General features: G+C 46.7%; 1 protein-coding gene and 2 long non-coding RNA genes across 8 annotated transcripts in view; all 3 read left to right on the top strand.

Annotated features, from left to right (window-relative positions):
- Gm35381 overlaps positions 1 to 11,551 on the top strand; it is a 21,252-nt gene extending 9,701 nt beyond the window's left edge. Inside the window, exons 5-6 of the long non-coding RNA XR_387263.3 lie at positions 7,759 to 7,820; positions 11,304 to 11,551. This is a non-coding gene — a long non-coding RNA (predicted gene, 35381). The remainder of the gene's footprint in view (positions 1 to 7,758; positions 7,821 to 11,303) is intronic.
- A 43,865-nt stretch (positions 11,552 to 55,416) lies between these two features.
- Col6a3 (collagen, type VI, alpha 3) lies at positions 55,417 to 132,558 on the top strand. Of its 6 annotated transcripts, NM_001243008.1 has the most exons (44): positions 55,447 to 55,672; positions 69,160 to 69,275; positions 70,941 to 71,558; positions 77,014 to 77,616; positions 82,883 to 83,467; positions 85,604 to 86,203; positions 87,587 to 88,159; positions 88,690 to 89,292; positions 91,342 to 91,947; positions 95,165 to 95,779; positions 96,727 to 97,326; positions 97,871 to 98,208; positions 99,344 to 99,422; positions 101,221 to 101,366; positions 102,846 to 102,938; positions 103,450 to 103,503; positions 104,335 to 104,406; positions 105,068 to 105,094; positions 105,198 to 105,242; positions 105,355 to 105,408; positions 106,342 to 106,404; positions 106,943 to 107,008; positions 107,441 to 107,494; positions 109,839 to 109,874; positions 110,325 to 110,387; positions 111,141 to 111,203; positions 111,433 to 111,495; positions 112,718 to 112,780; positions 113,478 to 113,528; positions 113,661 to 113,696; positions 114,149 to 114,211; positions 115,130 to 115,192; positions 116,927 to 116,959; positions 117,041 to 117,077; positions 117,190 to 117,201; positions 117,290 to 117,783; positions 119,334 to 119,430; positions 119,964 to 120,662; positions 121,875 to 121,977; positions 123,133 to 123,887; positions 125,718 to 125,981; positions 126,368 to 126,466; positions 130,930 to 131,094; positions 131,813 to 132,558. In NM_001243008.1, exons 2-44 carry the CDS (start codon positions 69,188 to 69,190, stop codon positions 131,824 to 131,826), a joined length of 9,855 nt encoding a protein of 3,284 aa, NP_001229937.1. In that variant the 5' UTR covers positions 55,447 to 55,672; positions 69,160 to 69,187; the 3' UTR covers positions 131,827 to 132,558. The 6 variants fall into 6 exon arrangements, with proteins under 6 accessions (XP_030101296.1, XP_030101297.1, XP_030101298.1 ...); XM_030245436.1 differs by lacking the exon at positions 85,604 to 86,203 and having other exon boundaries at positions 55,417 to 55,672; XM_030245437.1 differs by lacking the exon at positions 70,941 to 71,558 and having other exon boundaries at positions 55,418 to 55,672.
- A 2,845-nt stretch (positions 132,559 to 135,403) lies between these two features.
- Gm41918 lies at positions 135,404 to 140,656 on the top strand. The gene is made up of 2 exons (XR_878401.1): positions 135,404 to 137,065; positions 138,956 to 140,656. It is a non-coding gene; the product is annotated as a predicted gene, 41918 (long non-coding RNA).
- The last annotated feature ends 2,489 nt before the right edge of the window (positions 140,657 to 143,145 follow it).

Genomic DNA, 143,145 nt, shown 5'->3' with positions numbered 1-143,145 from the left:
GCTGAAATGATGCTGTTTCTATTATGGACACAGTTACAGCTGATGCTTTCCTACCTTTTGGAAGCACTGAGACACCACACAGAGAAGAGAGAAACTCAGACTAAAAAAAAAAAAAAAAAAAAAAAAGGGCAGAGGCTTCGCTCAGCAAGCCCAGGGCTAGGGTTTCAGATGTGTGTGAACCATCTTGGATGCTCTAGGGCAGTGAGCTCCTGGGTGACTGTCCCAGCCCACACTCAATGCAGCAGAAAACCACCCAGCCAAACCCACAGAATCATAGCCATAGAATGAAGGCTGGTCTTAGCCACTGAGTACTGAAGGGGTTTTCAGCAGCAATAGACAACAAAACCATGAAAGAGAAGCTGGTAACATGTCCATACTATGACTGGGGAGTTTGTTGAGTAGTGCTATTAATGTTTTATTTTGTTTTGCTTTCTTTTTCATCAAAAGAGATCAGTGAATTAGAGCCAACCAGAGACAAACTTGAATTCAGGCAACCTGGAAGGAGGTGCAGATACAGTGACTAATCAGATGGGGAGGAATCCGAGGAAAGGAAGGAATCGGGACTTCTATTCCTAAGAATCTGCTATTGGGAGGGGATTATAGTTGTTAGGGGATGGAGACCAGGGATGAAATGCTTGAGGCAGGAAAAACCTGTAAGAGGGACTCTGGGTTTGTACTTAAGGTACTGATGGGGTCTAAAAATAAAAACAGTCACCAGGAAGACTCAACTTGACTTTGCCTCTCAGATAAGAGACCAAGGCTGGTGGTGTGTGGGGAAGTGAGAGCTAGCTTCATGGGAGAGTGAGATTCAGAGGACGCTGGAGGCAAAGGGATAACTGGGCTAAGGGATAACCATGAAAAATGCCTCCATGGGCATGGCCCTTGGGACTGCTGGTGGCAAAGAGCCTAGAGAAAGGCTGGAGCAGAGAGATGACTCCTCAGAGCCAGAGGACAGGCAATTGTAATTAATAGATAGGATTCAATAGCATCAAGGCCTGCCTGTGGGTAGGGTTGGGAGTAAGTCTGTGATGGTTAGTATCTGCAACTTGACAGGACCTAAAATCACTGTGGAAACAAGCCCCTGGGCACATCTGTGAAGGATTAGATATTCCTAGACACATTAGGTTAATTGAGGAGGGAACACCCACCCTAAGTGTGGGCAGCATCTTTCCATAGGGCTGGGGTCAAAGACTGTGTTAAAAGGAAAGCAAGCTGAGCCTGAGGCTTCACTGGGTATTGCTTCCTCACTGTGGGTGAAATGTCACCAGACCAAACTCTCACAACCACGACTCCCCATCATGATGGGAAACACTCTGAGCTAAAACACACCCCCTCTTCCTTAAGTAATTATTATGAGGTGTTTTGTCACAGCAAGGAGAAAGACAACTGATAAAGGTCTAAGAGAAGGGTACTAAACTCAAGCTAGTGGCAGTGGCTCAGAAGACAGTATGTGCATGTTCTACATCCACATGTCTATCCTTCACTCTGTCTGTCCATCCATCCATCCATCCATCCATCCATCCATCCATCATTAGATCCTCATTACAGAATGCCATAAACCAGGCATGATGATCAGATTAAGAAAAAAAATAGACATGGTTCATCTTTTTGTTATTGCTTTCCTTGAATTCTCTCCTCTGTGCATAAAAGTAGAGGCAACAGGCAATGCCAGTCAAGCTCTGTTCTTGGGCACTATATACTCCAGCGCTTAATAACATCAAGGGCAATAGCACAAGTAGGGACTATTTGCGGGAGAGGTGAGCAAGGCTCAGAGACGGTGAGTGTCTGATCAGAGAGTGACATAGCCTTGGCTTTCATAGTCAGCTTAGGACACCTCTCTCTACTTACCTGCTCCAGGGAACCTGTCCCAAGTTCTATTTACTGAGGTGGGTGGTACAGAGGAACAAGAGAGAATCTCTTGTTTTATTCATGAGCATTAATTTCTCACTGAAGCAATGATTCATATGATGTAGAAGGACTGGGAAGAGTGAAGCAATGATGTCTTTAGTTCCTTGCATAGTGGAGAAAGCTCTCAGTGGGTTAAGTTTACCGCCAGTGAGCAGTTTCTACGGGAAATTCCGTCCCAAACTCCAAACAATTACCTTGGAAACAGCCCTGGAATGGAGCCTGTGTGTAAATCAGAGCATGTGTGACTGTGAAATTTGGTCGTTGTGGACACACCTCCAATGGGGCTGCTTTCCCTCACTCTTGCTTTCTCTCACCTTTCTCTGCATTGTGCTGTGCAAAGACCCTCGGCTTCCTGTTCTAGTAAGCTGGCCAACTCCCTCCCCTAGTCTTGCACACATTTCTGTAACTACCCCCCAGAGGCTTCCTTCATCAAGTAAGGAAAACCGAATTCTGTTTTCCTAAGTGACGGGATGTGTTTATCCAGGGACTCCAAGCGGGCTCCAGTGCCTGGCCAGATGGTTCCAGATACGCTCAGCAGAACGCAAGGCGCAGGCCCCAGGGCTCTCCACAACCATGTGACTCACAGAAGGCCGGTGCCAAAGACGTGCACTGAGTGTCCTGCCCATGCTGGGCTGCACATAGGGTACACACAGGCTTCTGCTCCTTGGCTGCCTTAGGTGGTGCTGGGGCGGGGGAAGGGGAGGGTGTGCTCTTGCTGGAACTGAGATCCACCCTCCCAGGCCAACCGTGACTCATGTCTATTTTTAGTTTACCACTCACCCAGGTGGGCCAGGTTCCATGCTAAGTGCTCTAAATTTTGTATCTCTGTTTTTTTTTTTTTTTTTGTTTTTTGTTTTTTTTTTTTTTACATGGAGTGATCATAGGCTTTGGTGCCCGTATTTCAGCACATGTGCCTCTGGCAAAGGGGAGATTAGCTTTTGGGGACCTAGGGAACTTACGACAGGCATCTGCTGATGGCGTTGTGAGCCTGTTGAGTCCATGAGCTGAGGGGCAGGGTTGGCAACCAGGATCATGTCTGTCACTATGCGCAGTGTGCTTTGCTGGGGTAGACATGACTGATGGGTTTTGACACTCTCCCACTGGCTTGGACATTGCTTTGAAGAAAGGTCATTGGTTAGTAGCCACTCCTGTCTCTGAATCTCTCTCTCTCTCTCTCTCTCTCTCTCTCTCTCTCTCTCTCTCTCTGTGTGTGTGTGTGTGTGTGTGTGTGTGTGGAATGTGGTCAGGTTAGCTGTGCACAGCCCTCTGCTCTCCTGGGTTAATGGGCATCATGTATGATTTATCTGGTATAGAAAATTTACTTAGATCTTTTTATGGCCATATTGTCCAGAATGTGCCAGATTTCCTCAAGTTAAAGCAGGGCCAGGCCTGCTTAGTCTTTGCATGTGAGACACACCTGCTTGCTTGGTTTCAGTTGTTCCCTCCTCCTCCTCTTCCTCCTTTTCTTCTTCCTCTTCCTCCTCTTTTTCCTCTTCCTCCTTTTTCTTCATCTCTTCCACCTCGTTTCTTCCTCCACCTACTCCTTTTGTTTCTCCTCCACTTCCTCTTCCTATCCCTATTCCTCCTCCTCTTCTTCCTCCTCCTACTCATCTTCTTCCTCCTCTTCCTCCTCCTCCTTTCTGAGATATGGTCTCATGTGTCTCAGGCTAGCCTCTACAGCTTTGACCTTCTGGTCCCCCTCCTTGAACCTCCTGAGTGTTAGGATTACAGATTTGCACTACCACACCTGGCTTGATGCTGCAATTTGGATGGGGCTGGGACTTTCTGCCTGTTAGCCAAGCACCCTATTAATAGAATTACATCCCCAGCCCTTGACTTACCAGTTTAGTAGTGTGGATGGATAATCTGACTTAGAATTCCTTAGAGCCAGACTGAGCCAAAAGTGATTTTAAGCCATGTATTTGGGAGGAGGTCTTGGGAAGAGCCTGGTTGGAGCAGCAAGATGTGTGGTGAGTGATCAAGTGGCCTCTGTGGCCTTACTGGGGACCTTGTGATGACTGTCTCGGTGCTCTGTGATGTGGTCAAGGGATAGACAGTGGATTGCTTGCTTCCTAGTTCTGGCCTGTTGTTGACTGATAGATGCTCAGGGGTCCTTAGTACCCTACATCTTTGTCTGATCAGCTTGTCAACCATGTGGTCTGGAGCACTAGAGAAGCCCTTAGGCTTAGAGCTTCAGGCTGTTCAGCAGGGACAGAGGAAAAGGGGAGAGTAGGTTCCCGGGCTATTCTCTCAGTCTCATGTCTAGCATCTAGCAGAGGAGAGAGCCCCTGGCCTGGCTCCACACCCCCACACCCCCGCTTTGCTCTCCTGCACTAGACACACTGTCCAACTTCTCTGACAGCTGTAGTTCTTGTCCAGAATTGTCCTCTAAGGGCTTGCTACGGAGTGACATGAGGTAATGTCTATGAAAGGCTGTGTGAATTTCAGAGGTCTTGGGAAGTCTGTGCTATTGGCTACCTTCCCTCCTTCCCTCCCTCCCCTCCCCTCCCCTTCCCCTTCTCCTTCCTTCCTTCCTTCCTTCCTTCCTTCCTTCCTTCCTTCCTATGGATACAGGAGAAATCTGAGCCTCTTCTTGGGGTTGTATGCATCATTAATAAAACAATTTAAGAATGGACTCAAACAGAAGCTCAAGGACAATTTTATTAGAGTTTAAAGGAAACCAGCTGTATCTGAGCTGCCACACAGAGGAGAACAGAGGAGGGGGGAAGAAAGCCATGCCACTGAAGCAGCATGGGAGGTGGACATACAACAGACAAGCAGCCACGTGGTGCAGGAGGAAGCTATAGAGAAAGCAAGGAAACCCAAATGTTTGGAAAACCAACGTATTAAGTAAACTATGCTTAGAAAAGAGATAGAAGAAAAGTTTCTGAATGATGCAGAAAAGCAAGCAGACTCGGGGTGGGATTCTGGGAAGGATAAGTATGGTATCTAATGAAAGGACTAATTATTCTATCTGTTTAGTATGGCTTAAGGTCAATTTACCTTCCTTAGGGTTTTGTCTCTACTCAGGCCAGAGATTCTACTATTGTGACCAGAAGTATTTTCCTCTAACTTGCATAGAGACTCCCTCCCCTCCCCTCCCCTCCCCTCCCCTCCCCTCCCCTCCCCTCCCCTCCCCTCCCCTCCCCTCCCCTTCCTTTCTTCTTCCCATCCTCCATGTAGTTCCAGGAAACCACTGACTCCATCTGTCCTTTTCCATTCAGCTACATGGAGGCATATAGCCAGGTTGTCCCAGTAAAGAGTTCCTTCCTGGCCACAGTAACTGGCTCAGAAGGGGCACATGGCCCTTGCAGGGCAGAGCAGAGTCCTTTCTGAGATTGATGTATTGGCTCAGGAGATAAAATCTTGAAGAAGAGTTTACTGTGTTGTATTAGAGAGAGAGGAGTCTTCCTGGAGGGTATATCAAGGAGTTAGGCACACACAGACACAGACACAGACACACACAGACACACACACACACACACACACACACACACACACACATTCAGAGAGTCAGAGTCAGAGGCAGAGGCAGAGGCAGAGGCAGAGGCAGAGGCGAGTGGGCAAACCAACTGATTTTCTTCACTGTGTCTCTGGACACAACAGTTATTACATGTGGTGGTGGTGGTGGTGGTGGTGGTGGTGGTGGTGGTGGTGGTGTGTGTGTGTGTGTGTGTGTATGCCTGTGCACACTCAAGTCCTTTGGAAGAGGGAACTTCCACTGATAAATAGCCTCCATTAGATTGGTCTGTAGGCATGTCTGTGGCGGATATTTTCTTGATTAGTGATTAATAGAGGAGGGCCACTTCACTGTGGGCAGTACTGCCTCTGGACAGGCAGTCCTGGTTTATATAAAAAGATATCTGTGAAAATCATGGGGAGTGTGGCTATTTGAATGAAAATGGCCCCAGAGGCTCATATATTTGAATACTTGTATTGGCCTTACTGGGGGAGGTGTGTCCCTGGGGGTGGGTGTTGAGGTTTCCAGTTAGCTTTCTCCCTGTCCTGTGCTTGTGGAACAGCTGCAAGCTCTTAGCTACTGCTCCAGCATCATGCCTGCCTGCTGCCATGGTCCCCACTATGGGTCATGGATTCTAGTGGTATAGAACTATAAGCCTCCAGTAGACGCTTCCATAAGTTGCTTTGGTCATAGTGTCTTTTCACAGCAATAAAAACGTAAGCAAGCCAGAAAGCAAGCCATTAAGTAGCTTTCCCCTACAGCCTCGGCTATGATTCCAGTTTCCAGGCTTCTGCCCTGTCTTCTTTTCATGATGGGCTGTGAGCTGTAATAAGTCCTTTCCTCCCAAGTTGCTTTGGGTCATGGTGTTCATCAAAGCAACAGATAGCAAACTCAGATCCTACAACAGTGCTGTCTGAGGACTCTCTTGCTCTGTGAATGGCTTTGTTTCAACCAGACACTGGGTTTCTCTGATATGTAGTAGGAAGCTGGGGACACACACATTTGAGAGGCCTGGTGAGTGGCTGTATGGGTTATATTTGCATTTTTGAAGAATCTGAAAACATCTACTGATGAAATTGCCCACGAACAGTAGGGACACCTTTGCCACCTGGCTGCCAGAAGCCCCTCTACCACCACTAAGGAGCTCTGTCCACCTAGTCCCTGCCAGGATTATCTAAATCACTCAACATATCTCTACACCTCCATTACTGAAGAGTCCGGGGCTGCTCAGGCTGGCTACTATTTCATACTGGCTGTTGGCAGGACACACTGTTCACTGTAGTAAAGTTGGATATTCTTATGTTTCCTTCCCAAGTCATGTAAATGTGCAGTCTAGATGTCCAGATGTTGGACAGGCTCAGCAAGAATTCTCCAATGTCTTGTCATCTTAAAGGTGTATGTAATATTGTCTCTTTTCTAGCTAAGCTACATCCATTTCAGAACCAGTTAGCACCCCCCCCCCCAACTTCCAGTCTGCTACGTTCACTCGAGTAGTGACTCGCATGACAGACCTGGAAACCTGGAAGCAGTCCTGAGGCAAAAAGTTTCACGGAAACTTAGCCTCCTGGAACCTTGGCATTCCCATAGCACATATACTCAAATTCTGTCCTTGCATTAGTCGGGTGTATGGATCTGTGTGATTTCTTGTAGTATAGGTGCTTGCAAGTAATGCTTTTACAAATACTTAAACCAGGTTGAACTTTACTCCCTGGTCTTCACTAATGTCCTAGAAAGTCCTTGAAGCTGACCCTGAGCTTGGAATTCAGTAAGAATGTTACCTATTCAGTAACATTCAAATTTACTTCTAGTAGAGACAGTGAGACTAATTAGGCATTACAATTTACTTGAATAGAGCTAGAAAAGCTCAGGGCTAGTCTACATAGTAATTACTTAGGACAATAGCCCAGTCACACCCAAACACAGGAATACACAATGGCCCAGGAAATAGGTGGGTTGTAGTATTATTCATGAAAGGGTTAGTAGAACAGAATTCCCCTGGTGCAGGTTTTCACTAGGCCCAGAGGAATAACATAATCAGATATTTACTAAAGGGCCCCTGGTGGTGGGTTTAACAATAGACTAGCATTGCATCAGAGCATTCACCTGGCTCCTGTGTTTAGCTGATCTTAATTAAGTGTTGTTACTATTCTCAGTTGTAAACACGGCCTGGCTCCCGCCATCTTTTTATGTATACATTTTCTTTGTTTTGTGTTAAGATCAGTGTACCTTGACAGATGTATTTGCCTAGCTTTCTTGTTTTTCTTCTGTATTATAAGACTGGTGCTCGCTTTGAGAAAATACATTCAGATATACACTCCCTTGTGTCCGTATTTGTTTGTCTTTCGTGTCAACTCCTTGCTCGCCTGTAACTAGAACCCCATTTTCTGCAGATCTAGGACCCAATTGAGGTTCATCTGCAGAAGCTGGTGCCCGAACAGGGACTCCTGGACAGGTAAGACTTTATATCTCTTCTTCTTCTTTATTTCTCAAGCAAGGATAGGATCTTGTCTTGGTGCTGCAGACTGACTGATAAAGGCTCATCAGTTTGAGGAGGACAAGTAAGTTTTAGCATGGGGCAGTCTGACATTAAAACATGTTTAGATGTCTCACCAGCTGTAGAAAAGGCCTATGCTGTAGCAATGAAGAGACAGAAACTCAGCGCCAATTTTAAGAACACCTATGAGAATGAAAAGCGTTCTCAGGGGAATAAAGCTGCATGTTTCAGTTGTTAAAAATCCAGACACCTGAGGAAGGATTGTAAGAATCCCTCGGGAAACAAAAGGCCTTTCTCCAGGTCTCTGCCCATGCTGTGGAATGAATGTAAATCAAAGTTCCATAAAGATGGGACTCCGCTCACTAAAGAAGCAGGTAAGACAAAACAAAACAAAACAAAACAAAACAAAAAAAAAAACAAAACAAAAACTAGATAAGGGGCAGCCTCTTAGCCCCGTTCAGGAACTGTGGACCTCATCATAGAATGTAGCTCCAGTTATAAGAAAAACTTCAAGTTGTGGATTCTGATACTTTAGGTAAAATTAAAAGTTATGGCTAAAGTATAAAAAGAGACTTCATAAAGGTCAAAATATAGCTCAATTCCTACTGTTACCTTATTTACAAATCCCCAATCCTACTTTGTGCCAAAATATTCATAGATCAGGCTTTATTGGAAGTTAGGAAATCATTTCCTCAAACATGTATAATTCATTTTGTAGATGGTGTTTTTGTTGGTTGCAGAAAGTGGAGAGTGGGCAGAGCAGGTTTTGCAGATGGCTGTAAAATGTTTGACTAAGTGTGGGCTAATGGTGGCTTCAGAAAAGATTCAGCATGGTAGACCTTTAGGCTATTTGCGACATTTAGTGTATAAATATTGTGTGCTTTCTCAGAGAATTGCCCTCAGATTAAAAAAAATTGGAAGTTTTTGATGCTTGCCAGAACCTGTTAGAGAATTTTTAATCCTCGTTTGACAAGCTGCCTCTTACAAGCAGGAAAGGAAAGGAAAGGAAAGGAAAGGAAAGGAAAGGAAAGGAAAGGAAAGGAAAGAGGAATATGGATTTTGGAGCTCTCCCAGGGACAGAGGGAAATTGGGAGGCGTCCTGTTAATTCTCTCTGGCCCCAACAGGAGACATCCTTAGTTTTGGTTACATCAAGTTCTCTACCCTCTCTGTATTGTCTATGTTTGGTGCACCAATCTGTCCACGTGTCAATTCATGTATGTTTTTGTTTTGTTGTCTGAATGACTGACTGTTCTATGTTTCATGTTAAAAAAAGGAAAAAAAAAAGGTTAAAACTTTATCTGCTGATTTAGTATCAGCTTGCACAGTGGAGGCTGAGAGTGGCCCTGCCCCTTAGCCAAGAATCAAGCACAGCAGGAGAGCCCCTGCTGAAAAACTGTTTTTTAAAAAAGAGACTACACTTCTTAGTAGTTCTAAGGCAAATAAGCTGATATTTTTTCCTAGAAAATTCTCAGCAATTGTGATTATTGGGTTCAGCAAATGACAAAGTGCCTTTTTATCTTATAATTATAGCTAGAAAAAGTAAAATTCTTTGATTGGTATAAATTTATAAGCTTCGTGTAGCCGCTTCATTTGGTTTTTGGCTGGTCTTAAAGGTATAAATATGCTCTGCATGTGTTGGTCATAGAGTATTGGCTTATAAGTTATTGGGTATGATTAAAGAGGTGTAACATTGGTAACAAGAAAGTTAGCTTAAAAATGGTAACTCAGGGCTGGAGTCATTTTAAAACAGCACATGGCATAAACCAGCTCAGAAAACTAAGCCTCTAAGAATACTTTTTTTTTTTTTTTTTGAGACAGGGTTAAGGATACTTCTAATTGAGATAATATTTAATGTTATTCTTATCCTAGATAGTAGACTTATAAGAAATAAGATTTAAAACAATGTCTCTTTAATGAAGCATTAAAATTTACACTATCATGCATTCATGAATTGGCAGCCAAACTTCGTAACATGATAGTGATATTCTAGTATTGATTTTTTTTGTTTTTTGTTTTTTGTTTTTTGAGACAGGGTTTCTCTGTATAGCCTTGGCTGTCCTGGAACTCACTCTGTAGACCAGGCTGGCCTCAAACTCAGAAATCCACCTGCCTCTGCTTCCCAAGTACTGGGATTAAAGGTGTGCGCCACCACTGCCCAGCTCTAGTATTGATTTTAAAGAGAATAAATTGTTTTAAAATTGGGTTTTGCCTTCCCAAAGTTGTAGATATATTCTAATATTGAAAAAAAAAAACCCTTAAAAATTCTAAAATCTGTCCTCACTGCCAGAGGGCCAAGACTCAGACAATGTGCTCAGATTAAAAAAAATATTTACATTTGAGTTAGTGCAAAACTCAGAGCAGCCTTGGCCAGGCTTGTGTGGCATTTCTTTTGTTTTGCAAACCGTGCCCAAGGAAGTTCTTAAAATCTCGACTCTCCCTGCCTTCAGGGGAATTTCATTTTAGTTAAAAGACATTGTTTCAGATTGACCCAGGTGTTGTTCATAATAAAGTTTAAAGTTTAAACTTAAGATTTATAAAAGGTCAACCAGGCTATAGAACTTGTAAAGGCATTACAAGCTGGCTTGCCTACTTCATATAAAATTATTATAGATTTGAAAGTTTGTTTTTCCCTTTGCATCCTGATAATTGTAAAGGGTTTGCTTCTAGTGAACTGGTGATCACTAGAAAATTTTGCCCCATAGGTATGGCTAATATAGCTTTACATTATGTAAGAAATTTTTATTGTCTCAGCTTCAATACAAGAAGCTAAGACTTTGAACCTTTCAGTGTAATTTATTAGCAAATGCCCCTAAAGGGAAGTTTACTTCAAATCTTTGCTCTCACACAATGAACTTTAAAGTTCTGGGGAGTAGCTGTTGTTCAAAAAAAAAAAAAAAAGACTCAGAGGCAATATCTTAAAATTATGGTACAGAAAATTTAAGAAAGTAATGATGATTTGCTTACTTCAAATTATTTTCGAAAGGAGATGTTAATTGGCTAAGACCTCACCTTAAACTCACCACAGGAGGACTTACGCCTTTGTTAGATGTTATCAAGGAAGATGCAAATTCACTGATAAAAAAACAAAAGGCTTTATAGAGGAAACTTCTGTGATCAATTGTTATCAATTGTAATCAGCAGTAATCAAATATTAGCTGCACATTCTAGTTTTTACTCAGTGTGCCCACAGCAATTCTTTGGCAAAGAGAACATTAATGTAGAATCATCTTTCTTCATCTCCAAGTAAAGTTTTAACGTCCTAATATGATGCTGAAATTTAGATGCCAAAATACTCCTTGCTGATTGAGTGCCTTATAGTATTTTACAACCAGGGATACTTATGCCTAGGTGAAGTGGAAGGATCCACATACTGGCACATGGCATGATCCTATTCAGATACTTAATATGGGGAGGAGGACATGGTTGTGTTTTTTCCACAGAATGCTGCAGGAGCATGCTAGCTTCCAGAATGATTCGTGTGACAGGCTGACCTGTGTGTTGCTGAGTGAAAGCTGTATCGGGCGCACAGAGAAAGAGGAAAGCAGGGAGAGCAGACACTTGCAAGCAAAATGAAGAGACTCTCCTTATCTCTGCCCCGGGCTGCAGCGATGAGAACTGACCTGGTGCCGACTTAAAAACAACTAAAGAAGCTGACTTGTGAGGCAGAGGGACTGGTACAGAGAATGGGCAAGATGCTTTCGTCAGAGACAATGTTTTTGGCCATTCAGGCCAACTCCCCTATAGCTATGAAAGCTTGTGTACCTTACCCGTATGCTATATTGTTAGATAATTTTGACAGAGTTAAGATCACCAATCTTAACAAGTCTTTTCATATTCATTGTAATTCTTATCAATTAACTAATCATGTAGATCCTAATTTAGATAAAGAATCTGCTGTTATGATTTTGTTAAAGAGACCTGCTTATGTTTTTCTGCCTGTAGAGTTAGGAAATGATCCTTGGTTTGAGAATTTGGGAATGCAAACTTTGAAAAGGTTAAATGAGATTATTAGACCTAAGAGATTTGTTGCAACTCTGATTTTAGGAATTACTGCTTTAATTGCAATTTTAACTTCTTTTGCATTATCTACCACAGCTTTAGTTCAGCAGTGCATTGAATCCCTTGGATTCGGTTGAACATATAACTTGCTTGCTATTATTATTGGCATTATTTTATTAGTAATTGTTGTGTTTCCAGTCATCTTTAGAGTTCTTCTAGCTACGATGAAGCAGGACATTCTGGAACTTCGGCTGAAAAATAAAAAGGAAAGGAGGAGAATGCTACATCCACTCCAGTAGTGACTCGCATGACAGACCTGGAAACCTGGAAGCAGTCCTGAGGCAAAAAGTTTCACGGAAACTTAGCCTCCTGGAACCTTGGCATTCCCATAGCACATATACTCAAATTCTGTCCTTGCATTAGTCGGGTGTATGGATCTGTGTGATTTCTTGTATTATAGGTGCTTCCAAGTAATGATTTTACAAATACTTAAATCAGGTTGAACTTTGCTTGCTGGTCTTCACCAATGTCCTAGAAAGTCCTTGAAGCCGACCCTGAGCTTGGAATTCAGTAAGAATGTTACCTATTCAGTAACATTCAAATTCACTTCTAGTAGAGACAGTGAAACTAATTAGGCAGTACAATGTACGTGAATAGAGCTAGAAAAGCTCAGGGCTAGTCTACATAGTAATTACTTAGGACAATATCCAAGTCATACCCAAACACAGGAATACACAATGGACCAGGAAATAGGTGGGTTGTAGTATTATTCATGAAAGGGTTAGTAGAACAGAATTCCTCTGGTGCAGGTTTTCACTAGACCCAGAGGAATAGCATAATCATGTATTTACTAAAGGGCCCCTGGTGGTGGGTTTAACAATAGACTAGCATTGCATCAGAGCATTCACCTGGCTCCTGTGTTTAGCTGATCTTAATTAAGGGTTGTTACTATTCTCAGTTGTAAACACGGCCTGGCTCCCACCATCTTTTTATGTATACATTTTCTTTGTTTTGTGTTAAGACCAGTGTACCTTGACAGATGTATTCACCTAGCTTTCTTGTTTTTCTTCTGTATTATAAGACTGGTGCTTGCTTTGAGAAAATACATTCAGATACACACTCCTTTGTGTCTGTATATGTTTGTCATTTGTGCCAACTCCTTGCTCGCTTGTAACCAGAACCCTGTTTCCTGCAGATTAAGGACCCAATTGAGGTTCGTCTGCACCACTAGCCTTTGAGCTCCCTGACATTCCAGAGTCAAGGTCAAAGTTTAGCTAGTGATCCCTCACCCTGTCTTGTCCTTGTCCCACAGGGGTACAAGGGACACATTGGGGCAGAAGGTGAAGGGTGGCTTCTTTCCCGGGGCTCAGAAAATACTGTGAAGCTGAGAAGGAAGGCTGCCCCAAGGACACTGAGGAAGATGGCCTGTCTCCACTCAGCTCCTTAATACTGGGGGGAGGGGCCCGCATTGCCTCCCCCCCCCCCCCCCCCCAGAGCCTTATGTGCACTCCACAGTCTGGGTTTGCAGATGTTTCTCAGCTGTTTTTCATTATCTGCAGGGGACTGAAGAGGAAATGGGCGTCTGCAGCATGGTGTGGGGGGAGTGCAGTGCATTGCCTCAGAGACAGGACAGGCTCCTTTGAGGGCATAAGGACTCAGATCCTGAGAGAGGGGTCAGAAAACATAAAGTGTGTGTGTGGGGGGGTTGATCTTAGACCTTGTGGCCTGACCGGGAGCTCAAGCACATCTTCCCCTAGCAGTGTCTTCAGGCTGTCTTGTCCTCTCCCTCACCATACCATGTGCCCCGCAGTCCCAAACCGCACAGCAAAGGTCTTACACTTCCATTGTGGCAATGTGTGTGGGTTCAGACAGCTTTGGCTGATCTGGATGGTTCTGGAGGGCTTGTGTAGGGCCAGTCACCAGAAGAAAAACCGGTCTGGGGCTGCAAATGGTTATGGCAGGCCTAGGGGACTTTTCTTCTACACAGCTCCACACTGTTCATGGATGCTCTTGCAGCTTGTCAGGATGAGTATGAACCTGACTTGAACTACAGAAGCCACATATGGAGGTTAAATGCTCCCACCAGCAGAAAATGAATCAAAGCTTAAACCTCATCTTATAACATAGACTCTATCCAGGTTGTATCATTAAACTCGGAACTCAAGTCCATGAGCTGTTAGGAAATAAACACAGGACAAAGTTCCTGGGACCCAGGACAAGGTGAAGACCTGGGCACCAAGACACACTCAACTGTCCTCCCATCCCTTATGTGTGAGTTCCACCCACTGGTAGAGTCTCCCTGAGAATGATTTTCACCTGTTCACTCCCTTCTCCCAGGACATGGAGCAGAGCCAGAATGTAGTCACATCCTGATACAGCAAACACTGGTGAACACGGACTGGAAGCCACTCAGCAGAGCATGTGAGTTTCTGGCATCAGAGAGTAGACTTGATCAGTGTTAAAGTGAAGGTGATGGTGGTGCTGTCTCTGTTCGTGAAGGCTTTGAGGAGAGGCAGGTGAGACCAGTGGGCCTTGCTTTGCAATGGGCAAAGACCCTCTTTTGGGCTTCTGCAATCTTGCTTCCAGCCACCTTCCTGGTAACACAGCAGAGGCTTCAGCAGCAACAGCAGAGTAGAAAGAACCAGCATTTCCTGGAAAGACTTTTTTATAGTCTTTGACAGAACTGTAACATAGGGTAGGGGATTTTGCTGTGGAAGTTGAGAAATGGGTGAAATGTCAAAGATGCCACAGGAGTCTCCCAGCCTTGCTAAGGACAGGCAAGAAAGTGGCTAAGCCCAGGTCTTGAAGGAGGAGCAGGAAGAGAAAGAGAAGGAGGACACACAAAGGCTGTGCTCTTCAGCACAGGGAAACAACAGGGAAAACAGGGCGCAGAGCCTAAGGAAAGTGGAGGAGGAGAGTGAGGGCAGATGGAAGGTGAGGAAGGAGAGAAAGAGGATGAGGTTGAAAGGAGGGGGAGGAGGAAGGAGAGGGGTGGGGGAAAGAAAAGGAGGAAGAGGGAAAAGGATGAAAAGGAGGAGAGTGATGGTGAGGAAGGAAAGGAAGAGTAGAGGGGGAGGAAGGAGAGGAGCGAGAGGGGAAAGAGGAGGGGAGGAGGGAGAGGAGGGGGAAGGAGAAAGAGGAGGGGAGGAGGGAGAGGAGAGGGAAGGAGAAAGAGGAGGGGAGGAGGGAGAGGAGGGGGAAGGAGAAAGAAGAGGGGAGGGGGAGAGGAGGGGGAAGGAGAAAGAGGAGGGGAGGAGGAGAGGATGTAGGGAGGAGAGAGAGAGGAGGAGGGAGGAGGGAGAGAGGAAGGTAGGGTAATGGATAGAGAGGAGGGGGAGGGACAGGGAGAAGGAAGAGGATGGGAGGGAAGGGGAGGAGGGGAGGAGTTGGGAGTGCTTTGGGAGGGCAGGTACAGGTCTCTGCCTGCCCAGCTCTTCTCCAGCTACAGGGTTCCACAGATCACACTTGTGTTCATTCTGTCCTGGTGGGAAGGAAAATAACTAGGAACAGTTGAATAAATAAAACTTCCTATTCAGCGATGGGCTGCGGAGATCATATTTTCCCTAATGGTCCATTTTGGCATGCCGAGGGTGCATCTCTTCACATTTTTGAAACGTATTTTTTTTGAGAATGTCATCCATGTGTACATTGTGTTTTGATCAAACTCACACCATTTCCTTCCTCCTCCCCACAGCTCCTCCCTTTTAACCCAGGGAGTCTGTTAGGTGCTGTGTGTATGTATGAGTGTGTATGTGTGTGTATTAGGTATATGTGTATATGTGTGGGGTGGGTGGATGGCTGTATATGCATGTGAGTATGTGTTGTGGATGGAGGTATATGAGTGGGTATGTGTGAGTGAGTGTGTGTGTGTGTGTGTGTGTGTGTGTGGCAGAGTGGGTGGATAATTGACTGTGTAAGTCGGCATCCTCCAGAGGGAGAGCCTGCCAGGGGCTGCCTCCCTTAAGAAAACTCCCTTACCTTCCCCACTCCACAGGCATTAACTCCTTCCTCACCTAGGAGAACTTTCCTGGGCTCTCTTCTAGCCTTCCGAGGAACTGCTCAGGTCAAGAACCATCCAGGGACCAGAAGAAGCACTAGTGCCTTAAAACATGTAAGTTCAGAGGAAAGCCTGGTTCTTTGTCTGGCTACAGTACTGTTCAGACCCTTTGGTGAATTAGTGCCTGTTTTAGTGAGTGATGGATGTAATCACCATGACTGCAAGAATCAGTTGCCCATCGCTCCTGTGAGATGTATAGGAATTAACATGTGAAGGTGTGGTGGTTTGTATATGCTCGGCCTAGAGAGTCGCTGATTAAAAGGTGTGACCCTATTGGAGTAGGTGGGATTTAAGACCCTCCTCATCTTAGCTGTCTGGAAGCCAGTATTCTGTTAGCAGCCTTCAGATGAAGATGTAGAACTCTCAGCTCCTCCAGCACCAGACTAGCCAGGATGCTGCCATGCTTTGCCTTGATGATAATTGACTGAACCTCTGAACCTGTAAGCCAGCCCCAATTAAATGTTGTCCTTTGTAAGACTTGCCTTGGTCATGGTGTCTGTTCACAGCAGTAAAACCCTAACTAAGACAGAAGTGTTATTTTGGCTCCAAGTTTTGAAGGTTACAACCCATGGCATCAGGCTTCTGGAACATTCTGGGTGAGTTATGACAGAGCAGAAGGCTCACCTCATCCATGGAGAAAAGAGAGAGGAAGTGACCAGAGTGTCACGGTTGCCTTCAAGGGCAGGTACTTAATGACACAAGACCTCACACCACCCCATCTCATAAAAGTTCCACTACTTCCTGGCAGCATTGTGCTAAGGGCCAGGCCTCACCACACAGGCCTTGAAGGACATTTACCAAACTGTGGCTTTCTCCCTCACTTGAAGTCCAGCATCACAGGGTTGGAACCTCAATATCACTGGGTTGCTAAGAGACATTCCCTTTGTTCAGGATGTCCTAAAGTGGGGTGTTCTCTGTCTTAAAATCCCTTGCCTCAGCTTTATCACCTGACTAAGCAATGTCCTGTACAGTGAGGCTCTGTATGTCTAGGAGTTTATTTGAGCTTACAGTTCCAGGTAGAAGTCCAGCATTGTTGTTGGTTTACAAACAGTTCTGCTAGATTCCTCCCAGCGACCAAGCAACAGTTACACCATCGCCTGCCACCATTACTACCTATGCTACTGCCAGGTGTGGATGACCTGGTAGTGTATAAGAAGGCTTGTCACTACACCAGCCCCTTCCTTCTCTCTCTCTTCCCCTTCTCTCTCTCCCATTTTCTCCTCTCTTCCTCTCTCTTCCTCTTTCTTCCTCTCTCTCTCTCTCTCTCTCTCTCTCTCTCTCTCTCTCTCTCTCTCCCTATGTGTTCCCTGCTGGCCTCTTTCTCTCTTTCTGTCCTTCTCTATCCCTACTTTCTCTGTCCTCATGACTCTGTCTGTCTCTACCCCTTCTCCAAGTCCCTGTTCCCCTCCCTTCTCCTCAAATAAACCTCCCTTATACTAGTACTGTCATATGTCATGACTCCTCACAAGGACACCTTGGAGTGGGCCCATCAGGTATCCCTTACTCCTGCCACCACTATATTATATTTCATAACAATTGTGGGGGGAATGGTAAGTGCTGGCCTATAATCTAGGGAGAAACTTGAGACAGCTGGTCATATCACACTCACTATGGAGAACAGAGAAGAAGAATGCATGTGTGCTCACTTGCTTCCTTGTGCTTAGCTTGATCTGTATAGCCTTATTCAGCTTACAACTCCATGTCTAGGGAATGGTGTCGCCCACACTGTGCTGAGTCATTCCACATCGTTTAGTTAGGACAAGTTTGCCCAGACTTGTCCACAGGCCAACCTGATGGAGACCATCTATCATTGAGATGTTCTTCCCAGGTAATTCTAGGTTGTGTCAAGCTGACAATTAAAGGTGACCTCCAATTTTAACCAAGCAAGTGAAAGATCTGTGCAACAAGAACTTCAAGTCTCTGAAGAAAGAAACTGAAGAAGATCTCAGAAGATGGAAAGATCTCCCATGCTCATGGATTGGCAAGATTAACATAGTAAAAATGGCCATCTTACCAAAAGCAATACACAGATTCTATGCAATCCCCATCAAAATTCCAACTCAATTCTTCACAAAGATAGAAAGAGCAATTCTCAAATATATCTGGAATAACAAAAAACCCAGGATAGGGAAAACTATTCTCAACAATAAGAGAACTTCTGGGAGAATGACCATCCCTGACCTCAAGCTGTACTACAGAGCAACAGTGATAAAAATTGAATGGTATTGGTACAGAGACAGGTAGGTAAATCAATGGAATAGAATGAAAGACCCAGAATTAAACCCACACACCTATTGTCACCTGATTTTTGACAAAGAAGCCAGAACCATCCAGTGGAAAAAAGACAGCATATTAAACAAATGGTGCTGGTTCAACTGGTATGGTAGTCAGTATGTTGAAGAAATCGATCCATTCTTATCTCCTTGTACAAAGCTCAAGTCCAAGTGGATCAAGGACCTCCACATAAAACCAGATACACTTAATCTAATAGAAGAGAAAGTGGGAAAGAACCTCAAACACATTGGCTCAGGGGAAATTTTTCCTGAACAGAACACCAATGACCCAAGCTCTAAGATCAACTATAGACAAATAGGACCTCATAAACTTGAAAAGCTTCAGTAAGGCAAGGACACTGTCAACAGGACAAAATGGCAACCAACAGATTGGGAGAAGATCTTTACCAACCCTACATTCAATAGAGGACTACTATTCAATATATACAAAGAGCTCAAGAAGTTAGTTAGACCAGAGAACCAAATAACATTTTTAAAATTGGGGTATAGAGATAAACAAAGAATTCTCAGCTGAGGGACCTCGAATGGCTGAGAAGTACCTAAAGAAATGTTCAACATCCTTAGTCATCAGGGAAATGCAAATCAAAACAACCCTGAGATTCCACCTCACACCAGTCAGAATAGCTAAGATAAAAAACTCAGGTGACAGCAGGTGCTGACAGCAAGGGTATGGAGAAAGAGGAACACTCCTCCATTGCTGGTGGGATTGTAAGCTGGTACAACTACTGGAAATCAGTCTGGTGGTTCCTCAGAAAACTGGACATAGTACTGAGGACCCAGCTATACCACTCCTGGGCATATACCCAAAGATGCTCCAATATAAAACAAGGACACATGCTCCACTATGCTCATAGCAGCCTTATTTATAATATCCAGAAGTTGGAAACAACCTAGATGCCCCTCAACAGAGGAATGGGTACAGAAAATGTGGCACATTTACACAATGGAGTACTACTCAGCTATTAAAAACAATGACTTCATGAAATTCACAGGCAAATAGATAGAACTAGAAAATGTCATCTTGAGTGAAGTAACCCAGTCACAAAAGAATACACATGACATGTACTCACTGATAAGTGGATATTAGCCCCAAAGCTTGGAATACTCACAGTACAACTCATAGACCATATGAAACTCAAGAAGAAGGAAGACCAAAGTGTGGATGCTTCAGTCCTACTTAGAAGGGAGAACAAAATAATCACAGGGATGGGTAGAGAGGGGAGGGACCTGGGATGGAGAGGGTGGGGGAAGGAAAAAGGGGGACAAGATCAGTTGTGGGAGGAGATGGGGAGAAGTACAGAGGGTTAGGAAATTGAACAGAGGTGTGTAGCAGTGGGGGATGGGGAACTGGGGCAGCCACTAAGAAGTCCCAGATGGAAAGAAAGCAAGAGGCTCTCAGGATCCAAAGAGGATGAAATTAGCTAAAATACCCAACAAAGGGGAGAGAGAACCTGTAGAAACCATATCCAGAGGTTAGGCATGGCCCCCAGTTGAAGGATTGGGCCACCCATCCATCTCAAAAATTTTAGCCCAGAATGGTTCCTGTCTAAAGGAAATGCAGAGACAAAGAGTGGAGCAGAGACTGAAGGAAAGCCCATCTAGAGAGAGACTGCCCCACCTAGGGATCCATCCCAGCTGAAGACACCAAACCCAGACACTATTGCTGATGCCAAGAAGTGCTTGCTGACCAGAGCCTGGTATCCTGTCCCCTGAGAGGCTCTGCTCAAGCCTGACCAATACAGGTGTGAATACTCAAAGCCAGTCATCAGACTGAGTCCAGGGACCACAATGGCAGAGTTAGGGGAAAGACTGAAGGAGTTGAAGGGGTTTGCAACCCCATAGGAAGAACAATAATATCAACCAACCAGACTCCCCAGAGTTCCAGGGACTAAAACACCAATCAAAGAATACACATGGAGGGACCCATGGCTCCAGCTGCATATGTAGCAGAGAATGCTATTATCTGGCATCAATGGGAGGGGAGGCCCTTGGTCTTGTGAAGGATTGATGCCCCAGCATAGGGGAATGCTAGGGTGGTTAGGCAGGAGTGGGTGGGTGGGTGGGTAGGTGGGGGAGCACCCTCATAGAAGCAGGTGGCAGGGGGTGGGGGAAGGAGGTTGGGATAGGTGGTTTTCAGAGGAGAAACTGGGAAGGGGGATGACATCTGAAATGTAAATAAATAAAATAGCTAATTAAAAAAATAAAAAGCTGACCTTCATAGCCACTGTGGCTAGAATATTTGTATCATTCTCAATGTCACACACAAAAATCCCAGCCCCAAGGCGATGGCAGAGTAGAGGGGCGCTTAGGGGAGTAGATGAGGCCATCAGTGCCCTCGCAGACCTCGAGGAGTTGAGTTTCCTTCTCTGTCAACAAGGATAGGGTGAGAATGAGCCATGTGTCTATGAACCAGGAAGCATCCCTCAACTGGCACTAAAACTGCTGGCGACCAGGCTGTGGGCTTTGGGCTCTCATAATTCTAATCCACGGAGCTTTTATTGTGTGAGGCAGCCTTAAGGAGCTGTGCTAAGAGCCCTGGCTGTGCACCTGCAGGATCCAGCTTGGCCACATTTTGAAGCCTCTGGGAACAGCCTTGCAAAGACTTTGAACTTTCTCTCAGTACAGCTGAATTCTGCACTGTTAGCTCAAAATAAGGGTGCATGACTTCCTGTCAAATCTCTTTTGGACATCCGTAATTAAGGATTTGTTTGACTTGGAAAGCTTGGCAGAGACAAAACAACAACGACAACAACAAAACCAAACCCCAAAACCAAAAACGATCCAAACTTGCGGGGAATCATGAAGTTGGCCCGGCCTAGCGGCCTCGAGAGGCATGCACATGCATTCTAGGTTTTTCAGGTCAGAGTGTGTGCTCCTGGAGCACTGTGCAATTTTTAATTTCTGAGAAACTGAGGCACTCGCTCCCTCAGGCAGCGAAGGATTCAGGCCACCTGTGTTTCTCTGTATACGTTCCCTCAGAAGTCAAGGAAGTGTGGATGCTTGGCAGGACAATTGGCCTTAGACATTAATCTTGTGTACCCTGTATGGCTTGTAAACTTCATTGTACACTGGCAACTACAACTGTATTGCTCCTGGCAACTGTCATTATATTTTACTTAAAGGTATAAAAAATTTGATTGTGCTCAATAAAATTGTCACAACCTCAGTCTTATCCCTCCAGGCCCCTCCAACCTGAGCCTGGTTTAATTTCTGGCCATCTATATCAGGTAACCTTGGCCTGGTAAGTATGGGTGCTTACCATAACCCAAACCAAACAAACATGCTGTTTTGTGTATCACAAATCCTTGGCCAGCAAGAAAGAAGCTGAGAGTATCCTCAAGGGTTCAGATGGCCATTCTCTTAGCAAGTGCATTTTAAAAAAGAATTATTTCGAATCATGTGCATGCCAGCGCAGGCGTGGGAGGAGGTCGGAGGAGGGTGCCACATTCCCTGGAGCTGCACTTAGAGATGGTTTTGAGTTTCTCAATGTGGGCACCGAGACTCGAACTCAGGTCCTTTCCAAGTGTAGTGTGTGGTTTTGATTGCAGAGCCATCTCTTTTGCCCCTTCCAGTTGAGTTTTTAAAATACAAACGCATATTTTCTTGTGTGATATCAACCAAGCAAAAATCTAGGTGTCTCACATTCTAACATGGTGAGTTAAGTTTCCAGGGTTTTGATATAATGTGTCCTATTTTTAACTTTTAGGATAATTTGACGTCACTAATTTGACTTTCTTTTATTTATCTTTTCCCACTAGTGATATGAATTGAGCTCAGAGCCTCACTCCATCAGGTGATGTTTCACTGAGCTTGACCCAAGCCTCATTCATTCTTTCATTAGACTGATACCCGAGTACAGTGTGTCTCTGGGCCTTGAAGAAATGTCCTCTGGGTAAGGAGGCAGCTGGTCCAGGAAGAAGACTGTTTCTCCAGTGGGAGGTACTCTGAGGTGCTGTGAGGGTTCCTCAGGTGGGCCCACGTGAGTAGCAGTGAGGGAGGGTGGGAGCTAGGCTAAGAGGCTGCAGAGAGTAGCAGCCAGGGTGGATAAAGGAGCAGGTCTAGGAGCTGTCCACACACACTTCCTGCTCTGCTGTTGCTAAGGGATTACTGTCCCTTGGGATGTCCAGCTGGCTTCTCTAAGGTCACACTTCATGAGGACTGTTTCTAGCCCAGAGTGACTGTGGATGGGGTCCTGTCCCCAGCCAGTTCCTGTGAACCACGAGCTCATTTAAAATAAAAGTGGCTGGAAGATTTTTCTTGGAAGTGTGTTAGAGTCCAGCCTCCTCCCACCCAGTGCTCCTCCCCTCACCCCTGCTCCACCCCGCCCCTGCCCCCTCAGCCCCCTACCCCTGCCTAGCTAGGTATCATACCTAGTGGGGCTGTGGGCTCTCTTGGCCCCTATCCCTCTCCCCTTTGTCCTTCTTGGCTCCCCTGACCCCAGCATATTCCTTGCACAACTCAACTCTTTGAGGATCCGAACCAAGAAGCCCATTGCAGTTAAATGCATATTGTGCAAGTGTCCTGTGGCCATACATACCAATTGTTCTCGGGCAGGGGACATTTGATCTCTGTCCAAATCCCAGAGCTGACTGAGTGAGAGGTGGCTGCTAAATTCTGCATCTACTATGAGTCTTACTGTTACATGGCACCCAAGCAGACCTCTTTTTCTGCTTTGCTGCTCTTGTTTCCTCCCTGCACTCCCCTTCTTTCCCTTTTATCACTTCCCCCTCCCCTCCTTTCCTTTCCTTTTCCTGTCCCTACCCCTCCTTCCTTTCTCTCCCCTCCCTTTCCCCCCCTCTTCTTTCCCTGTGACATTTTCATTCCCTCCTGCCACTCTTCCTCCCTCTTCCCTCCCTCTCCCTTCCCTCCCCTTTTCTAGCAGAGAGCCCTACTCTAGGATTTTTCTCCATGCAGATCCTCCACTCACACTGTGGCTGCTTTGAACGGGTATTTTTTGGGGGGACTGTGGGCTCCCTGTAGGCCCCTGAGTACCTTTGTTCCACTTCAGCTTCCTTGCAACATTGTAGCAACTGCACTGTGAACATCTGTGGATACTCTGAGAAGTCAGGACTGGGTGTTGCTCAATATGTAGACAAAAGAGAGTCGTTCCCCTGACAAAGAATGGGAGCCATATGGTGGAGGGTCTGTGGCACTTAAGGAAGCCTGGTAAGAGCAGGCACTGGGATGGGTGCCAGGGCCCAGCCAGGCTCTGCCTACCTGTCCTCTTTCTCTCTTAGGCTCTACAGGGACATCATCTGCTTCTGGCCCCTTCTCTTAGTAGGGGTGATGATGACCCAGAACCTTTCAGGGAGGGGAGGCAAGCGGGGTCCTATTTAGCAAGAAGCCTATGTTCAAGGAGCTTCAGGTTATAGGGATGGGACAGCAGGTGCTACAGCTGCTGATTAAACTCAGAATCTAAGTTCAGGGTGAACTGTGCCTATTTCCTGCCTGGCCACACAGGCTAGCTCGGTGATGCTCAGGTTCAAGCGCTTTTCTTCTGCCCGGTACTGGTCCTTGGCATGCCATCACATCAGAGCCACTGTCTGCCCGACACTGGTTCTCATGGCTGGCAGGTCAACCAAAGAGTTCTCTTCGAGGTCAGTTGTGGGGCACATTGAAGCTTCTGTGCTACGAGCCTGGGCATATACCCAGAGCTGGCTGGCTGTGCTTTCCCCTAGGGTTGCAAAATCCTCTCCGGCTGGTAGAAATGGCTGCTGGTGTAGATGGATGCTGATGTGAATGGACACAGGTGTAAGTGGCCGCTGGCATCTCAGACCCTGTTTATTCTAAGAGAAAAGTACAAACCCAGTCTCAGCTGGTGTGGGAAGAGGTCAGAAAGTGGGAGACTGGGGGAATCCATAGGAAAATTGCTAGAGAGTTGCTCTATGGATCTGAAAATCCCTTTAGGCTTGAATGTGCTCAGTCCTCTCTGAGGGCACCACTCCCAGGCCCACCTGTGCCCCTGGAGATGCAGAGTTGTTACAAGTTAGGTAATTAATTGTTCACAAGCTTGGGGATCCAGACAAGCATGTTGCAAGACTTTGACAGCAGAGATCTTTTAGATGAATGGTTTTGCAGTTAACAGTTTAAATGCTTCCCTAATTTTTAATAAAAATTAAAAATTAAGCAGTAGTGATGGCTTCCTAGGGTGTGGTGGTAAATGAGGCCCAGGTATCACTTTTCTCGCAGAAGGAAACACGAGGAGGCCCAGCAAAGTCTAGTGGCTGACGTTTCCTAGACCGTTTCTTTCCCCCAATGAGGTCTCATTCTATTCCAGACTGACTCTGTAGCCCAGATTGGCCTTGAACTCACAGAGAGCCTCTTATCCCCTTCTCCCTAGTTCTAGCTTTACAGGTGTGAGCTACCACACCTGACTTCTAAATTGTTGTTCGTCTGCCTGCCTTTTGCTGATTAAACTCAGAATCTAAGTTCAGGGTGAACTGTGCCTATTTCCTGCCTGGCCACACAGGCTAGCTCGGTGATGCTCAGGTTCAAGCGCTAGCCTTGAACTTACAGACATATGCTTGCTCTTGCCTCCTGAGCGCTAGGATTAAAGGCATGCCTCATAATGTCTTTGCTTTAAGGCTCTACATGAGTTCTAGGGACTTGAACTTAAGTCTTTGTGCCTGCACAGCAAGCTCTTTACCAGCTGAACCAACTCTTAGCCTAAATCTTTAGCTCATTAATTCAAGTCTTTTAATTCCAGAAAGTTTTCTGTTAGTTCTTTCATAATCTCTCACCACCACACCCTGAGGCTTTAGAGGTGCTCTCTATATTTGTCTTTCCGTTATATACTCGTTTTTATGTTTGCTTTGCTTTCTCAGAGATTTTATTAGCTTTCTTTTTACCCTTACTGTTGGCTTTAACTTGAGTTCTTTATTGATTGATTTGGCCTTTAAAGTTAACGTTAAAATAATGTTAAAATTATGGGCTGGTGAGACGGCTCGGTAGGTAAAGGGGCTTGCAGTGCAAGCCTGGTAACTGAGTTTGATCCTTGGAACCGACACAAACATAGAAGGAACCAATTCCATAAAGTTATACCCTGACCTCCACCCACACAAGTGCTCTCTCTCTCTCTCCCTCTCCCCGCCCCCCCTCTCTCTCTCACACACACACAATAAAAAAAAAAACCAAAACATCACCGTCATCAACAACAATATAGCCCTGGGCCTTGGGGTGGCTGTGGGATGGTCCGGGCTGCACTGTAGTGACCCGGAGACCCGCTGACATGTCACCAGGGACTAGCAGAAGGTGGTTTCTGAGACTGTTTTACTTGGGGTTGGCTGATTTTTCTAGAAAATGGCCACCTCCCTGCCTCTGTGGCAGAGGCATTGCCCCTGGCACCCTGGGCTATGGGGCAGTACTGGTGTTCTGCGTCCAGTGCCCATGACTTCTTTCCTCTCTGGTTCTCAGCTGGCCTCTTTGGAACTGCCTCCTGCTGAGTCTCCACACCTTTGCTTGTGCATCGCTTTCCCCAGGGAATAAACGGCTCATGTCCTTGTAGCAGGGGTGTGGAGCCTGGTGGAGGCTCCTTGGTAGACTGTTATGCTGTTCCCTGGTTCCGGGAACTCTGGGTTGTTGCCTGGGTGGAGGTGGCCTCTGCCTGTGGCATCAGCAGCTTCCATGAATCTGCCTGGGTGCTGTGGCATTGGGGCAGCTACCCATACAAATCCTTCCCTCAGGACCTTATATCCCCATTCTTTCTATGCCCCTCTCAAGTCTTGTTTCCAAGTTGTGAATTTAGGCTGTAAACACCTCCAGGCTTTGCCCGACTGTGATGTTTAGGGTTTTTATTTTCCTGATGTCTTTGAAAAAGGGTGGGTTCTTTTTTTTTTGAAGTGACAGAAATGGGAGGGATTTTTTTCCTCCTCCAGGTTCTTAAACGTAAAGCTCCTCTCTATATTTTCCTTTGAGTTTAAAATGTGCAAGTAAACTGTAACAGGGTGCTTGTTCCCCTGGAACTCCTTCCTACTTAGAAGTGTATTGGGCTCCAGTCAGGCCCCAAAGACCAAAACAGCAGGGTCTTTCTTTTCCCCACCCCAAGCATGCTGTGCCCTGTGACGCTGGGGTCGAGGGCAGCCTGGTATGAACTCAGAGGAGACAGGGGCCCCAGTCAGCCCATGTTCCACTGTATGGTTGGTGCCAGCATGCAGGGCTGGAAACCTGTGCATCAGAAATGACCAAGGACCCAGGCAGCTCACTTGGAGAATCAGTGTCACCAGGCTTCTCATAGAACAGAAAGATCTGTGTCTAATCCCAGTGGCTTCGTGGGACACACAATCATCCTGGAAGCAAATCTCTGCACAGGCGTGTAAGAGAGCGTCAAGATTAGGACAGACGTACCCTGAATGTGAATGGTACCTACCATTCAACGCTCTGCCATCTTGAACTGAATAAGGAGGAAGTAATCTGGGCAAAGGCATTCTTCTTCCCTTCTTCCTGACTGTGGCTGCAACGTGACCAGCTGTATCCCGCTCTGTATCCTACCAGTGTACCTCCTCCTCCGTGATAGCCTGTATGATCCAGACATGTCAGCCAAACATGCCCCTAAGCTGCTTTTGCCCAGTGTTTTATTGCAGCAGCAAGAACTATAATCAATACAGTGGCTAATACAATGTGCTTCCCTGGACCACTGGAATTGCACTCAAGCCAGTGGCCCTCCTCCTGTTGAGATTTCATCCAGGGGTGGGTTTCTCTGAGTGTCCAGTAATAATTAAATTCAAGCCTGGTGGCTGAAGCCAGCCAGAAATGGGTTTTCCAGTGTCTGGGAGGCAAGAGCTCTGAGATCAGGGGCTAGAAGGACCATGTTCATTTTACAAACTCCAGAGGGTTCTTGTGGGTGGTTTCATCTCTTTAATTTATACCTCTATTTGCACATGGATTCTTCCTCTAGCTGTGTTTGTCTCCTATTTTTATTTCTTTAGAAGGATTATTTTAGTTTTATGTATATGAATATGTGTCTGCATATATGTGCACAACATGAGTGTAGTGCCCATGGAGGCCAGAAGAGGGCACCAAATCCTCTGAAGCTGGAGTTCACAGATGGTTGTGAGCCTCCAAGAGCATGCTGGGAACTGAACCCCAGTCCTCTTTAAAGTCAGTAAGTGCCCTTAACTGTTGGGGTGTCTCTCTAGTTGCCTCATGCTTTGATTCCTTATGAGGACATTATTTACTGGCTTTAGGAGTCAGGCAATAAAAGACAATCTTGTCTCAAAATCCTTCATTGTATCTATGGAGATCCTTCTATTTTATTTTGTTATGAAATAAGCCCATATTCTGAGATTCAGAGGAATCAAGCCTGGACATACCTTTTGGGACCACCATGTGGCCTCTCACATTCCCTGTACTCCCGGAATGTCCCCCTCTTTCCTACCTATTTATCTGGGATGAGTGCTCTGTATGCACCCCAGGCCACTGAAAGGAGGGACAAAGATCTGCAGGGGGAGGGGAGCGAGTATTTCATAATTTGTATTCATTAGAAAAGCAAAGACACGGTGTGGTAGGATGTCTCTGTAGATGGGGCAACCAGCTACTCAAAGGTCCCCAATTTCTGATTCCTTAATTTATGGTCTTTCCCCATACGATGACAGACATAACACAGACTCCATGGAAACCGAACCTCAGACCTTGATGTTGACCTTCCCATGGGCTAACGGTTCGTAGTCTGATCTTCTGGTGTTTCCCAGCAACGGCCATGAGCACAGATCAGTTGATTTAGTGACCACAATGGGAGTATGTGACGTCTGCTGTGGGCTATGTGGCTGAAGGGGCATGTTCAGTCTGTTAGAGCACTAAATACAGTTTCCACACTCGCTACTTTTGAGTGAAGCTATGTTAGGGGATTGGACTTAGTTGTAAGTTGAGTAACATCAATATGTGTGTTCTGTGTAGCAGAGAGTGGGTACCATGGCCAGGAAGCTTGCGATAGACCCACACCCACAACCTCCGTTTATTCTCTCTACTAGTGCCTGAATCACACTCCCAGCTCACAGACCTTGGCATTGGCTTTTCTCCCCATTGGACTGGGATTCTTCTGAATTTGACCAGTGATCCTTCCCGGCCTCCTGCTAACATTGACCCCAAAGCACCCCTGGAACAGCCAGAGACCTCGGTAACAAAGTGGGGATTCATTGCTCACCTCAGGTGAGCATTTTGAGATCAGACAGCCATATTTCAAAGAAGAGGCCAACATGATAAATTTAGACAATGTCACCAGTCACAAAGGACCATTGTAAGGGGTGGGTGCTACTTAAATTATAGTAATAAAAGCACACCAGACACTTAAAGGTAATGTTAAAAATAACACAGCAAAGAAACTAGATACAGGAAAGTGGTAGAGGGAGAAGGGACCAGAAGAACTGCATCTGTCCTCATAAAGGCTAGCATGTTCTGTTTGGAGCCCGTTGCCTAGTGAAATTCCACAACGGGAGTGTCATTTCTACTGGATTCTGACTTGTCCAAAACCCTCCAGAGACCAAAGGCTTCTGCTATTTTAATATATGGGTCAATGGAAAACAGTCAGAAATCTGGTAATTGGTTAAAGTTTTACTTGACCAGACTCTCATTTGAACAGACACACTTATAATTTAGTTAATATTCTAATAAATGATACCAAGAGTGGCTAAAAATATAAGTCTGGATATTTTGGGGCCAGGGAGGAGAAGCAGAGAGGCCAGAAACCTGGAACTGGGGGGAACCTGTGAATCCTCCCCTGGTCTCCTTCTTCCTTGCTGGCAAACAGGTGCCAGACACAGGCCTGTCTTCCATTTTCCAGACTCCAGCTGTCTCCTTTCTCTGGGGAAGGTCACAACTAGAGAGCTGCAGGATGCGTTTGTTTCAAAGAACACTTCCTACAACATCTGAAAGTCATAGTTTACACTGGAGTGGGATGTTGGGCTTCTCTGGCAATGCTGGAGTTCTGCTGCCTGGACTGGCAGGGTGCTGGGCTATTCCATGTGGAACCTCAATGTTCCCAACTTTTCCTTAACTAATGACAAGGGAGAGAGGCTTCTGGTGAGAAGTGAGACCAGAGAGGAGACCTGCCAATCTTGGAGTGACAGTTTTACAGATACATAAACACACACACACACACACACACACACACACACACACACACACACACATACATCACACACAGACACACACAGTCACAGACACAGACACACACAAACACACACACACATACACACACACACACACACACACACACACACATACATCACACACAGACACACACAGTCACAGACACAGACACACACAAACACACACACACATATACACACACACACACACACACACACACACACACACACATAGGGAAAGTGTGTATGGCTGGAGGAGTGGCTTTAGATGTCATATGGACCCATTAAGGATGAGAAGAATAACCTTTGACTCTCCTGGCCCCCTGGTGAGTCAGACAATGATACTATGGCTAAGGGAGGAGGGGCATGCCCATCTCTGAGCTATAGAACCTTGTATATATGCCTCAAGACTCCCAGAGTTCCAGAACACTATAAGACACCCACCTCATCCCCCTCAGAGAGAAAACATTCCAGTAAAGACTGCTCAGACTTGGTTCTTGAGAACTGTCAACTGCAGACACAATTCTCACTTCCAAGAAAATAACAGTTTATTCTAGAGTGAAATTTCAGAGAGCATAGCCTGGGAACACAGATTTAGGTTACCCTAATACCATGTTTTAATATGGAAGAAGTTCCATGAAGCTTTTACAGTATCAGAGCAAAGAAAGTTATAAACCAAGGGACTTTCCCAGTACACTGGGGGACACACTAAGTAGGAGATTGCAGCACAGTGGGGAGATCTCAGCTAGAGGTTTCAGATGCTGGCTGATGCCACCCTTAGCTCTTTGATTGATGGAGAACAGGGCTCTGCTAAGTTAAACATTCCAAAGTTCTTTAAGTTTAGCAGGGTGTTAGGTTTGACACAGAGGTGGGCAAAGGGGCAAGGTAGCCCAGGGTAAGTTGCAAGCAACTAGGTCCTGGACCTGCAGAATTTCAAACTCTCTGCAGCACTGAAAATTTTAATCAGCCAGCTTCTGCAGATACCTCTTCTTTCCAGGAATCCCCATTCACAGACTCTATATACTGTACTTAAAAGTCAACCAATAACTAGACAATACACAGCCTTTCTTTTCTAAAGTGATGAGAGATTCCTGACTATAAGTATACACTTTGTTTTTACAGGCAGTCATTAAAGTAAGTAAAAAGGAGAGATCAGCTGGAAAAATACTTGGGGTCAGAAGGAAGACACTTAGAATTAGGAGGGGGTCATTGCTTTTGAAAGTTAGGCAAGATTCTTGCCTGGAGCATCAGTCTGTAAAAATGGTCTTTGTTAGGTATGTTTTACAGCCTGGCCTGAACAACCCTGAAAGTGTTGGCAGGAGATACTTCCACAGTGTCAGCTGATGGGGCCCTCTGCCTCTGTTTGACATAGAGATGGAGATTGGAATGTGGGTGTGGGAGGTGTGCACCCCACCTCTAAGGGGCACCTTGGAAATTGTCATGCTCCGAGAGGCTCTGAGAGTCAGTGTCACATGCCATTTCTTCTGGATGCCAAAGGCAGAGGGTATGAAGAAGCAATGGTTTCCTGAGGGTGGCTAGTACCACCTCATGGTATGACAATGGGCTCAGTTGCCCTCAGGGAACTTGGATATGAATCCTGTGATTATGGGGAAAAGCAGTCCACCCTTTGTCCTGCTCCATCTTAGCCAGCAAAGACGACATCCTGTAGGTCCTAGAGGACTGAGGTATAACCATTTGGAGGATTCTAGAAGTTGCAGACTCTTGTTTTGTGAAGTCCTGTCTGATAAGCAGCTCAAGGCTAACTACCTGCTCATCGCTGTCTTGAAGAATGAGTGGCACCTTTAGACACCTTTGTGGGTCCACCCACTTTACTGTGGTACCATATTCAGTCTGTCTGTGGAGCACCCTTTCAGGCAAGTGCTACTATCAAGCTTATGCTACAGAACACTGCAACCTGGGAAGGTGGAGACCTTGGCCAGACAACGTATGCATCTGGGATTTGGTTCAGACCTCTGGCCCACTTTATCTTAGGTCTGGAAACAGAGCTAGTAGCAGGTTCTCTTGCCAATGACTGACCCAGTGGGAGGCAATGGTAAGGAGGGTGAGCCACAGGAGAGGGTAGAGAGTGTGGAAGGGGTTCACATTGGGTGCAGCCCAGAAGCTCTAGAGCACACAGTAAGATGCTCTGCACCCCACTTCTGCCAGCCTTTGGTGCTGGGCTCTTTTCTGGGGCCATGTGTCCATTGCTCAATTACTGACTTCTGAGACAGGGGATAAGATGGGCTTTCCTATCCGTTGTTGAAGCTTCTGAGAGATGGGTTCTCTTAGCCTGAAAGAGGAACGTGGGGGTAGTAGGAGATAGTGGTGTGGTTGCACAAACTCTTGGTCTTAAATTAACCACAGTGAAGAGCTGTAACATGTGCCAGACTCAATAGCTCTAAGCTTAGTGAGAATGGTCCTTCAAGTGAGATTCTTCTGGACTGGTACCCATGAGTGAGTACAGTTGGTGGGCATCTCTGTACAGGGTACTAGGAGGGATTCATCTTCTTGGGAGAGTGAAGGTGACAGCAGGTATAGAGGCTGTCCTAAGAGTCTGAAAGGCTTTCCCCACACACTGAGAACCACATGTGTTTCATTGGGATTTGTATCTTTCATTCCTGTCAGGGTCTAGTATGTGGGAGGAAGGAATGGCTTGGTTATATGAATGAATGAAGAAATGATACAACCAGGCTAATGGCCTGGCAATCCCACCACGGGAAAGACAGGCCTTCTTACGTGATCCATTTCAGTGTCTCCAGGAAATGAGCTGCAGTCTACCCACCATCTCTCAAAATCCTGGCAGCAGATTTGACACATGCCTTGTGTACCTTCCAAGTACTAGCTAAAGATGCAAGCTGTGCAGGTGAGAAGTGGTGGGGTAATTTTGAGGTCCCCAGTGACCCTGCCCATGTCTGGAGAGGTGAGTTGAGGAAACGCTGAGGTGAGGAGGAGGCTCACCCATGGTGACACTTGCTGTTTACAGCTTCTTGGCCATCCGTAACTGAAACCAATGGAAAAAGCCCTTCACCGGTGCTTATAAACCATGAATCAGTGACTGCTCTCACTAACGCCTTTACTGAGTATCTCATTTACTGTGCCTGAGGGAGGGCTGAGGTGGCAGGTGGAACAGAACACTCTTGTGCCAGTTCCTATGAATGGCCGTTGGGCACGCCTCACTGCCCCCCCCCCCCCCAGTCTGTGGCCACAGTAGGAGGGTGGGATGTGTGAGCCTGGCTCTCCTCAGTTACTCATTGCTATGTCATCCACCCACACAGCTACTGATGGTCCTCTCTCCAGAACCATTTATGCCTGTCACCATTCCTTTCTGTGGGCGCTCACCTCTGCAGTTCTGTTTATTATCTGGGGTTGACATGGCTGTCATGTCTCGTGGCTATCATGTCCTATTTAGGAGCAAGGTCTCATCACAGTACATAGAGAGACTTCACCTGGGAGCACCACATGGACATGACATTGCCCTGGCAAGAGGCACTTGCATTGTCCAAGGTGCCAACAAGGCAACTGTGGAAACCCTTCTAGGCTAAAAACAGCACAAGTGGCTCTGGCATCCCAAAGCTCTGTATAAGTTGTGTCTGCTAGAGCACTCTATGGTGTTTAAAACATTTCTACTTACTCCTCTTTATTGGTCTTCATGGTAACCCTGTGAAACCAGCATATTGGTGTTATTCTCATTTGGCCATAAAGGGAACTCAGGAGTAGGTGGCCGGTGTCATATCTGAGCCCTCTCCTAGGCATGCATGTGCCCCCTCCTGGGCATGCATGTGCCCTCTCTTGGGCATGCATGTGTCTGTCTTGCAGCTCCTCCATGCTTCTCCACTGCTAGGTGATGCACATGACATGTGTCCTCTCATTTCTCTGACCTATCCCATCTCACTGTATTCTCTTTCCCTGCCTTCTAGTACTATGTGACCATGCATTTGTTTGTCCCTTATCAGACAAAGGATTTTCCTTCTCAGACAATGAGTACAGATGGTATCTTACACTGTATAACCTTTCGTTCCTGGCTTCTATCACTCAGCATGAGGTTTTCAGGGGAGGTTGGGGAAGAAAGGGTTTATTTTGCTTACATGTTCACATCATAGTTCATCATTGAAGCAAGTGAGGGCAGCAACTAAGGCAGGAAGCTGGAGGCAGGAACTGAAGCAGTAGTCATGGAGGAGCGCTGCTTGCTGGCTTGCTCGGCATGAGGTTTTCAAAATCCACCCAAGTCATAGGATTCTCTTTCTTATAGATGGTTACTATCATATAACTGTCATATTTTGTTTATGCGCTTATCACTAAAAATTTTTATATTGTAATGTGTGTGGTGTCTTCAATAGAGTTAAATGTCAACTTGCCATAGCCTAGGATCACCTGAAAAAGGAATCTCAAGCCAATAATTGATTGTCTTTATCAAGTTGTCTGCGTAGGATTGTTTTGATTATTAATTGATGTGAAGAGGGCAGTCCACTGTGGGCAGCACCATTCCCTAGAGAGATGATCTTTGGCTAGGTTTGGGATGGTAAGTGTTCCTCTATAGTTCCTCCTTCAGGCTTCTGCCTTGAGTTCCTGCCCTGACTTCCCTTACAGATAGGCTGTGCGCCAGAAGGATAAACCCGTTCCTCCCCTAAGTTGCTTTTGGTCAATGTTTTACCACAGCAACAGGGATGTAAGTAGGATACTTTGTACAGACATTTTCCATGGCACATGTGTGGAGGCTAGAGGACAACCTGAGGGAGTTGATTCTCTCCACCATGTGAGTTCCTGAGACTGAACCCAGGTTGTTAGCATTGATCACAATCACCTTTACTGGCTGAGCTGTGTTGCTGGACCTTCACTCACTGTCTGGTGGACATTTATGTTGCTTCCACCTTTTGGCTGTTAGTGATACTACTGTTATGAACATTGGTGTACAAGCTGCTGGACACACACACATTCTATGTGCATGTCTCTTGGGTGTGTAGGAATGGGATTGCTGAAATGTGGTTAACTCGCTTAGTTGGTTAAAGAAACACTAGCCAGCTTTTGAATTTGTGCACTGTCTTCTCTTCTCACCACAGGGTTATGTGTTCCACCTTTTCCTATCTCACCAGTGCTTAGCATCTGAGTCAACCTAGTGTCTGTGAAGTGGTACCTCACTGGGGGTTGCTATGCTACCCTGATGCCTTCCCACAGCATAACCTTCTGCACCCGTCGCCCATTGGCTTATCTTCTTTGGGGCAATGCCTGTTCATGTACCTTTTACATTTCTTAAATTGGGTTGCCTTTTTGTTACTGAACTGTAAGAGTTATTAATGTATTTTTGGTTCAAATTTCTTGTCATATGTATGCATTTCACACACACCATATCTTTCTAAGGTTTCTTTATTTAAAAAATTTTTTTTTGAAGAATACTAGCTTTGAAATCTAATGAAATCCAATTGATATTTTTTTCTTTTGTTTTTGTCTTCAGGTGTGTGTCACACTTAAGTCATATTGGCTGATCTAAGGCTATGCAAACTTTGTGTGGATATCTCTGTCCTCAGAATTTTATAGCTTTTTAGCTTTTGCATACTAGGTCTTCTACTCATTCTGAATTAATTTTTGTATTTGATGTGAGTTAGAGATCTAACTTAGTTGAGTGATTTTTTTGATGTGGCTATCCAGTTATCCCAACATTAATAATTGAAAAAAGGAGTATCTCCCCCTTTGAATTATCTTGTTGAACAAGTTTGTTAACTGTGGATGGATGTAAGGGACATCTATAACTGGACATGGAGATAAGGGTTATTTCTAGGCTCTGTTTGGCTATCTTAGGTTTCACCTATTACAATATAAAACCTACATTATCTTGATGTTTTTTCTTTGTAGTAACCTTTGAAGTCAGGAAGGGTGATCCCCCTTCCAGCTGTGTTCTGTTTTCCAAGATACTTAAGGCCGCTTGTATTCATATGAATTTTAAGTCAGCTTGTTAATTTCTACAAAGAAGCCAGCTCTTTCTTTCTTTCTTTCTTTCTTTCTTTCTTTCTTTCTTTCTTTCTTTCTTTCTTTCTCTCTCTCTCTCTCTCTCTCTCTCTCTCTCTCTCTCTCTCTCTCTCTCTCTCTCTCTCTCTTTCTTTCTCTCTTTCTTTCTTTCTTTCTTTCTTTCTTTCGATCTAAATTCCTGATAGTTGGGTCTTACACCTGTGAGACATGCTCAGGCTGACAACAGAAGTTCAGAAATCCAGTTGCTGTGGAGGCAGAGGGTTGTGGAACAGAAGTGGAGGGAATGTCCGGAAGAGACTCCGGGGTGCCATGGGGACAAGCTTGCTTTGGTTGGGTGTCTCCTCCTGGGATGTGAGCAGATTTAAGGCACTAGTACATCCCAGAGTTTAACAGGATGCTTCATATTCTCTGAGAAACAGTCTCACCAAGGTAGGGACAGGCTCTTTTGGGGCCAATGAGAGGAGAGAATTTTGCTTTCAGCCCTGGATATATTCTGCCTTTATTTTTCATATACCCAGCTTGGTATCCTTGGATGCTTATTATTTCGAAAGCTTCTTATTCCAAACATCTTCCTGAAAAACAAGGCAGAATTAAAAATGTTCTGATGTTGGGATGTGAGCCAATGACTGGTTATGGGATGTGGCCCAGAATTACTCAGATGATGAGGATGACAAAAGCAACCAGCAGAGGTTGATTTACTTCACAGAAGAACAGTCTCACTATTACATCCCTCTAACAAAGAGCTAAGCAGTAAAAGGTTGCCATACTTGGAGGCTGGAAGGACGAAGGGCAGAGGAAAACTCAATGTTGTTTTCAGGAAGTTTATGTTTATGCTAGTTGATCTTAAATGTTAAGATGTAACCTGTAATCCCCTGAGAAGAGTCTCAGTTGAGGAATTGCCTGGATCAGATTGGCCTGTGGACATGTGTGTGGAGGACTATCTTCATTGTTACTTGAAATAAGAGGCTCCAGTCCTCCATGGGTGGTGCCATTCCCTAGGCACATGTTCCTCATCTATATGGGAAAGCATGGACCTCCCTGCCAGCCAGTAAGTAGTACCTTCAAAGGTTCCTATTGTGTTTCTTTGGCTATGAAGTAGTTTTCTTGGTCAGAGGTAATGCTGTGTGAGATAGCAAGCAGGCCTGCTTTCAAGTTCCCATCTTGATTCCCACAATGATTAAACTATAACTTTGAACTGTAAATGAAATAAAGCATTTCTTCCCCCAAATTGTTTTGTGTCAGTTTTTTTTTTTTAAATCACAATAGCAGAGGTAAAACTAGAATAGTAGTTAATGCGGAGACTGTGATAGCCCACAGAAAAGCCACAGGAAAAGAGATTGGGAAGCCTTGGAACTTCCAGAGGACTTCCAGAGTGAGTCCAGCCCTGAGCTTTTCTTACTCCGCTTTCCTCACCTGTAATATGAAGTCTCTGTGTGTGAAACTCTTAGGAGGTTGTTGTCCAATTCTGTGGCTGAACCCAGCTTGGTGTGGTATAAGGCTCTGGCATCCCTTAGACCAAACAGCAGGCTAAGAGTCTGAGCTGGTTTTCTCTGCCACCTGACATCCACTGTATTGACCATACACATCTTCTTGGTTGACCATGCAATCCACTTGACTGATCATGCATATCCACGTGGTTGGCCATGCACATCTGCTTGGCTGAGTATGTGCATCTGTTCTTTTGATAACGCACATCTGCTAAACCATGTATATCTGCTTAGTTGACCATGTACATCCACTTGTTTGACCATGCACATCTGCTAGGTTAGCCACATATAGTTGATTGGATGACCATGCATGCCTGCTTGCACCTTCCCTAGATTAGCCATGTTGACCATGCACATCTGCTTCATTGATCATGCACATCTGCTATGTTGACCATGTATATTTGCTTGGTTGACCACACACATTGGCTAGGTTTGCCAGGTAATTCTACTTGGTTGACCATACATACCTGTTTGCCTGACCATGCACATCTGCTTGGCTGATCTTGCACATTTGCTTGGTTGTGCAGGTGTATCTGTTTGACCATACTCATTTGTCTGACTGACCATACAGTAGTGGTGGTTGGAATAAGAATGGTCCCTATAGATTCATATGTTTGGATGTTTATCCACCAGGGAGTGGAACTGTTTCAAAGGATTAGGAGGATTAGGAGGTGTGTGGCCTTGTTGGAGGAAGTGCATCACTGGGGTTGGACTTTGAGGTTGCAAAAGCCCAAGCCAGGCCGGAAGATCAGCATGTAGCTCTCAGCTACTATCCCAGAGCTATGCTTGCTATGATGATGATGATGATGATGATGATGATGATGATGATGGACTAACCCTCTGCAACTGTAAAAAAGACCCCAGTCAAATGTATTCTTTTATAAGAGTTGTTCAGATCGTGGTGTTTCTTCACAGCAATAGAACAGTGACTAAGATACCAGGTACATCTGCTTGGTTAACCTGTCATGCTAGAAATGAGGAACCTTGTTTTTCATCCAGTTGTCTTGCAGAAGCTCATCTTGTAAGATGGTGACATTCTAGATGATGGAGGGGAAGAAGAGCCTGGGGAAAGGTATGAATTGGGAAGAATTCATGTGAATACCCAGAGCTGTGAGACACTTATGTGCTGGAAACCCTTAAGGGCTGAACTATAGGGGCTCTCTTCGTCTCACTACTTGGGAGGCTATGCAGGGTTCTATGATCTGGGTCCAAATCTTAAACCACTATGGGAGAGTAGATGTGAGCAGTTTCTTAGTGGATGGAAGCTTTGGTTTCCTTATCAGCATGTTTCACTGATGACAGCCATGCCTTAGAGATGCTGTGAGGTTAGCAAAAACATGAGGTGTTAACCAAGGGCTGATCATTGTCACCTGTGGAGTATCAGGGATTACACAGAGCATGTGTTTCCTTTTCAAGCACATTATCATCCATATAATGACAAATGTGTATTTGCTTTTCTAAATATGGTTTCAGGGTGGCAACAACTGCTTTCTGGCACAAAATGGAGCTTCTGGCTGACCCTTGGAGGAGGATGACCCATTCATATCAGGGGTTGGTCTAGAGTTGTTTATTTGGAAGACTGAAAAGGAGAAACATTGACAATCTTTGGGGGTGTAGGGGGATAGAGAAAAAACAATCTTTAATATTTATGGTCAATAGTGAAGTATTGGCTGAGATTGACGAGACAAGGGGAAGCCCCCTCTGGGGGAAGGGATCCCCATATTTTCATAATCTTGTTGATGGCTTATCGGTCTTGTAATAGGCATCACGCCCCAGAATTATTTTTAGTTACAAAGGTGGGAGTATTTATGGTCTGTGGTAGTGGTGGATATGCTAGTGTTAGAGTTGTTCTTTAGTGAGTAAGAGCTTCTACTTTCTCCCCAGGTAAAGGCCATTGTTCAACCCAGACAGGCTCATCTGAGACCCAATAGAGGTAGTGAGCATCACATCTCACAGTGGCTCTTAGAATTGGGGTGACCCCTGGGAGGGTGTTTGTTGTAGTTCTCTATCTGGACACATTTGTTTTCCATGTTACTGGTAGGACCACATATAGGGATTCTAAGATATCTTTCCCCACAAGGCTGGTGGCCACTTTCATGATAAGAGGTCTGAAAAGGCCAACAACTCCATCTGGATCCTCCCATTTGAAAGCCCTTTTTATGGTATATGCCTGGGAGGAGCCGCCTATGCCCATTAGCTGTGGTTTAGGGATTGGTTCCTAATGCTTTGGAATCTCAGAGCATTTAAAAATAGTCCTGTCTGCTCTGGTGTCAATTAGGCATTTAAATGGGTTCCCCCAATTTTTATATTGAAGTTGGGGTTTGAGACTTCAAAAATGTTAGTGACCCAAAGATTTTGTGGGTTTTCCCTCTTGCCCCTTTTGGAGTTTAAAGGCTCATGGAGCTTGCCATCTTTATCATGGTTAGAAGAACAGTCCTTTTTCCAGTGCAATCCTTTATGGTATGGAAGACAGATGGTTTTGGTGGGGAGGCTTCCAAGCCCTTAGATTGGCCATAGTTATGATATTCTCCCTTCCAGTGTCCCTTTTTTCCACATTCAAACCATTTTTCTTTTGTTCTAAGGGCCACTGCAAAGGTCTGGATGAGAGAAGCAGCCTCATGGGAAGCCAGCCAATGTCTTGAGTGGCATCTAGCCATTGTAATCTTCACTTTCCAAACCCTGACATGCCAACTGATGTTCTGATGTCATGCCTTCCCACATTATACTTTTAAGGAAGATTTCTCTAGCCATAGGATCAGAAATTTTGAGTTCTAGGTCCATTTTTGTTCTAAGAATAAAATCAGAGAGGGGTTCCTTGTTTTTTTTTTCCAGAGGAAGAAGAGTGGGGAATCCCTGTCTTAGGATTTTGAAGGGGGTACCTATGCAACCTCGGGCCTGAAGAGCACAAAGATGTACTTGATCAAAGTACCTTGGAGTTCAGGTAGCCTGTTATGCTCATTTGGACAGGTTACCTTGGCCAAAATGCTCATTAAGACCCCAAGGGATTTGATTTTGTTGGATTTGATTTTGATTTTTCCTGATCTATTAGAGGCATTCATTCCTATATAAAGCCTGCCATTAAGGGAACAGAGGGCTAGGGAAGGAAGACCAGTTTTGTAGTATATTAAGAGTAGTATGAAGGCTCAGGAGAATGGATTTGGTCCAGGGAGTAAGAATATCATCCTCTCTTACCTCTTGTTTAAGTTCTTTTAATTCATTGGTCTGGTGGGGGACACCAGTCTAAGAGCTGAGAGCCAGTGGGTTAAGCATTAAAAGGGAAAACTAAGGTGTTATTTCCATTGTGGGCAAGTTTGAAGGAGTCTCTAATCTGGAATAATTGTCAGGTGGTAGTTTGTAGAGAAGTGGAAGGCATGGGACCTTCAAGAGTTTTATGAGTGTCTTTAGAGCACGGTGAGGAAGGAGGGACATAAAACAGTAGTGGGGGATAAAGAGAGGTGGGTGTGTGGGTGTTGGGGATTATTTTCTGTCTAACGCATTCAATGGTTCATTCAAGGGCAGTGAGGTCTGCCATAGAGAGTTCTTCAGGGCTTTCCTTGTCAGAGTCATCTCTGGAAGTAAGGAGCTTGGGTTCCTCCTTAGTTTCCTTCTGGGAGGGACCCACACATTGCTGAGTAGCCACAATAATGGGCATGCAGGAGGGGAGGGTCCCTTCTTAGATCTCTAGCTTTCATCTGAGGTAAGACACCTGAGTCCAGATGTCAGCTTTGTAGGGGTTGCTGGAGATCATCCAAGGCTAACTGAGACACCTCCTCCCAGAGGGAAATTGTTTCCTTCTGGGAGAGTTTAACACCTCTGCAGCTTGAGGGAGGCCTGAAAGCTCCTAATTTGGGACTCCTTCTGGAGAGAAGCAGGCTTTCCCATGTCAGAAAAGGATGGAAGTGCTCAGTCAAAGGGGAAACATTCCCGGGACTGCAGGAGTTCTGGAGGATTCTACCAAGATCAGGACACAAAGCCTGCCTGAGAATTTAAGAAGGCTGGCTAGCTTTTAATTGGTCGTTTAGGTTCTTTCAGAGAAAGTGAAAAAGTTGATTTTTACTAATGTTCAAAGAGCTGTTGGGGTCTGATCAGAGGACTAAGGGCCAGCTGAAAGATGTCAGTTACCCCTTTGTTATAGGTGGTCTCTCACGATGGTTCAAATGGAAAGTAAAGGAGTGTCTTAGTTAGGGTTTTACTGCTGTGAAGAGACACCATGACCAAGGCAACTCACAGACAACATTTAATAGGGGCTGGCTTACAGGTTCAGAGGTTATGTTCATTATCATCAAGGTGGGAGCATGGCAGCATCCAGGCAGGCATGGTGTAGGCAGAGCTGAGAGTTCTACATCCTCATCTGAAGGCTGGTAGCAGAATACTGGCTTCCAGGCAACTAGGATGAGGGTCTTAAAGCTCATGCCCACAGTAACACACCTACTCCAACAAGGCCACACCTCCTAATAGTGCCACTCCCTGAGCCAAGCACATAGAAACCATCACAAGGAGTAAGGAAGAACCAGCCGGTCCTCAGGTTGAGATGGCAAGGCAAGAGCGGGTATCCGGAGGGGAGTACTCACCCTCTTCCATGTATCTCGGAGGGTCCTTGTTCAGGCACCAGATGTGGGTCCCCAGGCCCTGACCAGCCATTGTGCAGCAGCAGTCTCATGTAGAGGAGCTGGGGGTGGGACTGAGGGAGGGACAGGGTCTCCAGCAGCAGTGAGTACAGCGGGTATAAATGACCCTGAGTCAGAGGACAGCTCATTTATTGGAACAGAGGGGCTGGACTATAGAACTTGAGTCATGGGGGAGGGGAGGAAAAAGGACAAGGGAGGAAGTGGTGCAGTGTAGGGGGTGGGGCAGGGACCTTCCAATCAGATCATCAAGTTTAGCAGACTGCCGAACACATGATTTCTGAAAAGCCAGTTCTCTTTCTGAGAAACAGAAGTTTGGTTGGCTTTATCTTGACCTGGCCTTTGTCTCTCTGGAGCTGAGTAGGCCCAAGCCTGATTTGGGGAGGGAGCAACCCCACTCCCACCGTGTTCACTGAGAGCTGCCTGGGGTGTGGGCAGTGCTCTACCATCACTCATCTATCTTGGGAACCCGATATTACTGGTTCCATCTCATGCCAAGCTCTTTAGGGTCTGTTGATATCTACCCTACATTTTCAAACAAAACCTGTGAGTTTCAATGATAGAATATGGAACTTTTCCGGGAGTAGCTCTCAGAATTATCTTTTGGATAATTGATGCAGAAGACCTTATTTGGAATATGAGGTGATGGTTTGTTTGGAATTAACAAAGCATAGATATACATAGTAACATGGACATTTGGGGAGAACTTTTGTTTATGGTGGTTTTGTTATTTCAGGCTTGTGTTGTCTTGGGAATAGAATTCAATAGCCTTTTTGGTCACAGGAATGGAAGATATGACAAGTAAGTTCTCAGCCTAATTGTGTGTGTGTGTGTGTGCCTTCCTATTGAAAATCTTGTTTATTTTTATTTTGTGTGTATGTGTGAGCTCCTGCATGTATGTATGTATGTATGAGTTCTTGCATCTGTGTGTGTGTAAGTTCTGTATATAAGTATGTGCAGCACTTTGCATGCCTGGTGCCTATGGAGGCCAGGAGGGGGGTTGGAGCCTGTAGAACAGCAGTTACAGTGGTTGTAAGTGGCCATGTGTGTGCTGGGAACCGAACCCTGGACCCCCTTCAAGAGCAGCAGGAGCACTTGTCCACCGAGCCATTTCTCCAGCCCTTTTGGTTTGTGTTTGTTGGCTTGCTTGCGTTGTGTTTGTCTTTGCAGTGTTGGGTTCCATGTGCTCTAGCACTGAGCTACCTCCTCGGTCTCTGTATTCTTTCTTATATTTCATTGTTTGTTTGTTTGTTTTTGTGAGACAGGGGCTGGCCTGGAACTTGCTATACAACCGTTGGTGATTTTGACCCCCCTACCCCCAACTGGATTCCTGAGTGCTGGGGTTACAGGTACAGCACCTGGCCTGGCATTTGAACTCTGTGGGAACCTTTCTTCAATAACTTCCTAGTCTCTGAAGGATCAAAAAGTCCTTTCAAGGGCTTTACACACGACAAAGTTGTGATAATAGTGCCTCCTGATAGTACAGCTGGCTAGCTAGCAGCTCCGGCCTCCCAGTTCCATACTCAGTGAAGCACCCACCTTGAGCAACCTGCAGACATTCCCACAAGTCACCGGGGCAGAGGTTTACATGTCATTTTGTGCAGAGACTGGAGTTAGTTTGAGAAAACACAATCTATCTTTTAATAATAGTAGAGGCAGAGTAAGAATTGATGGAGGATCTAAGAAGGCCCCCACTGCTTTGGCATCTGATAGGGTGGCTTCTGAAACACACCACTGCCATTGCCCACAGTCCCCCTCTGAGGCTGCCCTGGAGGGGGCTGTGGGTTTTGAGTGTGTCGGGTTTTCTCTCTTCCCTTCTCTTTCCTTTGCAAATGTTAACGGAAAGGGAGAAGCCATTGTATATTAAATTATGCCTGAAGGTTTTAAACTTTGAGCCAAAAAGTCTATTTCTTCAAATTGAGAAGTAGTACTTTGAGACCAACACACTCAGTGCTGTTGCTAGGAAACCCATTCCCAATTTTCTGCCCTTTAATCATCTTGGTGAAATTGAAAACGGTATCAAAGGGGAGCTAAGCTATTCGGTTTGCATTCTGATTTTGTGTTCCTCCTTTTAAGAATAATATGTTTCCCCCTCCCACCCACCCCATCTCTTTCCAGCTAGTAAATCCAACTCTACCAAGCTCCTAGCCCATCCGCCTTCAAATCTTCTCATCTGCCCTGGCAGATGTTTGGCCCCATCTGTCTGTTCCTCCAGCCTTCAGTCGTCCTTCTCTGGACACCAAACCCTCTCTGTCTTACGTTAGCCACGCTCCCCTCCCTCACAAGTGTGTCACGAGTTTTAGTTATGTAACTCTTTAGCTCATGTGCATCAGAGAATTGCACCCCAATTCACCCCAGTGTGGGTTTTAATGTGTATATATGAATCCATGTTGATCCTTCAAACACTTCCTCCTGTTCCTCCCAGCTCCCAAGCCTCCTTTAGAGCCCTGACCTGGTTTTCTTTTTCTTTTTTCTTTCTTATTCCCCCCCCCCACCCCCACCCCAATCTGGTTTTCTGACCCTGGCACATTGACCCAACCCTGAGCCTCTTACACAGGGCATCCTTCGTCTGCCTGGAGGCTGTTTCCTGCAGCTTTCCCAGGTCCAACTCCTTTCCTTTTCCTTGCTTTCCATCTCAGCCTGCTGGAGCACATCCTTTAGTGGATCTCTGACCAAAGTAACCAACAATTTTTTGAGGGCTTCCCTAACAGCATCTTCCTGCTGACTTTACATTTGATTAATAGTTGAACACAGAATTCAAATACTTCCCAGGCATTTGGAGGCACTGCTCCATTGTCTCCTTGCTTCCAAGGTTACTGGGGGTGGGGTGGGTGGGTGGGTGGAGGAGAGGGCCAGGTATATATTCTGATCCAGGATCTTTTGTACAAACCCTGACAGCATTGTCTCTTGTTGCCGTGGCAAGGTACTTGAGAAAAGCAACATTAAAATAGAAATCAAAAAAGCCCATGAAGTGACAGGTACTGGCTCAGGACCCCCAAGACCAAGTTCTCAGCCAGCATAAAGGAGATTTATTTGCCCCAAAGGGACAGAAGTCAGGGAATAAAAGTCAAAGGCAGGAGAGACAGAAGACAAGAGAGAAGAGGCTGGGAACAAGAGAGACAGGGGAGGGGCATTTGGGGGGTGGGACAAAGGGCTGCCTCAGGATAGAGAGGAGTCAGATGTAGCCCATAGGAAAATGGCAGTTTATAAAGGTATAAAAGCAATCTCCATGTTAGGATGAGGGGCTTAATTTTGTTGGGTATGTTGATTAGGTGAGTGAAAGGTAGCTTTTGATAGGTGGACTTTAACACTTTGTGATAGCAGGTGCTTTGTAGTCAGCTTCAGGAGGAGAAAGTGGCCCCCATAAGGACCTTGGTGGCTAGCTTCAGAAATGGAATGGGATCTAATGGTTTTTAGCAAGGGAATGGGGGTGAAGGGCAATGCCCTTCTGTCAGAGCCGAGTTTGCTATGCCTGGGCTGGCTAGAATCCCTTCAGACACTGAGATGTATTATTGGGAATAGTTTATTAGAAGAATTATCAATTCCGTGGGCAGACAGATAAGACAGACAGACAAAACATGGCAGGCTTCTGAGGAGTTTGCCAGAGTCTGACAGTAAAGTCTATGAAGGAGAATCATGGTCTATGACCTGGTCTGTGTAGCCAAGTCAGATCCTTTCTGCAAGGAAATATTCTCAGCTGGAGCCTGCAGCTAGACTTCCTAATTCCACAAAAGGCAGGGAAAGGGATTTGGAGCAGGGTGGGTGACCACTAGTATCTCTTTGATATAAACTCAATTCCAGCCCAGAAATCTGGGCACCTGGAAACCTGTTAGCTAGAGGGTCACACAGCACTCTCAATAGGGTGCAGGTCAGTACCTGTAGGAGGGCAGCAGCAGGTCTTAGGGTCTCAGCAGAAGTCTGCTCTGGATCCTAACATTGAGCAGAGGTTTGTTTTGGCTCAGGCTTCCAGGGCTTTTAGCCCACAGTCTTGTGGCTCCATTATTTTGGGGGCAGTAGTGCATAGAGCTCTGTGTTGTGGAACAAATATCACTGTATGGCAGCAGCTAGGAGAGAGAGGGGAGAGAACACAGAGGGGAGAATGGTGACAGAGAGAGAGAGAGAGAGAGAGAGAGAGAGAGAGAGAGAGAGAGAGAGAGACAGACAGAGACACAGAGACACAGAGAGAGACAGAAACAGAGACTGTACAGAGACAGAGAGAGACAGAGACAGAGACAGAGACAGAGACAGAGACAGAGACTGTGATGGGCTTGTGTAAGTGCCCTTGGATGCTAGAAGCATCAGGAGGCTGAGTTACAGGGAGTTGTGAGCTGCCTGCCTGCCATGGATGCTGGGAACTGACCTTGGCTTCTCTGAAAGAGTATTGCATGTTCTTAATTGCTGAGCCATCTCTCCAGACCAATATCTTTTCTTTAATCCCTGTGAATGTTCACTACTACTCAACAAAAAAGCTTTCATTTCTATAGTAACTTATTTCCATGTTCCTTTATTTATTTTTTGAGACAGAGTATCACTATGTAGCACTGGCTGGCTTCATTATATAGACCAGACTGGCTTTGAACTCACAGAAACCCACCTACTTCTATAGTGTTGGGTCTTAAGATGTACACCATTATGCCTGACTTAATCTCCTTTTCTCTTCTTCCTTTTTTCTTTCCCCTCCCTCTTTCCTGTTCCCTCCTTATATCCTTCCTCCCCTTTCTTGTTCTCTTTTTCTTCTTCCTCATTATCTTAGGTAGGGTTTTATTGCTGTGAAGAGTCACCATGGCTACAGCAATTCCTATAACGGAAAGCATTTCATTGGGGCTGGCTTACAGTTTGGAGGTTTGGTCCATTATCGTCATGGCAGGAAGCATGACAGCATTCAGGCAGATGTGGTACTGGAGAAGGAGCTAAGAGTTCTACATCAGATCTGCAGACAATAGGAAGAGAGAGTAACACTGGGACTGCCTTGAACATTTGAACCTCAAAGCCTACCCTCAATGACAGACTTCCTCCAACAAGGTCACACCTACTCCAACAGGGCCACACCTATTCCAACAAGGCCACACCTCCTAGTCATGTTACTATCTATGCGCCTATGGGAGCTGTTTTCATTCAAACCACCACACCCAGGCTTTCTTTCTCTCTTTCTTTCCTGCTTTCTCTCTTTCTTCTTTTACATTCTCCCCTCTTTTTTTCATTCTTGCCTTTCTTTTTCTATTTTTCTTCTATATGCCTGCTGTTTACATTTCTGTCATTCTCTTAGGGCTTTTCCTTAGAGGGCATGATTGGTTGTTCATATCAGGGAGGAGGCACTGGAAAGCTACTTGGGATCTCTGCATTATGGAATGATAATTTGTTGAACAGTGAAGTTCCCAGTTGAGTGAGGGCTTACCTATTTTTCCAATGACCAGCACAAGATATCTTTGTTTAGGTCCAGCCTTTTCTAGGGGAAGCCTGTGTTTATGCCAACAGGGCATTTGCTTGGAAGCAGAGCCTCAGTTAAGTAATACCTCTAAGAGATCAGGCTGTAGACAAGCCTGCAGGGCATTTTCTCAATTAGTGATTGATGAGGGAGATTCCAGTCTATTGTGGGTGATGCCATCCTGGGCTGGTGGTCCTGGGTTCTATACGAAAGCAGGCTGAGCAAGCCATGATGAGCAAGTCGGTAAGCAGCACCCCTTCATGGCCTCTGCATCAGCTCCTGCCTCCATGTTCCTGCCCTGTTTGACACCCTGCCCTGACTTCCCTCAGTGATGAACAGTGCTGCATAAATGTAAGTGGAATAAACCCCTTTCTCCCCAGCTTGCTTTGATCATGGTGTTTCATTGCAGCAATACAAACCCCAACTAAGACATTGCGAAATCTGCCCCTTGTCTCCATAAATGCAGTTTCTAGTTTTCAAGTCTCTCTAAGGTCAGCTTCCACAGCCATTACTTGTCCAAGATGTAAAATGCACATGCCCACTTTTGGCATTTTCAAGCAGGGGTGCTGGACTTTCTGGGTACCCTTCACATAACATCAAGGTAGGTCTTGGAGGGAAGTCTCCATGGAAATTTGTTCAGGCACCACCTTCTGGTCCTTAGTCTCCACACAGAGATTCTCAGGGCACATCTGTTAAGTAGAAGCAGGGGCTAAGATGACATTAAGGAATAGACTCTGGGCACGAAGAAAAAACTCAACCCTGAGATTACTAAAAAGAAACTGGATTCACTTATTTTTTTTGCAAATGGAAATTCACATTTCAAACTGAAAAAGAGTAAAAAAAATTGGAATTTTCATCTCACCATATAATTAAAAAACCAAATATCTCTTTGCTAAAAAATCTTTGAATTCCAATCAACTACAGAAGGTTTCTTGGCTCCTCTCATACTGAGGCTTGTGACATCCTTAAAATTAATCAGCTGAACCTGGTTTACGGCTCACAGACTTCTAGGAAGACTGCTATATTTTTAACTGGGTGATCTTGCAAGATTTTCCTAGAGTCGGCTCAGTGCTGATGTGCTACTTCTGGGTCCCACCATCTTCCCATCTCCCTAGAGGAGGGGCTAGAGTACCCCACAAATTTACTGATTTGAGATAAATGCTGATGCCCTCAGTACTTTTCTCATTGGAAAAAAAAATGTGTTTTGTCAGAAAGGGTTTCCCATAGTCTTCAGGTCAAAGATTGGTTGTAGCACCATATTACAAATTGGATACTCAATGCCCATCTAACGGCATGGAAAGCTTTATCCCCGGCGAGGGAGGTTATTAGAAAGGGACTTTGGAAGTGAGTGGGACCATGAGGACTCCACCTTCATCTGTGGATTAACCCATTGAAGGGTTTATAATTAATTAGGATCAGGAGGTGATGGGACTCTGGAAGGTGGGTGCATAGTTGGAAGAAGTGAGTCACTAGGGTGTAGGAAGAATGGCCATGGCCACCTCTACTTAAAACTAACTGCTCCCCAGTGTAGGAGAATGCCAGGGCCAGGAAGCAGGTGTAGAGGGGATGGTGAGCAGGTGTAGAGGGTAGGGGATAGGGGGTTTTCAGAGGGTAAACCGGGAAAGGGGACAACATTTGAAATGTAAATAAAGTAAATATCTAATAAAAAATAAATACTAGCTGCCTGAGAGACGAAGGATTGTTGATGCAGACAAAGCCAGCCAATTGGGAACTGCTGTTTAGAGGAGATGCTTTCTTACGACCAATGGGGCACTCTGTGGAGAGTCTGTGGAGTCTGTGTTGTCGACTCCAAGACCCCTCACCTCTGACCCCCAAGGGCAAGTAGGTAGGCTGTGGGTAGTCCAGGGCTCAGGCAGGACAGAGACATCCCCCCTCCACAGTTCTTTCCTATTACTGTCATTCTGTTATCATGAGGTGACTGAGGTAAGCACCACAGCACCTCCCCTTCTTCCTTAGTGTAGCAGCAACGTAGCCAGCTGGCCATGGGCTGTCGTGCCTGGAACAGTCTCCAAATACTTCTCCTTGAAGCCGTCTTTCTTAGGCCTTAGACAAAGTCTGACTGACACAGGCCCCAGGTCCTGGCCTGTCTTGGGTTGACGCTGTGGGGAGACAGCCTGCCTTGGATTGACTTTTTGGGCTTTCACATCACTTCACTTCTGTCTCGTTTTCTCAGAAGACCATTTCAAGGAACACTTGTAGAAGGGGTTACAGCATTATAGAGGGAATTATTGTACGGGCCTCACTGACCTGAGGGCTCAGGGCACATTTGTAATTTGTCTTTTTGGAAGGCATCATGCAGGATATATTTGGCTGTGTCAGGAACCTAACTTGAATTGCTGCAGAAAATGAAGACTTTTTTTTTTCTTTTTTGACACTGTAACTAAAGGTGGACTTGAGATAGAAGAGGGTGAGACTAAACTCTGGGGCAGACCTGTCATTCATATCTGGAATCAGAAAGGAAACTTCATTCTGTCTCTCACCTGCTCTCTGCTCTCTGCTTGGCTTCCTCCAGAGGGCAGCAGACGGACAGCACCACGAATCACATCACCCAGGGTGGAGGCTAGCTGTGCACGAGGTGGACACCCAAGGAGGGTCTGGATTGGACGCATCCATCCTGTGTCTCCCAGAGGAGGCAGCACTGGGAGGATCTGTAGGAGGAGGACAGTGTTCTGAACTGATTAAAGGCGCTGGAGGGAAAGAGCTGTCGGCAGCCCAGACCCAGCAGAGACTGTTGACTGCTGTCCGCGTGGCTTCCTTCACACCTAGGTTTCAGTTAAAGGAAAGGGTCATCTGATTGCTCTGTTCGACATTGCTTAGGATGGTACTGCTTGTGTAGCAGAACAGAGCCCTGGACAATCTGTGTAAACATAAGTGTATAGCATGCTTAGGGACTCGGAGAGGGGCAGCTTAGGATGGTACTGCTTGTGTAGCAGAACAGAGCCCTGGACAATCTGTGTAAACATAAGTGTATAGCATGCTTAGGGACTCGGAGAGGGGCAGCAGAGACTGGAGGGGCCAGAAGAGCCTTAGGAGTAGATGTTTCTCACCTGCCCCTGTCAGGTTCCCGGCAGGAAGGAGACTCTGAGCTAGCTACTGAGCATCACTTGGTTGGTGCTTGGAGTTGGGGAGCCTCAGAGGAGAAGCCTTGAGCTAGCTCTCTAGCCATACTTCCTAGGAACTCCAGCACTAGCCTCTGCTCTGTTTCAGGATGTTGGAAGCAAGGTTGCTCCACGGTTGCAATTAGGAGCAGACCACACAGTTGTGAACCAGGGCTGAGGGGGTGAAGAACAGTACTCCTCAGTGACTTCTGGGTGCTGGAATGTGGACTCTGGATGTCCCCTCAGTTATCACAGTTTCTGGGAACTGGGATGCTGAGCCCAGCTCCCATGGCCTGTGACTGTCTTTTAACACCCAGAGGGTGAAGTTTTTGCTTCTCTAAGATGGTGTATCTATGCTCAAGTGTCCTTAAAACAAGGTGCCCTGTGCAAGTGATTGCTGAGGGAGAGTACCCACCTCATGAGGGCAGACAGAGGAGGTGAAGGTCAGGACAAGGTGTGGCCAAGGAGATCCCAGAATCTTAATGGGCCAGAGGGTCAGGGTGGCCAGTGTGTGGGTTAGAGGGGGAATCATAACAGGGCTGAGGAGATTCATGGAAGCTCAGAGTGTGGACTGAAGGATTCTAGGGAGTCAGGGTATTCTTGAGGGTGACCCATGGGAGTCTAGTATGTGGGCTGGGTTGGTCCCATCAGGGTCCAGGCTATGGGTGTGGATTGTAGGATCCCATGAGGTCTTGGAGTGTGAGTCATGACTGGAGGTTGTCTGTCCCAAGGCAATGGCCCGGAGTGTTGTGCCCACATAAGCTGGTCCTCGATGTGAACCACCCCAAAGGAGCAGTGCTCAGCCCTGCATTAGTCATGGCTGTGCTGTGTAACAAATTGTCACACAGTACCTGCTTTGATATCCTGGTCTAGAGTTTGGTTGTGGCTTGGCTGGGTTCCCTACTTGGGTTGGCATTTAGCTGGCCGAGGTTCATGTCTTTCTGAGCTTAGGGTCTCTCCATGGCTCCTGTGGTGGGTTTCAGGAATCTGTCATGGTGGCTGTAGGATTTACATCCTGCTCCCTTGATGACTGTTGGTATGGGGCTGTTGGAAGCTTCTAGAGACTCCTAAGTTTGCTTGCCATATGATGCTCTCATGAGACAGCAGCTGACTTTGTTAAGTCGCCGTCCACTGGGGATGCTGGGTAAAACACCATAAATTCACAGCTCTTGGTGACAAAAGTTTCCACTTCCACAGTTCTGGGAGACAGAAACCCAACAGCCTTGATGTTCAGTGAGGTCTGCATCCTGGACCACAGATGGAGTTTTGAATGAGGACTCCACTCTCAGGGTCTAAACTTCCCAAAGGACTTATTACAGTTGGTTTAATGTCAACTTGCCATAAACTAGAGTCACCTGACTAGGAAGCTGCTCGGAAAGAAGTGTCTAGGTTTCATTATTGATGTGGGAAGGCCCACCCTGATCATCAGGGGTACCTTCTGCAATCAGTCCAGAAAAACTGGGATGGTAGACAGAAAACCATCTCTCCTTGTGCTTTTGTTGCCTTCATCCAGCTGCAGAGTCAACTCACCCTGTTGTTGATGCCACCGAGTCCTCTGCTGATAGCAGAACCAGTTTTCTTGTGAACTAGCAACTAGCGGCTCTCTAGGAACCTTGCTGGCTTTTGACACCTGATTAGGACTGCTGATGTACCAAGCTTCATGGACCAAGTAACAACTAATTGTCAGGTAACCTGTGAGAGGCAGGCATTGTGGGTCTGCTCTGACTGCTCAAGAACCCAGCCTCAAGCACAGAGTAACAACTACCATGTTCTCAGCCTCTCATGTGTAATTCTGCTGTTGGTACTGTTTTAAAGCTGACTTAATAAGCTCATGGGACAAATAAAATCGCCTAGGGACTTAGGAGTCCACCACATGAATTTTGAAAGGACACAGAGAAACATTCAGGCCAGAGAAGCTAAGGAGAGACAGAGCCCTCTGAAATGGCGACAGATGGAATGATTGTCTCGCCACCACTTTATACAGTGACTTCAGTGAGGGACCCACTGTCCTTGTCAGGTGCAAGTGATGCTGATCAAGATTCAGGTTCCATCTGCACTCAGGAGGTGAGATTAGACAGGGTCTCCCTTCACTGGAGGCCTTGCTAGTATTGTGGCTACTTCACCCATGGTATCTTTAGAATGTGCACCTCCTAGAATCTACAGACAGTGTCCCCAAAAAGAGTATGGGTGTAAACCAGTAGACACCTCCTTTACTATGGAGGACACTGGGAGGGGCGCCCAGAGCATCTGCTAAATGACACTGGTCTGTAGAAACAAGGCCAATCAGAGTGGTCACCAGTGTCCCGGGTTTACCTTTGTGCAGCAGTCCAGCGATCAGTAATGTGTCTGAGGTGCACCTAGGCCCCACCCAGCTCCTGAGCACAAGGGAGCCTTAGAGATGGGTCTACTAACTCCTTGTCAGGGAAGGCAACAGGGGTCTCCCCTGGAATCAAGTGGTAGAGTAGAATACCAAATATGGGTGGTTGGGAAAGAAAGACATAAGGGTGGAATCGCCTTCCCAGTACAAGGAAGATTTGTCACGGGGTGCCGCCAGGTTCCAGAAGGCTCTGCAGTCACATGTGAGGTGGGATGGGGGAATCTAGATCATGGTAACCATTACGTTATAAAGAGTTTAAGTCCTTGCTGTGCAAAGGCATTTTCTTCTTTGCTCCTCATCATAGCTGGCCTAGCACCCGTCTAATAATGAGCAAGGAAGTAGCTGTTTTGAAAAAGCACAGTTGCATTTGGACTTGACAGAGAGAACCACCGGTGGGACCCTGTGCAAAGTGCTGGTTCAGTTGATCTCAGTGGGGTGAGCTGCTCACAGTATTCAGCTGTCATTAAAAGTTGTCTATCTGTAGCAGAGGCAAGCCATGGGCTAGATGGTTCTCCCTAGTGCTAATCTTGAACTCCACACAAGGGAGAGGCAGCAAGCACCTTGGTGTTCTGTGAGGCCAGGACCCATGACTGCATGGTACAGAGAGGACTGGGGTGTGAGCATGTGACAAAGAGAATGCTGTCCCCCCCCCCATGTCACATGAAGAGCATGGTTTAATGCCTAGAACCTCTGCTCCAGTTTTTACTTAAAGGAGGTGGATGAGGAAACCCCCTCCCCACCCTCTGCCCATTCAGGTCTGCATGCCCATTGCCCACCTCACACCCAGCAAGTGCATTCTCAGCAGCAGAGCATTAGGAAGCCATGGAGATGTAGGGTTGAGATTCTCTCTGGGGTGTTGCCTTCCTGTCTCCCCTCTATCAGAAGGAGGTAACACATGGAAGGAGTTAGTGATCTCGCTTTCTGCACATGGCTTCGATGGGATCTCCTAGTAAAATACAGATAGCTCCCGATGTTTTGTGACATCTAACTTTTCATGTGAGCCACTGGATGGCTGAGTGGTGAGAAACGTAGGGGCTCTGACCCGAGTTCTGCTACTAACTCAGTGGGTATCATAACAGTGTCACCTGTCCTCTTGGGATGTGACTTTACTCACCTTCAAAACAGGAGCATAATTTCAAGTTACCTAAATTCTCATGGGGTCTGGAGAGATGGTGGAGTGGAGAGCACTCGGTATGCACTCGGTATGTCAGTATCAGGACCTGGGTTTGAATACCCAGCCCCCACTTAAGAAACTAGGTGTGGCCAAGTGTGCACCTGCAGCCTCAGCTGTGTGTGTGTGTGTGTGTGTGTGTGTGTGTGTGTGTGTGTGTGTGTGTGTGTGTGGCTGGATGGATAGAGACAGGATTGGATTGCCAAAGCTTGGCAGCTGACAGCTGAGCTCCAGGTTCAGTGAGAGGCCTGTCTCAAGGGAATAAAGTAGAGAAGGACACAGCAGGAACCCGTGTTCTTCTCTGGCACCCAAGTGTACCCCTCTTTCCAGTATGAAAGGGTTTCAGGTTGGGGAGGTCCTTGAGGTTTTTGAGAGATGTACTTTAAAGTGCTTTGAAAGGTACAAAGCTCTGTAGAAACCCGTGTTCCCACTGGAGAGTTTCTGTAGGAGTCTGAGCCAGAAAACCGCCCCCACCCCAGTGTGCGCCCAGAAGGAGACCTCACAATCAGGATCATTATGTATAGAACTCTTGCCCTCTTGCCTTTCGCGCTGGCAAACAGAACTCTGGTTAGCGGCAAGCCAAGGAGACGACGCTAATTGCTGGGTTTGATATTTGAAAAGAGAGATTATTAAGCGAGGTCTCAGTTCAGAAACTTCAAGAAGAAATGGGAGGGTGTGGTGAGGGTGGAGGGGGGGAGATTGCATTTCCTGTTTTTCTTTCTGATGGTGGTTGAAAACCATGGATACCCACGGAGAAATTCCAAAACTCATTCTTTTTCCTGCAGAGGCCTGGCCTAAAAGGTGATGGGTAGAAGTGGCAAATTCATTAATTTTTTTGTAGCTATTGAAGTGCATTTAAACTATTTAATTTTTTTTACTTTATGTGTATGAGTGCTTTGTCTGCATTTATGTCTGTATACCGTATGTGCCTTGTGGGCTTGGAGGTCTGATGGGGGTGTCAGATCCCCTGGACCTAGATGGTTGTGAGCTCCCATGTGGGTACTGGGAACTGAACCTAGGTCCTCTGCAAGAGCAGCCACTGAGCCATCTCTTCAGCCCCTCCATCTTTCTCCTCTCCTCTCCTCTCCTCTCCTCTCCTCTCCTCTCCTCTCCTCTCCTCTCCTCGCTTCTCCTCTCCTCTTCTCTGTTCTTCTTTCCCTTCCTCTCTCCTTCTCTCCCTCCTTCCCTTCCTTCTTTCTTGTTGAGATAGGTTCTCTCTGTCTTTATTTGGTACTTACTGATTCAGCTAAATTCACTGACAGTAAGACCCAGGGATCTGCCTTTCTCTGCCTTCCCAGTGATGGTTTGACACCACATTGGCTTTTTCTTTTTTTAAATTTCTAATGTGTATTTTGGGGACAGACCTCAGGTCCTCTTGCTCAGGCATTAAACATTTTATGGCCTCTGGCAGTCAGTCTGTGGGTTGTGACCCTGATGGGGGTCGAATATCCAATTCATAACATTATGATTCGTGACAGTAGCAAAATTGCAGGTATGAAGTGGCAATGAAGTAATTTTATGGTTGGGGGTCAGCACAGCATGCATTAAAGAGTCGCAGCCCTAGAAAGGTCAAGAACCATGGGGCTAAAGCTGTTTCCCCGACTCTTTCGGGTCTCATCTTTACCACACTTTAGTCTTACCTCAGTAACCAATGACTGAAAAATCTAATTCCTTCTAGCTCATGGTCCATTTCCTCCCCCCACCCCCCTTCTTAGAGCTGGAGTTTGCAGGAGTCCAGCTAAATGCTTGTAAGGCAAAGACGGCCTTCATAGGTGACATCAGCTTGCAGAGCAGGCCAGAAGCAACAGAGCCCCAGGTCTGGTTTTCATTTACAGTTTGGGTCTGTCCTATGGCAGGGAGGGGAGAAGAGGGGTTTGGAGGAAGGAAGGAGAAGGAGGAGGAGAAGAAGGCAGGGGAGGAGGGAGAGAGAGGCGGGAGCGAGAGGAGGAGCAGGAGGAAGCCCTGACTGTACCCCTGGACCCTGTCCAGTTTGGAGTTCAGCCTTTCCCCAAAGGCTGCTCAGTTCTCTAGGCTCCAGCTTCCAGCGAGGATTGCAAGAGGAGACTGTGTCTTCTGATCCTGGATCCTCTGTTCCTTGGTGGAGAAGGGTTGCAGGAAGAAAAGGAGACTTAGCAAGAGAGAACACTATGCATCCTGGTGAAGCGTGATTGAGTTTAGAAGCCCAGGGACACGCGTCTTCAGGTCCGCTCAGGGTAAGTGTGAGTTTTTGCTTATTCGTTTCCTCTGTGGCATGAGGGAAACACTTCAATCAGAAGTGAGTTAGTGGCTCTTACGATCACCCCGTCACTCAGTTTTCTGGACATACTTTAGGAGTCTGCTGCTCTTTCTTTCCTTTGTGGCACAAGGGTTTCTTTAACCTGCTGAAGGTCACGGATTGTCCGATTGTGTCTAGGTTTGCTGCTGCGGGGAGTGTCCTGTGTGTCCCTGCCTGCATGCTATGCACTTCTGACTGGTGCTCTCCTCCAGCTGGCTTGTTAAAAGTCGCTTCTCCTTCCCCAGACCAGCTGCTTTGTTTGCAGAGGCATCTGATGGGAGCATAGGGCAACCTGCAGAGTGGACCCCAGAGAGAGCTCATCTCTTTGGGTTCTCCAAGGGTCATGGGTAGGGGTATACTCTTAAGTGCAGAGAGGCTGGTCAGGCAAACTGCTGTCTTCCGAGTTTGGAGAGATACTGGTGCCAGTTGCAGGGCTGGGCCGGAGCTGCTTAGCCATGGCCATCAAGGCTGCTGCTTCATCATTTTAGGTATCTGAAGTCACTGTTGTAGGATTTGTCCTTTGAGGATGCTTAAGGGAACTGCAGGCCTAAAGCATGCGCAATGTGATACTAGAGCAACTTCCCCAGTGGATAAGGCAAAGCTCGGGACTGGGCTGCCGTGGGTTGTCCAGATGAGAGGCCTGTGCCAAGTTGGGAGGCCCAAGGGCTATTCCCTGGCCATGAGGATGCTGGGTGGGGTTCAGGCCCTCTCTCACTGAGGATGGAAGAGAGTTCCTGGATGGTTGCCAGCCCATTTGGGGATCTATTTCAAGCTACCATGGGATCAATGCAAGGGTGGGGCCAATGGGAAGGGTTCATTGGAGTACTGGAGAAAGGCTAAGAAAAATGAATTTCACAAAAGCCCAGGCAAACTTAGGGACTGGTGTGGACTTCAAGAACAAGTTGTATGAGCACCAGTGGGCACACTACACCCTAGAGAAGTCATTTCTCTCCCTACCCCGAGCTGACTCCAGATGAAAACCCCAGAGTCTCAGAGCTTCAAGGGGATTCATGGGACCTGAGGACAGTTCCCAGCTTCCCAGAGCAAGCTGAAATGTGGAAAAGACTTTAAAATAAAAATCATATTGCTTTTAACAAAAACAATATGGGACCAACTGATTGCTGTAGCTTCCACTACTGGGACTTTTTGACTTCTTTCCTGGGTGATTCTGGGCTAGAAGATTCCAGTGCTGTCATCCTTGGCTTATGGGTGAAGAGAGAGAAGCTCTGAGATGCTGGACTACTGGCCGGGCCCACCTGAGTGTCTGACTTTCAGTAGCATCCTTTCCCATTGATGGAGCCATGGAGTTGATGAGCCAGCAGTAGGGGACCCTTTAGATCTCCATGTGGGATGGGCTGACAGACTGATCCCCTCTGAGGAGACTGTTCATCTGTTACAATCTGTTCAAAGCCATAGGACACTTGACTCAGTTTTCACAAAGGTACACAACTCATGGGGAATGAAGGGAGGCCCACGCGGGATTCCACTCAGGAGGCCAGCTTGATGGCACAGAGGGCTTACAGTAATAGCCTGAATTTTGTGCTGTGGGTTTCTGCTGAGGCTGAAGGAATGGGGTGTAGAACTTCTTTGAGAGAGATTTATGATTGGGGACAGTGGTCCAATGTCTGGGCATCTTTCATCAAGCAAAACTTTACATTGTCACAAAGGGAATATTCTCTCTCTCTCTCTCTCTCTCTCTCTCTCTCTCTCTCTCTCTCTCAGCAGAGGAAAGGCATTCAGCTGACACTGGGTGGGGAAGATGGTCAGGATGGGTGACAGAGAATGGTTCTCCTGGATTTTTTCAGTCTGGGAACTAGAGGGTGTGGCCCCAGTGCCTTCCTTGAGGGTGACTGAGGTATCCTTTGGCCTAAGAGCGTATCTTACCTTGGAGGTGTGTACCACACCCCGTTCTGGTGGAGACCGTCAAGCTTGGGAACCTAATGATGTATCTGAGACAAGATAAGCATGGTTCAGATCGAGAACTGTCTGTGTCTCTGCACTGTGCTGTATCCTATGATAACTGCAATTCTGTGACTTCAGACAGTACAATCTACAATGTATCAATGACCACAGAGTACAGAAAGTTCCTCTATTCACCCAGCTTCTGGAGCTGTGAACTCTGACCTTAGTTTTGGAGTAAAACCTACAGACCCCAGTGCTCAAGGCCACGGTCTCCTCCTGAAACCACCTTCCTTCTTTGGAGTGGGTGGAGACATGTACTACTATCCAGGGCTTGGTTTGCTTTCCCGCTCTTTCCGGACGTTTGGTGACTTGGAGAAAGAGTGGCTAAAATAGAGCGCTGCTGTATGTGCTGTGACACCACCTGCTTTTATGCGAAATTCCACATTCAGGATTGAAAATTCACTAGTGAGTTGCCAACTGTGTTGTGTAAGATGCTCTTGCAGGATGCAAACAATGAAACTCTGTGGAAGAAGCTGCGAATCTGGTGTCTCTTGGGGATGGGCAGCAGGTGATGTCCAGGGCTGAAGGAGGCACTGTGTACTGAGGAAGCTTTTCTCCACTGACTGACCCACAGGCAGGAACTGCACATGGTGTCCTGGCTGTGGCAGACAGGCAGTAAAAACACACACAAATAGTTGGTGACTTGGGAAGTGACATTTTAAAATCCCGTCGGTAGCTCAGCCAAACCCAGAAAGTGCTTCAAATTTTAAGATTTAAAAAAAAAATATTTCTAATCATGTACGCGCACATGTGTGGGTGTGAACACCAGTGTAGGTGTCTGCAGTGGCCAGAGGTGTTGGATCCCTCTGGAGCTGGAGTTGCGGGTGGTTGTGAGCAACCTCACATCGGAACTAAACTCAGGTCCGGTGCGAGAGCAATGAGTGCTCTCACCCGCTGAGCCCTCTCTCCAGGCCTGCTCCAGGTTCTAACACACATTGTTAAAGTACATGAGGACATTTCTCTCTATTCTGCTTATCCTCTTATAAAGCTTCTTGGTGCTGCTCATGGTCCAAACCCCAAGTGATAATTCCCCATAAAACCCACTGCCATCCCGATCATGGCAGTGAGTATCTTGTTGGGGAGTGCCAGCCAGGTCCTGGTTCTTAAAAAGAGAGATCCTCTGTAGCAATGAATTTTATGTTAGGTTTTAAAACTGAAACTCTTAATGCATCCCAATATCCCGGGTCTGTTTTGGGAAAGGAAGTTTGAGTGGGCACATGGCTGCTTCTGGGAATGCATTCTGGACTCTTTTCTCTAGAGGGCAGTGTATCCCTTGGCGTGCCTGGAAAATCCAAGTTCCTGGCGGTTTCCAGGGTGGGGTTTCAGGGCTCATAGGGAGTCAACAATTTACACCCCAGCTTGTGGGTGGCAGCTAGGATTGGCTGTTCCAGCCCAGTCTCTGTGCCGGGCATACATTTAAAATTCCATTTTTCTTCCTTGCTTGTGTATGAGCATTCAGAAATGAAATTATGCCTTCATACAACACATTCTCTGCTCTTAAGTAATTCCAGGTCAAGAGCATCGGGCAACTGGCAAATTTTAAAGGAAACATTGCCTGAATCTAAGTTATAAGCGCTCCCATGGAAAACATGGGGACTAAAGCATGCTCGCACACACACTGTATAGTCTCTTATTTGAACCCCGGAGAAGGTATTAACGTCCCCTAATCTGATAGCTCTTGAAGGGTGCACAGTCTGCCCTTTGCTGCTCTTCCCAGCAGAGAAACATATTTGAAAGAATTTCACATAACCATCTCATTTCACATAAACATCTCATTTTAAGTATTTGATGATTAAAATACATTGTCGACTCTCTGACTTTTCATCATTTATCAGAGAGGCCCTGAGGCACTGAATTTCATCTCAGAGTACCGCTACCTTCTCTTAGTTGTCCCACAACATGGTCTCAGGATTGCTTATCAATCAGGCTCCAGGATGCTAAGTTTCAAGATCAGGTTGGCAAAATTCATGACTTCTGTTTGGCTATTGAGATAGCGCAGAGAACATTGTCTTGGTGTCTTTCTGGGGTCATGGGATGTGTTACTCAGAGAGGTGACATGCTGGTGTGTGGCTACAGTGTTAGGAGCAGTAATAAAGCCAGCCCCACCCAATGTTCTGCGCCTGCCTGATGGATTCCACCAAGCATGCACGCAGGACCCAGGCATGGGGGCAGGGTGGGATGAATAGGCCTTAAGAAATACCGTGGAAGAAAGGTATCTTATGTTTCCCACGTTTTCTTTGGAGTAGATGTGGCAGCGGAGTCACTGTTGTTTGAAAAACTCTGGAGGATCTGGGATCTATAGCTCCTTGGTGTGGGGGGGGGGGAGTGGTTCCCTGTGCCATGGAATCTAGAAGTGGTAACGCATGTCTAGAATCCCAGCGTTTTGAAGATGGAGATAGGGGGATCAGAAATTCAGGGCTAGTCTTGGCTACAGTGTGAGTTTCAGGCCAGGCAGGGTGACATATGTGAAACTGTCTCAAGAAAAAAAAAATATTTGGATGTTCGAAAAATGGGAGAAATGAAACAAATAGAGAATGCTTTGCCAAGTCACCATCCACCATTCACCTTGCAGCGTCTGGCTGTGTGGTGCCCAGTGCCATCCTCTCTCCTCACTAACTTTAGCAATCAGGAAATATGGGGAGCTGTTTGTGAGCTGGAAGTGACCAGGGAAAGCCTCACTGGGAGCCATCTTTGTGGAGCCTCCCCCCACCATGTGCTCTGTATCCCCGATTTCCACAGTCCCAGTGCTTTGGGAATTGTCCGCTGGAAGGAAGAGCTCATGGGCCACTTTAATTTCAGAATTGACCAGCAGCTGGAGATGACTCAGGTCTCAGGGGGAACTATTCCAGGAAACTGGCTTTTCACTTCTGGAACCTTCTCTAGTTGAGTCAGCAACCAGCACTGGCATCTGGAGTCAGCTCCACTTAAACCCACCTATGGCCTTACAGGGAATGTGGAATGTCAGAGACCTGCTCAGTCAGACGCAGTGGCTGCAGATATAGCACAGGAGTCCGGGGATCCCTGCCAGGGCACACAGTTTTGTTTTACTTCTAAGTAGTAACTCTAGGAGAGGTTACTGGGAGAGACAGTAAGGAGGTAGACAAACTGATACAAGATCTGTCTACTTAGGATGAGTTTTTCTCTCACACCTGAAAGCCAGCAAAGACGGTAACTTTTCCTTGGGCTGTGAGATGCCGTGGCCGCTCGCTTTCACGATTCTGTGGCGGCACACATGGTTTTCAGAGGCTGGTGGAACTCGAGTCCCTTGCCAAGAAAGGAAGAAATGGGATAAATGTGAGACGTGCCGAGAGCTAGAGCCAACTGTGGCCTGTGTCGTGGGCTGGGAAGGAGTGGCTGCTTGCATAATTGCTTGTGAAGCAGTTTGTAGCAGGCTCTCTCCCTGACTGTTAAAACCCAGGCAGTCTCTGCCTAATGGTTATAATTAGCTGGGGAAACGGGCACAGCGTCTCCTCATCTGGTTTCCACACAGTTCATAGAATGCCTTTTATGTTCCATGGTGGCCTCTGGTACGACAGATTCAGAGCTTTCTGCTTCATGGTTATTTTTGTGTATCTTAGGAGTATATTTTCAAGCCCGTTTCTAAATATCTCGACGATTAGTCTGGAGTTGGCTCCTGCTCCCTCTTTAGAGGACAGGGGCTTATGTAGCCCAGGATGGCCCCTCTAACTCACCATGTAGCTTTCTCACCTTGAATTCCGGAAATTCTTGCCTCTGCTTTCCGAGTGCTGCTTCTAGAGAAGGAAAGAAGCTAACCCCCGAGGGGCTTAGCATGCGTCTGAGGGGCTCCCTGTCTTCTCTGCGGAGGTCTCACTGTGAGAGGTGGCCACACCCTCTCTCCAACGTCTCAGTAGCATCCCATGATGGCTGCTAAGCATCTGGGCATTGCTCTGTGAGGTCCCACCAGGAGGAGCCAGCACCCTCCCGTGCTGGTAGGTGACAAGGAGGGGGGTTGCTCATGTAGGATCATATAAGATCAGAAATGTTGAAAGAATTTGTGGTCACAGGAAAGATGTAGATTCAAATTGTTGTTGTCGAGCACTGTCACAGAACAAAAATGCAAGGCAATGGCTGTCAATCAAACAGAACAATCTCAATTTCAGATGCGTTTCTTTAAAAGGTGTGTCTCAAATCATTTGCTTTTGAAGGTTTCTGCAAAGTTGTGCCATCCAGTGCCATAGTAAACCCCACCCTCTTCTCTTAGGCCTCACCATAGGATCTCTGCAACTAAGGAGTCTGTGAGAGGCAATGAGGGAAAGATTTCTTTTTATCGCTAAGTGGTGGCTTCCCAGCCTGTGGGAGGCAGAGGCAGGTGCGTCTCTGAGTTTAAGGCCAGCCTGGTCTACAGAGAAAATTCCAGGACAGCCAGGGCTACATAGAGAAACCCTGTCTGGAAAAACAAAATTACCTCCCAAACAAACAAACCAACAACAAAAATCCAAAAAACCCAAACAAACAAACAAACAAACAAACCTACATAAAACAGGCCCTGAAGCCAGGGATGCCCCTCACTTGGCAGGATGATTGCTTAGCATACTCGAAACCCAAGTTGTACCTGCTCTGAGTCTCTAGCTAGTACCAAATACACCATGGCGCTGCGTGCCTACAGTCCCAGGACTCAGGAGGTGGAGACAAGGTGGGTCTTAGAGTTTGAGGCCCACCTGGTCTATAGAGTAAGTCCCAGGATAGCCATGGCACCACAAAGAAATCTTGTCTCGAAATGCCAAAAATTGTTTTAAAAAATTAATTAACTAATTAATTGTGTGTGTGACCATGGCCCACAGAGACTCTTGAAACTAGAGTTTCAGGTTGTCATGAGTTGCCTGATACAGGTGCCAAGAATAGAACTTGGGGCCTCTGCAAGGACAGTGCATCCTCTTAATTGCTGAGCCCCCGCAGCCTCCGCCGCCCGCAGTCCCTATTTTGATTCTTAAAAGTCCAGAAATGAGAGTAGTAAAGGCCAGGGTAAGGTAGCACCCTGAACTCTACTGCAATTTGAGATTTCATTCCACAATGGGGAGGGGGGAGGCCAAGGGAGGCTCTGGCCGCGGCCCCAGTTTAAGTGGGACAGTGAGGTGTTAATGGAGGCTTCAGAACTCTATAGGAGAGCTGCCTGGCTTCTTAAAGCGTTGCCTGGAGACAAATGAAATGAAAGACTTCAAAATGGGAGCTCTGGATGCACTTAAGTCTTTGTTTCAAAATTATTTCCTCATGTGTGTGTGTGTGTGTGTCTTAGAAAAAAAGATTTCCTAACATGGAAAATGGAAATGCTTTTGAGGAGGCTTAATGAAAACTAATTTCACAGAATTGCAAAATGGCCTGGGAAAGTCTGTGCGATACACTTATGATTGCAAGCTGAAGACTGTGTAGGGCAACCTTGATGAGAAGGAGTCTCTTGGGACCTCAAGTGGGTAGCAACCACATGGGAAAAGACACTTCAACTTTGTGAAAAAGAGACAGAGAAGTGGCGCACTTAGACATGCTAACCAGAAAGGGGAGGATACAGTTAATATTGTACTTGGGTTTTTTGAGTCTGTCGCCTTGAGGGCACAGAGTCTCTGACAAAGGACAGCCCACCCCACCCAGCACAAGGGTCCCAGGCAGCCAAGTCTGACTTTTATGTTTTCATATGGGGAAGAAAAGAACCAGACATTCACCAACACCAAGGACATTTGTTCTTCCTTGCACCATGACTCTGGGAGTGTCCTGCCTAGCTTGTACTGTTTCCTGGGCTTCATTCCTTCCTTGGAGCTGTGGACTTGAGTTTGGATGCTGACCCTATCTTGTTTTATCTATGTGGCTTCTGCAAACCACCTTCCCTCATCCTGTTTTAGTTTTCCTGCTTTAAAGTGGTGGGAGCGGTGCACAGCCACTGGATGCAGGGAAGGAGGTGGGAAATCCTGCCTCTAAGATAGAAACCCAGTGGCTGATTTCTTCTGCCTGGTGGTTACTTCTCTCTCTTCCCTGAGAGTAATGAGACTGGCAGTGGGAGAAGAGAGGGTGTGGCTACCTTTGTCCCCCCTCATTAAAAAGAGCTATCCAGGGCACTGTCTGGGAGCTGATGCTTGACACCTTTAGATTAGTGCAATCTCGATAAAAGCTCCCCTTCCTGCAAGTGCTTCTTGCGCTCATCACCGAGAGGATGCAGTCCAATGATGTAAGGGGCTCCTACTCCTTGGGTGAATATGTATTAATGACTCCATTTACCCTTAACTCTACTGTGTGGCTCATTACATCCTAGAGCTTAGATTTCCTGACAGCAAACCGTGGAGACAATTTCTTTTCAGTTTCACACCTGGGGATCCAGCAGCTTTGTTGGATCTCAAGGACACCTCAACCCAGGGCATCAGCTCCTGCCCTGCTTCTCAGAGGTGAAGGGGCTTCTCCCATCCTCCCCTCTCCCTCAACATCTGGATGGAGTCTGGGGAAAAAAAAGCTTCTATTTGGGCTGTGTCTCTTTTGTCTCTTGGAGCCATCAGGTACCTAGGGAGCTGCTCTTCCGAGATGAATGCTCAGGCCACTCATATAACACGAGTGCCATTTCCTTAGAGAAACTCAATTAGCTGGTGGCTTCAAACATCTTCACAGAGCCATGGCATCACCGCTTAGGGACCATGGAAGGCTAGGAAGGAGCTTTAGGGGTTGCTCCAGCGTGACTCACTATGTGACTAACACATGGTAGGATTAGTGTATTCAAAGGAGTCCCCTGTGTGAGGGGCAGGGATCGTTAGCAAAACGACTCCATATGACTCACCCACAGTGAGCTTTCTGTCCATGTGGCTTGCAGAGTATTTCCTGTCCTTAATGTAGACTCAACAGTGGTCAGACAGCCCTTACCTCAGGCCCCACCTATCCCCTTTCATAGATCCCACGACTATTGCCTCATAGCGAGGTGCTAGAATATTCTTGTATCCTAATTCTCCCACAAGATGCTCCTCGAAAGATGAGACAGTGGCTCAGCTAGTGAAGTCCTTGCCTTGCAAGCTTGGGGACAGAGTTGTATCCAAGACCCACATAAAAAGCCAGGTGTGGCCGTGCACACCTGTTGTCCTGTCTCTGGGAGGCAGAGGCAGGATTCCTGGAGGCTTGTAGGTCAGCCTAGTCCAACCGGTGAATGCTGGGTTCACTGGAAGAGATTTTGTCTCTAATCATGAGGTGGAAACCAGTTGAGGAAAACACATAACACTGACCTCTGTCCTCTCCACACATGCACACATATTCACACATATGCACATGCACACACATGCACACATACGCACCCACTCACACATACATACACAATGTTACTTAAAGCCTCACATTTCCTGAATGAATTAAATATTTGAAATCATTGAACTAGAATGCTAGAAGACCTGCATGCACATCTTTTGATTGAAGTTGTGATACATAAGACTAATGGAATATTGTGGCAGGCTGTGGCATAGCTGGGTTTAGAGTCACAAAAGAATGCACTCTGTCCCTGGGGCATAGCTCTTTCAGAGATGTAGTTTGGTGCACAATGGTGGTAAACATTCAGAGTTTTCACATATGTTGACCTGTCATTAAAATACAGCTCTAGACTAATTACAAAGCCATTAGGGACTCTGGAGGAACAGACTGTGTGTCTGGAGAGGACCCAGAAAGATGCAGGTTCTCCATCAAATATCTGAAAACCCAACCAAAGTAGAATGTCCTGAGTTCACATCATCAGTTAATTTAACACACACAAACACCCCCTCCCCCACAGAGAGAGAGAGGGGAGGGGAGAGAGGGGGAGAGGGGGAGAGGGAGAGAGGAAGAGGCAGACATCTTTTTTTTTTTTTTTTTTTTTTTTTTTTTTTTTTTTTTTTTTTTTGGTTTTTCAAGACAGAGTTTCTCTGTATAGCCCTGGCTGTCTTGGAACTCACCCTGTAGACCAGGCTGGCCTCGAACTCAGAAATCCGCCTGCCTCTGCCTCCCAAGTGCTGGTATTAAAGGCGTGCGCCACCTTAGAAAGGTGTCTAGGGTGGAACATGGGGTGGGCAGTGTTCTATAGAGTGAATGGGGTGGAGCTGGGGTAGTGACAGGGTGAGAGGGTGACCAGCCCATCAGCAGTGGCTTGCATACTGGCTGTGGGCAGAGTCCTAGCACCACCACTTAGGTTACATCAAGACATGGGCACACTGTGGAGTCAGAGCGCTGAACACCACAGACTGCTTTTCAGAGCTGTGCGTTTCTGAGTCTAAGAGGCAATGAACATGCCAAGCCAGGAAAATGGGACCGGGTGTTTGTACTGTTGCCACAATCTGACTACACTGAGGAAACAAATGTGCTGAGAGCTTGCCTGATGTTCTGGGGCCGTGCCTCCTTTCCGCTGCCGACACGTTGGCCGGGGTAGTTGTATTGACAGGTGGTTCAGTCCCCGAAGGCTTGGAATCTGAGCTACAAGCAGGTTCTGAGTCACAGGTGATGCTCATGGTTAACTTCCCTGGGATCCAACCCATGGTGGGTCTGAAAATTGAGTCTCTTGATTACGGTCTCATCTTTGGGCATGCCATACCTCAGTCAGTGCTGTGTCCCATTCTTTGAGGCTGGGCTTGGCCTCAGGAAGGAGACTTAATGGCAAATCTGTGGATGAGCTGCAAGTTTCTATGCACTTTTCTCTATCATCAGGTGGCAGCCTCAGAAATATTCTTCTCTCCTAACCCCTGCCCCTCCCATTTTGCCAAGTGTCCTGCCTTCTCCTCACTCACAGCAAAGCTCTGCCACCAAATAGTTGGCCACAGTATCCTCTCCCACCAGTCTCCCAGTGACAATTTTGGGGCCATGAGACCATCTCATCTGGGAAAGTGTGCACTTGTGTTTGTTGGACAAAAAGTAGCCAGGGAGGATCACAAGACCAGAGCTGAACCTGTGGGAGGAAGGTCAGGCTCAGATGCACAAACTTTGGCCTTAGCCAGAGTCTGTAGCATGCTAAGATACCAGATGGGGGAGATGTGACCCTGGTAGCAGGTGTTTATGCTCACACTAAATTCTTATTTTTCATAAAACTCACACCTTTCCCTCAAACGTCATTATCTCGCTACTACATGCTTGCCTTCTTTCCCACGTGTTAGTTACAAGCAGAAACAACAGTGGTGTTATTTGAATACCAGGACACAGACACGTACGTTGCTTCTGTCTTCAGCACAAAGTTTGGTTCTTGAATGTCTTCTCCTGCTATTACACTTTCCTGGTTTCATGGAGTCTTGTTCTAACTGCATAATGACGGAGGCTCTTGTGCATACCATGGTACATGACCACTTTGTTCTCCTTCCTTGTTTCCCCATACACAGACTCAAACCTTTCCCGAGACAAGGGATATAGAAGCAGTTTACAAGTATTTGGATTTTTAATATAATGAGAGAGAGAGGGAGAGGGAGGGAGAGAGAGAGAGAAAGAGAGAGAGGGAGGGAGAGAGACAGAAAGAGAGAGGGGGGAGAGAGAGAGAGAGAGGAAGAGAAGAGAAGAGAAGAGAAGAGAAGAGAAGAGAAAAGAGAAGGGAACAGAGGCCCTGGATTATAGTCCACATTGATTCAAGATAGAGTTTTAATTCACTAGAAGAGCCTCTTATACTGTTTAATATCCTAGTAGTGAAACATAAATTATGAAGTAAGCCAAATATCCCTAGATTAAATGATTTTCAGTTTCTTAAACCAGACAGACATTCCCCTTTAACCATAGACTATTCTAGGTGATTCCCACTATCAAACAGTATGTTTTCAAACTCAGTACAAAAGAAAAAAGGTGAGATTCTGAACTAGTACCGATGATATTATTGGCTCTGGTCCCTCCCTGGGCCTCTTTGAAGTACCCTTGGTCGCCAGCATCTTTTAGCCTTTTCATTTACTCACCGGGAGATGCTGAGTCCCACCACCCAAGGCCATGGGTCTCTAATGGCAGGAATCAGTGCTTCGGGGCACAGGGAAGAGGGGGAGAAGGAAGGAGACCTCAGCCTGGATGGAATCTCCAAGCATCAGTGCGGAACCTTGAGGGATACTCCAGCCCCAAGCTGATTCATGACTGGACAGGAGAGGATGGGGAGGCTGATGAGAAGCCTGAGGGGGAAGAGATGATCTTGACAGACTGATGACAGAGCCTACTAAACATTCAGAACTTGAACTTGTCTGGAAGTCATGTTTGTAGCTGCTAGATGGTGCATGATGGGAAAGCAGGTGATGAGCACTCTGCCCTCAGCTCTGGCTTCTTTGTCTCCCAAACTGAACCTTCCTTGGTTTGTTCTGTGGTGATGAGATTTGAGGTTGGCAAATGACAGGGAAAGTGCTGGTTAGCAAGGGAGGAAGAGGCGGAGGAGCTGGACACAGATCTCACTGCCTCTGGCTAGGCAGAGCCTATTTCCATCAAGAGGGCCAGTATCCCCCTGCAACCCCACACCCTCTGTGTATGCGAAGCAAGCCCTTTACTCTCCATTTTCTCAGGAGCATGCCGTCTTCCAGTTGCTGCCTGCCTCAATTTGGAAAAAGAGTTCGTTATATAGTTCCTGACCATGGCTGATGTATGTAGTGATTAGAGTTAGAGATTCTCCCTTCGAGGATCAGTTAATAAGACTCTCAGAAGAGGGTGCCCACTTAGCTCATTCCCTAGTAATGAGAGTGAAGAGAGAAAGGACTCAGAGGACTCATCTCCTGTGACCAGAACCCACATGGGGCTTACAACTACCTGTAAATCCAGTCCCAGGAGGATCTGACACTTTCTTCTGACCTCCAGGAGCTCCTGCATGTACATGGTACACACACACACACTTGAGCACACACACATACACACACACACATATTCAGGCACATATACACACATATATGATAAAACAAATAATAAAGTCTGTGGCCCCTTGGGAAGAGCTCTGTATACCCACCTTGTCTCTGCCCTTGACACCCAACTTGTATGTAGAACAGAAGACCAGACCAAGGGCCCCATACTCGTTAGGCAAACGCTTTATCTCCAAGCTATATCTCCAGCTCACCTTTCATGTTTTATTTTGACACAGGGTCTCAGTGAGTTGTTCAGGATGGCCTTGGACTCATTTTGTAGATCAAACTGTCCTTGTATTTGTAAATTTGTGATCTTTCTACATCAGTCTACAGTAGCTAAGACTATGGGCCTGCACCATAGGCAAGTGTGTGTGTGTGGTGTATAGTCATATATCACTTAGAAGTGGGGGCCCATTCTGAAAACTGCATTGGGTGGCTTTGCCCTTGAGGGGGCATCAGAGTGCGTTGTGAGAGAACTGTAACATGACTCGGTAATAAACCTTGAGGGACTACTGTTGTCTACCCACTTGCTTGTGTATTTATTGTCTACTCATTTGTTGCTGGTTCAAACACTAATCACACACAAAGCCTGTTCAGACATCAAAAAGCACACAAAAACCAAAATGGATTTCGGAGAGCTAAAAACTAATCATTCTCTTCTCCTTGTCCTTTCTTTTAGGTTCACACTTGGTGCTTAGACATTCAAAATGAGGAAACACCGGCATCTGCCCCTAGTGGCTGTCTTTAGCCTTCTCCTCTCAGGCATTGCCACGACTCATGCCCAACAGCATGGAGGTAAGGTTTAATTTTGTTCAAAATAGAAGTTACTAGCTGTGTATTAGCAGTGTTTGAGTCTAGAGCAAATCACCCAGAGCTTCACACGGGGCCTGGGGACGTTGAGAGTCAGCAGCATGTGGGCGGGCTTTACAGGCCTTTCAGATGCGGTGGCCAGGGGAGGTGGCTTTTCTGTTTTTCTTTTTTCTTTTTCCTTATCTTTGTCTTCTTTTCATTTTCTTTCTTTTTCTTTCTTTCTCTCTTTCTCTTTCTCTCTCTCTCTCTCCCTCTCTCTCTCTCCCTCCCTCCCTCCCTCCCTCCCTCCCTCCCTTCTTTCCTTCCTTCTTTCCTTCCTTCCTTCCTTCCTTCCTTCCTTCCTTTCTTCCTTCCTTCCTTCCTTTTGTCGTCATCTTCTTCTTCAACATCAAATATTAAGTTGCTTGGTAGCAGAATTATTATTCACATTGGGTCTGATTAGAGTCTCCATCCCATGAAGCCTGCCATCTGAGGGAATTCCCCACATCTTTGGTCTGCAGGAAGAAGACAATTATTGTGATAAAAATTCTTTCCTTAAAACAAGAAAATAAGAAGACACAAAACCCAACTTCCTGGTCTCTAACCGTAGGCACAGAATGATAGTTATACATGGGACTGTTGGTTCTTTAACAAAGTTGTTTCCTTAAACAACTTTATATAGCAGAGACCCCAATACTCCAATTAAGAATTTGCTTTCAGAATTTTAGGGCAGCAAGATAAGCCTTCTATGTTGGAACTGGAAGCCCTGTCTCCTTATCATTGGCCAGGGGTACTGGTCCTTCAGCAGCCTGTCTATAAGGCTGGGTTCCTTAGATGGAAGGGAAAGTAGCCTATCTTAGTGGGAGACTATCAAGGCTTAGGGGCCTCTCAGAAAAACCTGGGGTAAGTAGAATTTCAGAAGAGGCCTGGCTGCAGCTTCTGAAGGATCTTCCAAGCACTTCCGATGGCCTGGTCCCAGGGTGTCTGTCTATACTTGTGGGGGAAACCAATCATCCTGGAGCAAGCACAGTACTGCTCAGGGTGTAGGCAGGCTCCTCTGGGATGGAGAAATGTGCTAACTGCTCAGAGGGATCATCTTCATGTTAAAATATCCAAGAGAAACAGGACTTCTTCCTCTAAATATCCCTGGTTTCCCCACTTACAGAGTTGCTTGTCTCATTACATTTCTTGCAAGTTTCCTGAAGCCCCGAGGGTTGGGGGTGAGTTCACAATGCATCAGTGGGCTCCTTCTGCCTCTGTTGGGGCCACTCTCTACCTCACATTGAGGAACAGGCTGCTCATGGTAGTCATTTACCAAAGACAAGAGATCCCTTTGGTCTGGTCAGATGGACATAAGAGGGTCAAATTGTTACAGTCATGCCTCAACTCAAAGGCACCCAGGCTTGTTTCTCCTCTTCTGGAATATTCTGCTGACCCCTGACTTGGGGCGACTCAGTATGGAACATGGGCGATTGCTGGGTATAGCAGCAGCTGTGTCCTCTTTCTTGGCACTGCTCTGCAGGTAAGTCCCCCTACTTGCCCTCATTTAACTGAGATGTGTGACGTATTTGGTAATAGCAGCAGATTTGCTTTAGGTTATTTAGAAAGAGGTAAATGGACAGGAGGCCACTGAATCGGTAGAAAAACCTGAACCAATGTCTTTTTTTAAAGATGTCAAAAACGGTGCGGCGGCTGACATAGTGTTTCTAGTGGATTCCTCTTGGAGTGCTGGGAAGGACCGTTTCCTGCTTGTTCAAGAGTTTCTGTCTGATGTTGTAGAGTCTTTAGCTGTGGGAGACAATGATTTTCACTTTGCTCTGGTCCGGCTCAACGGAAACCCACATACCGAGTTCCTGTTAAATACATACCACTCTAAACAAGAAGTCCTTTCTCATATTGTGAACATGTCTTACATTGGGGGAAGCAACCAAACTGGAAAAGGATTAGAATACGTAATTCACAGCCACCTCACTGAGGCTTCCGGAAGCCGGGCTGCTGACGGAGTCCCTCAGGTTATCATAGTATTAACTGATGGACAATCGGAGGATGGCTTCGCTCTGCCCTCAGCGGAACTTAAGTCTGCGGACGTTAATGTGTTTGCAGTCGGAGTTGAGGGTGCAGATGAAAGAGCCCTAGGAGAAGTAGCAAGCGAACCACTCAGTATGCATGTTTTCAACCTAGAGAACGTTACCTCACTGCATGGCCTAGTAGGGAACTTAGTGTCCTGTATACACTCCTCTGTGAATCCAGAAAGGGCTGGGGACAAGGAAAGCCTTAAAGACATCACAGGTAATGCCTTCACTGCCAGGCTGCTCCCTGCCTTGCTGCTGTGTGGCTGTGAGCTTGGCAAATACTGGCAACATAGTGCCTAAGACACGCTGGGGACTTAGGGAAGAGATGTTCTCGAACTTAAAAACAAAGGCGTGACTATCCTTCTTCAGTCTCCTTCAAATGGGGACTCAGGGAAGAGATGTTCTCGAACTTAAAAACAAAGGCGTGACTACCCTTCTTCAGTCTCCTTCAAACACAGCCTCCACCCGTATCAAGAGAAGGCTTCTGAAACAGCCAGCGTTTGAACTTCAAACCCCACATTCTGATGTTAGAATGTTAGAATGTCCAGGGTTAGTTTACCTTCCTTAAGAAGAAAGCTGTCCTTGGATGGGCATACACCTAGGGGCAGAGAGCACCAGGAGGCACTGGGCTGAGGGAGGAGAGGAAGCTTGTCTTTGCTTTAAAGATTTTATAGAATCAGAGGAAAGTGCCTTAGCTGTGATGTGATTCAAGTTTTTTGTTTGTTCGTTTGTTTCTGCTTTAGAAGAAATTGAGTCCTAAAGGGTGGGTGAAAGCTTGGGAAAGAGCTATTACTGAGCTGTGGTGTTCCTGCCCATGGTCTACACTGTTGTGTCTTTTGTGCCCTGGGACTGTAACTGTGAGACTTTTCAGCTTCTAATGCCCTACTCACGGTCACCCTGGGAGTATGCAGCAGCCGGTGGCCGTCGCATCATATGTTAACATTACACGGTGCGACAGGCTGACCAGGTGACTGAGAGTCTTTAAATCAATCACGACTACTGATTTTCCTTCCATGGATAAATGTCCAAAAGAATGAGAGGGAAGAAAAGTGACAAGAATGTCAATTCTACTGCTTAACAGCAGTTTTGCCTAGTGGCCAGGAATAGCTTTCTCATCAGCTAGGGGTGGGGGACAGGGCACCCTGTGCCAGAGCACAGGTCCTTGAAGGACACAAGTAGGAAAGAATGGTGGGGAGTAGAGAGGCATGCTGGGAGAGACTCACCTCTCCTCCAGAAGAGGAAGGGTCTGCATCCCTAGGATTCTGGGATGGGGAAGCTGAGCTCCTAGGTAGAATGGGCAGGAGTGGAGGAGAGTGTCAGGTCTGGGAGCCTGGGGTTGGAGCTATTTGGAACAAAGATCACAGAGATATGATGAAGGCTCCCACTTGGGAAATGACTGTGGACTTGCAGGAACACTCACTAAAAGCCAGAGCTTGCCAGCCAGGGGGCATCTCATCAGTGTGTCCCTCCCCTAGCTTGCTTCAAACTCCTCAGGTACATTCAGAAGCAAAAGAATTCCCAGACTGGGCGTTTGGAACGAGAGAACTGCTCAGGTAATGCAGAGTAGGAGCTACTAGAACCTTAGCCACACCTTCCCGGGGACTCCCAGCAGGGTGGAGAAGGAGGTGAAATGCTGGGGCATATGAGGAGAATTCTCAGAGTCACAGGATGAGACACCGGACTGTCCTTAAGACAGTTGAGCGTGTATGGAAGGTACAGCCAGAATTGTATTTAAGAGGGCGTTTGGAATCATGAAGTTGGAGAATTGGAGGGGTTGCCCATGAGGCTGGAAGGGCAACCTATGCCCTCTAGAGAGGTCTCCTATGGGAGGGGCTGAAGAGCACAATGGGTTCTTGACTAGGGAAAGAGTGATCTTGCAGCCAGGACTCAGGAGGCATGGCATATACAGCCCAGAGGAGGTGGTAGAGGGAGTCAAGTTCACAGGTAGCTTTTCCCTTCTGCCAAGAGAATGACTGAGGCAGGGGGCTGGAGGTAAAGCATCCGGTGAAGCCAGTCTCCTTCAAGGAAGATGCTAAGGAGTGAGATGAAGATGCAGTAGAGAGGTAGAGACATGAGTCAAGCACTCTAAGGAGCATGTGGGACACTTAGGGGAGACAGATGGAACAGGTGGCAAGCCTTTGGGATTATAATCAGATCAATAGGCAGCTCTAAGAAAACAATGTCAGACCAGTTTCATCACAGGGATTTAGAAAAAGACAGGCGAAGAGAGAGGTGGTATGTGTCAGCAGAAAGAAACCTGTTGCCATGGACATGCAAGGCTTCGGTATATAGGGCTGTGGGAATGACACATCCTAAGGAGCTGTTTCTGAAGGCTGCTCTTCCTTTGGCTTCCCCATGGTTCCCCATGATCTCAGCCTTGGTAGGATTGGGGTCACCAAGGTCTACCAAATGACAGAGAGGAGACTACCTGGCCCACTTATCTGTACTACTAGGGTTCCCTGCTTCGGGGGTTGAGGGCGTGTCTCTCCTCTGGCACTGCTTTACAATTGCCAGGTTATAGGAAACAAATATGTATTCTAGGGATCACCCTGGATGGTATTCCAGTTTCAGAGGGAATGCCAAGGGGGCACTTGGGGCAGCCGTGTGTGTCCACCAAGAGTCTCTGACCCACTCCTTTCACAATATGGGTATAATGGCATACTCATTTGAAAAACGTGGTTAGTAGAGAATGGCCCGTTTTTAAAGTTAATGTGTTGGCAAACTTGCAAACACAAATAGATGATGTAGTCATTATATAAATGATAGAAACTGAAATGGCCACAGCAAGAGCAAAGAGTCTACCCACTGCATATTTCTACACAGCTAAAAACCTTTGTTTTTATGCCAAGAGAGCATCTCTGTCTTCTCTGTCTAAGTCACTGGCAGCACCGGGGTGGAGCATTATCAGTCTGTTGTCTTTTCTGATTAACTGCACTCTGCAATTCCTCCGTATCACGTCTCACTGGGTGTTCGTTCCATAGCAAGACTGAAGTAAGATAAAAGGAGCAGCCAGGATCATAATCGTGAGCCCTGCATAAAACTCTGGAAAAGGCACATGGGTGGTCCGACTGAGGTTGCTGCAGGGACCTTAGATGTTCCCTGTGGACTGTTCTTGATTCTAACGTGAGAGCACACACGAAAAGGCTCAGGGATCACCATTCTGCATGGACTCTGCCCTGCTAGTTAGTCTTGGTTGTTTTTTGTTTTTTTTTTTAAATCCCTTTGTCACCCTTTGGAAATGGGTGCCACTGAGATGGGAGACCTTTATTCTAAAAGAGAAGCTGAAGGCAATTCTGAGGCTCCCTGCATGCATTTTCTTTATAAATTGTGTTTCTCACAGGAAATAGGAACTTGATGTTTCTTGGGTGCCCGGGCAACTAGGGCTTAGGCTTAGTGATCTTCCATGGACATCTTGAACTCTTTCCATAGAAAGCACCACAGAGGGTATGACCCCCGAGACACGATGTAGACCACCAGCCAGCTTCCACACTTTACACTTTCAGGCTGATCTTGGAATTGGTGTTGGCCGTTGGTGCGCCTTGCTGCACACAAGAATCCGGGACCCCCGCCTGGGTCTCTGTGTGGCTTCGGCTCTCACGGCTAACAAAGCATGCTCTGTGTGTTCCATTATTGTGTGTGTAAGAGAATCATGGTTCTGACTCAGTGATGACAAATTATCCATCATTTTATGACCTACCACTGGTGATGTTCAGCCCATTCTCCCACCCAGAGAGCTCTTGAGTGGTATATACACCATTAGAAATTGTACCAAAGAATGGTAGAGGTGGATATAAGGAAGGCAGAATCATGCCATGCAATGACCAAAGATCTGTTTATTGCCCATCTTGAATGTAAATAAACTTCTTTTAAAATGTCTAGATAGGATGTGTAATAAACAGGTCCTTCTATGTCCTTTGAGGTCACTGGCTTAGACCTGGGGACATGGGGACATTTTATGGTGCTCTCCATGCAATGGTGAAAGCCATTTTTATGATCTGTGCAGTTCACATCCCCTGGTTCTGCATCCTCTTGAGATCCCTTCAGAAGTCTGGCTGAAGACGGGTGGATACTTTGGAATTTGAACCCAGGGTCCGGTCTTATGTGGATTTTGTCAGACAGTTACTAACACATAAGATCTAAGCCACTGGAACAAAGCAATTGTCCTCTTGGATCTTGTTAGGACAGTGGCAACAACATTCCAAGTCACTACCTCTCTCCATGCAAAGGGTTAAGCCCTGAAGGGGTTGTCAATGCAGTAAGGAGGGAGGGAGGGAAGATCGTAAGATCGTGCCTAAGCCAGGCACTCCCCGCTTCTCCTCTCAGGAGAAGAACACTGCCCAAGAGAAAAAATTCCAACGTGCGAGCTGAGCTTTCCCCCAGTGAGAATATAAACAGATTTTCTGGCACAAGGAAAAATTAAATTTAAATATAAAACACTCGCTGGCACTCAAAACTCTGAATGAATGGTCCTTTCTTACATTCCGGTGTAATAACTATGCTTCAAAGCCCTAGAGTATGAATAGTCATCCTCATGCAGCGGTCCCTCTTGTCCCCCGTGCACCCTTAATTCATTAAAACATTTGCTAGGTTGATTCTTCCCTTCTCCTAGTATGATTTTAGTGCACAAGTTCAGCTTTTGGAGTCCCCTGTTCTGGTTTGTAGGTTCACTCACTGCTCCCATTTATCCAAGCCTCAATGGAACCCCAGTTCCAGCAATGGAAAGTTCAAGTTTCCCTCACTGGGAAAAAGAGGTCTTTGGCAGCCATTTCTATGTCCTTCGATGATGACAACACTGATTGGCTTAGGGTCTCCCTGCCAATCTTGGTTCTGCTAGGCAATCCACTAGGATGTCATAAAATGAGGTTGGATAATTATGTCATGACTGGCTTCACATCACTGCTTAACATTGTTCTCCATTATTTGACTGAATACAGAGGCAATGCCAAACCATTTCTGATCCTAGTCCCACCTTTGGATATCATGCAGCCAAGCTCCTGAGAGATGATTGGAGGATCCGACACATGTCAAGGGATCTGAAAATTAAGACTTTAACTGTGTCTGAGTTTTGGATCCCAGACTTGCATGGGTCATCCATTTTGATTTTCCAGAAACAAAACAACAATAGTTACCCAGAGAATTAAGTAATCTGGAACTATCAGTCACTGGGCCATGAACCTGGGCTTTTGTTTGCTAAACTGTGCACTTGCATCAAAATCTTCATAATCCCGTAAGGAGTCGGGAGAAATGAACACAAATTATAAACAACCTTTGAATTTATGCCAACCTAATCATCTCTCCTGCAACATAGTATCCTATAATCAGATACAATTATACTTCCCTCTAAATTTAGAAGAAAAATCCATCCAGAATGTTGATTTCTCTTGGGGTATGATGCTTTGAAGTTTAACTGTGAAGGTATCGCAGACAAAAATTTGCTATAAAGGCTCCTACTTCAACCACGATCCCTGAGACATTGCCTCTTATCCACTCAGAATGGAGAACTGAAAGAGACTTCACATTCCTTCATTGACATTGTGTTTTGTTTGTCTGTGTTTCGTGTTTCTTGTTGGTTTCCAAGGAAACACGTCTGATAGCCGGGATGATGCATGTTGGTCACTTGTTCTAATGCTTTCACTTTTTTTTTTTTTTTTTTGCATCTCTTTCTTTTAAAGCACAAGACTCAGCTGACATTATTTTCCTTATTGATGGATCACAGAACACCGGAAATGCCAATTTCGATGTCATTCGAGACTTCCTTGTAAATGTCCTTGAGAGACTCTCAGTTGGAAACCAGCAGGTCCAAGTGGGGGTGGTACAGTATAGCGAGGAGCCCATAACCATGTTCTCCTTGAATAGCTACCCCTCCAAGGCTGCAGTTCTGGATGCCGTGAAAGGGCTCAGCTTGGTTGGGGGGGAGTCGGCCAATATAGGCCAGGCTCTTGACTTTGTAGTGGAGAATCACTTCACTCGGGCAGGTGGCAGCCGCGTGGAGGAAGGGGTCCCCCAGGTGCTGGTCCTCATAAGTGCTGGGCCTTCTAGTGATGAGATTCGAGATTCGGTGGTAGCTCTGAAGCAGGCTAGTGTGTTCTCGTTTGGCCTCGGAGCCCAGGCAGCCTCCAGGGCAGAGCTTCAGCACATAGCTACCGATGACAGCTTGGTGTTTACTGTCCCGGAATTCCGTAGCTTTGGGGATCTCCAGGAGCAAATACTGCCGTACCTTGTTGGTGTGGCCCAAAGGCACATTGTCTTGCAACCACCAGCTATTGTCACACAAGGTATGTATGCCCCTTTTTTTTTGCCATCTATACAGGAATGGGGGTGTGTTATATGGTATTTGTCATGAAAGGAAAGTGGACACTGGAGTGATTCACCTTGGGAGAACCTGTAAGTACTCACAGCCAGTCAGTCATCATTCTGTGATGTACTGGCTTCTGTATGGCTTGTGTGTGACCATTGCATTGTCCAGAGTGGAGCACTCTCATGGGTTGTAAGGAAAGTGTGGTCTTTAGGCTAACAATGTAACAAATATAAAATGTAACAAACACACTGCTTTGAGCTATTACATGGATACATTATCTGTTCATCATACAGTCATCTTGAAAGAGGCTTAAGGGATTCATCACAATTCTGAGAAAGCCACTCCAGGGTAAAATCAGTACACTCATAAATAGTGTCTTCCCAAAGTCAGTGAAGGGGTGTGGTTTTTGCTCCTGTCTCGGTGTAGTGGACATGAGGTACATCTCTGAAGGTAAGACTCAGCCAAGTCCCTGCTGAATGGGGTAGTTACAGAACATCCTGGTCCTGTTTGGAACAAATTGGTTTGCATGACATGCTTCAGCAGCAGAGTCAACTAGAGTCACTTAAGGAATGCAAGCCAACCAACATCATATGAGAGATACACACTTAAACACAGGAGGTGTGGGGACACCAGAAGGCTGTCAGTCTGGGATTCCATCACAGATGGTGTCATTTTCATGACGCTAGTCAGGCAGTGCAAACTGTCCAGTAAGTGGGGGACACAGCTGCTACCAAAGGCTTCAGTATCCATAGGTACCCAATTCACCTCTTCCGGGTCTTCGAGTAGGGATGCACTCAGATCAGTCTTGAACACAAGACCCTGTTTCCCATCGTTGTTCAGCAGAGTACAGGCTTAGTGAAAATGAGTACATGAAAGAGACTTATGGGAGACTCTGGTTAGTGTCTGCAGCCTAGAATTCGAATTTTTCTGTACAGAACTACTTGTGTGTCTAGCTACGTTTGCTAACTCTATAAAGAGCCTGGACCTATGAAATGACTCTTGTCATAAGCAGTTTTTACCTGTTTTAAGCCCAGGGTTCCAGGCTGGGTTTTCTTAGCCAAAGGGGTGACTGTGGTCTTAAAATCAAATGTTTTGGTGAACATGTCACTATATGAAATGAACAGTAAAACTCTTTAAAGTCTGAATGAAACACTTTAAGACTCTCCACTGGCTCGTGTATGGAGCTGCCCTCTGCTGCCCGGCACTTGGTTAACTGGCAGTTCTAATCATAGCATGGTGCTAACAGAGACCTGGCCACACCTCCTCAGTGTGAAATCCATCCAGAATCAGGATAGCTTCCTTCAGATAAGTTTAAAACAGCTCTGGTGATAATGGCGGTTGTGACAGGAAGCTCAGGGCTCCAGGACATTTTCACCTAACTTCGGCACCAGAACTGTTAGTGAGAACCACTTTCCTGGGAAGGCCTTTGGTAAATCTGGGTTCAGATTCTCTGAGGGGAAACATGGAAGAAAGGGTACTCTAGGTCTGTGTCCTGCCCAGCTGTAGCCTGAGTCCTGCCCAGCTGTGGTTTGAGCTGCAGCTATCCATCCAGCTGCCTTGCCCTGGCTCTGATGGTCAAGGAAACAGTGATGGGGAAATACACAGCTCACTGATGCTTCTCTGAGCCTGCATGCACTGGAAGCAAACCGTTGTTCTATGGTTTAGGAACAGGATCAACGCCATGGCTACCTTTGGGAGGACTGTTTTTTGTTTTTTGTTTTTGTTTTAAATGACCCTGGATAGATCATACAACATCTCTGGGCTCTGATTTCTTAAATTCTCATCCAAGAATTTACTGGATGAAGATATCTTTGCCTTAAGAGACGCTTCAAAAAAAAAAAAAAAAAAAAGAGACGCTTCAACATCTGTATTTAAATGGGTGGTATGCTGCCCCTTGTATTGGATTTCTTGTAGTTAACTAGCATTTTAGCCCCTTCCTCACAGACATCACGGTGAGTCTCAGTGATGAACTCATAACTCATAACTCTTTAGCACATATCTGATATGTGCTAATCACTCTGGCAAGCACTGGAGACACCGGGAGGAGAAAGAGAGATATAGTCATTGGGTCTGTCACATGTGAGCTAATGATGAAACTAAGCCATGTCTCAAGTGTGACAAGCTACAAGGCCACCAAAGAGGGGCTGGGATAGAGAGGATGGGGGCAGGGGACTTAGTAGAACGGTTTGCATAGTTATAGGACAGAAATGATCAGGGAAAGAAGAGTTGAGAGAAGGGCATTCTAGACAAAGGGATGAGCAGACAGGGTGGCCTTGAATCAAAAAGTGAGGTCCCCACCCTGACCTGATAGACAGATGACAGCTCAGCTGGAGTGAAGGGGGCACAGGGAAGGGCTTGAGAAGCAATGGGCCTGCGGGAGGAAGAGTTGGCAGATATTGCAGTTTTAAGTGGGAGATCAGACCCTTCTATGGCAGCAGCAGCGGAGGACTGAGCAGAAAGCAGAGTCCTGAGGTACTCCTTTTGGAGAACGGGGAGCCCAGCTTCCTGGGGGTCTCCCACTGTGGCACGTTGGTGTCATCACCCATGTGTGCTCTGAGGTCCCAGCTGTAGAGCACAGGCTTCCTGATTGTGCATCTGTTTGCTGGATGCCGAAAGGAGAGAAGGGAAGAGCGCCACGGTTTTTCTGCCAGGAGAGTCTGGTGGGGAGATGGGGACAGGGCAAGTGAGGGCTGGTGAATCAGAGAGCACATGAGGATAGACCCAGGGCGGGGGTTGTGAGGCTGAGAGTAGTTGCCTGAGGGAAGAGGAAGGGTTGAAGATCAGATTTGAGAACTCAGTAGATGAAGAAGTGGGGATTTCAGTTGACTGAAAGAGAAGAGGCTAGGAAGGTAGCAGGATGTGGGAGATTTCAGGGGTGTATATGATCTGTGGTGACCATGGGTAATAGGCACTACCCCAGAAACAGCGATGGGGGATCGGAGGACATACTCACGGCAAGTCCTGGGGGCTTCAGATGACCATTCCCAAGTCCTTTAGCAGATATAGAGAGAAGAGAATGGATAGATAGGGTTCCAAGGACAGGGCATAATAGTACCACAGAAGGAAAGGCAGTTCCTAGGGTGGGGACAGAGTGGCTAATTGACAGGATTTGTTTGGTGATATTAATGGGAAGAATGAGGATACCCTTTTCCAACTCACAAGCTTTGGGGGGGGGAATAGGGGTCTTGGGGTGTCCTGTTGTCCATCCCAGGAGTAAGGGCTGAAGAGGTTCATTCATGGCTGAGATTAGCTGGACCTTCAAGGACACTTCCTAAGAGACAATGACTCCTCCAGTCTCTGGGGAAGAGATTGGGGGCAGGGTGTGGATGGTGGTGGTGAGGAAGTGTTGGTCATCCTTGAGAGAATCATGAGGTATGATAGCTAGGTGTGAGATGGTCCATTAAGCAGCTCCTCCATCCCACAGAAAGAGGATTCCAGAGAAAGGACCGGTCCTGAGAAGGCTCATCAGCTAGTGTCAGAAGCATGAGGCGAACATAGGAACTCAGTCACTCTTTGAGTGGTTTGGGACTTTTTTTCAGTCCTTATTACAGTTGCCTAAGCATCATTCCAGGTGTCTCCCTGTTAGCAGCTTCCAGAACTTTAAACACAAACCAAACCAAGTGATCTCTCCCATAATCCAAGAGGACATGTCTTATGGAACCTGGGAGCCCCAAGGCATACTGTAGAATCCTCAAAGCTGAGTCTGTGGTAGATAGTTTCCATGTCTCCCACATGTGGACATTTGTCCTTCTCATGGACCACTGGTAAAATGTATGGCGAAGTGTTAAAACTTGTGAGGTAGTAAGTGTGACTATTATCAGGTTATAACCTGGAGATGTTCATGAAGGAGCATGCTGCCTCACCATGGGGTGGCCATCCCATGGATATTTGCCTATCAGTCTGCTGTGTGAGAGAGGTGTGATAAATATGTGTGCTACAGATATGGAGCATTATATGTGCAACATATATGTGTGTACACTTGTGTGCATATTGTTCCCAGTGACACAAGAAACAAGAAGTCCACTATTCAAACACATGTGCACTAGGTTTATCTGCAAAGACATTTTATATTACAATCAATGTTGCCACCCCACGAGACTGCATATTCCAAACTGAAGGAGAAAAGAGATCCCTGAATAGGTCGTCATATCCGTGTTTGTGGCCTAGGGAGCAAGGGCAGGTAATGTCGCATACACGTTGGCGCCAGCAGGTAACTGGGCTTCTGGGATCCAAGTCTTATGCAGAAAGACCTCCCTCCTGGCAGAACTCAGCTTTGTCTCCTTTGGGTGCAAAGAGTGTTAGAGGAGGCTCTGTCACACTAATGCCATTCGTTATGGCAGTCCGAGTGACCCTGGCCCATATTCCTGGCCTCTGGTCCCTGAGACTAGGAATGAGCTGTGTTTTAGAACACGCCATGAGAGGTGGCTCTGGTTCTTAGAACACTCTTCCTTGCCTTTATTTCTAACGTTCTTTCTTCTGCTGGGTGTAAAACACTAAGTTGTTTGACACAAAGGACCTACAGATGCTTCTTTGTGAACACACCCACCCCAGCTCAGCTCACTTAGACTCCTTACTGTCTAGGAGGAGCCTGAGACATCTCAAGTCTGGTAGGGGCATTGTTCCCATCCCTTGGGCAGGTTGTACATGTTCAGAGACAGTGGCTGGGTGAACTCACAGCCACTGCCAGCAGTGATCTGGCCAAGGTGATTGCTTTCGTGGTTTGTCTATGTAACCCAGATCATGACATGTCATTGACTGCCATTTCCATCCTGGACTGTGAAGTAAGTGACAAGCTGTGGCTGACTTTGGTGGGGTGGACCCTGGCTCCTTTTCCAAGATTTATGATAAACCAGTAAACCTTTGTTTTTGCTTGCCAAAGGAAGCCATACAATATTGAACCATAGAAAATGGAGCAGTCCTGTTCCACTTCACGTTTGTGTGTGGATTCTAGGCTAGTGATACAAAGAGTTTTCTGAGCAGACACGAGTTTTATTCCTTTAAACTATGTTGGGCAACAAAGAGTCAATTACCTCTTTAGTGGTGGCGTCTTCTGTGAAGCTACTTCTGAAACACATTACAGGTAGGTGGGGTTGGAAAGGAGCCGGTCCCTCATATGTGACAGTTCTCCCAAGGGCATTGGCCAGGGCAAGGGAGAGTATCCTGGACATAGTAGGATTACAGTGTCTCTGCTGAACCTGATCCCAGGGGCCATACTGTTCATCCTTTATTATTGCTATCTACAGTCATGGAAGTCAACAAGAGGGACATAGTCTTCCTGGTGGATGGTTCCTCCAGCCTGGGGCCATCCAACTTCAATGCCATCCGAGACTTCGTTACCAGAGTCATCCAGAGGTTGGAAATTGGACAGGACCTGGTTCAGGTATCAGTGGCTCAGTATGCAGACACTGTCAAGCCTGAGTTCTATTTAAATTCCTATACCAACAAAAGGGATGCCATAACTGCTGTACGGAAGATGAGGGCCCTGAATGGCTCAGCCCTGTACACGGGATCTTCTCTGGACTTTGTTCGAAACAACCTCTTCACTAGCTCAGCCGGCCATAGGGCCGCTGAGGGGGTTCCTAAGCTCCTGGTGCTGATCACAGGCGGTAAGTCCCTCGATGAAGTCAGCCAGCCTGCCCAGGAGCTGAAGAGAGGCAGCATCATGGCCTTGGCCGTTGGCAGCAAGGCCGCCGATGAGGATGAGCTGAAAGAGATCGCTTTCGACTCCTCCCTGGTCTTCATTCCCGCTGAGTTCCGCCCTGCTCCCTTGCAAAACATGCTGCCCAGCCTGATGGCACCTCTCAGGACTCTCACTGGAACCACGGAAGGTATGGCGGCTGTGGATTACACAGGCAGGAGGGGGCTGGTAGGCAGAAACTTTGAGAAATACCCGCTGGAATACTGTTTAGCCGACAGACTGCTGTTTTGTGTTGAGAACAACCATTTAGTTCTCCTGCAGGGTTGAAACAGTAGAGTTGAAAATGTCCCTCTGCACATGCATGTGATTTTAAACTGTAGCATCACAGGGTCACCTGCCTGTACAGCTTTTGGCCACAGAAGTCACTCTCAGTTCTTTGATGGACATCCCTTCTATTTTTATTAGTGACTCTTTCCAGGAACCTCCCCTCAGCCCAGGACTTTCCTTTCCCAAGCTGACAGGATCTCTACTCACAGATGATGTAGTACCCTCAGCTCTTAGCCCCTGTTTTCGCCCTGTATAAGGGAGCCTCTTAAACAGGAAAACATGCTGATAGATGGGTGTGAAGACCCAGCCCGTGGTCCTTCAGCTCCCTCACTTAATATGATGGACAGTGCAGAGTTATTTCTAGAGACACTGAAGCGCTCAGTCTGTGAACTGGGTAAATGCAAACCTTCATCCTCAGTGAAGAGAAGATGAATATCCTGGAATCCAGCTTTCCCCTCTCACAGACCATCACACAGAAGGGCTGTACAGTGCATGAACCTACTGCATGGGTGCCTGCTTGCTCCTCAGACCATCTGTTCTTGAGAGCCCTCAAATTCTCTCTCTCTCTCTCTCTCTCTCTCTCTCTCTCTCTCTCCCACTCTTTTATAGCCAAAGTTAAATGCATGAACATAGGATCCAGTTAGTCTGAATTACAATGGGGCATGGGAGGGTAGTAAGTCTATGTATCCTTCAGTGTCCATAGGAGATAGGCCAATTCCCTCCATCTGTGAATACAGAAATCCACAGATGCTCAAGTCCCTTCTTTAAGATGGTACAAGTGCCCAAATGTAATTTGTATATATCCTCCTATATATACTGTAGCAAATGCAAGGCTAGCATTGTAGCCAATTATATAGGAAGTACTGAGAAGGGACAAATATGATTTTTTTCCCAAATATTTTGAGCAATGGTTGAATCCCTAGATATGGGACCCACAGATAAGCTTTTCTTCATGGCCAAACACAGGATACAATCTCTTCGTCACCCAACTTCTCTGCGACAAGACACATGACAAAATCAAACTAGTGGAGGAAGGCTGGTTCTGGCTCACAGCCTGAGGATGCTGTCTGCAGTGGTGGGGGAGTCCTGGGAGCAGGAGCTTGAGGTAGCTGGTCATATTTGTAGTCACAAAGCAGAGAGAGACAGATGCTGGCACCCAGCTGGGACGTTCTCCTTCTTCCTCTCGCCCAGGAAGGACCCCAGCTCACAGAAAGATGGCATCTCCATTTAGGGTGGATCTTCCCACCTCAATAGCTCAATCTAGAAACTCCCTTATAGAATACACGGAGGCCTGTCTCTTAGGTGATTTTAGATTCTGTCTAAGTTGACATCTATTTTAACTATCTATGGTGCTACCAAACCCATGGTGCTGCCACATCTCCTTGGAGGCTTTCTCCTGGGTACCCTATTACTTGGTACTGAAATGACCCCTAATCAGAAAGGAGGATAGGGGGATGAAGACTCCAGTTGTAGGACCACATCCTTTGATTGGCAGACATCCTTTGATTTAATCTTTGATTAGAGAAGCTGTGTTCCAAGGTCCATGTGGGCTGATGTTTCTTGAGTTTTGGGGTAGAAAGATCCCTCTATGTGCACCCAGGTGAGTCCCAGAGGGTCCAGCCAGCATAGGCGAGCATCCTGTGACTGGATCTCTGGAGACAATGAGCAACAGAAGGGCCAGCACCCTGTGGACTTCAGTTCCAGGGAGGAAACACTGTTTTAGGACTCTTCTAGTGATGTTGGTTGTAAACATTCTAACTCTAGCACTTTGTCTGTCTGTGAGCCATCTCGGTTTTGTACACTTGGCTATCAGTGTGCCTCACAAACTCCAGCCACTGCAAGGGGAAAATATGCAGCCGCTTGCCATATTTTACCAGATGACCCGCTCTGCCACGTTGACTACCTCTGTGTTCTGAGTGTGCCATGTGTGCCCATGAGGGCACACATGGGAAGCCCTCTCAGGGGCATGTCTCACTGTGTTTTCTGTGCTTCACTGCAGTTCACGTAAACAAACGGGATATCATCTTCCTTTTGGATGGCTCCGACAACGTTGGGAAAAACAATTTCCCTTATGTGCGTGACTTTGTAACCAACCTAGTTAACAGCCTCGATGTTGGAAGTGACAATATCCGTGTTGGCTTGGTGCAGTTTAGTGACACTCCGGTCACGGAGTTCTCTCTAGACACTTACCAGACCAAGTCCGAGCTGCTCGCTCACCTGAGGCGCTTGCAGCTCAAGGGGGGCTCCGGCTTGAACGCAGGCTCTGCCTTGAGCTATATCCATGCCAATCACTTCACGGAGGCAGGAGGCAGCAGGACTCGTGAACACGTGCCTCAGCTGCTGCTCCTGCTCATGGCCGGGCCCTCTGAGGATGCCTATTTGCAAGCTGCCAATGCCCTGGTGCGCTCAGGCGTGCTGACCTTCTGTGTGGGGACCAATCGGGCGGATAAGGCTGAGTTAGAGCATATTGCTTTTAATCCCAGCCTGGTATACCTCATGGACGATTTCCGCTCCCTGCCATCTTTGCCTCAACAGCTGATTCAGCCCCTAACCACATATGTTAGTGGAGGTGTACAGGAAGTTCCACTATCCCAGCCAGGTAAACCTCCCAGCAGTGTGGGCCCCTTTCCTTCTCCAGATGCCTCTCTGGCAGCAGTAGCCAAAGGCACCTCAGAGCCTGTGACTTGTGGAAGAATGGTGGGTTCATTTGGGCTGGGACTGGTTAAAGACAGTGTGTTGGCAAATGTAGACCCTAAGTGTAGAACATTCAGCTATGCCCTGTTCATGATGATGTCTCACATTTACTGAGAAGATGAACAAGGTGGACATTCTAGAGTTCATAAGGGAGAGGGGGCAGGGGAAGGGAAGGGAAGGGGAAAAAGAAGGAAGGAGACAGAAAAATTGATGATGATTTGTTACATGACTATGTATTGGCATCCTTTAAAGCTCGAAATCTTCCTTTATTCAGACTCGGCCATGTTTAAAAAGCACCTGAATACAACAAAGAGTCTGTGTCGCTACTTCTGTGGCAGGTGGTTACTATTATGTCCCTTAGTGGTGGATACACAAGACCTACCAGTCAGATGGGTAGCAAGCCTGAGCCAATGGCTATCTCACCGAAGTAGTTCTCAGAACTGTTTGAGATATTTACATGATGGTGTGCCCCCTGCCCCCTTGCTGTCACCTGTGTTTTCTACAGTCCAGTTTTGGTAAATTGGAAATGTTTGTAGAGGTTTTAACTTTCCACCTCCCAAAGCACCGGCAGGTATTATTTTGAGTCTTAACTCTTGACCTTACAGGTTCAGAGGTTCAGTCTATTATCATCAAGACAGGAGAATGGCAGCGCCCAGACAGGCATGGTGCAGGAGGAGCAGAGAGTTCAACATCTTGTTCCAAATGCAAACAGACAACTGGCTTCTAAGCAGCTAGGATGAGGGTCTTAAAGCTCATGCCCACAGTGACACACTTCCTCCAACAAGGCCACACCTACATCAACAAGAACACACTTCCAAATAGTGCCACTCCCTGGGCTAAGCATATTCTAACCACCACACACATCAACCCAGATGTCAGTGGGAAGTTAGTCTGTAACTGGTCTCTGTCACATGAGATAGAAGACAGTCTTTAGGGAGAAGTATAGAAAGGAATGGTTTTGATGATTTTATTTATAACAACAAGAAAACGTTGTCTATTCTCAGTGGTTTAACCTGCTGCAAGAACAGGGTGGGCAGGCTTTCTGGCTACTTGCTTTGTCAAGAATGTCTGGTGGCAGGCTGTTAGAATGACCAGGCCAATCCCATTCCTTTGCAAATTTGTGCTGCTCTGGAACAGCAGAGGCCATTGGCAGGGCTTTGTTCCCCTCCCTTGCTGGTACGGTGATGTCATAAGAATCAGGCGAACTCTCACATCGTGGCAGTACGAGGCAGAATGTACTTGATGTCAGGGTCTCTTCGCTTACTGTGTCCATCTGTTTTCCTCGTAGAGAGCAAGCGGGACATTCTTTTCCTCTTTGACGGCTCAGTCAATGTCTTGGGTCAGTTCCCTGCTGTCAGAGACTTTCTCTACAGGATCATTGAGGAACTTGATGTGAAGCCGGATGGGACCCGGGTAGCAATAGCTCAGTTCAGTGATGACGTCAGGCTGGAGTCCCGCTTCAGTGAGCACCAGACGAAAGCTGAAATCCTTAATCTCGTGAAGAAGATGAAGCTAAAAACAGGCAAAGCCCTCAACCTGGGCTACGCCCTGGACTACGCGCTTAGGAACATCTTTGTGAGGTCGGCTGGCAGCCGCATCGAGGATAACGTGCAGCAGTTCCTGGTGCTGCTGGTTGCTGGAAGGTCGTCAGATGCTGTGGCCGGGCCTGCAAGCTCCCTGAAGCAGAGAGGAGTGGTACCTTTCATCTTTCAAGCCAAGAACGCCAACCCCAGTGAGCTGGAGCAGATTGTGCTGTCGCCTGCATTCATCCTGGCTGCAGAGTCACTCCCTAAGATCGGAGACCTCCAATCACAGATTGTGAGCCTTCTGAAAGCAGAACAGGGTTCAGGCCCTGTATCAGGTATGGTTCACCAAGCTGCCCCCCAAACCCCCTGCCCCCCAGCCCTGACCCCCTGCATCCCAGTCTCTAGTTTCAAATCTTTAGCAGAAGCTGCTGGCTCTAGGCTCTTAGATGAAACTCTTCTCCCAGAGCTTACATAGAATGTGGAAACTACAGGCTATTTCTAGGCGAACAAAAGAACAGAAGTATTCTCTGATTTTCTAACTTGTGTCTTGGAAGGATACTGGTGAATAAAGGCACTAGAACATTTCACAGTAAGATGCCTTATAGAGGTTTAGATACCAGTAGCTTTTGTCTTGAAAAAGTTCCTGTCTGATAATAAAGCCATACACCATGGCTATGCTTATCACTAAACAGCCTTCATTTGGACATAGTGTCAAGCGATGCACATTAAGTGGCTCTTACTAATGTAAGTCATGTATTTACATTCGTTAAAAACTAAAGATGCCAGAGAAGGCAGGTGAATTCGGGGCCACTATCTGCTGCTCCCAGTGCTGTGCGAGTCACCAGATGTTTCCCTTCAATTTCAGGTGAAAAGGATGTGGTGTTTCTCATTGATGGCTCTGAGGGTGTCCGCAGTGGCTTCCCCCTGCTAAAGGACTTTGTGCAGAGGGTTGTGGAGAGCTTGGATGTGGGTCCCGACCGTGTGCGTGTGGCACTGGTGCAGTACAGTGACCGGACCAGGCCGGAGTTCTACCTGAATTCCCACATGGACCAGCAGGGTGTCATCAGCGCCATCCGCAGGCTGACACTGCTGGGCGGCCCAACCCCCAACACAGGGGCGGCACTGGAGTTCGTGTTAAGGAACATTCTGACCAGTTCTACTGGGAGCAGGATAGCAGAAGGTGTTCCTCAGCTCCTGATTGTCCTCACAGCAGAGCCATCAGGGGATGACGTGCGAGGCCCTTCAGTAGTCCTGAAGCAGGGCGGGGCTGTGCCCATTGGCATTGGCATTGGGAATGCTGACATCTCTGAAATGCAGACCATCTCCTTCATCCCTGACTTTGCTGTGGCCATCCCCACCTTCCGGGAGCTTGGGACGATACAGCAGGTCATCTCTGAGAGGGTGATCCAGCTTAATCGTGAGGAGCTGAGCTCGTTGAAACCCATTTTGACGCCCTCAACAGGTGCAGGTGAGGGATTGGGAGTGGATTCTTTTAGTTAGCTACTTGCTTGCACTGTGTGGTACAAAGAAAGCACTTTCAGGCTTGTTTCCTCTGCCACATAGCATGTGTGGAAAAACTAGGAACATTTTTGTTTTGTTTTGTTTTGTTTTTGGCGATGTCAAGCAATAAAGTTAAGATTCATGTCTGTGGTCAACTTAAAGCATCCAAGAGGGCATGCACATGATGTAGATCCAGGCTCTACAGAGGGGCCTGAGGAGGACCTTTGATGAGTGTCCAACCTAAGTAGCAAGCAGTGGCCTCCTGTTGCCTGGAGGAACTTAATCACAGGTGCTCTGCCCTGACAAGAGGAATGGAGCCTCTGAAATGTTTTTATCTGTAGCACCCGTGTGTGACATTTGCTTGAAACTTGTTCATAAGTCTGAACAAGGTCTGAGCTCAGGAAAGAGACCAAGATGCTCTCACCCACAGTGCAAGCCGGCCCAGGGCTGTGCCTCCTTCCTGGACACTCAGGGCTGAAGGAGACAGACATCACTCAGTGTTTTCATGAGAGGGGACATGAGGGAGTAGGGCAAGGAAGGCAGGGAGTAATATACGTTAGAGAAAGTCAGAGGCAGGATTTGTACAGTGGATTTGCACACCCTTGAGGGGTCAGCTTCCCCCTGGTGTTCGGGAGTGAGCAGTATGCTCTTTATACTTACATGGAGTGACTTAGGATGTTCACACTCACGTACATTTGCGGGGGAAGTCTCTGTCTCTCTGTCCCTGTCTCTCTCTGTGTGTGTCTGTCACTCTCTCTCTCTCTCTCTCTCTCTCTCTCTCTCTCTCTCTGACATAGAGGACCACAGCCATTCCCAAACCCCGTTGCACCACAGGAGTGTCTGTTATGATGCACCTCACGGCCTAGGGCTCCTGTATGTGTGGGTGCATGTGTGCATGCTCACAGAACCCCCTTCTTGTGAATCCAGACATATGCTTCCACAGTGCTTGCTTCCATTCACTCTCCCACACATCACACGTCAGAGCGGCCACTCGGTGCACACTCCCCTCCTCCTTCCCATCAAGCTCCCTCCACCCTCATCTCCCCGTGCCTTGCTGCAGACCTGAGTTCCACTTCCTAGAGAACGTTCAGAAGCTTCGCTGGGTCCCTTCTGGTGATGGTTTATCTTCTCAGAGCGTTCTCTTCTTCTCTTCTCTTCTCTTCTCTTCTCTTCTCTTCTCTTCTCTTCCCTTCCCTTCCCTTCCCCTTCCCCTTCCCCTTCCCCTTCCCCTTCCCCTTCCCCTTCCCCTTCCCCTTCCCCTTCCCCTTCCCCTTCCCCTTCCCCTTCCCCTTCCCCTTCCCCTTCCCCTTCCCCTTCCCCTTCCCCTTTCTTTCTTTCTTTCTTTCTTTCTTTCTTTCTTTCTTTCTTTCTTTCTTTCTTTCTTTCTTTCTTCTTTTCTTTTCTTTCTCCTGGGAGGGCCTGTCTCTACTTCTGCCCTTCCCTTTGAACTTGCTCAGCACACCCTCTTCATGTCTCATTTGCCCTGTCCCCGTCATTCCTGTTCCATTCTCCCCTGTTCTGGATGATTCGTCTCGTGATAAGTGTGCATTGCTCAGACCGGGTCTCTCAGTGCCCTACAGAAGAGCCTGCACCACTTACATGTGCTCTGCTCAGAGTCTCTCCTTCCGTGCAATTCATTGCTCACCCTTCCTCAGAAAGTGCTTTCTCCAGAGTCCCGTGGCTGTCTCTGGACAGTGCTGAGCCAGTGGGCAGTTCCTGCCATAGTTGATACCTGCTTCCTAAAACATCATCGCCAGTCTGATGTAGGCACAACTCTTTGGTTTCTCCATCCCTTGGGCTCACCTTTCTATGCCTCTTGCTGGTTCTTCTTTTGTCTGGTGCTCAGATGTGGAAATACACAAGACTTGCTTCTTTGCTTGATGTTTTCCCTATAGCGTCTGATACTAGAATCTCTCACTTATGGGACACAGATCCGATGACAGACTAGGAAGTGGTTCAAGGGTGACTGGGGTCTGGCACCCTTGAAGCTGAAGCTATGGTCATGTCTGCTTTTCAGGTGTTGGCAGCAAGAAAGATGTGGTCTTTCTCATCGATGGATCCCGAAATGCTGGCCCTGAGTTCCAGTACATCCGTACCCTGATTGAGAGGATAGTCGAGTACCTGGACATAGGCTTTGACACCACCCGGGTAGCCGTCATCCAGTTCAGTGAGGACTCCAAGATGGAGTTTCCTCTGAATGCCCACTTCAGCAAGGATGAAGTACAGAACGCTGTGCGCAGGCTGCGGCCCAAGGGTGGGAGTCAGGTCTACATCGGAAATGCCCTGGAGTACGTGCTGAAGAACATCTTCCAGAGGCCACTGGGGAGCCGGATAGAAGAGGGCGTTCCGCAGTTCCTAGTCCTCATTTCGTCTGGAAAGTCTGATGATGAGGTGGACGACTCAGCCGTGGAACTCAAGCAGTTCGGTGTGGCCCCTCTCACCATAGCCAGACACACAGACCAAGAGGAGCTGGTGAAGATCTCCCTAAGTCCTGAGTACGTGTACTCCGTGAGCACCTTCAGGGAGCTGCCCAGACTGGAGCAGAAGCTGCTGACGCCCATCACCACTCTAACCTCACAGCAGATCCATCAGATCCTGGCCAGTACCCGATATCCCCCTTCAGGTAAAAACCATGGAGGTGGGGCTGCTTGCAGAGGCGGTGGCGGTGGGGGTAGGGGTGGGGGTGGGGTGGGTGCTTGCTGACTTGTGTGCGCATGCATGCATGCCCCCCCTCTCTGTGTGCTAACGTTTTAGCACTAGTATATATTGTAGGCTGAGCACATCTCCCCATATTATTATTTACCCTTTCTTCCTCTTCTTTGCTTTTCTAGATAGGTGGTTCTCAACCTTCCTAATGCAGTGACCCTTTAATATAGTTTCCCACGCTGTGGTAGTCCCCCAACTATACAGTTATTTTCTTTGCTATTTCATACCTGTAATGTTGCTACCATTATGAATAATAATGCAAATATCTGTGTTTTCTGATGGTCTTGAGCAACCCCCGTGAAAGGGTCATTCAAACCCTCAAAGGGGCCATGATTGAGCAGCATTGTTCTAGACCAGTTAACTTTGATCTTTTGTGTCATATAGACCTCTATGGCTTTATGTATCTTTATAAACTCTAGAAACCACAAGTAGGAGAAGATAGTCCTTCTGAGACTGGTGTGACTCCCTGAACATTAACTCTCAGGTGCATCCACTTCCCTGAAAACAATGTCACTTTGTTCTTCACGGCTGAAAAAGAGTTCCATTGTGTGTGTGTGTGTGTGTGTGTGTGTGTGTGTGTGTGTAAACCACGTTTTCTTGAGATTCTTACCCCAGCCACAATGACCATTAAAAAAAAAAAAGAATAGCAAATGCTGGTGAAGTGTGGACAAAACGGTGCGCTCCTGTGTGCCTGGTGGGAGTGTAAGCTGGTTTAGCCACAATGGAGACCTTTATGGAGGTTTCTCAAAAGACTGGGGAGAAGTCTCCATACAATCTGGATACCCCACTTCTGAGTACTTATTTGAAAGACTCCAGATCAACACACCAGAGTGCGTACTTCAGCACTCTGTGTAACAGTGAGCAAATGGGCCAACCCAAGTGTTCAGTGACGGAGGAATAGAAAGGAAGATGTGTGTGTCTCCTGCACTAGTTTTGATATAAAATAAACCAGGCTCAATGAGCCCTGTAATAATGTGTCTTAGCTTGCTTCATTTTTGCTGTGCTAAACACTGGACCAAAAGCACCTTGGAAAGAAAAGATTATTTTTATTTGGCTTATATGTCCTGACCTCAGTTGACCATTGAGAGAAATCAGGGTAGGAGCTCAAGCAGGAGCAGAGACAAGAGCCATGAAGGAATGCTGCTTGCTGATTTGCTCGCCATGGCTTGCTTGGCTTGCTTTCTTATACCACCCAGGACAAATTGCCTAGGTGTAGAACCACCCACAGTGGGCTTGGTCCTCTCGCATTGATCATTAAATTGAGAAAATGCTCCCACAGGCTTGCTCAGAGGCCAGCCTTCCCTCTTTTCAGAGTGGTTCTAGTTTATGTCAAAAGCCAACCAGCACATAAAAGAATTAAGAGTGGAGAGTCCTTCTTTGCTTTCATGAAGTCTCCCCTACCAGCCCAAGAATACCAGGATACACTGTTAATTAGGTGGATTTTTTTCTGTCAGTGAAGAGCAGGGAGATGGGGGCTGGTGCTGAAAGGCATAAAGGGTTTGAGCTTGTATTAGAGAATACTGTGAAAGCCTCAAGGCAGGGGTTCCTTGGCCAGGATCTGGGGTTTCATAGAAGTCTGAGGTAATTCTGCATGTGGCCATTGCCATCAGTCTTGTCTGGAAGGAGGAAGACCTTGGGAAAGACTGGAAATGTGTAACTGTCAATCCTGCTCACCAGAACAGGGGCTGTGGGTCATCCTTGGGGTTTTAGACAACACTATTTGTATTTAGACATAGTTGGTGGGTGGAGTGTTCTTATCTTTATCTAATCCCATCATAGTGAGAGTCTGCCTGATGCTGAAGTCTTGGGGTGGGGTGTGCTCAGCAGGAGATCCTAAGGTTGTGACTCAGCTCAGCTCCCCAGCTTTCCTCTTCCTCAGTGATGGCTGCATCTCGTAATCAGCTCAACACTTCACTTTGGAGTATTGCACTGTGAAAGCCAGGAGTCAAAGCAAATAACAGGTCAAAATTCACCAAGGCCACCTATTAGTTTAGTTTAACTCCAACAGGATTCTCCAACAGGAGAATGTGGCTCGTCTCTCCCAAGATATTCTGGTTAATTTTATACAAGTTAAATCTCTTTAATTCAAAATGCTAGGAGCCAGAATTGCTTCAGATTTTGGATTCATTTCTATCTTAGAATATTTGCATATTCATAACGAGCTAATGTGGGCCTGGGGCATGAAATTACTTCTGTTTCTTATAGACCTAGTGTAACAGTCTGCAGGTAATTTTGTGAAACAAAACAAAACAAAACACCTCAGGATAAAGTAAAAAATTCCCAGTCTTGAGTTTTCCACCAGTTAAAAACCATGTCATGTGGAAAAAGAAAATTTGATAGTAAAAAGAAAAAAAATTAATAATTGCTATGGATTCTCTAAAATACAATTTAACAAGAACCAAGTTATGTAAGAAAGCCAATATCTGGGGGCAGTTAACATGACTCTTGGCATACAGCATTGCATTGTGGGAACCCTTTCCCCCATGGATGAAGGGAGGACAGCAACAAACGCTGGAGAGCCACATGGGGTTCATCTTAGAGCTGGGCATGGCAGCCAAGCGAGGGCAGTCGTCTTTCTCTTTTCCTATGATGAAGAGGGTGGCCCCAGCGATCCCAGTCTCTCTGGTGATTCATAACCCCGTGGCTATGGTAATATTGGATTAGTTTCTCAACACTCTCCACAAGTTTTAAATTAGTAGTAATCCAGGCCTCAAGGCCAAAACCAAAGGAAAAAAAAAGTTATCTTAGAGAAAGTTTTGGATTACTTAAAATATTTGAAGTAGTTATTAGCTGCATTTCAAATACCAATTTTTTGTTTAATGTGTGTGTGTGTGTGTGTGTGTGTGTGTGTGTGTGTGTGTGTTTATACCAGAGAACAACTCTTAAGAGTGATTTCTCTTCTTTTCTGGGATCTGAGTATTGAACTCAGACCATCAGGTATGTTGCTAAGTACCACCAACCTGGAAAACCCAACTTTTAACAACTAACTGACAAAAGCCCAACACATGTGTTGGAATATCACTTCAGTGTTGGGTCACCACGGGTGCCACAAACACAAGTCCCAGAAGCCGATGTAATGGGAGTCAGAGCAGGGCTGCTCAGGAACTAAACTCCATTCTCTCTTTTGTCCACAGTGGTTGAAAGCGATGCGGCTGACATCGTCTTTCTGATTGACAGCTCTGATGCCGTCAAGCCCGATGGCATCGCTCATATCCGAGACTTTGTCAGCAGGATCGTTCGCAGACTCAACATTGGTCCCAGTAAAGTGAGGATTGGGGTCGTGCAGTTTAGCAATGATGTCTTCCCTGAGTTCTACCTGAAGACCCACAAGTCCCAGAGCAGTGTGCTTGAAGCCATACGGCGTCTGAGGTTCAAAGGAGGGTCTCCCCTAAACACTGGCAGAGCCCTGGAGTTTGTGGCAAGAAACCTCTTCGTGAAGTCTGCTGGGAGCCGGATAGAAGATGGGGTCCCTCAACACCTGGTCTTATTCCTGGGTGGGAAGTCTCAGGACGATGTGGCCAGGCATGCCCAAGTCATAAGCTCATCGGGGATTGTGAGCTTAGGAATAGGAGATCGGAACATTGATAGGACGGACTTGCAAACCATCACCAATGACCCCAGGCTGGTCTTCACAGTTCGGGAATTCAGAGAGCTGCCCAACATAGAAGAGAGGGTCATGCTTTCCTTTGGACCCTCTGGGGCTACTCCTCAGCCTCCTGGGGTAGATTTACCTTCTCCTTCCCGGCCAGGTAGGAGCCATTTGACGCACAGTTCTCGAATGTGGTGTCAACTGTTTGGAATGAAACAGTAATCCCTTTCTTTGCAATAATTCTCTTCTCTCGAGGTTGTGTCTGCAGATATTAGAAACCAAATACTGGGGGATATAGTTCATTTGAAATTGTAGAGGGAAGCATGTCCCCCAACGTGTAAGGTCATCAAGCCTTCAATTTTCCTGAGGTTAACTGTTGGGTCACTGAAAGGCTTGAGGTAGCTGTCTCGGGGTATCACATTCATTGGCTAGAGCCAGTCAGTCTGTGCACCACTGGACATGCCTTGGAGTCAGGTGACTCACCCTTGTGGTGAGTTACATATTGTGGTCAAGGCACACTTTATTCTTTGGACTGGTATGGCCACCAGGATTGTCCCAGTTACAACAGCCTCTCCATGTTTCCAATTTTCACCTATGAGACTCTAATCCCAGGCCCTCCAACTCCCCCTGCCCCCTTTCCTTGCTCCTCTGGGTGACGCTCATTCAGACACTCATGCATTCAAACAGCGCTGGCTTTTCTGAAGGATCCACAGTCCCTCTTTGTTCTTTAACTGCCACTTCAGAGTTAGGCGGCACATCTTGCATCCCTCACACTGTCCCCAATCTCCCACAGTGGTCTAGTCTTGATTAACTGACTAGAACTGGAAAGTGGCTGGCTTCCTCTTGCTACAATCCGGGGTGTCTCCCATGCTATAGTAGTTCTCCTCCAGCCCTTCCTTGCTCTGCCCTTAATTCGTCTTTCCTCATTCCTGCTAGAGGATATCTTTTACTTTTTGACCAAAAAGGTAAGGTTCAGTGACATTTTTCTGAAACACCTGAGATCACAGGTTCGTAGTGGAGACATTAGTTACTTGGATTTGCATTGTATGTATTCATATTTTTTTGGAGGCCTGGACTCTCCTCATTTTCCTTGTGATTCCCTTGTAGAGAAGAAGAAGGCCGACATTGTGTTCCTGCTGGATGGTTCCATCAATTTTAGGAGGGACAGTTTCCAGGAAGTGCTCCGTTTTGCATCTGAAATCGTGGACACGGTCTATGAAGACGGAGATTCCATCAGAGTGGGACTGGTCCAGTACAACTCAGACCCCACGGATGAATTCTTCCTGAGGGACTTTTCTACCAAAAGGCAGATTATCGATGCCATCAACAAAGTCGTCTATAAAGGAGGGAGGCATGCCAACACCAGGGTGGGCATCGAGCACCTGCTGCGGAATCACTTTGTGCCGGAGGCTGGTAGCCGCCTGGATGAGCGGGTTCCTCAGATCGCCTTCGTGATCACCGGAGGGAAGTCAGTGGAGGATGCTCAGGATGTGAGCCTGGCTCTCACCCAGAAAGGTGTCAAGGTGTTTGCCGTTGGCGTGAGGAACATCGACTCTGAGGAGGTGGGCAAGATAGCCTCCAACAGTGCCACAGCCTTCCGGGTGGGCAGCGTGCAGGAACTGTCCGAACTGAGTGAGACAGTGCTCGAGACTCTGCATGATGCAATGCATGAGACCCTCTGCCCTGGTGTGACCGATGTCTCCAAAGGTAATTGTCGCACGCACAGCTTCCCTCTTCCTGCTGATGCTGAGAGCCGCCTTAGTGCCGCTCTGAGGGTTCCTCAGCCTTGTGGTTGCTTTGAACATTTATTTGTGTCCTTAGTATTCATAAGAGTCAAAGTCTTATAAGCTTTACTTTTTTCTCCCACTATTTGATTCCCCAGATAGTTTAGACTCTTATCTTTAAAAGCATATTTTTGAGACATAGTCTATTTTGGAGCCTAGACTGACCTGGAATTCATGAAATTCCTGAATAGGCTGGTGCTGGGAGTATAGATAAGCCTCTCAATATGTTTATTGGGTCGGTTGCTTGGATTGGGGTATTTGTGTTCTGAAAGTACTTTCAGTTTTAAACACCAACTTGAGTAAATACCAGATGTACACTATTTGCCCAAATAACTAACCCCCTCCAAAAGGAGCAAACATGTTGAAATAGCCCACAGCTTTGGATCCTGGCAGAGTCAGATCTTGCTTCTCTGGGCTCCCACGTGGGAGATCTCATTTTGCTCTCTACCTGCCCCTCTCTTCACTAGCCTGCAATCTGGAAGTCATTCTGGGGTTTGATGGATCTCGAGATCAGAATGTGTTTGTGAGTCAGAAGGGCCTTGAGTCCAAGGTGGACATCATCTTGAACAGAATCAGCCAGATACAAAGGATCAGCTGCAGTGGCAACCAGCTGCCCACTGTGAGGGTATCCGTGATGGCGAACACGCCCTCTGGGCCAGTGGAGGCCTTTGACTTTGCCGAGTATCAGCCGGAGCTGTTTGAGAAGTTTCGCAACATGCGCAGTCAGCGCCCATACGTCCTCACAGCTGACACGCTGAAGTTGTACCAGAACAAGTTCAGGCAGTCGTCGCCTGATACTGTGAAGGTAAGCAGGCCAGGGCCAGGAGTCCCGTGCAGTGCTCTGAGCTTCTCTGCCTTCTTAGAGTCTGTCCTGAGTGATTAGTGTTCATCACAGTGGGTGGGCCAGGGTTGTTAGCACCTGACTTCAAGGAGAGTTACTTTGCTAAGGACTGGCCATAATTTTATATATCTTCTTCTTCTTATTATTAGCTTCTCCTTAGCCTTCCCCACCCCAACAAAACACAAACCACACTACACATATCTCCATACTGCCCCCCACGAAACATATACACTCATCATATAGCACAAATACATAACAGACACACACATATACACACATCACGCTACACTATACATACATAAGACATACACACTCACCACAATGCACATATACATAACATACACATATATGCACACACCATACTGCACATATATAAAACAGACACATTTATCACAGTGCACACACACACACACACACACACACACACACACACATTCTGTTATATTATGTGCACTCTGTATTTTTTTATACTTACGCTGCCAAACAAAACACCACAGGCACGGTGCCTTAAACCACAAGGGTTTCTTTCTCCCAGTGCTGGAAGCTGGGAGACCAACCTCGAGTAAGGCCTGGGCAGGGCAGCTTAGCTCTGAAGCCTGGCTGCCTGACTTGTAAATGTCAGCCTTCTCCTTGGGTCCTCACATGGTCATCCCTTTGGCTGCTAGTGGCTCAGTCATCTTCTCCCAGGAGGTCACCTGTTGGACTAGTTTAGGGGCCACTCAGATCTCACACAGCTTGGCTGCTTAAGGTCCTGCCTGCAAGTGCAGCCATCTAAGGCACTGGAAGTCAGTTTTTGAGGGAACACAGGCCATCCTAGGACACACATGCATACATACACATGTACACACTCACACACGCAGACACAATTTCTAGAAACTGTATCTCATAAGGATGAGAATACAATAAACTACTTTTCTTGTCATTGTTGCTTGTAGTTTTGAAATATCAAACAAACACAGATGTACATTCCTTTATGTTCCACACTGCCCTGGCCTTGGTCTCCATTCTCCTCAGCTGTAGAGGAGGGATTTGAACCTTCCAACTGTCTATCATGCTCCCTAGCAATATGGATGGGATTTGACTCCTCTGTTGCTTACAGGTAGTCATTCACTTCACGGATGGAGCAGATGGAGACATGGCTGACTTATACAGAGCATCTGAGGAACTCCGGCAAGCAGGTAGGTCCCAGGCTCCCTCCGTGTGAGAAGCCCCTCCTGACCGCCCGAGGCGGACTGGCCACTGTACTGAGAGAGATCCATCAATGCAATCCTGAGGGGTGGACCATCAGAAGCTCTTGTCCTGCTATCTTGGCCCTTCTTTCCCTGCTTGGGTTGTGACATAAGGGTACTGAAGCTACTTCTGAGCCAGGAACAGCTTTCGTGCCAGGCCAGCTTCAGACACTCTGATCAGGGGGAACACCCAAAATGCACGAGGCTTTTGCAAAAGAGTTCAAGTGTTAGTTCATTCAAGGCCGTCACAGACACTAGGGATGAGCTGAGCAGAAAGTCATCACACCATCAGTTAGCAATGATCACAGCTTAGTATACAGGCCACTAAATTAATATAATGCAACCAGTGTTGATCACTTAACATGCACATAATTAATATAAAATAAATCATGCAAGCACTTTTCAAGCAGACTTGCCAATGGCTACATGAGCAGCCTTACGTGTGTACATGAGCTTTGGAACATCCCAGTGCCGATTACCAAACAGTTGCCAATGCCAAAGGCTCTAGAGCCAAGGTTCTCAACCTGTGGGTCACGATCCCTCTGAGGGCACTAAGAACCCCTTTCATAGGGGTAGCACATATCAGATTCTTGGCATATCAGATTTTTACATTATGATTCATAACAGCAAGATTACAGTTATGAGGTGGCAACAAAATTAATTTGATGACTGAGGGTCACAGCAACATGAAGAACCATATTAAAGGGTTGCAGCATTAGGAAGGTTGAGAGCCACTGCTAAGAAGTTAAGGAAGCAGAACTATCCAAGCACATTATCTTTAAATAAGACTTATTTATCTATCTGTTCATCTGTCTGTCTGTCTGTCTGTCTGTCTATCTGTCTGTCTATTGTGTGTGTGTGTGTGTGTGTGTGTGTGTGTGTATGTATGTGTGTGTGTGTGTATACCAAGTGTGTTCAGGTGTCCTCAGAGGCTGAGGAGAGCATTGGATCTCTTGGGACTAGAGATACAGACAGTCGTGAGCTACCCATTGTGGGTGCTTGGAACGGAACCTGGGGCATTTTCCAGAGTAGAGCACAGACTTAGGCACTGGAGCCATCTCTCCAGACCCATCTAAGCGCATTCTATTTATTAGCTCATCCTTCCCCAAACAGCGGTGAGGACACTGCTGTGGCCTGACTTTAGATGTGTTAATGCTTCAGTTCTTCCCATGGCACACTTCCAGTCTGCAGGGTCAGAGGTGACGTGGTGTCACAGATGTCACTTCAGCTACTCAGAGGACTTTAGAATCCCAACTCTTCCACAAAGCAAATTGCTTTCATTAAACACATGTAAATTATAGCAAATAGTTAACTGTGAAATTTTCTCTAAAAAGAATGGTATAAAGGGCTGGGGATATACCTCGGATGTGGAAAGTGTGCATAGCATGCATACTTCATGTTCCCACTTTGGTGGTTTGATCCCTGGACCACCAAAAAGTGAGCAACATGGACCAGAGAGACGGTCAGTGGGGAAAGTCAACCACTGCCTAGCCTGTTAACATGAGTTCACTTTCCAAGGGTAGATGGAGAAACTAATTCCTGAAGGTTGTCCTCTGACTGCCCTGTGTGCACAAGACACTTGCATTCCCCTACCACAATGAAAAAATATAGCTGAACAACAACATTCCCCCCCCCCCAATCCCTGCTCCCCCAAATCACCTAACAGAGTAAAACCAGAGTCAGGAAAAAATGAAACCCAGCTCTCCAGTGCCTAGGTGAGGTACATTAAATGGTTCCTTTCTCACAGGTGCCCAAGCCCTGATCCTGGTGGGTCTTGAACGTGTGGCTAACCTGGAGCGGCTGATGCATCTGGAGTTCGGGCGGGGCTTCATGTATGACAGGCCCCTGAGGCTCAACCTGCTTGACTTAGACTATGAACTGGCAGAGCAGCTTGTGAGTCTTTGTATCTTTTAAAGAGTTTTACACACACACACACACACACACACACACACACACACACAGAGAGAGAGAGAGAGAGAGAGAGTTTGAAATTTTTGGCATCTCAAGACAGCAAAGCCAGATATCTTACTGGCCTGGTGACTGGGGGAAGGGCATATGGATTTATCACGGACTCCGTCAAGGCTTGCTTTATTGCTGTATGAGTCCTGAATATGCCATCTGCCTTTCTCCATGATGGAATAGAGAATATGCAGGGAAAGAGATGGAGCCAACTTCTAGGTGAAGTCCTCTCCCTGGCTCCCTTTCTGGGCTCTTCTCTTAGTGAGAGCCGTTGCCTCCTGGGATGGGGAGTTGGGTGGGAGTGTAGCCAGGGATTCTCAGATAGTGTGACTAAGGCTGTAGGAGTGGGAGGGAGTGCTGCCCTCTCTTCCTCTTTCTGTATTAAAAATTGGGGTGTTTTTATTGGGTAGAAGCAGCTTCAGGCTAGAACAGGGGAGAACGCACACAGTCAGCACTAATTCAGTGAATGGCACTGTGTTTGGGATGTGTAAGGTCAGGGGCTTGGCAAGGGAGGGATACAGAGGTGGCTGGTGACCCAGATTGTGGAGGTCCTGGCTCAGAGCCCAGGGCCCCACGTGCTGCCTACCCCTGGCTTCTCCAGGGACTCTCTCAGGCCAGTCCCGATTTCCACCATCCCAACTGTGGCTCAGAGAACCTCAAGGTGTAGATTTCTAATTTAGAATGCTCTTTGACCTCAGGTTGCTTCAATGTGTTGGTTGGATTTTATATTTGAGGTTTGGACATGAGGAGGTTGTCTTAGTTAGGGTTTCATTGCTGTGAAGAGACCCATGACCAAGGCAACTCTTATAAATGACAGCACTTCATGGGGGCTGGTTTACAGTTCAAGAAATTCAGTCCATTATCAGCAAGGCAGGGAAAATGGCAGTGTGCAGGCAGGCAGGCATGGTGCTGGAGAAGGAGCTGACAGTCCTACACGTTGGTCCACAGGCAGCAAGGAGGAGACTGTTACTGAGCAGAGCCTGAGCATAGGAGACCTCAAAGCCCACCCCCACAGAGACACACTTCCTCCAACAAGGCCACACCCACTCCAAGAAGACCACACCTCCTAATAGTGCCATTTTTCATGGGCCAAGCATTTAAACATGTGATTCTATGGGGACCATGCCTATTCAAACCACCATAGAGGTTATACTGAAAATCCAAGCCCTGAATGTCTGTATTAGAAACGTCTGGAAAATGAGCCTAGTCTAGGATAAGAATGACCATAGTTGATTTTTCTTTTCTCTTCCACCAATGACTTCCCACCCTATGGGAAGAGCTGAGTCCTCAGCTGTACCTGGCCTTTGAGGGAGTGGCATGAGGTAGCTCACTGCGGCAGATTAGGACTAATCCCAGACCCTTGGTGGTTCCCTGTTTTCTCTTTTTGATATTTATTTACTTTTTCCTTGGCAGGACAATATTGCTGAGAAAGCTTGCTGTGGGGTTCCATGCAAGTGCTCTGGAGAGAGGGGAGACAGAGGGCCCATTGGCAGCATTGGGCCAAAGGTATGGCAATGGTACTCTTCACACCACAGGTTAGACATGCAGCTCTGACACTATTTGGCTGGGTGACTAGACGGATATGAGAGAGTCAGAAGGACCCTGGCAATATTGCCAATTCTGGGCTCCAAGGTACTTCTCGCTGACCAATATCCCTAGTGTCTTACTGGTGATAGAGATGACCTGCTATGTTTCCCTCTTCCACTGGATGGGATGGTTTGCTCTTTAACATGTGGGTCTGTCATTCCACAAAACAATGTGAAAACCCGAGCATACCTAGGCAGCCTCACGATGTGGGTCAGTGGGACCCTTAGTGGTTACCTTAAAAGTGAGCCACAGCTCTCTGGGAAAAGAAAGAGCCTGAGCTATCCCAATGGGAAGATCATCACTGGATAGAGAGTGAGTGAGTGAGTGAGTGCCATGCTCAGCTCAGGGCAACGCCCACTGTCGAGCAAGGCACTGCTGTGATGCTTTATGCGAAACGCCATGACATGGGGACCCACATGTTTTATTTCAGGGTATCTCCGGGGAAGATGGCTACCGAGGCTACCCGGGAGACGAAGGCGGACCTGTGAGTAAAAGCTTCCCTGCCCCTCAAGTTTTTACTACCTCCTGTTCTTCCCATATGGGGACTGGATAGTGGAGTTTGTAGCCTGTCTGGTGGCCAGGGCGTTCTCATCAGGAGAAAGATTTTTCTCTTAACTTATGTAACTATTTTCCTTTCTTTCCCACACTAAGGACAGAGAGGTTCTTTGAATGTGACAAGTATGTGTGTGTGGAGTGTGTGGGGAGACTTGCTCTGTTTCAGAGTGGAGGAAGGTGAGGTATGGTGTGCCCCGTGCCCACTGCATGTCTGAGCAGAAGTCAGTGGTTTATGCACTGCTAGTCCCAGCTTTTGAGAGGCTGGGGCAGGAGGATGGTGAGCTGCTGAACTATTATGTAGCGAGACTCTGCTAATTCTGCGAGGCTCTGGGACCATAGGATAAGGCCCATCTCTGGGCTATGGGATGGAGGGGCTCCTGGGAGAATAAGCAAGGTCTTCAGGTGTCCAGACCAGATAAGGATGTCAGTGCTGACTCTGTTGCCATGGGACAGCTGGAAACCATGACAATACAGCGCAGTGGTCAAAGGAAAGAAAAGTACCCCCTGGACACTGCAACCATCCCAGAGTCTACTCTCCAGACTGTGAAGTTGTGAATTCTTGCTTAGACAGGAGCTGGGGGTGGGGGTGGGGGTGGTGAGGATGTTGGTACATGTAGCCTGTTTACAGTGAAGCCCTCTATGTGCTGCATGCTATTCTTTGAGAGAGAGAGAGAGAGAGAGAGAGAGAGAGAGAGAGAGAGAGAGAAGAGACACCAGACAGTGGATTCCAACCTGCAAAATGCCTGTGTTTTCTTTACAGGGTGAGCGAGGTCCACCTGGTGTGAATGGCACACAAGGTTTCCAGGGCTGTCCAGGCCAGAGGGGAGTGAAGGTATGGTATGGATTCATGTGTAGGGGAGTCAGCACAGAGCATGCTGGGAGGATATGAGTTCTCCAAGTGCCTTGGGGAGGGAGGGTAGCAAGCTGGGGGATGCTTGATGCTTGATGCTCTGGGGGATGAAGATCCCCAGAGCCCAGTAGCCAGGGTCTCTCGACGAAGGTAGCTCTGCACTGGGTGGTTCAGGAGTCCAGAGCACAGACTATCACTGGAAAGGAGTCTGGGTGGAGACATAGTTTCCTGTGGAAACATTTAGCAGCCAGGAGTCAGTCGTGAAGTGCAAGGTTCTGGCCAGGCCCTGGGAGGAGTTGGGGAAAGAACTGCGCGGGATTCCAGGGTCCGCTCCTTGCTGACTCGGAGAACAGGGCTGAGAAGGGAAGGGCCAGCCCACTGCAAGTTATGAAACTGGCCTTCTGTCTTTGGAGTTGCCTCTCCCTCCCAGGGAGAAAGACCACCCAAGTGTTCACCTCTAGGCAAATTCACTTAATAACACACCAGCTGGCAGTGAGAGAGGAGGCAAGCCAGAGTGTATGTTTAATGTATAGATCCTCAGAACTGGGGATCCTCAGACACAGGTGAAGGGGCATCCCTTGGCCTCTGTCCCGAGGAACAGGCTCTATATCACTCATGTTTCTGCTGTCCTCTTACCTTCCAGGGTTCTCGAGGATTCCCAGGAGAGAAGGTACTAAAATGTTTGTTTGTTTTAATGAAAACTCCCCTGAGGCTTCTTCTTCTCCCTTGCTGGGATAACTTGTTCCACTCACTGTCTGCCTTTTTCTACTCAGGGTGAATTGGGAGAAATCGGCTTGGATGGTCTGGATGGTGAAGAGGTGGGTGTTTTTACCTCCCACATCCCAACTGCATCTATTCCCGAGGTCCTGGTCACCAGCAGTCCATGGAGCTGTCACCACGTTGTACAATCCACTCTCATTGTCTTTACAGGGAGACAAGGGGCTGCCTGGTTCTTCTGGAGAAAAGGGGAGTCCTGGAAGAAGGGTAGGTGTGCTCTTTTCTCCCTGTCCCGGAGGGGGTGGGGAGCATAACACCTTTTCCAGCGACCAGTTAGCACTCTTCCCATGGTTTCCTGGTAGATGTATGAGTGATGTCCCCTCTCAACTGTGACACCCTATATGTCATTTCCTTGTTGGAAAGCATGCCCTACAGGGTGGCGACTGATTTTGTTCAGTTGAAAACACATTTCTTAATGCCTGGGGCCGAGAGGCTCTCCAGGAAACATTTGTGGACTAGCCAAACACATCGGAAATATTTTGACATGATTTGGGAACTAGAGAGATGGCTCAGAAAAACCAAAAACCAAAAACCAAAAAAAAAAAAAAAATACCCACATATATTGGTCATACGGAGGACCCTAATTCAGTTCCTAGCTCTCAGACTGAATGTTTCACAACTGCCTGTAACTCTCACTCTGGGAGATATGATGCCCCCTTCTGGCCTCTGCAGATACTGCACTAAGGTCTACACATACATAGACACATATACATACTTGTAAAGAAAATAAATCTTAGAAAATAAGCGATCTTTTCAAGCTTCATGCCAACTGGGAAAATGGTAACAGGTGTTTTGATGAGACTTACAAAATAAGGAACGTGATTTTGATGAACAATGTAGAGGTCTAAGGTGCAGCTTGAAGGTTATAGTTAGCAAACATTACTGTATTAGAAATTCTGGTTGGAATAGTAGGCATCAACTAATTGATCACAGAAATAACATAGTGGGACAATAGATACAATCATTTTCTTCACCATAGCAACCACTCATATATATACAGTGTATATATATATGTATGTATATGTGTATGTATGTATGTATGTATGCATCATGGCATCATGTTATAGATTGCAAATACTCAATAAAATACTTGTTACCAGAAATATCTAGTTTTAAACTTCCACTGTGTGATTGATTTAGGGTGACAAAGGACCCAAAGGAGACAAAGGCGAGAGAGGAGATGTCGGGATTCGAGGTGACCCGGTAAGGAAGATATCTTTATTTTGGATTTAACGGGAGGAGGCTTATGAGGAAAGAGAAAATGGATCGTTTACATTTTGAAATTGCCGATAAAATACAAGATTTATCCTGTCGTTTCAATTTGGGGATCATTGGGATGATTTGTTTCCAATACAACAAGCGTTTTCAAGTCACTCAGTAGGTGCATCTTTAAGGGTCTTCCTGAGATGCCTTCTGGACATGTTTGCCTTAGGATGTGTCCTATGCAGATTTCTGGCTCACACATTTGTAAACCCTTTAAGCAAAGGACCACTGCTGAGATGACCTGTTCTGCAGGTCACCCTCCTCTGTGGGAGAGGATGGAATGTGAGGCTGAGTGTCCCCAGGAGGGAAGGATTTGTGCTACTCCATTGGGGCCACCATTAGGCTCTGGGTATTAGCTGGATAGGAGATGTCTGGAAGGACTGTCTTTGAAAGCCTTCTCTTCAATCTGATACTAAGAATTCTAATGGCTGCAGCTTTCCTTATATGGGGCTCATTGGACAAATCCTGTTGTTTTCAGGGTGACTCAGGACGGGACAGCCAGCAGAGAGGACCCAAAGGAGAGACGGGAGACATCGGCCCCATGGTACAGTGATCTATACCCAGAGACCCTATGTGCCAGGGCGGCAAACTGACTCTCACATCATTCCTGCCTCACCAGCTGCAGCCCCCATGAACTGCAGAGTCTGTGAGACCAGCAGCAATGTCCCCCAAGACTGGCACCTGTGTGCCTGGAAAGGCAGCCCCTGTGGGACTGGGCATCAGGGCTGCTCCCAGGCAGCTGTTGTGCCCTGCAGCTGTGTGTAGAGAGCTCTGGTGAAGCCAAAGTCTTAAAGGGGTGACAGTGACCCTACCAAGCCTGATGCTTCCCAGGAGTGTCTGGAGTTCTGTCCTCCTGTAGACAGACCCTCTCCTGGGGATAGACCCTTCCACGCCGTGTCTCCAGAAACACACTCTGGGGTTTAATGTGCTCCTCTGCAGGTGAGAATTTCATGTTAACTTTTTACCCCCACTTCAGGGTCTCCCAGGCAGAGATGGCATCCCTGGCAGCCCAGGAGACCCTGGGAAGGACGTAAGTACCTTGGGATGTTGGGTTCTGCTCACTGGCAAGTGATTGGTGCACAGTGCCTGGCACTCTGCTATGGTCCAGCTCCCTACCAGGGGTTGGGGCAGGGGAAAGCCATTCCTGAAACCATCTGTCTACTTTATGCTGTACGGACAGTACTAAAAACAAGGCCATTTGTGTCAATATAAAATAAGTAGGCTTTTGCCTTTGACTTAATGTTGCTGTCCTAGATTGTTTGCCGGCTCACAGCTCCGAAGGGTTCAGGGAGCATGGGTAGTGAGCACGGCGGTCATGCTTGTCTTCCCATGGAGGGAGGCAAGCTGTGGGTCTTTATACCAGATCTGTTGCTGATAGGACATTTTCATTCTTAGCTTCCTCTGGCACCCATCGCTCACCTTCCCTCAGTCTTTTCTCTCTCCTTCAGTCCTTTGTCCTTTCCCTCTGTAGAGAACATTGAACACTTAAAAAAAAAAAAAAGAAAGAAAAAAAAAAGGTCTCTGCTGTTTTCAAGTATTTGGTCAACTCTTGCCCACTAAGTAGCTAAAACATCAGAATGGAAACATTAATTCTGTCTGGCTGGTGGGGGAGACATGGAGAAGAAGGATGAAGAAACAGATTTCTGGAGCCCATATAATTGCTTCTGTATTTGTGCCACTCACAGAAGGGAACTTAGCAATGTGGCTTAGCTTTTGTGTTTCCAATACATTTTGGAGTGTGTGTCACTGAAAAGCTTGTTCCATACTCACTGAAGGAATGTGGAAGCCAAGGTGAAGTCCGTGATCCTGTATGAAGCTGCTTGAAAGCTACCAGGGCCCAAGTAAGCAAAGAGCAGGGTCCTAGTAGCATCGAAGAAGAGGACGAAGAGGCCAGGAGGTTATAATCCTTAGGGGAGTCCAGGAAGTTAGTGGGTGCCTAGGGTGGGTCTCTGCTCAGAAATGAACAGAGCAGAAAGCATGAGGGGGGCAGGGCTGGTCCGCTCAGGACAGGGTCCTCAGCATTGCTGGGCTCAGTAGCTGACCATCACAGAGAGTTCCTGAGGTCTGAGGCTTCCCAGAGGAGTGACTCCCTTGTGCTCAAGTGGCTTCTAACTTTTTAAAAACAAAAATTAAATTATTGCCTTCAAAAGTTTGAACATTAGACTGGAAAGCTAGCCCAGTCAGCCAAATGCTTAGCAAATAGGCTTGAGTTGTTCCTCAGCACGGGTGTAAAAGTCTGGGGTGTGGCGGTAGGTTAATATGGTTAAGCCACACAGGGACAAGAACACGCTTTTCTACACGCTTTTGTAACATGGCTCTCAAAATGGTCTGAGGACATGACTGAAAGTCCAGCTGAGGGTACGGTCATGTTCGCTACCATGGGGTGAGGCAGAAACTCCTGTTGGAATCAATTTAGAGGCTCACTAAGTGGCAGGAGGTGGAACACAGTAAATTTGCCTCAGGGTGAGGACCAACAGAGAGGCCTTTTGTCACTTCCTTCTCTGCTATGCCAGACATAGACCAAGATGTGCTCCAGGGTGTTAGAGTCTTCTCAGTGGCCTCTTCTGGCCCCTGCAGGCTGCCAGTGAGCAGTGAGGCAGGAGCCTGATGGAAGAGCATGTTCCTTAGGGAGGGGCAGGGCTTGGTTGCTGCTCTGTGCAGGACCCTGAGCAGCTCTCAGTATTCACACCGACCCCAGGAAGGAGGCCAGCACCATGGTGGCTGCAGAGTGGCCAACTGCTGGGCTGATCCCCCTGGGGGTAGAGAATGTGACTCCTAGGTTGACCAAGTCTCTGACCTTGCAGAGACAGTTTAGCATGCCCACAGATTCCCTCCCCCAACTCTCCTCTGGAACATTCATGAGGTGGGGAATCCCTGGGTCCTCCTGCGGCAGGCTCACATTTTCAAACTAAGGCTCACCTCTGGAACATCCACAAGAAGCTGCCAAGACATGAGCCCAACTTTCAGGTTCACGTGTGTGCGCTGGGGTTGCTCTTGTTGTGTTTGGCGGGGAGGGTTGAGAGCCCAGGACTCCCTTCACCGCAGTGAAGCATCTCAACTCTGCTAAGTTAGAGCAACGGGCAGGTTCTCATTCCTGTTTCTCATTCTTCTCTGGGAACTGGCTAGGATTCTGCAGCCAGAAGCCATTATTTTCCTTGGCAGATCAGAAGTCATTCCCAACTGTTCACTGGAGTAACTCACAGGCACAGCATAGAAGTAGAAACTGCTGGGGAGTGGGGAGGAGGGATGAGCGCACCAGCCTCCTAGGTGTCGGGACTAGTCTCTGGCATAGAGTTTGCACTACAGTGGGTGCATACATGTGTCAGGATTCAGCATCCGCATCTCCCCCTCAAGACATGTGCCTTCTTCCACAGGGTGGCTCTGGCCGAAGGGGCCCTGCAGGAGCTAAGGTAGGCCGCTGGACTGGCTTTTCATGTCTCTTGTCTCTTATCTAGACTTCCAGGAGTCTCCTAGACACAGTCAGCCCAGGGATGAAGTTAGTGTCCCTGGCCAACAGCTTATATAACCCTCCCTTTTCCCTATCATTCTCTCAAACTCAGCCTCTTCTACGGTAAAAGGTGTTTCATGTGGTTTCTGGAGTGAGGGGAGGGAAGGGAAAAGGTTGACCAGCCTCAGATGTCTGGGGAGCTCTCTGCCAGGAATGTCCATGTGTCTGGCCATCTTGCCTGTGCCAGAGACACAGTCCAAAACATCCTTGTTTATCAAAGCTGTCCCGTGAAACAGGCAAGTGACAATTTGTGCAGGCTCAGAGAGACAGGCTGCTGACCTGTGTGAGGGTCCCCTTTCCCCAGTCCAGAGCAGAGAGCTGGTTTGGTTTACCTGCTTGTCTTGTTTCCAAGGGCAACAGAGGTGGTCCTGGCCAGCCAGGCTTCGAAGGCGAGCAGGGTACCAGAGGCTCACAGGTCAGTATCCTGGCATGACACAGGCCTTGTAGTATCTCCTAGATCCTTGGTGGCTTTGTCTTAAATTAAGGTGATGGTCACGAGACACAGATTCTGCCTCTAGCGATGATTCCACAGCACTCAGAGCACTCACTGTATTGTGTAATAATTTAAAAATGTTTTATTAACCCCAAAGGAAGCAATGTATAGTCGCTGTCTATTGCTCTCTACCTTTGGGGCCCCCATCAACTTCAAATTGTCCTCCACCTCTGCCATTTCCACATCTTCCCTCACCCTTATAGACCCCACACCTGTCGCCCTAACGTCTGTCACATTTAACCCCTAGTGCCCTCCATCCCTATTGCCCTCCATTCCTATTGCCCCACCCCAGCTGCCACTAATCCCTACTGCCCCTCCTCTTTACTGCCCCTCCCCACCCCGGTAACCCTCAACCCTGATGCTCCCTACCTCTGGCCCACACTGGTCTCCCTGTCTTTGTGAATTTGCCTGTTCTGGACATTTCATATAAATGGTATCACTTGATAGGTGGATTTTATGTTTGGCTTCTTTCACATAGTATAGTTCCCTGAATTCAGGACATGTTCTGGCAGCTGACATAGTGGTGTTCCTCTCACTGGCTGAGTAATAGTCCATACATGGATAAAGAGCAGCCTTTTTCACTCACTGGTTACTTGGCATTTGGGTTGTTACCACTCTGGTTACTGAGACTCAGATCAACTGCACTCACCCGTGACATGACCTTTTCCTCCCCAGGGCCCACCTGGTCCCATTGGTCCCCCAGGCCTGATTGGGGAACAAGGAATTCCCGGACCTCGAGTAAGCATCTGAGTGTAGCAACTGGACTGTGTTGGCTGGTGGGGCTGGTGAGGGGGTGGCTGATGGTGTAGAGTCTGCAGGAGTCGCTCTGTGACTCTGTGGGCTTAAGTGGGCAGTGTTGGGCACCATTAAGTGCTTGGGACGTGTGGGTGGCCTGTGACAGGGGATAGTCAGGGTCTTTAGTCTGGACAGTTGTTGCTTCATGTACATCCCTTTCCTTACCTTACAGGGAGGCGGAGGTACGGCTGGGGCTCCTGGAGAACGTGGCAGAACTGGTCCTCTGGGGAGGAAGGTTTGTCTGGGGAACAGTGGGGCTTTGCTGAACTAAGTGCTGCCACCTCCCCGCTGCCTGCCCTCTCCTCTGCCTCTTTACCTTCAACCTAAGCCCTGTGCATCAATGGTCACAGACACAACCCCAATTTCCCCCACTGTTCACATACGCATGTTACAACTAGTGGTGGTCCATGCCTTTAATCCCAGCACTTGGAAGGCAGAGGCAGGTGTGTCTCAGTGAATTTCAGACCAACCTGCTATACATAGTGAGTTCCAGGATCAGCTAAGACTATATAGAGGTCCCAAAACACCCCTCCCCAAATGAAACAAACAGAAAGGGCAGATACAGAGCCACTTGCGGTGGCTCAGGCCTGTAATCTCAGCACTTGGTCAGAACTTGGGGCAGGAGGATTACTTTAAGTTTGAGGCCAGCCTGGTCCACATGGTAAGATCACACACACATCAGTATTTTGTTTTATTATTGGATTTTTGCTAAGTTTTTAATCTGTCTGTCTGTCTGTCTGTCTGCCTGCCTGCCTGCCTGCCTGCCTGCCTATCTGTCTGTCTATCTATTATGTGTGTGGTTGTATACATACCATACCGGATATGTATAAGTCATTAGACAGTTTGGTGGGATTTGGTTCTCTTGTTCCACCATGTGAAATTTGGGGCTTGAACTCAGGTTGTCAGGCTTGGCAGCAAAATCCCTTTTACTTCCTGAGCCATTTCACCAGCCCCTGCATTTAGCATTTTAAAAATATGTGTATAGCAGTGCCCATTTATAGGGCACAATGTGTGTGATAATTTCATAATACATATAATGGTAAGGTCATAGAAATGGGTATTTCTTTGCATTGGGGGCACTTGAAACTCCCTCTTCTGAATATGTAATAAATTGTTGTAAACTTGAGTCATCCACAGTGCCCACTAGATCATTCCTCCTGCCTAAACTGCACGCTGGAACCTGTTACACAGTTATGCTCTGTCCCTACCAATCATGAGTATCCACTCTCTCATGATGTCAGCCTTTGCCGCTTCATGTGTGAGACAGCATGTGGCACTTGTCTTGCTGTGCTTGGCTTATCATGATTAAAATTTGATTTCACGGAAACCTAAAAGATGACATATGAGGCACCTACCCCTGGACATCACTACCCCCGACATCAGTACAGCAAGTGCGGAGCTTGGGTCCCCATGAGCTGGCCTCCACTCAGCGAGGCATCCTTGTTCTCCCCATGTAGGGTGAGCCAGGAGAGCCAGGGCCGAAGGGAAGCATCGGGAACCGTGGACCCCGAGGAGAGACGGTAAGGCCACTCGGTGACCCATGGGGCTCACTGACTGGGATGAACGACGCAGAAAGCACCTTAGACTTGGAAAGGTTTGCAGCTCTGTTTGGATGATTGAGGATATGGCTGACCGTGGTGAAAGCTTCTCATTTCAAAATGAGTTTTATTTCCCTGGCAACTTTGTGAGTGAAAAGGAAATCTATAGGCTATTGGGAGTTTTCCTAAAATGAGTCGCTCTTCCTGAAGATTCCATAAAAGAACCAGACACCAGATCATTATAATCTCAAGCTTTAAAATACTGATATGTCTTCCCAACACGCTCCTCTCATTGTGGGACAGTTAACAGTGTTCACTGTGAATGCCTCACACAATGGTGGGCACAGAGCTGAGGATACAGAGTCCAGGGGTTTGGAGGAAGGCTGTGTCAGTCTAGGACAAGAAGGGATTGGGGACCGGAGAGTAAGACCTGCGCACAAAAGACTCAGCATATCTAAGAGGTTAAGTTCAGATAATCCTCACATAGATCTGAGTATCTCTACAAACACGACTTTGTTTACACCTGTGGAAGAGGGCACAGAGATGGAGGCTTCTTTCTCTTGCCCTTTGGTCCCCAAACACTCATGCACTCCCCCTCTGTTGAGGGGAGAATGTGACATGGTGGGTGTGAAGTGTCTGATGCAATGGCTTGCTGTAACACCCTCTCTGTTCCTCTTAGGGAGATGACGGGAGAGATGGGGTTGGCAGTGAAGGACGCAGAGGCAAAAAAGTATGTATCTGTTGAAGCTTCTAGAGACGCCCTCATTGTTGAGAGTCACCAAGGATGGCTTCTGACATCTTGTATTAGAATTGATGGCTTTAAGTTGGGACCTGATACTGAGGTGTTTGTTGTCTTTTACAGGGAGAAAGAGGCTTCCCTGGGTATCCGGGACCAAAGGTGAGTGGTTGGAGTAATGGGGTGTCTGCATGGCTTCTGGATAAGCCTGAGCTGTCCCATGAGCTGAAGTCAGAGTACCTCAGCTTTAGTCTTAGGTCTGCCACTCATGACAGAGCCATGCTGGGAAAGTCTGAGCATTCTAAGATGCTCCCTCCTGTGTGGACAGAGTTGGCAGTGCTTGCTGTCCCCGGCACTTGTTAGTTATGTGGACAGAGGAAGAATCTGAGACCTGTAAATGCCACAACCCATTTGGCAGTCATGCCAGTGATGACATAAAACCAGGCTGTCTGTAAATGGCACCAAAACACTGCAGCCATTTGTAGATGTGAACCTGTTAACTATTTAGAAACTATGGTCCAGACACTCTGTTGGGGTCCTACCCAGGGACACCCACCCCTATCAGGACCTTCTGTTGAAGACCTTGATGTGTCACTTCTTGGCTCTCTTCCCAGGGCACCCCTGGTGAGCCAGGGGCAGATGGACCACCAGGACCCAAAGGCATCAGAGGTCGAAGGGTAAGTTCGCCCACGCCTTGCTGTGTGTGAGTGGGAATGAGCAGGCTCGTGGCCGTGTGATGGGATCCTGAGACTTTTAAAAAACATCCTCTTCCTTCTCAGCCTGATCAGTGACAGACCGGTGGCAGAAGGGAATTCCAAGTTTCAAACCAATGTCCTCACAGCCTATGAGAGTTGTGTTCTGTATATGTCCTCCTTCAGCCATGACCTCTTGTGGGGAGGGCTTGATAGCTCTTTCTATGGCATGTCTTAAAAGTCATTAGCCCACAGATTATCTCATCATGGTGCTTGGGGAGGCTTAGGTCTTGGGCTGGATGGTGTCATGACTATTCAGATGTGAGGAAGTAGGGCTTAATGAGTCCTTCTTAGGAAGCCTGTAGCATCTCTAGCCATGCCTGGACCACAGTCTCCTCATTCCTTGGCTGATAAGATCTCTCTTACTTTAACCGTGGTTGAATCTAGATTTCTCTCATTAATGATCATTCACTTCCCCTCCAACATTAATTAAACAGAATCTCAATTCATAGTCCAGATATAAATAATGCCTCTCACAGCTGTTTTCAGCCAGAAATATAGTTAATAACAATAATTATACGGTAAATTTGATCAGTAAAGATAGTCCATCTAGATCATTTTGAATAGGTGAGTGATGGCCATGAACACTTATCTAACTGATTGGCAGTTACTTATTCCCTTGGGTACTCAGAGGGATTTTAGTGGTGGTTTGGGACAACCGTGTATCTTTCGCAAGCCTGCCAGACTGTACAGAATAGGGACTCAAAGAAGCTCTTTGGGGTCCTTACCCTTACACCTGAATTTTGGAGACTTCTCATTGGTGATGGGTAGTTTGGAATAGATTCTTTCTATCACCATTCTCCCTACAGGAGCTAAGAATGTTCCATCTTTTACCTCCTCTAGGGAAATTCAGGACCTCCAGGGGCAACTGGACAAAAGGGAGACCCTGGTTACCCAGGACCATCTGTAAGTATCCATCCAATTGCTAATGAGTCACTAGGTGGGAGAAAGCCTGACTGGCTCCTTACATCTAATCTCTGAAAATGCCCAACCATCTTCTTTCCTCAAAAAAAAAAAAATCCCCTACATATGTGTTATCTGTTTACTAAACTTATTACCTTCTGACACTGCAATGGGTAAAAAGCAGACGAGTTTTGAAATAATAAGCTTTGGAAAATGTTTTATGGGGACCAGGTAGCTAGCTCAGTGGCAGAGCATGTACCTGTCATGGACAAGATCCTGAATTTTCTTCCTAGAACCATAAACAAGAAAATAAGTAGCATTTTTGTGGTAATAGGAATTGACCTAAGGCCCCATTCCTACCAGGCAAACAGTCTCCCATTGAGCTATAACTATGGTTTATATGCTATTCTGTGATCCAGGGAATATTATAATATTTGCCTTTATAATTTCTCACTGTAGGTTTGTTCAGAGAGAGCAAGCTGCAGTACAGTTGTTTGCACCATGTAGAAGCTGCACAACGAGACCAAATCTGGGTTTGGGGAGCACTTTCTTTGTTTATAAAATTCCCAAGGAAGCCACTGACTCAGTGTTTAAAATCCATCAGTCATGTGTTCCCCAGAGCCCAGGAGGAATCTTTGTCACGGATACTACATGGAAACTGATACATCAGTTTCCATATTTGGTTTGCCCCTCTACTGAAATGCATGAGGTTCGAGGAAGAACAGACAAGACAAACCAGGAGTGGGCCAACCACTTTGAGGGACTGGGTTGCTCAAAGGCAAGGGTAGAAGGCTGAGCTTTTGCGTGTGATGGAGGCAGGCTGAGGGGTGATGCAGTTAATAAGGTGTGCTGAGCCAGTCATTTCAGGTTACTAGCCGAGAGAAACTGCTTCAGGGAAACCCAGCCAAGTATCTCCAAAGCTTGACCATCAGGTTGACAAAACATGGGGACAAACCACAGAAGTCGGTCATGAGTCTGTGCCTAGTGCCTAGGGGATGAGGTGCTTTTGACATGGAGGGGACAATGTGATAATCTCTTACCTATGCTTCCTCAGGGGCAGGCTATGCAGAGTGAGCATCGGAAAGGAAGCTGTGTCCGCAGGGGAAGCTGTTTTGATTGCCCAGAGTAGTTGAAAGGGTTGTGGTTAGAGCCATGGGTGAACAACAAGCTACCAGGTGGGAGGAGTAGTGCTTATTCAAAGCGAGCTCACCTCCTAGGGTTTCTTCTGCCCCAGTGGTGGAATCCAATGTAGACAGAGGGCGCGTGGGAGCTCAAGGCTATGCAGTGTCTGCTGCTTTTCTATTACTTCCCACTCTGTTCCTGTGGCTAAAGAGTGGCCTTTTGGTTTCTTTATTTTTCTCCTTATTATAATTCTTTTGTTTGTTTTTTTTTTAAAGATTTACTTATTTATGTTATGTATACGAGTATACTGTAGCTATCTTCAAACACACCAGAAGAGGACATCAGATCCCATTACAGCCGGTTGTGAACCACCATGTGGTTGCTGGGAATTGAACTCAGGACCTCTGGAAGAGCAGTCAGTGCTCTTAACCACTGAGTCATCTCTCCAGCCCCTTATTATAATTCTGAACACACACTCATTGTACAGGCCGTTGAGTTCCACACATGCTGTGATTTGAGTATGCCAACCCTCACTTCTCCCGTCTTCTTTCCCTTCTTAAACCACACCACATCCATTTGCTTCCTCTCTGAGACTTTTGTTGCTTGGTTTTACAGGGTCACAAGGGCAACCGAGGCGACTCCGTTGATGTAAGTAGTGTGTGTCCAGAGCGAACTGTTGTTTTACACGCCTGTCATCTGCTCTTCTTAACACTCTGATTTCCTCCCCAGCAATGCGCCCTCATCCAGAGCATCAGAGACAAATGCCGTAAGTGCTCCCTCTTCTGTTGCCTGGGGGACATGATGCCTTCCTTCACCTTTAACCATGCTCACCCTGCAGACCTGGCTCTCACCCTCTCTTCTCTTTGTTTCCTTTATAGCTTGCTGCTACGGTGAGTATTGGTGACTTCACATTCTTCTGAGGAGAGACAGATCCTCTGCGGTGAGTAGAGCTTATCTCTGAACCTTCATTTCCCACAGGGCCCCTGGAGTGCCCTGTATTCCCAACAGAACTCGCCTTTGCCCTGGATACCTCTGAGGGGGTGACTCAGGACACCTTCAGCCGGATGCGAGAGGTGCTTCTGGGCATTGTGGGCGATCTGACCATTGCAGAGAGCAACTGTCCGCGGGGTGCCCGCGTGGCTGTGGTCACCTATAACAATGAGGTGACTACAGAGATCCGGTTTGCTGACTCCAAGAAGAAGTCTGCCCTCTTAGACAGTATTCAGAACCTCCAAGTGGCCTTGACCTCTAAGCAGCAGAGCCTGGAGACCGCAATGTCATTCGTGGCCAGGAATACATTCAAACGTGTGAGGAGTGGCTTCCTGATGAGGAAAGTGGCTGTTTTCTTCAGCAACAAGCCCACCAGGGCATCCCCCCAGCTCCGAGAGGCCGTACTCAAGCTTTCCGATGCGGGGATCACACCCTTGTTCCTTACAAGCCAGGAGGACCGACAGCTCATCAACGCTTTGCAGGTCTGTGCTCTATGCTTTGGCTCCCCCTCCCTCTCATCTTTGAGAAAGCTCTAAGGAATGCCATGTTCTCTGTATAGAGTTTGTGTCCATTGGCTTCTGAAAGGTCTGAGAGGGCTGGGACAGTTGAGATCTCTTGTGAGGTGTCTAGGGCAGCCTGTGGCTTCAGCATCAGCACCAACCTCTGGAGGACTGTAACTTACTCCCTCCAGATCCTGCCATACATGGTGGTAGCGCTGGATAGGTAGCAAGGCTCTGTGTTCTTGCTAGCCAAGTAGGGGCTGTTGGTGTGGGTGGATTCTGTCTCTCAGTAGAGGGTAAGTTCTGGCTCCTTACCAAGTGGCTCAGTTTGAGTTTTATATGACCCTGTTCTGACTTCCTAGAACATGTTGCTAAAGCTTTTACTTATTTTTACCTTATGGGTTAGAAGATCTTGGAGTTAGTGAGGGTCTCAAATATGGAGAAGCAGCTGGGCCACTAGATCCTGAGGTTCATGTCCTGGGTATAGCCCGCCCCGCTCTGTTCTGGAGGAGACTCTCCTGAGCTAGCCAGTAGAACCTATAGGCTCTCAGTGAGGACCTCAAAGTATGAGTGGCCTCAGGCTCCTTCCTACCCCCCCCACTCCCCCACCCCCACCCCCTCACTGTGCAGACCTTTCCTTAGCTAGCTCTCCCAGCCAGTCTATACAGAGGACACATCCCCTTCTCCCTTGTATATCTTTAATTGTAACTGACCAGAACTATATTCAGGGCCACTACTAGTGACACTAGTCAAGAAACATGGACAATAGATACAAAGGACAGGAGCCCCTGGCCAGAATTAGGTGTTCTTAGTCCCTATTGCCACCTGCCTTACACCGTGGTATGTAACCCCTTTCTGTGTCTTGGGTTTCTCTCTTGTGAGGTGAGGCTGTGTGATTTGGGCTCTGTGCCTTGCCAGTTGGGAGCACCACTTTCTGTGTCAGCAAGCTATGGCTTGCTCAGTGCCACTGTCCCTCATTGTTTATTCTGCCAAACTGCAGCCTGGTTTGGGGCCAGACACTGGGTTTGGAGTTCAGTATTAAACTTGGGCTCCTGGCCATGAGTCCTTGTGAGGGAACAGTTTTGCTCATTTTATTTTGTGTGGGCTGAGGGACCCAGAAGCACATGTGACCACAGATCAGAAAGGAATCCCCTTGCTCATTCATATCAGTTACTTGTTACATGGATGCCACGCCCACCACTGTGATGGGAGAGATGTTTTCATCTCCAAAGAGGGATATTCTTGGTTGCCTTGTCACTGTCTAACCTGGAGAGGATAGGGAAAGGGCAGATCAGTGTTTGCTGCCACTGTTAAAACCACCACCATAATATTTTAGCCCCCACTGTTCATCAGAGGCATACCAGATACTTTGTTTAGTGTCTAATTAATCATCTGAGCAACCGGAGTCCAAACAGTAAGACGCTGTGCCATGGGCAAGTTTATCTCATTTTATTTTGTTCTGCTGTTACTCTGTTTTCATAACGGCTCCTTCTGTGTGTATGCCTCCTGACATCTCCCTTTGTCTAAACCAGATCAATAACACAGCAGTGGGACATGCCCTGGTTCTGCCTGCAAGGAGGGATCTCACAGACTTCCTGAAGAATGTCCTTACCTGCCATGTTTGCTTGGGTAAGCTGCTCATCTATCTGGGCATGGGGATCTGTCTAACCATAGCCACCAAAGTTGTCACTACAGAGGGACTTTTGAATGAAGAGTGATAATGTTAAGTTAAGACTCAAGGCTCATTGCATTGACTAATGTAAAGACCACTCAAGGGAGTTCTGATCTTGGAATCTAGAGCCCACATGTTTGCCCTAAAGTACTTTTATTTAAGGTATAGCAAGTGGCAGGAATGTTTTAGTCTCACAGAGCACTATGAAGACTTTAAGTCATTGACAAGTTTCATTTAGTGAAACGAGGGAACAAAAACTGAAATCTGGGCACAATTAAGGCAGAGAGGCATAGTCTAAGTATATATCCTAGGTTGTTTCAAGCTAGTGATTCTCCTGCCTCTGCCCTTTCAAGTGCATGGATTTTGGGCGTGCATCCTTTTCCGCAGTGAAGTTTCTATCTCCTGTGATGATTGTAGTCACTTGAGTCCCAGAAAATTGGGACACTGCTGGGACCACATGGTAATTGACCACTGTGATTTTTTTTTCTAGACATTTGCAATATCGACCCATCCTGTGGCTTCGGCAGCTGGAGGCCTTCCTTCAGGGACCGGAGGGCAGCAGGCAGTGATGTGGACATAGACCTGGCTTTCATCTTGGACAGCTCAGAGGCTACCACACTGTTCCAGTTCAATGAGATGAAGAAATACATAGGCTATGTGATCAGACAGCTGGACCTGAGCCCAGACCCGAAGGCTTCCCAACACTTTGCCAGGGTGGCTGTTGTGCAGCAGTCAACCTACGAGTCTGTGGACAATGCCAGTGTGCCGCCTGTGAAGGTGGAATTCTCACTGACAGACTATGGTGCCAAGGAAAAGCTGTTGGATTTCCTTAGCCGGAGGATGACCCAACTTCAGGGAACCATGGGCCTGGGCAATGCCATTGAATACACTATAGAGAACATCTTTGAAAGTGCTCCAAACCCACGGGACCTCAAAATTATGGTGCTGATGTTGACTGGTGACATGCAGAGGCAGCAGCTGGAGGAGGCCCAGAGAGCCATCCTCCAGGCCAAGTGCAAGGGTTACTTCTTTGTGGTTCTGGGCATTGGCAGGAAGGTGAATATCAAGGAGGTCTACAGCTTTGCCAGTGAGCCCAATGATGTCTTCTTCAAATTTGTGGACAAATCAACTGAGCTCAACGAGGAGCCTCTGATGCGCTTTGGGAGGCTGCTCCCATCCTTTGTCAGCAGTAAGTCCTGTGCCACACATAGTGTGTTCTGCCTATGGCTTTATTCTGGCTCATACTCTCAGGTCACAAGTCTGGGTGAACAGTCATAGAAAAATACATCTTCGTGCTGATGTGACTTGTTCATTCATCCAACACACACACACACACACACACACACACACACACACACACACAATTATACATGTGCCTAACCTGTGCCTTGAGTTAGGAGCTAGAGAGTCAACAAGGTACACACAGACACATCCCTTGTCTTCCTTTGCTCACTTATTATGCCCGTTTGTCTGATGCTTTCTATCCATAAGGCACTGATACTCTTCCAAAGAGTCCACGACTAGGTTTGCAAGTGGACCAAACACACAATGACTATGCATGACCTAGTATGCTGGTTGTGCCATAAGGAAGCCTATCCTGTCAGGTGGCTTGAGGGAAGCTTTTAGAAGGGGTTGCATTGATTTAGGATTTGCTGCCAAACCCATGCTTGCCTCTGGGCAGAACTCATCCTACCTTCATTTCTTCTTCCCTTATGAAGGGAAGCTGCTGCAGCTGCTCTGCAGTTACCCAAGGAACTAATTTTCAGTAGTCCCCACCTTTGGACTGTAGGCTTAGAGCATCTGTTAATCAGCTTATGGGTCTTTTGTCCCTGTACCTGTGATCTCTTGAGACTGTATCCTCCCTGGAGATAGTTTAGACCTGACATAGTTCATGGCGAATGAGCTCAGGTCACATATTAAACAAATAAGGGAGATCTATAAAACCTAAGACAGCATGTCTATGCTGAGTCGTCATTGTAAGACAGCATGCCCATGCTGAGTAGTCATCGCTCAGCAGAAAGCTGAGGACCACGAACAACACACTATTCACATCATGAAAGTCTGTCCTGCAAAAGATTTAGGAGAAGATGTGAAGGAAAGGGGAGCCTCAGCTTTACCCAGGGATCCATGCTTCTGCCTTAGGAGGATTAAGCTAGAGTGTATCCCAGAAAGCATTCGGAGAACCTTGAACATAACTGGATTGTAATTCGATGTTCAGCGAGTGTCTGGAAACTGTCCTACTATCTACATAAAGTTTCATCCTAGCCTGGTCTGCTCTTCCACATTGAGGACATGTTACCTTTAAATGAATCATCCAAGTAGTTATGCAACTAACTAATCAAACTGATTTTAATTTCCATATGATTCACATGAAGTTTGATTTTTTTTTTCCCCTCTCTAGGTGAAAATGCATTTTACCTGCCTCCAGATCTCAGGAAACAGTGTGATTGGTTCCAAGGGGACCAACCAGTGAAGAATGGCGTGAAGTTTGGTCACAAACAGATGTAAGTAGTTATGATTGTCAAACCAAATATCATAGCACGAGAGTAGCTGTAGAGGCTCTCCAGCCAATCCCTAGCTTCATGGATTGAGATATTGAAATATAGAAATATGAATTCCCTAAAATAGTGTGAGTTCTTAAACATTCTTTTGTATTGGTTAGCTTTGTTACATAATGAAGTACCCAGAATTTAGTAACTTAAAACAAGAATAATTTGCAATCCTGTGGGTTAGAAATTTCTGACTGGGTTTAGCTGGGTGGTCTGTCTGTCTGTCTGTCTGTCTGTCTGTCTGTCTCCCAGCCTCCTTTATGTTGATGATGATAAATTTCTCAGCTACAGACAGGCTGGTCTAACCTGGTCTTAGTGGGAAGATTCATCTCTGCTCTACATGATTTCTTATCTTCCAGTGGCATAGCCTGGGCTTGTTTGCAAGTTGATCAGGAGGGTTTTCATTAGAAAAGGACTAAATATAAGTTCTCTTGAGACATAAGCCAGGCCTAGCACATTGTCATTTTAAACCACATTTTATGGGTCAAATATGCCCAGAGCCTAGATTGAAGTGTGGCAAGCATGAACAGAGTTGGGGACTATATTACATTATACATCCTTTCCCCTGTCTCTATCCTTTCTTTTTGTCTTTTTGAGATCTTACTGACTAGTTCATGTTGGCCTAGACCTTACTCAGTAGCCCAGGCTGGTCTCAAACTCGTGGCAATTCTCCTGCCTCATCTTTCCAATGTGTTAGGATTACAAGTGTGAGCCACCCACCTCACCTAATAAGTAGATACTTGATAGTGCAAGCAAATAATACTGATTTTGTTGCATACAACTCAGTTGATTGTTTAAATTAAAACATTGTTAAATATTTATTCTTTTCCCTTTTACTTAGCACCTTTTCTTTTCCATTGAAAATGGGGTAACAGATTTATGAATAATTAATGTAATTATTTCAAATAATTCTATTTTAATATTCTGTGCAATATTTTCTTAGAGGCAGACTCTGAAAGTAAGAGCTATAGTATATGTAACATTATAGAAGGTTTATAGAAACCAGCACCTTCATGCTGTTAAACAGCAAGTTCCCTGTAGATCATAGGGTTATGACTCTATAGCATGCAAAAGTATGGCTATAGGTAATGTTTGATTTGTTTTTAACAGAAACCCTCCACATACTGCTAATTCAAGTCTTACATCCAAAGTTGTGACCACAATGAAGCCAGTGACAACGACCAAACCAACAGCAATTGTAAACCTGCCACCTGCTAAGCCAGCCCCAGCGAGGCCAGCCCCTGCTCAGCCAGTTCTTGCTAAGCCAGACCCCGCAAAACCAGCCCAAGCAAGGCCAGCCCCTGCTAAGCCAGCTTCTGCTAAGTTGGTGCCTCCTCAGCCAGTCCATGTTCAGCCAGCCCCTGCCCAGACAGCTTCTGTAAGACCAGCCCCCGCTAAGCCAGCCCCTCCTCAGCCAGCTGCTGCTAAGCCAGTCCCTGCTAAGCCAGCAGTCCCTGCTCAGCCAGCCCCTCCTCAGCCAGCTGCTGCTAAGCCAGTCCCTGCTAAGCCAGCAGTCCCTGCTCAGCCAGCCCCTCCTCAGCCAGCTGCTGCTAAGCCAGTCCCTGCTAAGCCAGCAGTCCCTGCTCAGCCAGCCGCTGCTCAACCAATGCCTGCTCAGCCAGTCCTTACTAAATCAGCCGCTGTGAAACCAGCCTCTGCCAACAAGCCTGTGGCAGCCAAACCTGTGGCCACGAACACAGCCACAGCCACAGCCAGACCTGCATTAGCAGCGAAGCCTGCTGCAGCGAAGCCTGCAGCAACGAGACCCCTTGCTGCTGCCATAAGGCCAGTTGCTACCAAGCCAGAGGCCCCCAGGCAACAGGCCAAACCAGCTGCCACCAAGCCAGCCACTACTAAGCCCTTGGGTAAGAAAGCCTGCTTAGAGACACCATCTTTTATGCCTGCATTTAATACTCCAAGGACATGGCCCTGGAAGCTGGTCTACAGGGTAGGCTGATGACCCAAGGTGGGCATAGTTACATAATAGACCTTAGAAGATGCTAGCCAGACATAGGGTTGTCCACATATTGCTTTTCTCTGCATCGTGAAGCAGTTTTCCCTTGTACAACCTCTCAAGGATGCTGGGGTCCTGAGGAAGACTGATGCTTCCTGTACGTTCAGCCCTGCTTCCCTGGCTGTAGCTTCTCTGCTGTAGAGCCCCATCCTGGTTCTCTGGCTCTTCAATATTTCTGTCCCTATCTTCCATGGTATTCCCTGAGCCTTAGGAACAGAGGCTGTGTTTTAGATGTTATCAACTAGAGCAGGACACTCCATGGTCAGTTGTTCTCCCAATTTTCTCACTGTGATGAATTGTTTCTGCTGCAAAAAGAAGCATCTTTGATGAGGGGTGAAAGCTATGCTTATCTGTGGGTATAAAGATAGGTGTTTAGAAATCACATGGCAGCATAGTAGGCTCTTCTCTGGGTCCCATGGCCTCACCATCCATGGGCAGCTGACGAGGTCCTATGATGCTCTCATCTATAAAGTTCAACCTCAAGAACCCTGTAATAGAGCCATACAAGAAATGTTTTGAAATATTTTAAGTAAGCTTATGATTTTATGTTGGGCCATACCCACAGGTATCCTTGGTTGCATTGTAGAATGTGGGCTATGCGTTGAGTGCTCCTGACTCCGAGTGAGAGAGAAAGGAGAAGCTTGCCATTTTGTTCTGGTTAGGCAGCAGAGTGGAGTCTTTTTCTCTCTCCCTCCCTCCCTCCTTCCCTTATTTCCTCCCTCCCTCCTTCCCTCCCTCCCTCTCTTCTTTTCTTTTTTCTTTGCCTGCCTGCCTGCCTTCCTTCCTTTCTTTCTTCCTTCCTTCCTTCCTTCCTTCCTTCCTTCCTTCCTTCCTTCCTTCCTTCCATACTTCCTTTTTTGCTGGAACTAAACTTGCTCCCCTTCTAATGTGACTCAGAAAGATCAAAGCTGGTCCTGTGCTAATCTATTCCTTCTTTCCAAAAGGGATGTGGTCACAGAAAGGGGCCTCACACTGAGTATTGTGGCAGTATCAGGGGTTGGTTCAATAAAGTGAGAAATGACACCTCAGAAACTCAGTTCTCCCTCAGAGGCTGACCAGCATGTTCATTCTGACCCAAGAAAAGCACTTTCCTGATTTTATGTGTGTGTGTGGAGGGGGGGGGGGATGGGGATGAGTTAATGAGACTCAGGGGGGTATAATTGTTAGCTTTTCTGAGAAGATGTAAGAAGATTCTACAGAATGTCATAATCTATAAATGAAGATGAATCTAGAATATATGTGCTCATGAAAAAGTAGGAATTATCTTTACCTATGAGCAGACAGAGAGCTGAGACAGTATGTTCTTGTCATAGCCTACAACACCATGATTTTTCATGTTTGCAATCCTAGAGCTGGTCTTGTACTGCACATGTAACTTCCTACTAGCATGCTGGAGCTTACATTTCAAAGTATCTTCTTCACAAGGGATTTTTGATAGAAAAAATGAAGGTAGTCACTTATGTACCTTGTTGATGAATAAAGATGCGTTTGAGTCACTATGCTCTTACATGCCAGGCAGGCTGGTGGAGGATGTTACTGGTGAAGGGGACACTAGCTCCCTTTCTTGGCGAGCTTCAGGCCAGCCGTCCACCAACATCTCCCAGATCTCTTCTGAAGCTCCCACATGTGCTCCTGTTGTGAGGAGTTTTACTTTTATAAACTCTGCACTCTGATCTTTCAGCGAGAGTGTCCCGAGAAGTCCAGGTCTCTGAAGTCACGGAGAACAGTGCCAGACTCCACTGGGAGCGGCCCGAGCCTTCCAGCTCCTTTTTTTATGACCTCACTGTAACCTCGGCCCACGACCAGTCCTTGGTTCTGAGACAAAACCTCACTGTCACTGACCGTGTCATCGGAGGCCTACTGGCTGGACAGCTGTACCATGTCGTAGTGGTCTCCTACCTGCAGTCTCAGGTCAGGGCCATCTACCAAGGAAGTTTCAATACGAGTAAGTACTGACAACTTGAGAGCACTTGGGTCTTGATTTCTACATGGTATACCAAACAGGATATAAAACAATGATGCCTTGAGTCCATTCTGAAGCACAGACACAATTAAGTACAATCCATCAATCTTGGGTACTTAGGCTACACCCTGAAAATCAAAATCACAGCAACAGCATAGGAGACAGGGTTCCCTGTGCCATATGCTCTCATTCTTGGTTCCTGGGACCCTTTAAGGGGGAGACCAGATTTGCTCTGCCTTAGCCTATCATGTCTAGGTGGCATGTGGGAAATGGGGACCTGGATCCTGGCGAGGAAGATAGTAGGATCTCTGTTGCCACTTTTAGTTTCCGAGTCAACTACTAGTTGGTTGTATTTTCTTTTCTTATAGAGAAAACCCAGCCTCCACCTCTTCAGGCAGCACACCGAGCATCCAGTTCAACCATCAACCTCATGGTGAACACAGAACCATTGTTTCTCACTAAAACAGGTAAGTCGTGGCAGTACTAGGTCCCCTAATGGACTTCAGAAAGCATTCTGAGACCAGGGAGAAGTACTGCTTAATGGCTTGCAAACCCTTTGAAATTGAGGCCACCTGCCTGAGACTAAATCACATGACTTCCATGGGATCAGTTCCAAAGGGGTCCTCAGCTGCTGGGTTTCATCTCACTCTACATGGTCTTGGTTTCAAAAGCAGAGGAACCAAGCTTGTCACCATAGTGTTAGAAGAAGCTGGCTGGAGCTGCTTCTGAGCCCATGGCTATTATGCACGGCTCCACCAGTCACTTCCTCTGTGTTATGTTGAAACTGGCTAGGGTTGACTTGTGGTCTGTAGTGCTGCAAAGAATAAAGTTTCATTCACTTACCGAGTCATCTATAAGACACTGCTTAGGAGACCCAAGGTAACCAGACTGGATCCTGCAGAACATGTGGATTCAGATATATTTTCAGTTCTCAAAATGCCACATCTAGGCTTGGTCTTGTATTCCACTTTCCTGGATACCTGAGCACAGAGTGTGTCTGTTAGTGACAGGAAAGATTGCTGTTTTTGGGATACAAGTCTGAGAACCTGTAACCCTCCCTCCCTCTATATAAGTTGCTTTTCTATTGCTATGACATGTTCTTGTCATGTGGTCACTTGGTCATGACCAAGGCAACTTATAGAAGAAAGAGTTTATTTTGGGGGTCACAGTTCCAGAGGAATAAGGGTCTGTGATGATGGAACAGAGGTAGGAGGCTGCAGGCAGCTGGAGTAGCAGAGAGATCCTATCATGATCCACAAACAAGGGGCTTAGAACTCATTGGGGCTGATGGAAGGCTTTTAAAGCTTGAAAGCTTACCCGTGACACACCTTCTCCAGCAAGACCATACCTCCTAATCTCTCCTGAGCAACCGGGGACTGTCTTAGGCTGGGTTACTGTTGCTGTGATGAAACACCATGACCAAAGCAACTTGGAGAGGAAAGGCTTTATTGGGCTCACGCTTCCATATCACTGTTCATCACCAAAGGAAGTCGGGACAGGAACTCAAACAGGGCAGGAACCTGGAGTCAAGAGCTGATGCAGAGACCAGGGAGAAGTACTGCTTAATGGCTTGCTCCCTATGCATGGCTTGCTCAGCCTGCTTTCTTATAGAACCCAGAACCACCAGCCCAGGGATGGCACCACCTATAATGGGATTGCCCTCCACCATCAATCACTAATTAAGAAAATGCCCTACAGGCCTGCCTACAACCCAATCTTATAGCGGCATTTTCTTACTTGCAGTTCCCTCCTCTCAGATGACTTCAGCTTGTGTCAAGTTGTCCCAAAACTAGCCAGACCAGGGACCAAACACATGTTCAAATATTTGAGCCAATGGGAGCCATTCACATTCACATAACACTTTCATTTAGCAGAATGGAGGCTTGGCTAACTAGCTTTGAGGAAGTGACTACACAGTGATCAATTTGTTTGACTTAGGCACCAAAGGCGCCATTAACTGACATGAGAACTCAAAATCCTGTGAGACTTTAGTTATGGTACTGTTTCATAGTCCTCAGAGTGCAAGCCCCTGCTTAGCATGGAGATTGTCTGATGCCTTCTGGCCAGTCAGGAGGAACAGGATGCCTCTCAATACGTGCTTTCTTTCTGAGTCATCATTCATAAGCAGCCTTTGTAACTGCCTTTGTAACTGTACTAGACGGAAGAGCTACTACCATTGTCATTTAACAGCAAGCGACTGCATGGTGTCCAATGTCTCTAGCCTTTCCTGTGAAAGGCTAGCAGAAGAATAGGGAGTTTTTCCAATAGAAATTTTTGGGACTGAGGGAGGTGGGGCTCCATACAGGTGGTGGTAATTAACTACAACTGCTGAGAGATTCTATAAAAAGCCTTGAAGAAATTTAATGCTATGGTGTAAATGCAAACTGGAAAAGTGAAGTAGGTGGGTGAAGTGAGAGTTGGTTGGGGGAGGGGGAGGAGGGAGAGGAGGAGGGGGAAGAGGAAGGAGGAGAAGAGGAAGGAGGAAGAAGAGGGAGGAGGGAGGAAGGGGAGGAGGTAGAGGAGGCGGGGGAGGAGACGCCACTGCTCATCAGTTTCTGCTGTCCACACCAAAGACTACAGACAGACTTTTGTCTCCTGCCTGGTTCTACCCTGCAGCTCACAGTCTATTCTGGTCTATTCTTAAGCCACCATGGTAAGGATGCCCCAACATGAATGCTGACCTCAAAAGAAAGCCACATCTCTGTGGCTGGGGTTTTCTTGGATTTTCCTTCAAGATACTGTCACAGGGTCAGGGAGATTGCTCAGTGGGTAAAGCACCAAGGGTGTAAGCTTGAGAACCCAAGTTTGAACCCCAGAGCCCCTGTAAATGCGGAAAGAGAGAATCAACTTCACAACATTTGCCTTTGACTGCCAAACTCATGCCACGGCCCACCCCTCTCCTGTCATGTTCCCATGCACAATAACAAGTAAAATTAGGGGAAAAAAACCCCCAAAACCAAACACCAGCCAAAGAAGACCCAGAATACATTCACTTCAAAGACACAGAAAGCTGTGTGTTTAATCTGATTCCCTCTTCCTAGCTTTCGTCTCTGAGTATGGAAAATGTAAAATTTCCAGCAAACTCTTGTTTCATTGAGAGACTTGGAGGAACTCCTAGACAGCAAGATTCAGGGATAAGTTGGTTTCTTTATGTGTGCCGCTGAAGGCTGAGACTGTATAAACAGTGTTTAGTTAGCGTAAACAACATAATCTTTAAACACTAATCTGGGTCAGGCTGTTCTGTTTTTAAATGTGGAGTTGCTGCTTCCAGAATCAGGGAAGGATTTTCTCCACAGACATGTAACACTGTCTGACAAAGAGGGGAGATTTGGGTTTTGTTTGTAACGGGGACCCACGTTCCTGTCAAGGCCGCAGAGCATTTGTTTGCGGGTGAATCTAAAATCTGTCTCCTTCCCACTGATGGTGGTGAGGTAGTCTGAGGATGCAGGTGAATGTCTGTGTCTTCTTGACAAAGCCCGACAAGGGCAGAGGAGTCTGACTCCATGTCTCCCAGCTCAAGCGTGTCCTTTTGCTAGAGAACTGTGCTTCCAGAAGACCCTGCCTCGAGGTGAAGGTTGATTCTGCTGGTAGACCTCCAACAGCATCCACACCTTGCCTTTCAAGGCTCTAGACTTTGCAGCATTACGTTTGAAATGGTTAGAATTTGTATTTTGAAAACCAAGCAAAGCAAACCTTCCTTAAAATCTCCACTTTACCCTTTGCTTCCCTTAGCTCTCAAATATTACAATGCAGCCACTTTTAAGTAGTAAGGTTACTGTCTATTAAAGCCACTTAGCAACGACTGAACAAGTCCTTCAGTATTGTCTTACTCGAGGAAAGCAAGGAGGGCGCTTTGTGAGGGAGAGCCTTGAGTCAGGTTGGTAGCCACTCCCACAAACGTGCAGATTATCTGATCCTGAGCCTTTGTTGAAAGAAGGCTTAGACTTTCAGACTTCTAGATTAAAACATTTTACATGCACACGTCTTTCCCAGCAAACTCCAGCGTTTGCCAGAAAGTTCTGTAAACAGAAGTCTTGCTGTTCTCAAACTGTCAATTTACCTCTGTAGGCATCTAGGGGACCCAGCCTTATTTTGCAACTGGGCTCCAGCAGGCGTGTGCATTCAAACCCTGAACTTCCTTAACTGGAGACAAACCAAGCTTCTGGCCCCCACAAAGTCTTGCCCTGGGGCATTTCTGCGGCCTGAGGAGCTTCTTCTCCATCTTAGTTTTATGTGAGAGGGAAGAAAAGTAGTCGGCTATACTGTATCTGCACACACACTTAACACGATGAACATCTGTTGAAGGCCTGGCGAGAAGGCCTGGTGGTTAAGAGTGGTTGCTGATCTTGCAGGGGTCAGAGGTCAGTGCTAGCACCCATGTTAGGCTGCTCACAACTGCCTCTGACTCTAGCTCTAGGGGAACTGACATAGAACACAAGCATAAACAATAAAGTGTATATATTTACTTTTATTTTTATTTACTTTTTTTCAAAAAAGAATACTCAATTACAATTTACATACATTTTCAATCTACTTATCTTCTTGAAATGTATAGTCTAACAGAATTTAATGCTATTTACCAAGGAGTATGAAAGTCCATGGTCTGGACAGTGTAGACAGAAAGAACTGGAGAGCAGATGACCTCAAAATTGAAATGGGGAGAAGTTAGTCATTTTATTTTTGTTATTCAGTGACAGCTAATAGTTGAGATTCTTGCTGTACTTTTTGTTTATTCTTTGCAAACCTGTGACTGACTGCTATGTCAGTTTAATAATGAAGAAACAGAGGCTCGGGTAGGTTAAAACCTTCCCACCAGGAAATTCTTCTCTACAGTAGCATTGAGATCCAACCACAGACTCCAATATGGAGTCTGGAGGCTGAGGCGTTGGCACAAACCTACTGATGCTCCTTTCTCCTCTTGCTCCTGTAGATATATGTAAGCTGTCCAGAGATGCTGGGACTTGTGTGGACTTCAAGTTACTATGGCACTATGACCTAGAGAGCAAAAGTTGCAAGAGATTCTGGTATGGAGGTTGTGGAGGCAACGAGAACAGATTCCACTCCCAGGAAGAATGTGAAAAGATGTGTAGTCCTGGTAAGTGGCCCCTCCCTCTCTTGGGTTTTATTTTTCTATTATGCATAAAGAGGAGAGATCAGGGTTAATGGCCTCACTGCTGAGAAATGCCTGAATTACAATGGTTATGGAAAACCTGAAAACAGTTAAATCAAATCCTCAGATAAGATGGACCAGTGAACCATTAAAAAGATAAAATTTTTAATTTTACACACACATGAAAAAAAAAAAGCCACAGGAAGTTAGTGATTGGAATGACTGATTTGTTTCTTGAAAGCATATGTGTATCTTTGGTGGTTGGGAAACCCAGAGCCAACCAAGCACATCAGGAACATTAGCACATCCTTGTCACTTTAGAAGTGTCACAGTACACATGATTGTTGAATAGAATAATGATCAACAACAGAAGACCAATGATAAACACTTATATATATTCATTTTAAAATAGCTTTGCTTCCTATAAACAGTAATGCTGACACCAAGGCTATCCAAGTCTCTCTATCATAGTGAGCAATTCAATTAGTAATGGCTCAGAGTTCAGATTCCACACGGCCCAAACCTGAAGCCACAAGGACCACAGGAACCAGTGAGGAAAGGGTACAGACTGGAGGCTGTGGGATCATGCTATGATAAATATAGTATATTTTATGTTTACTGACCTCTCTTCTTTTCTTCTTCCTCTGTCTTCTCCCTCCACTCTTCTCTCCTTCTCTCCACACTCAATGCTCTCCATACCCAGAGTTAACAGTTTGACAAGAGCCTAAGCATGGCCTTCAGGCAACACGTACCTCTGGGAGAAGGAGGAGGCAGCCATTTCTAACTCGTTTCTATAGAAGCCCTGGGTAGATGCCTCAGCACGGTGCCTTTTCATGCTTTGATTGACACTCAACCTCGGGAGGAAACCCTCTGCACGTGACCTGTCAATATGGTGCTAAATGTGTCTATGGACCCTGCTCTCCGTCTCCAGGCAGTTCTACCGTATACTTGGACCCTTGGGTTATAGCTAGCCACTGCTGGTGTTTATGTGAACATTCCTATAAATTCAATTTCCCTCTGGAGTTCCACGCTACGCCTGTGCCAGGCAAACCCTGTGCCTAGAACATAGCCTGGACGTCACAGCTACTCTGTACATTTCTGCTTGGTTCATTCCTCTGTAGTTGCACGGCTTAGATGGAGAAACAAGAGTCTAACCTTCTCATGGTCCCAGTTTTCTGGATTAGACTTCGATCAATATTCTTCTAAATCCTCTGACAAATGATCTAATTAGAAGAAATCAGACCTCTTTCCTGTGTGCATTGCTGGGACAAATGCCTCCATTAGAAAATTCAAAGAAAGTCATAATCGAGAATCTCTTTGGTGGTCCTCTAAGGCGGGTTGTTTTTCAATGTTGTTGTCTTGGAGCTTGGAGGTGAAATTCAATGTTTAAAATTTTTAGGAAATTTATACAAAGAAACTTTTAAATAAAGTATATTGAATGTGCCATGAGTTTTGGTGGTCTTGGTTCTCTTCTTTCTGTAGTGTCCACTGTCAGGATTTCCCCATGGCCAAGGAAGTTTGGCTCAGGCCCAGACTTGGGTTTCACTGAAAGGGTCAGAAAACCCTATGGGACTGTGTTCTGGGAGGCTGGTAGAGTTGGCCCTTCTGTGGAAGATCCAGGAGATACTACACATCAGGGCCAGGATCACTGTCCTCTTTCTAGAGAGCCCTGGATCGTTTGAGACTCAAGAGAGGATGCCTGTCCTCACTTCTGACTCTTGCTTGACCCCAGAGCCTCAGCTTCTGGCCTCTTTACAGTGATTATTTTTTAACCTAGGGACTAGATTGTTCCTATTGAACAATAGATGAGATGGGGATGGCTCTCTTTGACTTCACTACTTCTCTGGAATCTCTAGGACAAAATATACTTTGCTGTTACCGTGTTCCCCCTTTCATCTGAAGCCTTTCTCTTGGGGCTAGAGAGGTGGTTCAGTGGTTAAGAGCACATGGACACTCACAATCATTGGTAACTTCAGTTTGAGGGAATGGAGTCTAACACTTTTTTCTGGTCTCTGATGACACTAGGAATGCACATAGTATATAGACATACCTGCAAGCAAAATATTTCTAGAATAAAATCAAGCAATCTTCATCTCCTCCCCACCCCTCCTTTTGCACACACACACACACACACACACACACACACACACACACACACACACACACACACACACACACACTATAGCCACCACTGTCATAAACAACAACACTACAAATCAGATACACAAAACATATTCTCATTGGAAAAGAAACTGTGGGGTTTTTTTGTTTGTTTTGTTTTTGGACAGAATGCTTCTGCTCTGACAGGTGCTGGTGGTAAGACTCAGGTAGGATCTTAGGTGTGAGCAGACTTATGAACGTAAGATTGAGGGTAGATTTGCTAGTGGATCTGTAGGGAGGATGGAGAAAAGAGGGACAATGGGGTGTGCAGAACCTGGGAAGTCAGGGGAGACACTAGCCTCAAGGGCCATTCTCAGAATACCCATCAGATTCTCAAAAGGGAGTTCTACGTTATCAGAGTGGGCAGACAGTTTAGAACTAAGCTCTGTGCTGATGTCACTATGTAGACATGAAGGGTGGCTTGGGAGAGGGAGAGTTCTGCTGATAAGTAATATTGGTCTTGGGAAGGACTGAGGGCTTCATGGTTCAAAACATTGGGGGACTTGAGTTCACCTATAGCTTGTGTCTAGATGGCACCTGATTGTCAGGGTGCTTTTAGGGGATTTGCAAAGCTTTGGGGATGTTTCAAAAGCCCTCACAATCAGGTGGTCTGGAAGTCTATGTTGGATGATTTTATGTCAATTTAATATGAGCTAAAGTCATTTGAGAAGAGGGGAACCTCAATTTAAAAAAAAAATGCCTCCATAAGATCAGGTTTTAGGCAAGCCTGTAAGGCATTTTAAATTAGTGATTGATGGGGAGGGCCAGTTCTATTGTGTCCTGATGGTCCTAGGTTCTCCAAGAAAGCAGGCTGAGCAAGCCATAGGGAGCAAGCCAATAAGCAGCATCCCTCTATGGCCCCGGCATTAGCTTATGCCTCCAGGATCCTGCCCTGTTTGAGTTCCTGTCCCGGCTTCCTTCAATGATGAACAGTGATGTGGAAGTGTAAGCCAAATAAACCCTTTCCTCTCCAAGTTGCTTTGGTCATAGTGTTTTACCACAGCAATAGAAATCTTAAGACAGAGTCTAAACCAAGACATCAGTAGAACTGTTCTGCCTTAAACCAGAGGAGAGACTCCCTCTCCCCAAGTCTCTTCCTGCCTTTTAAGGTTGCTGCAGCCCTGGATATGCCTCAGCTTGCAGACATCACCCCACCAGTCTCCTTCATAATCAGGGCTCCTTCCCATGCACCCCAGTCTTCACATGGCTGTCTTCTCATAAGAATACCAAGTTTGACCAAGTTCCCCATCCTCTGGTCTGACCTGCTCTCAACTAATGACATCTGCAGTCACCCTGCTATCCAATAAGGACATCGTAAGTGACTTGGGGTCAGGGAACCATCCTTTCAACCAACAGCACCCTCTTATCACTTCCAGTGTCTGCTCACATCTCTGGGTGCTGCTCTTTCCTTATTGCTAGACAGTGGCTCCACATATCAGACCACAGCAAGTCCCACTGTTCCTTTGTCATGATTGGTGCCTGAAATGATCACTACGGAGTCTTAAAACCAGAATCTTTTATTCATTTTCGAGGTTAAATATCATCCTAGATAAAGCTTTCTGTCTTAGCCTCATCTAGGCTTTGCTCCCCAGCAAAGGCTCAACTCCTGGCTGTGGGTGGAATTTGAGTGAAATCTGACATCCCAGTGCCTCTTTGAGTGTCATAGTGGGCTGCTTCCTGGAGTCTAAATGGGAGATGTTAGCTGGTGTCTGTCAGTTGCTGTTGTTCCTGGCTCATGTCTGTGACAGGTTTCCCCTGACAACTCCTTTGTGAGGCATATACTGGCTCTCTAGAGGACTAGCTTGGGGAAGAAGTTCCTTTTTCTCTTCTGCATCTCTGTGTAAGGCAATGTCACCCACAGGCTCTCAATGCTGGGGCTCTTTACCAGACAGGTCACCCTCTGGTGGAGCATCGCCAGAGGGTTAAGAAAGTTAGCTCAAGCCCTATACCTTTCTAGGGTTACTCAATCTATAGAAAACTCCTGTGATGTTGCCACATAAAGTGACATTCCATCTTTGAATTTAATCACTATAACATCCCTTGAGAAAGAAAAGAGGCTGGGCACGTGGTCAGTGGAGAGTGGAGACCATTTGGTGACTCAGAGGTGGGGGCGGGGGGGGGGAGGAATGGCTCATTCCTACCTATATAACTTTGACTATCCTCTGTGGGTCTGCCCACTCTTGTGGATCACCAATCGATACATTCCACAAGGGCAAAGGGAGCAGAGACATTGAGAAGGGAGGAGAGAGGAAGGCAGAGTGGGAGTGTATATATTTGAAAGCCCTGTGAGTATGTATGGTGGATAAACCACACCAAGACCCAAAGTCAGTAGGCAGATGAACTTCACCTAGGGTGATTGAAGGCTTATAAAGTTTTGAAGGACTGAGGGCAGGGACATTCAGGATGGTCAAAGGTCATTGGCTGGGGACTTAGGGTACCTGGAATGCCTCAGCATGGGAAAGCATTTCCTGAATTTCAGGTACTGGCTGAACAGGCTCTTATTGGGAGAAAGGAAATTGATCCTGTAAACTAATTGAGGCTATGTTACATTCCTCAGGTAGAGGCATGTATGGGGCTTAGAATTCCTCGAACAAGTTTAAAGAAGAGGAAAATTCGCTAATGAAAGGAGTCCCCCATATTGTACAGAGCTGAGGCCATCGGTGAACTTTGGCCTTAATTAGCAGACTTTTCCCACAGTCCTCTTGACTTTGAGGAAGGATCAGCAGAATGCCCCTCCTTTCTTGACAGAATATGGGGGAGGCATATGTCTTCTTGCAGAAGTCCTGCTTTGTTTTTCCAAGATCACTAGGACCTTCTTTCCCCATCCTCTTCTGTCTCAGCAGTGACCGTGGTAGGCTCAGTTCAGTTCTCTGATCTGGAGCCTTGGTGGCTGATGGCCCTGCAAAAAGTGAGACTGCCAGACACCTGACATCAGCCCCGAAAGGACTCAGGAGCAGAGAACTCTGGACCCTAGCAGTGGGATGAGCTCTTGATCTTCCTTCTTGATTTATATGGCATGGACCTAAAATGGTTATTTGGGTGGGGGTATTGTTTGGGTCTCTCCAAAGCAGCCCCAGCGTGTTAATTGTGAGTCAGTTCTTTGAAAGATGAAGGGAACCACAAGGGAAGTCGGGGAGTCTGAAGTGAGACAGAGGTGAGACTAGGATTAAAAGGTGGTAGATAGCTCCCACTGTGATCAAGGGTTTGAATGTACATGGGGAATTCTGAGAAGCTCTGTAGTTTGTGGACCTTGCAGCCTAGCTGTGAAGAAGCAGGGGTATTTTGCACTGATTTCCAGGGGTAGCTGTGCATCTGTCCTAGAGAATGAGCCCACTGGTTGTTCCTGAATGTATGCTGACTGATCACTGGGCCTGTGTGTAGTGTTCTGGAAAAGACCTGTAGGTACATATAGTGTCTATAGAGTACAGGGTGGGACCAGTGGAAGGGACTCCTATGTTTCTGATATCCCTGAAGGGTCTGTTCCAGGTAAGCTACATATAAACTGGTGGCATCCATTAGCTAAAGAGTCATTCTCTTCTCTTGCAGAAAGAAGCCCTCTCTGATCTTCCTATCTGCTGTTGCCAGCATATTTGCCCCTTCGCTCTGATTTGGTTCACTGCGGCTATGTGCTGCCTTTCTGTACCTGTATCTGGGCTGCTTAAGGTTTCTGGGAATATCACACCCACCACTTCTCCAGAGTTAGAATAGCAGATCACAGACATTCATGTGGTCGGCTGAGTGGGCTGGCCATTCTAATCCTGGGCTTCCATGCTCCCAAGAGCATCTCTACAAAGGGGTAAGTCCCCACTTTTTTTTTTTTTTTTTTTTGAGACAGGGTTTCTCTGTGTAGCCCTGGCTGTCCTGGAACTCACTTTGTAGACCAGGCTGGCCTCGAACTCAGAAATCTGCCTGTCTCTGCCTCCTGAGTGCTGGGATTAAAGGTGTATGCCACCATGCCTGCCAAGTCCCCACTTTCAAGAGGTTCAGCTACGGTCACAGAAGAATTGGTTCAAGCAATGTCCCTACCATGTAGAGCACTTTCTCTTCCCATTTAAAAGATTCCATGTTACCTGGTATCTTAGTTTGGGTTTTATTGCTCTGAAGAAACACCATGACCATGGCAACTCTTATAAAGAAAAATAATTCATCAGGCCTAGCTTACAGTTTCAGATACTTAGTCCTTTATCATTATGGTGGGAAGCATGGTGGCATGCAGGCAGGCTTGGTGCAGGAGAAGGAGCTGAGAGTTCTACATCTTGATCTGCAGACATCAAGGAGGAGACTGTGTTCCCAAGCATAGCTCAAATATAGAAGACCGCGAAGCCTGTCCCCGCAGTGATACACTTCCTCCAACAGGGTCACACTACTCCAACAAGGCCACACCTCCTAATAGTGCCGCTCCTTATTGCCATACATTTGAAAAGTTGAGTCTGTGAGGGCCATACCTATTCAAATCACCACATTTGGTATGAGTCAACAACCAGTTTTATTCTGTAACAGGATCGATGACCTCTGATGGAGGTAGTCAGGGCTTAGGCACAATTTCTCTCAGATATGTTTACTTGACCACAGACCCTCTTTCTTCTTCCTTGCTACTTCTGAAGGAAGATAGTACACCAACGCAGCCAGACATGCTATCTTAAATCTGTTTCTGACATGCATTCTTGACAAATGACCATCTTGTGAAAGGCATTTTGAGAGAAGAAGAGCAGCCACTACCAAGCCTATGGTTTGACTCTATCTAGCAGCTCTATGGCAGGCTTCGTCATTGCTGAAGTGCTTATTTCCCAACAACTGCCTCAAGACTCACTTGGGGTTTGTTACTGTCTGTACAAGCAAATGTAGTCCTGACCCTGGATGAAGCACTGCTCTTCTGAGAACAATGAGCCCACAAATTGTAAGCAGCTTCCATTTTCCCATCTTGTTTTCTGGAAGCCATATTGTTTCATGGTGGCCATTTTGCTTCCTGGGAGCCATATTGACTCCTGAGTTTTTCTTGCTTCTTTCATTTCTTTTTTCTTTCTTTCTTTTTTTTAAAGCTTTATATCCATTGAGATTAAATACTTCATGCATAAGAAATTCATTTATATATACTGATTGGTAACTTTTTCTTTTTATTTGTATTCTTTGATGTGTATTAATATATACTAAATTCTGTCATTTTCACCCCCATTATTCTCTCTCACCCTTTCCCTTTTCCACTGAAATCTTTATTCTTTTCAACAAGCCTCCTTTTATTTTGATGTACTTTTTAAAAAATGTGTGACTCACTGAACTTAATTTTGGTCACTTTCATGAACATGAACCTTCCCCCACAGCTCCCATTAAATGCCAATAGTCCTTCAGTGAGGGGTGGGGCTTCATGAACCCCACCCCCACCCCCACCCATACAGTCTTGTTCAGATCTTATGCAGGTAACTTTAGATGCATGGAAGTCATGGGTGCAATGCTATTGTCATGTGCAGAAACAATATTTTGCAGCACCTGTCCAAACTCCCTCTTCTTTTCTGCTTTTAAATAAACAAATATGTTGTCCTTATCAATTAGTTAAATAGTCTCATAGTGTGTCCTATGTGTATACACATAGCTATGTACCTGCCCTACTTTTATTTTTAACTCTGTAATAAAAATACACGGACAAAACAATCTAGAAGATAAAGGGGTTTCTTTCTGCTTATAATTCCAGGTTACAGACCATGATTGTGGGGAAGTCAGGGCAGGAGCTTCAAACAACTATCTACATCACATCTACAGTCAAGATGTGTAGGAAGAAATGAATGCATGGCTGCCCACTTGTTCACTATTTGTGCTCAGCTTAATTCATACACATGTAAGGACCTTATGTCTAGGGAATGGTGCTGCCCTCAGTGGGGTATGTCTTCCTACATCAGTTAATTAAGACAATCCTCCATAAACACGCCCACAGACCAACCCAATGCAAATAATCCTTCAACTGAGATTTTCTTCCCAGGTAGTTCTAGGTTGTTGACAATTCAAGCTGTCACATCATCCATCCATCCATCCATCCATCAATCCATCCACATATTTCTGAAAGCATTAAATGCATGGTGGGTACTGGAGATGCAGTTCTTATGGAACCAAAGAAAACAGATAGTTTCATAAATTGCTGGCACATAGGAAGTGCTGAGGGTAGTCACTATGGCAGGCTTCTTTTTTATTATTCATCTTCTGTTATTATAGAGTTGGGCCCTGGTATTCTCATGGGAGGGAAACCCTGACTATCTATACTGTCCATCTATACCCTGGAATGTGCAGAGATGTAGTCTGCTGGAAGGAGAATCTCTTTGCCACAAAACTCCTTGTGTACTATAAGTGGCCTCCCTTAACCAGCAGCTGACTTCTTCTGTGTATCTATACCAAACTTGCTTTGCATCTAGTGCACATTCCAAAGTAGAGTGGTGGACTCATCTACCCGAGATTTGAAGTTTGTGTGGAACTTCCTACCCATAGAGATGTTTGGCCAGATAAAGACAGTTGACAGATGCTACAATCAATTCAAAAGGCACAGTGCTGATTCTGTGTGCTATTGAGGGCTTGGAGGATAAATGGGTGAACACATGAACCTTGGATCCCTCCCCTGAAATGTATGAGGATGAGCAATTATGAGCTGCTGTGGGGGTGGGGTGGATAACTGTGGGGACTGTGTGTGGAAAGGGACAGAGTGGCAGCCGGGTTGTGATGTCATCTCTACATCATCAGATCTCTGTAGGACTCACTGAAGTGACTGATTAAATACTGAAGGAAGTAAAGGAGGCAGACAAGAAGGAAATGTAGGGTCAGTGTTCTTCACAGCAGGAAATCCAAGATGGAGGATCCTCAAAGGAGTAGCAAGACTGGTTAGGTCCATGGTGGAAAGGTTGCAGGCTTCATTGGGTGGTACAAGAAGACTGGCTTTGCTCATTGAAATGTGATCTGTCAAGCAGCATGGAAAGCCCACGGACAGTGAAAGACGCTTGGGTGGCCATGTATGGGTCACATAATGCCAGGACTGCACAGTCACAGACAGTCATCAGGTCACTGCAGAAATTCAGAGAAGCCGATAGTGACACCTGATGAAACACCAGTGTGGTAGCTCTGGCTTCATTCTGATCCAACAGATGCAGAGCTACACAAGTTCCCACACAGCAGATAGATTCAAGACATTTGTGGGATTATTTGTGTTGGTTAGACCTGGGAGAGTTTGAGGGGAGCTGCAGCACTCCTCCTGATCCCCGACTTCTTGTAATTCTTCACTCCCTGGGACTGTTCTTCACTAGACTGCATGAGTGTTGTGTCTTTTCTTGATCCCTGACATGTTCACGACACTAGTGTCCCCTCTGTCTCTATGGGGCAGCTTCTGACTTGGCAATAAAGAGCATTTCCTGTGTTGGATTCTCTTTCTAAAAGAAAATGATGTCTACTGGGCTAAGGCACAGAAGCCATGAACTGTCCTAGAAGCTGGTGTGGCATGGCCACAGATGCTTCACACACAGCATCATGGGTAAAGTTCTTCAGTGGAAGCTTTTAGTTTAGCTGTGCGGATGATTATTCGGAATGTCAGAGTGGCCCAGTTCACCCAGCTATGATGTCACACACAAATCATCACAGCCCAGAAGCTCTCCCAGAGTTCCAGTGAATAATGATCCCCGAGTGATCCCAGCTGTTGTTCCTGAGAGGCCTCAGCTGTCCCGCTGAGGTTAGAGCATCCTGTATCTTCTACCAGGGCCAAGCTCACCCTCTTATCAGTTTTGCTTGGACCTTCTGTTCCTCTCTCAGACAGGGTATCACTACCCTTCCCTGTCCTTCCACTGACACCTTCTTTATCCTGCCAAGTTGCTCTGGCTTCCCTCAGAAGGACCTGGAGAAGCAGGCTGCTCTGGAATGTGTTTCTGGCTTGTGGGGAAGTGACCTGGACTGAGGACCTCTTACAGCCCAGTGTGCTGCCCTCCACTGTGTTGACTTCTCTATGAGCTTCCATGTCTGGCCATGCTGAGGAGCCATGGGTCCTGGTGCTGGGGTGTTGAGCCATGGTTCAGGGGTGGTGGGCCATGGTGTTGGGATGATGGGCTATGGGCTGGGCAGGCAGGATGATCATGGTACATAGCTGGTGGAGTCTAGTACAGGGAAAGCTCTTTGCTTTGCTCCTTCTCTGTTTCCTTGCTGGTTTGAGTTTCCATGCTGTCTGTGGGGTCCCATCCTCTCTTGCTGCCAGGGTCCAGTAGCTACTCTAAGGTCCATTGCACTCCTAGGGGATCTTTGCTATTTGTTTGGAATCTTGTGCAAGGGTTAACCTGCCCTGAGCCACTGAGGCCCCACCTGGATTCAGTTCACATATTAATTCTGGGACCTATGTGTGGTCACTCAGTTGCTAGGGAGCAAAAGACCAGAGGAGAGGTCTCATACAGCCTAGCTGTGGCATCTGGTAGGGAGTGATGAGCAGTGACCAGGGAGTTGCTTAACGAGGACGACTCTTAAGTATTATTCAGCCTGGAGGATAGACACTGTGCTCTTGCCTGGAGTCAGAAGTGTCTGGGAAAACCTTCCTGTGGCCAGCACAGTCATCTGATGGAAGATATTTGGGTATCTGCTGAGGGAATTAGCTCCATGTGTTTGATTTCAAGAGAATGATGGATTTCCAGTATTTGAAAAAAAAAAAGATGGATTTCCAATATTTGAAAAAAAAATTCCAGAGATCTTGGGAACAAAAATAGCACGACAAAAGGAAATTGGTGGCACTTATATACCCAAGAAAAAAGTATTTTTGCTTTTGGAGGCTAACGGTTAGAGCATGTGTCTGATAGCTACTCTGTTCAGTCTAGTGGGTTAAGAGGCCTTGTGTCAAACAGTCTGCCCGAAGCAGACTCTCATCCAGTCTTTCTACAGAGAACTATAGAGGATGACAAAAGCCAGAGGACTGAGCAGCAAGTCTGTGTGTGAGAAAGTCAGCATAGGCACATTGAGAGCAGCTGAGGTTTGGTCACACTCAGCCACTGGGGAGCTGGGGTCAGTGGGTCAAGGAGCAGGAAGCTGAGTGTTACCTGTTTACTCTCAGATCTTTGTTTGGTGGTTAACCTGGTGATGCCCACTCCCTCCATTTGTTAGAGAGAACCTGCACAACACTGTTAAGGAGAGGGTTTGGGTGTCGAGGCAGGGGATCTGGACCACGGAGGTAGACAGTTCAGCTAGAGACATCTGACACACCACAGACACAAGAGAATTCAGAGGTGGGCTGAAGAGAGAGTCACACATGCTACTGACCAGTCACGTTGCATATGAACCTAAAGAAATGGTAATGGAGACAGAATGGAGATGATGAGAGACTACATTGCTCATCCTTCAGAAGAAAGAAAGGGGTCCCCATGCTGTGTAAAGACTCTGAGGAAGCACCAAAACCTGCTGTGTGTCTGACACTCCACCCCTTGGCACCAGTAAAGTTTACTGGTAAGGAATCATGCTCATGCCAGATGTAGTAACTGAGCCTAAAACCTCTCTGTGATGTGAACTCTGGATGTGGTTCTGGATGCCTAGGTTCCTGATTCCCATCTAGTTCCGGAACTGATCCTGGTCTTTGAGCATCCCCCATTTTTTGAGCATCCCCCATTGTTTGAGCATCCCCCATTGTTTGAGCATCCCCCATTGTTTGAGCATCCCCCATTGTTTGAGCATCCCCCATTGTTTGAGTATCCCCCATTGTTTGAGCATCCCCCATTGTTTGAGCATCCCCCATTGTTGCTGAAAGCCACGCAAGAGTTTTCACATCTTTTTCAATAATGGGAAAGAATAGACAGGTTCTAATGCAATCTGATGGAAAGCCAAGGGAAATCTGAAGCCAGGAGGTGGCATTCTGATACCCAAGTGGGTCCCATGGTCATTCCT

This window comes from Mus musculus, chromosome 1 (assembly GCF_000001635.26).
Source record: "Mus musculus strain C57BL/6J chromosome 1, GRCm38.p6 C57BL/6J".
Classification (NCBI taxonomy): Eukaryota; Metazoa; Chordata; class Mammalia; order Rodentia; family Muridae; genus Mus; species Mus musculus.
This window is presented reverse-complemented; position numbering and strand designations above follow the sequence as displayed.

What these genes read in the sequence shown, in the direction of transcription:
- Col6a3 (NM_001243008.1), top strand. Translation starts at nt 69,188, where the DNA reads ATGAGGAAACACCGGCATCTGCCCCTAGTGGCTGTCTTTAGCCTTCTC. An exon ending in GACGCCCTCAACAGGTGCAG is followed by an intron (nt 89,293 to 91,341) that starts GTGAGGGATTGG and finishes TCTGCTTTTCAG; the next exon opens with GTGTTGGCAGCAAGAAAGAT. An exon ending in CTGGGTATCCGGGACCAAAG is followed by an intron (nt 113,697 to 114,148) that starts GTGAGTGGTTGG and finishes CTCTCTTCCCAG; the next exon opens with GGCACCCCTGGTGAGCCAGG.